We start from the raw sequence: 125360 nt of genomic DNA on the forward strand, positions 1-125360 counted from the left end.
AAAATACAATACAAGCTTTCAAGGGATACTAGATGGTAAAATATACCAGGGTGTATCATTTTTTAAATAACATCCAGAGTTCATTTATATGTCACCGAATCATTTAGAGGTTAGGTGTTTAATCTAATTTCTAAACTTACATCATGTTTTTGGCAAATGTGATTATGATCCTATGTGAATTAACATATATTTTCTGCCAACACTTTTGAGGTTGATCAACTCTTAAAATAGAAGAAAACTAACTAAACCATGATCTTCGATGAGAAGTGTGAAAAGAAGCAAAGAAAACATAGCCAACGAACTGATAAAGACACTTAAATATGTTGGTGACCGGTAATTTTGATTTTCTTTTGAATAATCAGCACCTAATTCTTCAAACTCTAAATAATGTAGTGAAAAAACTCCCATTTAATCTTTACTATAAAAGGGATCTTTCCATCTTCATAAATCTCACAAATCGTCCTCTCATATATTTTCTTCCTAATCACCTCATAAGACCTTAATCACAAAAAAAAAAATCAAAAGCTCAAAGCTTAAACACACTTGATGACGACCGTCCACTCATTCTCTTTCTTGTTGTTCTTTTGTTCCCTTCTCTCAGCTTCATCGACTATAGCCAAAGTTCAACACCATGACTTCGTCGTACGTACCTCAATAAAAACTGCATGTTCGTTAACACATAACTACATTCATTAACAACTAATTGTGTCATTATTACTTATTTGTATTGTGTGTAAACTATTTAGATACAAGAGACGCCGGTGAAGAGGCTGTGCAAGACCCGTAACGCTATCACCGTCAACGGAATGTTTCCAGGACCTACACTCGAAGTTAACAACGGTGACACTCTTGAAGTCAAAGTGCATAACCGCGCCCGTAACAATATCACCATCCATTGGTACATTACATTATATATATAACTCTATATCAAATTATATGTTAAGCTTTTTTGTTGATGTATATGATAAAATTTTGAAAAACAGGCATGGAGTGAGGCAGATAAGAACCGGATGGGCAGATGGACCTGAATTCGTGACCCAATGCCCGATCCGACCCGGAAAGAGCTACACTTACCGTTTCACTATCCAAGGCCAAGAAGGAACATTGTGGTGGCACGCTCACAGCTCCTGGCTACGAGCCACCGTCTACGGCGCACTCATTATCCAACCAACCCCTGGTTCCTCTTTTCCTTTTCCTAAACCGGATCGTCAAACCGCCCTCGTGCTCGGTATACACCATACCAGAATATTTTCCCTACTTGATCTACAAATTTAACAATTTTTATTTTTCAAAATCAAGATTTTTAATTGGCTATTTTTTTTTGTAATCAGGGGAATGGTGGAATGCAAATCCGGTTGATGTAATAAACCAGGCGATTCGAACCGGAGCTGCACCGAATATATCCGACGCTTATACCATCAATGGTCAACCCGGTGATCTCTATAATTGCTCAACCAAAGGTAAAAAAAAATAAAAACTATATAATATCCCTAATAACTTAACTTAATTAAGTTTTTGATATATTAATTTTTTTGGAATATTTGTAAAAAATGCAGAGACTGTTGTAGTACCGATAAATTCAGGGGAAACAAGTCTCCTACGAGTGATCAACGCAGCTCTAAACCAACCGCTATTTTTCTCAGTGGCTAAACACAAGCTCACCGTGGTTGGAGCCGACGCATCTTACGTCAAACCATTCACCACAAAGGTCCTTATGTTAGGTCCAGGCCAAACAACCGATGTACTTCTAAACGCTGACCAACAGCCAAAACGGTATTACATAGCAGCAAGAGCTTACCAAAGCGCCCAAAACGCACCGTTTGATAACACAACAACCACAGCCATACTCCAATACAAGAACACGACGACTTCTTCTCCACCAATCTTGCCGGTTTTGCCTGCCTTCAACGACACCAACACCGTGACGTCATTCTCAAGAAAGTTCAAATCTCTCCGTAACGTCGTCGTACCGAAAACAATCGATGATGGTTTGTTCTTTACCGTCGGTTTAGGTCTAGACAACTGTCCCAAGAATTTCCCTAAAAGCCGGTGCCAGGGCTTAAACGGAACCCGGTTTACCGCATCGATGAACAACGTTTCGTTTGTTCTACCGTCGAATTTCTCGCTCTTGCAAGCACATTCCAACGGCATCCCCGGCGTTTTCACGACTGATTTTCCCGCGAAACCGCCGGTTAAATTCGATTATACCGGAAATAACATAAGCAGGGCTCTGTTTCAGCCGGTTAAGGGTACTAAACTGTATAATCTCAAGTATGGATCTCGAGTTCAGGTTGTTTTACAGGATACGAACATTGTTACGTCGGAGAATCATCCGATTCATCTTCACGGTTACGATTTCTACATTGTTGGTGAAGGGTTTGGTAACTTTAACCCCAAGAAAGATACTTCTAAGTTTAACCTTGTTGATCCTCCACTTAGAAACACTGTGGCTGTTCCTGTTAATGGATGGGCTGTTATCAGATTCGTAGCTGATAATCCAGGTAATTAACAAAAAACAAACTATCTATTTTAAAACATTTTAAGAAATAGTTATAGTTGATTTCTTATGTTTTCTTGTTGGCTTTGTGTGGTAATGAAACAGGGGTTTGGTTGATGCATTGTCACTTGGATGTTCATATAAAATGGGGTCTTGCTATGGCGTTCTTGGTCGAAAATGGTGTCGGAGAATTGGAGACTCTTGAAGCTCCTCCTCATGATCTACCTGTTTGCTAGTTTCAATAAAAGGATACATTTCTAGAAGAATATATTCAGATTTTGGTATTGTTATTGTATTTGTCAGTCTGCGTAGATAAAAGTGTTGTATTTTGTTTCAATGTCGATCACAGATTATATTGTTTCTGTGTATGTTACCCCCAAAGAAAATTCAAAATTAATGAAAAGATGAAATTTTTCAGCTATGATCCGAACTGGACGTACTAATGGGTTTTTTTCAGCTTAATAACGAAAAATGGGCCTTAAAATAATAGAGCCTTGAATGAATAAGGCCCAAAAGCTAGTATTACTATTACGTAGGCAACTGCGTGGGTTTGCGTTTAGCGATGGCGTTAGAGACACGTAGTGGATGAAGTGGCCTTTGAAACACGAGGACACATGAGGCACATGCAAAGGCTATGTGACTGCTCTAATACTTTGCTTACAACTTGCAACAAACCATATTGTTTATTAATATATGGTAATGAAACCCTTGTCGCTCTGCTCAAAGTTAAGCCACCCAAGTTTGAGCTTCATCATTGGACACGTCTCTAGTCAGCTAATACTTTAATGTTTAACTGACCTTTTTCCATTAGACATTTCTGGGTCACATTTTGTCGATATACTCGTTATGAATTCGTTTCTATCCTTTAAAATTTGTCACTTATGAACTAAAAGCTGAATTAGAATTTGTAACTTACAAATTTCATGTACACTGAAAACGGTTGATTTTACAATATTGACCACCATCTTTGACCAGATATGTAAATGCTAGAAAAAAAAAATCAATTAAAAAGGGTTTTGTATAGGAGAAATAATATTTTAATGCAGATTAGTTATCACCCGTAGCACTGCATAGCACATAGTATTATAAAGTGATTTAAAAAAATGTTTTAAAAATGTGGCAATGGACCAAGAAAAATCGAGAAAGAGCAGATGTGACGATGATCTGTTGTCAGACTTCATAAATCTGGCAAAAAAAATACATTTTAAGAAGGTTTCTTTTGATTTAAAAAATGGTAAAAAAAATGAAGATATTTTAAAAATGGTTAAAATAGTAATAAAAAATAAAGCCGTAGGTCTGATGATCTTATCCATTTACTCAATTAAAAAAAAAAAAAAAATTACTTACCCGTATCAACAGCGTGTTTCGAGAAGATTCGAGACACTCGTCGTTCGCAGAAGATGTCTAAGCAATGATGTTCGAATCAAAGACAGCCACGTCACTATTAGTAACCCAACAGATTTTAATTAAAATAATAATATAGAATAATCTAGAGAAGGCTATAAATATTCCTCGATACTTGCCTTCTCTTAAGATATTTTTGATTTCAGCTAAAGTGAAAGAGAGAAACAACTCAAAAACAAGAGCTTTACAATAAGAAGAGATACGCGCAAGAACACTTAACACACGGAAGCGATTTATCTCGATAAAGGAAGAGAATTTGATTTCGATCAAGCATCTAATTTTGAAATTTCGTCCCCAATAGGTACGTTTATTTCTGGGTTCTTACTCAATTTCTTTGATTTTTCCCTAAGTTGTTCTTAAAGAGTGCTCTGTTTTGTGGTTAGATGATAAATTTTAGGGTTTATGTTTGGCTTTTAGGCTTTTTTTCCCTGTTAGCTTCGATTTTGCCTTTTGGGTTTCTCTGTAAATTAAAAAGTTTAGGTTTTTGCCTTTTGGGAAGCTTTAATCAAATTTTAGGAGTTCGTATGAATTCAATTCCTAATTTTGAGAAATTTGAATGTAAATTAGGTTCTTTTGACTAAGCTAGTGTTCTGATATTAAAAAGTGTTGTGTTTTGTAGATTGTGTTGTTGCTACTGAGAAGAAGATGGCAGTATATGATCAGAGTGGAGATATAAACAAAACTCAGCTCGATACATCGAGGAAAAGGAAATCGAGAAGTAGACGTGATGGTATCACTGTGGCCGAGAGGTTAAAGAGATGGAAAGAGTATAACGATACTGTTGAAGAAGCTTCTACCAAGAAAAGGAAAGTACCTGCTAAAGGCTCCAAGAAGGGTTGTATGAAAGGTAAAGGAGGACCTGAGAATGGTCGATGTAGTTTCAGAGGAGTTAGGCAAAGGATTTGGGGTAAATGGGTTGCTGAGATTAGAGAACCTAACCGTGGGAGTAGGCTTTGGCTTGGTACTTTCCCTACTGCTGAGGAGGCTGCCTCTGCTTATGACGAGGCGGCTAAAGCTATGTATGGTCCTTTGGCTCGTCTTAATTTCCCTCAGTCTGATGGCTCTGAGGTTACGAGTAGCTCGAATCAGTCTGAGGTGTGCACGGTTGAGACTCCTGGTTGTGTTCATGTGAAAACTGAGGAGGCAGATTGTGAATCTAAACCATTTTTGGGTGAAGCTAAGCCTATGTTTCGTTTGGAGAATGGTGTAGCTGAGATGAAGAAAGACGTCGATTGGCTGTCTGAGGTTGAACATAACTATTGGAGTGATGTTCTGAAAGAGAAAGAGAAGAAGAAGGAGCAAGAGATTGTAGAAACCTGTAAGCAACAGCCGGATTCGCTCTCTGTTGCAGACTACGGTTGGCCCAATGATCTGGATCAGAGCCACTGGGATCCTTCAGAGATGTTAGATGTTGATGAGCTACTAGGGGATATGAAAGGCGACATGTTTACAAACTTGAACCAGGACCAGTACACGGGGAACAATGTTGACAACGGATCATTCAAACCCGAGAGGAGACAAGGCGGATTTAACTCGCTGCAAAGCCTTGACTACGGTTACGGATTACCTCCGTTTCAGCTTGAAGCAAAGGATGGTAATGGGTTCTTTGACGACTTGAGTTTCTTGGATCTGCAGAACTAAACTCAAACACCGGGATGTAATTTGTTATTTGCCGTAATCCCATAATGACTGTTGATTCTCTATCTTAGTTTTAGTGATATAGAGAGAACTTCAGAAGACTGAGAGTACCACGTTTTTTCATATAAAAGTGAACTGTACATATCCTCCAATATGACAACAGAGAAGACAACTATAGTTTGTTAGTCTGCTTCTCTTTGGTTGTTCCTTGGTTTGGTTTTTTCTTATGTTATACTGTATAATAGTTGGAATAAACAATATTACACACTTGTGAAGCTTTATTGACTCGATTACTGAAAAAATTTGTTGCTATTTTGAGATTAGTATTGGGGAACGCATATGCCTCATATTGTAAGAGCAAAAAGGGTAACAGAGTACAGCCAAATTGGTCAGTGAAAGAAGATTGGTTAATAATTGAAACCCACACGCGTATTTGTTGGTCTAGATTTCCTTGAGACAGTAATTAAATTACAACATTAAGCAAAACCATTAGCGGCTCAACCAAAAAGGTTAGCAATTCTCCATATAATAATATCTAACGGCGTGGCTGTCACCGTCCATGGCTCCATGTACGTTCTCTGTTTGTGGTCTTTTTCATGTTTGTATCCGTATGGTAATGAATATTGTATCTCATACATGAAACATATTTAATTGTTCAATTTCTTAGGATGAGTTCCATCGTAAAAGTACTATAAATTTTCAAAGAAAACAGAGTAATACCAAAATGGAATTATAATCGTAGTAATCGTAATGAACTTGTAAAACAAAGCAGATAATATGTAGTGTGGTTAATTAAAGCATTTGTTTGCCCAAAAAGATAAATCAATACCTTAATAAGTCCAACACCTGCATGTAACAACAAGCACCTTAAGTATCCAAGTACCAGTCACAGACTAATAAAGTATAATCTAGTTATAATGCCAACCTAGACGAAACTTCACAGGTGACTTTCGTACGTTGGAATCAAAAATCTCTTCATTCTTCTGAAGCTTTAAATTATAATGGACACTAACCTGCACTCAGAGTCAGAGACAATGAAATGAGCTCTAACTTAATAGTCTTGGTGCTCGTAGGTACCTCTTATTATACATTTTTTTGTTCAGTTCCTATCCAATATGAATCTTTGGTGCTCTTACGTCCAAGTAAGGCATTATTAGTTAGTTGGCTTCCTATCCAATGCCAATTCTTTAAATACCCACCCACATTCTTATCACACTGCCACCTTGTTGCATAATCTATGACATTGCAGTAATCATGTGGTGATAGCATATGTATGCAAGTTAGGACCTAAATGCGCATACCCTTTTTCTAGGATCAGCTTTCTTGCCGTTAGGGTTGCCCATGCATAACTCTTCAACAATGAGCCCATCTAGGTCTGGCGTTTGCTTCTCAACACTACTTGAAATGGCTTTACTCTCCACTGTAGCCTGTTCTTGCCCATCTAAGTTTATCTGTCGACGGATTCGTCCATGCCTCCATGGAGAAGTTGACAAGAGCAGCTTGCAGAGGCGATATATTTATAATCAACTCTTTTTAAAAGAAAAAAACAAAAAAAGAGACATAATTAAATTATATTTGAACTTAAAATTGTATTTGCTATTTCGATCAATTTGGTTATTTAGATTTAAAAAGGTTTAGAAACAGAAATAAATTTTGGTCATGCATAAATTTTGACCTTGAAAATTCCATTTATCGTCACAGTTTAACTAAACCACATAGACCAAAATATGTGTGAAAACATTTGGCCCTTTAGACCATCCACAATGGCGTGGATTTGGCCCGTCCCCAATATTTATTGGATTTAAATTTAAATGAAAAAAGCCCAATATCTGAAAAACGGTTCTTATTTGGGGACGTTTTTTTACCGTCCTCTTCGCCACGTGTAGCCGTGTGATTTGTTCTCGAATAAGCTAGGTCTAAAAAAAATGTATTCGGGAGACAAAATCATCCCGAGTTCTTTCTTCTCCCTCTTGACGGCGACCACGAAGGCGATTCGATCCTCCACGACGTTCTGTTCTTTTCACCGGAAAATCTTGCCAGATTAACGAAGCCGATCTTCTGTCGCATCCGAAGCCGGTCCGATCTTCAATACCTAAGACGTCCGGCGGTTCGATCTTCTCTCTCGAAGCGATCTGTCCCTGTCACCCGAAGCTTGTCCGGCGGTTCGAGCTTCTCTCCCGATGATATCCGTCTAAATAAGGTTAGTCTTCTTCCCACTACATGAGATTTAACCTTGATTGGCGCCGATTATCGAATTAGGGTTAGGGATTTGGGATTATCGAATTAGGGTTAGATAATTAGGGTTTGCGAATTAGGGTAATTGAATTAGGGTTATTCAATTAGGGTTAATTAATTGGGGTTATTGAATTAGGGTTATTGATTTAGGGATATTGAATTAGGGTAAATGATTTAGGTTATGTTTCTTTGGTGTTTTTTTTGTTTTTTTCATTTGTTCGATGGATCGTTATGTCTCTGTGTGAAGATCGAGTTGTGTCTGTGTCGTTTGTCCTTTGCTGTAGTTGTTGATCTTATAAACATGTTTGTGTCTTGGTCAAAAAATTTTTAAAACATTGAGTATCGTTAAACTTTGGTTTTTTTTTCTTAAATGTTAAAGGATCATCATCTTTGTGTCTCGGTCTATTTTTTTAACATTGAGATAGGTTAAATTTTTTTTTATCAAGGTTTTCAATTTGGTGATTGTTGTGTCATTCGTATCATCATAAATTTTTTTACATTGTCATTGGTATGGTTGGTAAAATGTTTTTGACATTGATTTTGATACAACTTTTGGTTGATTAAGATAGTCATTGTCATTCGTATGATTTTTGGATAAATTTTTTTAACAATGTCATTCGTATGATGTCTCGGTCTATTTTTTTAACATTGAGATAGGTTAAATTTTTTTTTATCAAGGTTTTCAATTTGGTGATTGTTGTGTCATTCGTATCATCATAAATTTTTTTACATTGTCATTGGTATGGTTGGTAAAATGTTTTTGACATTGATTTTGATACAACTTTTGGTTGATTAAGATAGTCATTGTCATTCGTATGATTTTTGGATAAATTTTTTTAACAATGTCATTCGTATGATGTCTCGCATTGATTCGTATGGTTGTGTTTTTTTTTAGGTTTCTCATTTGGTAGTTGTAATGTTTACTTGTAATAAATTGGTAGCATTGTTGTGTAGTTGTTTGTATTTAATTTTAGTGTTGTTTGTTCATAGTTTCTTGTTTAATTTGGTAGTTGTAATGTGTACTTGTCATAAATTGTGATTAGACATTTGTTGTTTGGTCTTTAAGTTTTGATAGTTATTGCAAGTAAGGTTTTAAACCATAAATCTCTTTCATTTATCTTCCCTTTCTCACTTGTAAATGATATTCACTTCTCTTCTATACTCGCATCTCTTATCTTCGCATTCCTTCTCTTCTAATGTTTGGAGCTCCAGGTACTATGAACGATCTTAATATTCTTGATCGATCTAATGTTTTTGATGACATAATAACCGGTCAAGCTCCGGAAGTCAACCTTGTTGTCAACGGAAGGGAGTACAACTTGGCGTACTATCTCACTGATGGTATTTATCCAAATTGGGCAACTTTTATTCAATCAATCCGACTTCCACAAGGTAGGAAAAAATCTCTCTTTTCTAAAAAACAAGAAGCTGTTAGGAAAGATGTTGAGCGTGCCTTTGGAGTCTTGCAAGCTAGATTCGCCGTTATTAAAAATCCGTCTCGTTTATGGGATAAAAACAAAATGGCAAATGTAATAAGATCATGCATAATACTCCATAATATGATTGTCGAAGACGAACGACATACATACAGTTACCGAAACATTATTTCTGAATTTCAACACGGAGAACATGTGGATCAAACATTTACCGTTGGTGCCGCCGGTGTGGGTTCAAATATCAGCAGTACGATTACTCGTCAAACAAGACTTCGGGATAAACAAGCTCATGATCAACTAAAACATGATTTGATTGAGCATATTTGGACAAACTTTGGACATCTTCCGGATAATGAAGTTTGATTTTAAAATTTCTATGAGTTGAATAAAATGTTTGTTTTGGTTTTGATGTTTTTATGTTATATTTTTAATGTTATTAATTTCTAAATTGTATGTTTTTGTATTTTCTTTCTTTAAATAATTAATCTTTAAACTTTCAAAATAATATTATTTTATTTGGGGGACCAAACCCAAATACACACCAATGCTCCTACTAAAAATAAGAAACCCTCAAAATATTAGTATTAAATGTGGGGACCAAAAAAAATCCCACACCATTGTGGATGGTCTTAAATTTGTATAAACTCAACGACTCCCAAGTAACATACACGGTTGTCATATATTATAAAATATATTTTGTAAATTACTTAATTGTACTGCGTAAGTCTTACAAATAGCCTGATGAAACTTGATGTAGAGTACCATACCCATGTGGGCTATTTATATGATTTTTTTTTTAAAAATTACAAAGTCGCGATGCAACAACCTTTGTACTATATGATGTATGAGAATATAATATTAAAATGGCAACAAGAACAAAAGAATTTGAAGAAAATCAAGAAAAAAGAAAATGAAAAAAAAGGAAAGGATAATCTTTCTACCTAAACTAAGTCCAAAGAAGTTTGCAAGTTGCAACATCCACTTGCAATCCATCCGGCGTAAGCTCTTTGATAAGGTCTCACCTTTCCTACGACTCTTTCTCTCTTTCTCTCTCTCTCCATACATAATAATATAACTCACATCTACATACACATTTTATGACAAACCCATCAACATCTGTGCATGCACGTGTGCTCATGCATGTATGTAGTTTTATCCTTAGCCATGTCCATGTCTATCTTTACTCTATGAATCAATTTACGACAGCACATTCCCACATTCGCGTTTATTATTCCCTATATTTTACAGGTGATATTCGTATAATTTCTAATTATCACAATTTTTAGTTTTAAATATGTTTATCGTAACACATATTTAACACATTTCATATATATGGTTCTTTTATCCACTTTAGCTTACCCAGTATCCACTTTGATATCTATAATTTGACTCTTTTAAATAGATTATTTTGATATACATGTGTATAAGTGTATTGCGTAACTGCCTTCTTCTTACATTATTTTACTGTTAAATATACATATATAAATATTTATTCCGGTATATATTGATAATAGATGGTATAGTCTAAGATATTGAAGAGAAGTGTTGGTTAACTTTAAATTATTTTTTGTTTAATATAATTAATGATTTCATTATAGTATATATATATATATTTTTAAAAAATTATATATATATATATATATATATTAGATAATTAGACATAGATATAATAAATTTTAGCGATATTATTTGAAGGAAGTTATTCAAATTTTAAAGAAAATATCGTGCATGCAATACATAATTTATTTCTCATAATTTGATAACAAAAAATTGTTATTTCTCACAACTTCTACTTTAGTAATCTTGATAATAATAACAGTAAGATAGTTTACTATATTAACTAATGATTTTTTTTAATATTTTAAATGTAACTGAGATAAAAAATTTTCTTCTAAAAGCACTTAATTTATTTATTTACCGGATTAGTTAAACCTTGTAGATTTTTTTTAAAAAAAAACATAAAACATTGACATGGAAAATGTGGAATCTATATAGACTATAAATTTATTTGATGGTATATTAAAGTTAATGAAGGAGGCATCTGGGGAAAAAAATCATGGAACATAAAACTGGTACAATGTATCATATACATGGTCACATACACATATATATATATGCATACACAACTGTGTCTATATACATACAAACACAAAAGCCTTCACATCCCCAGCTATCTCTATCCATCTATCTATCTATCTACAACTTATAATAAAAGAAACACACAAATTGTTCATATCTTATTGTTATTCTATATTATAAAATAAAAATTAGATGATCGATCATACTTTTTTAAAAAATTTCTCAAACAAAACCAACTTGACAACCGACAGCGAACAAGATCAAAAAGCTCTCTTTCTTTTAATTTCTCATCAAACTTAAATTCTCTAGCTCTCGATCGCAATATATACTATAGGGGAATTCTTATATTTTCTCTCAAAACACACTAAAAAGAAAAAGAAAAGTTCAGAAGGAGAGATCATCAATCATCATGAGGTCGCCAGTGCAACTCCATCACAGCTCAGACGCTACAAACGGCTTCCACAATCTCCAGCCTCACGATCAGAGCGATGGTCCGATCAGGAGAGTGTGTCTCACGCGCGGTATGCATGTGCCGGAGCACGTGGCGATGCACCACACGCACGACGTTGGTCCGGACCAGTGCTGCTCTTCGGTGGTGCAGAGGATCCACGCGCCTCCTGAGTCCGTGTGGGCTCTCGTGAGGCGTTTCGATAACCCGAAGGTTTACAAGAACTTCATCAGGCAGTGCCGTATCGTACAAGGCGACGGTCTACACGTCGGAGATCTCAGGGAAGTCATGGTTGTCTCCGGGCTTCCGGCTGTGTCGAGCACCGAGAGGCTAGAGATCTTGGACGAGGAGAGGCACGTGATAAGTTTTAGTGTCGTTGGTGGGGACCACAGGCTCAAGAACTACCGATCGGTGACTACGCTACACGCATCGGACGACGAAGGTACCGTAGTGGTTGAGTCTTACATCGTGGATGTACCGCCGGGGAACACGGAGGAGGAAACTGTAAGTTTTGTTGATACTATCGTCCGGTGCAACCTCCAGTCTCTGGCTAGAAGTACCAACCGGCGATAATCCCACATCCTTTATTTTTATTTTTATTAATGCAATTATGTATGTATGTATCTATTTTTTTTTTTCCTATTAATTCCTTAAGGAAGAAAATTTCGAGTTTCTTATTTTTTTTTTTCATTTCTTTAAATAGATATTTTGGTTTAGACAGAATGTGGAATTTAATTGGATTTCCTTGGGAGCTAGATTTATGTTGGGACTATCGAAATATATGTTGGGGGGAGATTCACAAAAAAAATATGGATTTTGGAGGATGCTGTGGGTGGTACATAATAGCAATTTGAGGTCATGAATCTGTTAAAATGATATTAATCACTTCGTTGTTTTGTACATGGAATCATAATTTTGTGACTTGTTGTTTTAATTTTTCTTGTTTCTTTTAAATCTTACTCTTATCCATTTTTGTGGTTTATAAATGAATTTGCTTTAAGTATTTTTGCATCAGTACGTATTGTGTAACATATAATATTCCGAACCAAGAATTAATCAAGGCAATAACTGTGCCACCCTCCAAATAATAAAACTCATATAGTATTCATTTAACTTGAAAGTTTTATCGTCATCATGGTCATATTTAATTTTTAGTGAAAGTATATTCGAATTATCTGTCTATATACATCGATCACACAAAAATATTCTTGTAACAATTTATTAAAGGAAAACTATATAAAACCAGATAATGGATTCACAGCAAATAAATGAAAGTATTTTAAACATGGGTAAATGTATGAAAGATGAAATGTATGTAGATGAAACCAGGCTAAAATACATCGATCACACAATGTATATGTAGATGAAATGTATGAAAGATTCACAGCAAATAAACAAATCTTAAAGGAAAACTATATATAAAACCAGATAATGGAATTTAAAACCTGATTATTAGCATGTGCAATTAACATAAACATAATACAGTATATAGGGCTTAGACCTAAAGCGAAAAAGAAAAGAAAAGTAGACGTGCTTAAACTATAACCAACTTGTTATTTCATTGGCTACTAGGCTGGTCAAGTGGAGATTATTTCATATTTTATTCCCCCGTTTGGTTGTTTTAAATTAATTACAACCAACCTAGTGGGTTTATATTTAAGAATTCATATGTTTTTGGTCTACGATATATATATTTTTTTTCATTTGGTGGGTTGCTATTTCTTAATTCGTTTGTATATTTCAAAATTTTTATTTAAGTAAGAAAGTCTTAAAAGGACATGCAATTAAAATTTAGCTGGAAACGCGTTGCAACTTGCTAGTTTTTTTCCCCCTAGTGGGAAATGATACAACGAACCCCCTATGCCGGTCTTTATGAGTTTATATTTCTTTTTCATCCAATCCCCTTTTTAATAATCATACAAAGGATTTTGATAAATCAAAATCTTGTCAAAAGAGTATATATATTTCTGCCTTGTTCAACTTACATATGCTACCTGATTTAGATTCATATTATAATCAAGCATGCAATATATTATGTTACTACGCCATAAATTCTGACTAATGTTTATTTTTACATCCTAATATTTCATAGAAAGAACAAAAAAAAAAAAAAACTATTGTTATTTGGAACAAAACTATCTTTCTTTACAGTATAGTGTCCCATTTATTTATTTATTTTTTGTTTGGTAAAACATCTTTTTTTATTTGGAACAAATTAATATTGACATAACAATATTTTTGCTAGTCCATTATCGTGTCACCGTCGGGATTCAAATCCGCATATTGCATGTTGTTGTTGAAAAATAACCTAGAAACACTAATGGTTTACATTTTTTATTCTTTGGTTTTCAAAAGTGCTTACAAAATAAAAGTCTTGTTTTCATAATACTTCTAAATGTGGATATGTAAAGTTGTAAACTATCATGCGACATCATACAAATTATTCATGACATTTTATTTTGTCCCCTAATTAGTAATGACTGATGACTGCTTATAAGATACTTCACATGTCTCTAATTATATGTGTTATAGTTAAGTGCTTAATAATAATCGTAAGAATTTTCAGGTATTATTGTAAGTGCTAAGGCCCAATAATTACCTAAAATAAATGGGCCGAGAGATACATTTGTTATTTTGTCTCGCAATTGGTCACCGGTTCAGTACTTAATTTTGTGTCGTAAAATTCCAACATAAACGAACCGAAACGCTGCGTTTGATGTTTGGCTTATATAACAAAAGGTCACCGACCCCTAAAGCGGGAAGTGAGAGACAAGAAACAGCGGCGGCCGTCATGGATTCGTCGGCGAACACAAACAAAGCTTTAACGGAGACGCGTTTTTCCGACCTAGAACCTCCACTCTCCGGAGATATCATTGAGGCGCTTAGTCAATCTAATTTCGAGTTCTGCACTCCGGTTCAAGCCGCCACGATTCCTTTACTCTGCCGTTACAAGGATGTCGCCGTCGACGCTGCCACTGGTTCTGGAAAAACCCTAGCTTTCGTCCTCCCACTCGTTGAAATCCTCCGTAAATCCACCTCATACCCTCCGAAGCCTCACCAGGTAAAGATAATCTGGAAATTTAGGATTTTTATGGTACAAGTTCAATCTTTGATTTTTGAATTGTGAGGTTTGTGGAGTTTGATATTTATGTTTTAGGTTTGATGCTTATTGAAATTGGATTATACAGGTCATGGGGGTTATTATATCGCCAACGAGAGAGCTATCAACGCAGATATATAATGTGGCACAGCCATTTGTTTCCACTTTGGCAAATGTGAACTCTGTGTTACTTGTTGGAGGCCGAGAGGTGAGAGCTGACGTTAAGATTATTGAAGAAGAAGGATGCAATCTCTTGATTGGTACACCTGGAAGGCTTTCAGATATAATGGAACGACTGGAGATTCTTGATTTTCGAAATCTTGAGGTAGTTTTAAATGGATGTTGTTTTTCATATATAGCTGGATTTGGTTATGATGCTTTAACCACTTGAAAGTTTAGATTGTTACTTTGTAGTTTGATAACTAGGTGAATCTTTTTGCATATGTAGATTCTTATTTTGGATGAGGCAGATAGACTTTTGGAGATGGGGTTCCAGAAGCAGGTGAATTACATTATCTCACGCTTGCCAAAGCAGAGGAGGACTGGCCTCTTTTCAGCTACACAAACAGAGGGTGTTGAAGAGCTCGCCAAGGCTGGGCTTAGGAACCCTGTGAGAGTTGAAGTTCGAGCTGAGTCGAAGTCGGAATCATCCCAGCAATTGACAAACTCGAGAACCCCTTCTGGTCTTCATCTTGAGGTATTATGAGTTCAATGTATAAATATGTAAATATATTTTCAAAGTGGTAAGTTATCTTGTCGTATCATTATTGTGAGTTTGTGACCTGATTAATGGAAAAATATTCTTCTATTTGTAAGGATCCTGTAGTTTTAACGATTCTCTTGGTAGCTCTCATTGTACTCCCTTCTCTTGCTTGATAGCAAGTTTGCTGCGATTATTTTGTCTTTACATTTCCTATTTATGCGTTGCTTAGCCGTTTATTTCTCCTTGTCTCTACAGTATATGGAATGCGAAGCAGATAAGAAATCATCACAACTAGTGGATCTGCTCATCAAGAACAGTAATAAAAAGCTTATGGTGTAAGTTTATAGTATTTCACACAGACTTAAAAACTATAATATCCTTATAATTAAGTCTAAGTAACTCTGCAGATTCTTCATGACTTGTGCTTCTGTTGATTACTGGGGATTCGTACTTTCAAAAATTCCTACCCTGAAGTCCATATCTTTAATTCCAATCCATGGAGATATGAAGCAAGTAAGTTACCGTGATACGTTTTAATTTTCCATATCACCTCATTGCCTGTTTTATTAAAGGTTTTGATGAAATATGTAAAACATCAGAATGCAAGAGACAAGGCATTAGCTTCATTTACTAAAGCATCAAGCGGTGCTCTTCTGTGCACAGATGTTGCTGCACGTGGGCTTGATATACCAGGCATTGATTACGTAGTTCAGGTAGATTCCATAATGTTTGTTTCCATTGTTATGCCATATTTCGTTGCAATATATATGATTCAAAGGTTCGAACATGTTCATGCAGTATGATCCCCCACAAGACCCAAATATGTTCAACCATAGGGCCGGAAGAACTGCAAGATTGGGGAGACAAGGGAGGGCTATTGTGTTTTTACTTCCCAGGGTTTGGCTTTGATCACTTTATCTTCTCTTTTACCCGATTTTTTTTCCATAGTTACATCGTATAGCATGAAAAGCTGAAAGGTTCACTTGCATATGTGTGTAGGAGGAAGCCTATGTAGAGTTTATGCGCATAAGAAGAGTCCCTCTGGAAGAGAGGAAATGCTCTGAGGACGCATCCGATGTCATCCCGATTGTAAGAAAACCTCTGTGCCTCTCTCTCTCTCTCCCTCTCCCTCTCCCTCTGTGTCAGTCACAGTGCTTACTAATCGCTACAAACGTGTTCAGATACGTTCGGCTGCCATGAAGGACCGGGCAGTGTTGGAGAAGGGATTAAAGGCATTTGTTTCCTTTGTCCGTGCTTATAAGGAACATCACTGCTCTTTCATCTTCAGGTTCATTCATGAGGCTCAGTCGTTTTTTCTGTTTCTACAAATCCATTCTTGATCTATAACTTTTCTAATGGGAAAGTTTCTTTCTTTTTTGGTCCTAACTTACAGATGGAAAGAACTTGAGATCGGAAAGTTAGCCATGGGATATGGCCTCTTGTATCTTCCTTCCATGTCTGAAATTAAACAACACAGACTTTCTAGTGAGGGTTTCACACCCGTTGAAGGCGTCAAGTTTGAAGACATAAGATTCACGTAATTTTTTCTACCAAAATCCCTAAACGTTTATAATATGAATCCGCTTTCTCCTGTTACCCTAGTTTCTGAGACACCGAAAGACAAAAACTTGATACAGTACAATGACCATGTTTAGATTTAGAGCAAATAAGCGTTTGTAGTCTGGAGTCTTTGTCCATTCTTAGGTCTAGTGTTTCCAGGAATCATATGCTTTCTGAGTTGATGAGTAGGCATTTCTCTAAACCTGAATGTTTTGAATCAACGCAGGGACAAATCTCGGGAGAAACAAAGGCAGCAAAACGTAAAAGCAAGGAAAGAGAAACGGCAAGAAGAGAAAAAAGAGAAAGGCAAGAGAAAAAGGGTTGATGGTACTGCTACTAATGATCCTAAGAAAGCGTCGAGGAAGCTAACGGGGAAGCAAAGACAAACTATTCAAACTGCTGAAGATGAAGAAGAGATGGATCGAGATTACCGGTCACTGATAAAACTAAAGAAAGGGTTAATTAAAGAAGATGAATATGCAAGACTTACAGGAGAGGATGATTTATTCTGAAGAGAAGAAACAAAACCTGCATAATGCTTGAATCATTAGCAGAGATGGACTAAGGTTAGTTTCTGTACTCTCATATGTGTTAGTTAAAAAGAAAGAGTCATGTTTTGTGGGCATAGCTTTTGATTTTGTTTTTTTGAGAATTACACTGGATCATGTGTTTTGTTTGTTCTAATTTTTGAAATGTATTCTAAAGATCTTGAGTCTTGACCATCAGAAGAGACCTTTTAATCCAGTGATATTTTGTCTGTTTGGATTAAAAGAGATAGGATCAATTTTATGATTAGAATACACACTCTCATACTTTAATCAAACCTAACATTAATAAAACGAGTAGAAAACTGTAAAATATATAGACTTTTTTATTCGAATAAAATCGAATCGAATCAAATAATTTACCAACTGCACAACTTCCTAGTTTACTGTGCCATCCATAATTAAACAACGACCATCACTATCCACGACATGGCATCATCAGTAAATATATTTTCAGACAAAACAAAAATAAAATAAAAACCACGAAGTTTCCATACACATACACAATCTCTCTGTAACACCACCATCCTCTTCGTCTTTAGCCGTTGACTGACTCGTTTTAAAAGAAAGAGGAAAACGTGAAAAAGGAGAAAAATCGTACCGTGAGCAGTAGTAGTGACAAACACGTGAACAGTTTTTTGTCTGTTACTTAGTTTTGTTATTGTCGTAGGGCCATCGAATACACTATATAACACAGTCTCTGTAACACCATCGTCTTCGTCTTTTGTCGAACTCTTTCTCTCTCTCTCTTTCTCTCTCCCGTGAAGCAGTGATGTCGAAATCCACGTTAGTGGCAGTACCACCTCCACCATTCGATCCAACTAAGCCATCAACACCCATCTCTTTCCCAATCAAGACTCTTCAAGACTTGAAGTCTCGCTCTTACTTTGACTCTTATCATTTCTCCTTTAACCGTTCCTCCGTCCCTCTCCGCCGCAACACCGGCGCCTTGCCTGATCGATCTAGGATCTTGGTTTGTCATGACATGAAAGGAGGCTACGTCGACGACAAGTGGGTTCAAGGATGTGGAAACAACGCTGGTTACGCGATCTGGCATTGGTATTTGATGGACGTTTTCGTTTACTTCGCACACTCGCTTGTGACTCTGCCTCCTCCTTGCTGGACCAATACTGCTCACAGACATGGCGTCAAGGTCAGTCAACGTGTTGACTTTTCAAAGTCTGGTTTTATATTTGAACTGCGTGCATCAGCATTAAGGGGTCCAGCAAGATGGTTTTTTTTGAACTTTGAATAGAGACTAAATGAATAAGATGATGGAGAGTTTGGTTGTCTTAGTTCATGGAGGCAGAGAAATACATTTCATGGTTTTTATAAGGAATGATTCACTTTTCTTGTTTGTGTGTTTTATGGAAAACTTAAGGTATTGGGGACTTTCATAACAGAATGGGAAGAAGGCAAAGCTATATGCAGAGAGATGTTGGCGACAAAGGAGTCTGCGCAGATGTATGCAGAGCGTTTGGCAGAACTTGCTGCTGCTCTTGGATTTGATGGCTGGCTGGTGAGTTTCTTTGTTGTTGCTATATATAGATTTGTTTGTTCTATTGTGCTGAATCATTTAAACAATGTGAACAACATATCTGGAGAAGTTGACCTTATGAATTGTTACTTGCAGATAAATATTGAGAATGCAATAGATATAGTTCAAATTCCAAATTTAATGGTTTTTGTAAGCCATTTAACAAAAGTCATGCACTCATCTGTACCTGGAGGTTTAGTCATATGGTGAGTGTTGAGAAGCCTTTTCTTCGTCAAATTCACTCTTTTTGTCTCACTGATCCTTTTTGATTTTACTTTTTTTCTTTCTTGCAGGTATGATAGTGTCACGATTCATGGTCATCTTGCTTGGCAAAATCAGTTGAATGACAATAATAAACCTTTCTTTGATATTTGTGATGGACTATTCGCGAACTATTCATGGCAGGTATGCAATTTCACTTCATTATTCACTCTCTTTTATTGATCTTCATTCCTTCTATATGTTTTGATTGTGATGTGAGTATGCATCTCTTTCAGGAGAACTTTCCCAAAGCATCAGCTGAAGTTGCCGGTGATAGGAAATATGATGTCTATATGGGAATAGATGTTTTTGGCCGGGGCACTTATGGTGGTGGGCAATGGACTGTATGTAACTTAATTAATCCTTACAACATCATTCAACCAGTAATCTGCAATGTTCAAGCTGCATATAAAGTTTTTTTTACCTTGTTTAAAACATTTTAACTGTAGACAAATGTTGCCCTTGATGTGCTGAAGAGAGACAATGTATCAGCTGCCATATTTGCTCCTGGATGGGTATACGAATCCGAGCAACCACCCGATTTCTACACTGCACAGAATAAGTAATGCTTACAAATACGATGGTAATTACAAGAATATGTGCAATCTTATCATCATCATATGTTATATGTTTTTAGATGGTGGTCACTTGTTGAGAAGTCATGGGAAATAGGTCAAACATATCCGCAAGTCCTACCTTTCTACGCAGATTTTGATTTGGTGAAGTGAAAACTCTGTTTTCCAGTGAATAGATGCAAATGACTAATAGTTATTCTCTGTTTTCACAAGTTTTGAAACTCTCTTCTCTTGGTTAATCATATAGGGCCTTGGTTCCCATATTTCTCTTGGAGGTCAAACATTATCAGACGCTCCCTGGTACAATATTTCATGCCAGAATCTGCAGGTGTAGTGGTCACTCATTGTTCTAGATTTTTTAATTGTATTATAACTCTTTTCCCTTTCTGTCACATTCTTTATCTGTACTTATATGCATATGCCAATTTGATCTTGTTTTCTACTGTGATAGCCGCTCCTAGAATTTCATGAAGGAAGCAATTCAGATATCATGCAAGTCACTGTTGAGTAAGTTCTGACCCTAACACTAGCCTCATATTTGATTTTCGTTAAGCCAATAAAAGAAAGGAAAATTTGACATCTAACAATAAAGAACACAAATATGGTAGTGGTAGAGAAGCATCTTACAATGGAGGAGGGAACGTCTGTTTCAGAGGAAAACTAAAGAGAAATGAACAATACACAGCAAGACTCTTCAAACCTCAGCTTCAGCTTTCTGCTACTCCCATCTCAATCTCATTTTCTGTAAGTTTCTGCTCCTCATACCAAAGCCACAGATGCGTCACATTTTCCATTAAGACGACAAGAGCTCTGCCTCCTCATATTTATAATATATTTCAATATTATAAGTTTGTTGGCTGATGTAATTTGGACTGGTGCAGGTGAAGTCAGATACAAGATCCGAGCTAAGCATTCTGCTACAATTTTTGTCTCCTTCAAATGAGACAAAGTCCTTACTTATGGCGCCAAATGATTCCATCAGCAGAGTTGGCAACATGTTCTTGCCATGTCACCTCACATCAACACAGACCAAATCTGATTGGACGGTGCATGAAACAAACCTTGTTCTGGATGGGTACACACTGACTGAGATCTCTGCCTTCTGCTCCACGCCAGATGATCTCACAGAAAAGGCAAACACACTAGAGTATTTTGCATTGCTTGGACATATCTCCATCAAGCGCCAGCAAAAAACCAAGCTTTTTCCTTTGGCGTCATCATGGGTTATCGAGGCTCATGATGTAAAGATTGTACGGGGTGGTTCTGGCTCCAAGACCTTGAGTTGTAAGCTCCAATGGAGATTGAAGTACCCTAAAGAAGATTTTGCCTTTACAAGGTACAATGTGTATGCAGAGGATCTGAAATCGAGTGATTACAGGCCAAGCAAGGTTATGGAAGAACCGAGAAGCGAGAAAGTGTTTCTCGGAACAGCTCATGTTAATGCTTATTATGTCTCTGAGCTGGTCGTTGGATCAGATGTGAAGGGAGTCCAGTTTGTAGTTCAACCTTGCGGTGAAGATGGTACATGGCAGGAGCTGGATGCTTCCCCAAACCTTCTGGTTGAGATAGAACGTCCGAGTTCGAAGCTTTGTTGTTGTGGGTTGCTTTGAGTTATGGTTCGTTTCCAAACTCGCGATCCCTGCTATCTAATAAGAGCATTGATTGTTTAGTCAGTGTGAATTATATGAACCTTACAATAATGAAGCTATATACCGTGTTTATAATTAGTATTAACTATATCATACGGTATCATACAAATTATTCATGACATTTTTCGTTTGTCTCCAAATTAGTGGTGAGATACTTCAAATTATGTGTTAGTTTTTTTTTCTTTAACTTTAGGGAAAGATTACAAATGTATCAATGAAAACCATACAATCAAAACTTAAATTTAGCGTATCTTAATGATGATTTGTTCTGCCTAGAACATAGTCACATGTCTTCTCTCTAAGCCTTTTTTGAGTTTGATGATAGAAGGCTTGCATCCGACTTTTGTCTGAAACATTATCTTCTATAAGATGGAAGAAAAGACTGAGGCTTCGATTCTACATAGTGAGAACTTTTAAAATCCTTGTAAAATAATTAATATTATTAAATGGGTGAAAATGAAATAAATTTTATTTACTAAAGAATTTAAGTTTTGTACTATAGTTATGGTACTAATCTTTCAAAAATAACTTAATTGTTTATAATATAAATTAGAGTGAGATTTAGGAAGATAATAATTAATAAATTACCATAAATTTATTAGATATGCATAGATGATAGATTGTGTTTGTATAAATCAGTTTTAGTTAAAAATAACATTTTCTAATGACATATGATATGGATATAAGAAAAAAATACCATTCCTTTAATAATATAGTAGAAATGTTTAGTTAGACTGGTAATGATTAAAAAAAATATGAAAGAAAAGATAATTTTTTTTCTCAAGTGAAAAGATAAATTTGTAAATTAATTTGAGACCTATTTCCACAATGAGAGAGAAATTTCCCAGTTTATGGTCCCTGTCAAAGCTACTTCCACATTTTTTTATAATTATACTATTTAGGACGATAATAATTAATAATTTACCATAAATATATTAGATATGCATAGATGATAGATTGTGTTTGTATAAATTAGTTTTAGGCAAAGATAACATTTTCTAATGACATATGATGTACATATAAGAAAATTTACCATTACTTTACTAATATAGTAGAATGTTTTGTTAGATTAGTAATGATTAAAATAATATGAATGAAAAGATAATTTTGTAAATTAACAAACAAACAAAGAGGATAAACAATATTTTGTTTGTAAAAAGATGGTTTGAGGTATGCAAGTGCTACCAGTAGTATATAAATACGCAACAAATTTACATTATAATTAAGGTGCCGGTTTTGATTCCACCTAGTGTCAATTCGCTTTATGCCATCACTAATAATTTTGCTATGTTTAGTAAGAGATTATTTTTTTCCTACGTTTTTAGATTAGTAATAGATAATTTTTTTTTGGAAATGTTTTTAGCAAATTTTGAAAATCCTAAAATTCAAATACAAAATAAACCAAAAAGTCATACTTTTTTATCACTAGCTGTGACATCCTCCAGTGCAGAGACTTCAGTTATTGCTTATGCTTCTTCTTCTTCAGCACTCCTCCAAAGTAGTCTCATCGGACTACTAAAAGATCCTTGATACTTCAAGTGTGATGCAGTCACTCGGGTGAGGTCTACCCATCCTTGTTGGGCAGCAAATTGGAAGCTCTCGATTTTGTGGCCTCTGTCAGCAGAATAGTCTCTGGCCAAAAACAGCAAGAAGGCCTCTGGATCATCTTTAAATGGTTCTCGTAGGTGTATCCATTGTGAAACAAGGCAGGTGGAATTTCTGGTCCACTCTGAAAGAGGGAGACCATCCTTGGAGATTCTTGTGTAATACTTCAAGGTCTTTTGGACAGTAGCATCATCATCCTGTAAGATGAAAAAATAGTTAGAATGCATAGAAAGTTCCTATTCCTATTATAATAAAACTAGAAAATAATAAAATGGAAATGGATACATACCACAAGCTGAGAAGTGTGATTATGTTCTAGGCAGAACAAATCCTCCTCAACATAGGCCCCCTCGTAAATCTCTTCAGATATTGCATCTGACATAAATGTTGTTTTTATGTCATCATCCTACATGATAAACAAACACATCATCATCATCATCATCCTTTGATAGTTCTTCAAATTTGAGAGTTATGCTACAAATCCAATAGGGAAAATTGCATAGTAATGGTACCAATCTTATTAAAATAATTAATATTATTAAATGGGTGAAAATGAAAATAAATTTTATTTACTAAAGAATTTAATTTTTGTACTATAGTAATGGTACTAATCTTTCAAAAATAACTTAATTGTTTATAATATTAGGAAGATAATAATTAAAAAATTACCATAAATTTATTAGATATGCGTAGATGATAGATTGTGTTTGTATAAATCAGTTTTAGTCAAAAATAAAATTTTTAATGACGTATGATATGAAAACAATAAAAAGTTATCATTCCTTTAATAATATAGTAGAAATGTTTGGTTAGATTAGTAATGATTAAAAAAATATGAATGAAAAGATAATTATTTTTCCCAACTGAAAAGATAATTTTGTAAATTAATCTGAGATCTATTACCACAATAAGAGAGAAATGTCCCAGTTTATGGTCACTGTCAAAGCTACTTCCACATTTTATATATAATAATACTATTTAGGAAGATTATAATTAATAATTTACCATAAATATATTAGATGTGCATAGATGATAGACTGTGTTTGTATAAATTAGTTTTAGGCAAAAATAACATTTTCTTATGACATATGATGTAAATATAAGAAAATTTACCATTCCTTTACTAATATAGTAGAAATGTTTTGTTAGATTAGTAATGATTAGAAAATATGAATGAAAAAATAATTTTGTAAATTAACAAACAAACAAACAAAGAGGATAAACAATATTTTGTTGGATTAGTAATGATTTTTTTTTTGCAAATGTTGTGCACACACATGATGGTTGAGGTATGCAAGTGCTCCTAATAGTGTATAAATACGCGACAAATTTACATTAATCAAAAGAAGTTTTGGTGGCAAGATGGTTTACAAATTTACATTAATCAAAACATTTCTACTATATTAGTAAAGGAATGGTAAATTTTCTTATATTTACATCATATGTCATAAGAAAATGTTATTTTTGCCTATCATCTATGCACATCTAATATTTTTATGGTAAATTATTAATTATAATCTTGCTTATTTTTAAAATCATAGAAAATTAGAAATGAAAAATAAAGGATTCTATAAGAGATTGTTTAGGAAATTATTTTAAATCTTGCTGATTTGTGTTTACTTATCTTGTAAAATCTTTCATAAAATTTTTCCATTTGGTGAAAGAGTTTTCGTTACTTTTGTTATGAAGTAAATGATATAAAATCCGAAACCAATAACACAAAATTTGAATTCATTAACAATCCGAGATTTTTTTTGTTTTAATTAAATAACATAAAACTTTTAATGACTATATAAGAGTCTTAATCCAATAACACTAAATTTATCAAAATTTTAGATAACTTTTTACCAATCCACAAACAATAACACCACATTTTTAAAGAGTTTTGATTAAATAACAACATATTTTACACGTAACTTTTTAAAGTGATTAAAATTATTTCTAAATCCTAAACCACTAACCCCTCAAACTCAATTTCGCGACTCTTGTTAAGAAACTCTTCCTCTCTGTAATTTTCGGACTTCTCTCCCAAAATATTTTCTCGAGAATCTCAAAACCATGGCGAATTCTGCACCGAATCTGGAATGTCGTATGTACGAATCCAAATACCCGGAGGTAGACATGGCGGTGATGATTCAGGTGAAGAACATCGCCGACATGGGAGCTTACGTCTCTCTCCTTGAGTACAACGACATCGAAGGAATGATCCTCTTATCTGAGCTCTCTCGTCGTCGCATTCGTAGTATCAGTAGCTTAATCAAGGTCGGTCGCATCGAGCCTTTTATGGTCCTTCGTGTCGATAACGAGAGAGGTTTTATCGATCTTAGTAAGCGTAGGGTTAGTGAAGAGGACATACAGACTTGTGAGGAGAGGTATAATAAGAGCAAGCTTGTTCACTCTATCATGCGTCATGTTGCCGAGACTGTTGGTGTCGATTTGGAGGTATATTGATTTTGATTTTTTAGCGACTCTTCTCGATCAAGGAGCTTCGATTTTGTTTACTTGATTTGGAATGATAAGCTGAACTTGTTAGTTCTTGGATTTTAGTTAGGATAACTTTGATGGAGATTAAGATTATATGAATTTGTGTTTCCAATGATTTCTTCTAGCCAATATGTTCTGGAGATGACTACAAATCAAATTTTCGCCATTGTTGATGTGATAAACTGATAATGTTAAAGCTTACACTATGGCCATGAAATCAATTTCTGTAAAGTTTCAATCTAGTGGTCGTTTTCAATGTTCTAGCTTGATCTGTATCTTGTTGTTTTCTTCTTGAATTGAAACAAGGTCCAGTTATGCGTATCATTTTCCACTTTTCTCTTTTGGTTTCCAGTTTGTGAGAAAAAATCTTCGTTTTTTGTAGGAGCTATACGTAAACATCGGCTGGCCATTGTATAAGAAGCATGGACATGCTTTTGAGGTAATAGTTCCGAAGCTTTTGTTAACTAAACGGCTCATTGTTGCTTATATGAACTGTTGTGATAGTGTGTACTTTGGACTCTGTTGTTTAGGCTTTCAAAATTGTTGTCACTGATCCTGATTCAGTTTTCAATGGTCTTACCCGAGAAGTTAAAGAAACAGGACCTGATGGTGTGGAGGTAACACTATATGCCTTAAACAACCTTCCTTGTCATTGTTTTAGTTTGATCCATGGAGACTTATCCTATTTTTTTTTTTTAAAGGTGACCAAAGTCGTTCCAGCTGTGACTGAAGAATTGAAAGATGCGTTTGTTAAGAACATTAAGAGGAGAATGACACCACAGCCAATGAAGATCCGTGCTGATATCGAATTGAAGTGTTTTCAGTTTGATGGAGTTCTACACATCAAGGTCAGTCTTTTCTATTTCTTATCTTTTGATTTTAAGATGAGTTTTCTACTTGCTAGCATAAGTTGTCTGGCAATAATAATAGTATGATTTTTCAGGAAGCCATGAAGAAGGCAGAGGCTGAAGGTTGTGATGATTGTCCTGTCAAAATCAAGCTTGTTGCACCACCACTCTATGTACTTACAACGCAAACCCTTGACAAGGTATGTTTATGTTGTTGGGTTTGTCCCTTGTTTAAACGTGGAGAAGGGTTTAAAATACATTGAGGTTTACACTGTAACATCACCATAAATCCTTACACATATTCATTCAACTCTTCCGCGCAACCATCATGAATAACTGCAGTTCAATATGAGTTTTACAACCTAATGTTTCAGTAAAACTCTTGGTCACCCTGACACTTTATTTATCTGATTGAGTAGGAAAAAGGAATAGTAACTCTGAATAAAGCAATTGAAGCATGCATTACTGCAATAGAGAAACAAAAGGGGAAACTTGTTGTTAAAGAAGGTGCTCGTGCGGTAAGTCTTACATCCTTTTTCTGTGACAAGCTGAATTTACTACTTCAATCACTCATTTTATTCGGTCCATGACCTTAATGTGCTACAACATTTGTAGGTGAGTGAACGCGATGATAAATTGCTTGCTGAGCACATGGCTAAGCTTAGAATGGATAATGAAGAACTCAGTGGAGATGAGGGAAGCGAAGATGAAGAAGAAGACACTGGAATGGGAGAAGTCGATATCAATGGAGGTAGCGGGATAATTGAATGAACAAAAGCAAAAGCATTGTAACTACGGTTTCTGCTTTAGATCCTACAATTTTGTTTCCTTTTGCGCAAAAACAGTTGTTTCCTTTGACCCTGAACATGCTTAGTAGTACAAGTATCTATTATACAAGACAGTGTTTCATCTTTGATTTCACAATGGTTATGATAAGCTGGTGAATGTGTTGTCTTCTGAGGATGAAGACGAAGTGCAAGAATCAGATGAACTGTCTTGGGCAATCTCTCCATTGGCCGCAACGATTGTGTGGGAATAACAGCTGAATTCATCGATGTAGCTAAGCCTCTGTCTTGTGCTTGCTTCACCGGCCAAGACATTGTGATCTTCCACCTCCATCCAACCCTCCGAGTCTTGTCTGTTGAAAACTTGGGTCAAAGCCTCTCCATCTGAATGAGTCTCATTCAAGGCGTGTGAAACATTGGTCACGAGCATATATCTATCCTTGTCATTGGTTAACCCTCTAAGAGTAGAAGTGATCACCGTGAGAGGATATGTTCGCTGGTGCACGACTCGGTTCACTGGATTACCCGTATCAGAAGTCACCTCCACGATGCGTTTGGTCTCCACCCTCTGCTCAACCCTCTTGTATGTTCCGTTTCCCTCGAACCTCACCAAGCTGCCAATCTTAAACATGCTCTTGACCATGGTGGTCAGATTATCTTTACTTGATCTAGCCCAGCCATCATATTCACTATGAACCTCTGCTTCAACCCTAAACGACCCATCAAGCTGTTCAAACTCTTCTTGTCTCACCATGCAACGACTTGGGCTATCGTAGAATCTAGACCCAGCTTCAACATTCAAAGACCCGTGATCTAACCAGAGGTGCAAATTAGCGTCCACAAGCCAGTACGATATCCCATCACTGATCCCAAGTGCAAACTCATGAGACTTTCCATCTAAAAGCAAACTGAGAAATGGCGTCAAGTCCATGTCATAGGAAGGTAGATTGAATGCACCAATTGCAACAACTGGTTCCCAGAACAAGGGATTGGTTCCACCTGTAAAGATTACCGGGAATGGCACCTCGGATCCCACATATCTCCCATCTATCTTAACAAAAACTTCCCGGTATGCACCATTGCCACGCCCGGTTACTAAATTATTCGTTCTGATGTAAGAGGTTGGCGGGTTTGAATACCAGAACTCATCGTCTCCATGGAACGATACATATAGTTCCAGCACAATCCGACGAGTGTTTGACGGCATTTGAATTCGTTTCGAGTATGTTTCTGCAGAGTTGTCGATCATGAACCAGAAACCTCTGTTCCCTTCGTCACAAACCGGAATTATCAAATCCGCAGGGGTTTTGTCACTTCTCTGTGATTCCACAAACCCTAATCTGCTATTAACTTTCAAATTTGACGCAATAGGATTGAATTCGTAGAAGATGAGAGTGACATTGATATGATAGATGCCTGTGTAAACATCGTTGACTATGTTCTCGAGCATCATTGTGACATTTAAATCAGCTCTCATAAAGAGCGAGGAATACCTAGAGACGTCTTTCCGAACATTCCAGAAGATTCCCGATGGACTCGGCTCCGCTGTACTGGTGCGGAGTAACTCCACCCCGCCGAGCCACAAGGCGGAGATACGGTCGTACTGATCGCCACTCGAGGCGGCGCGTAGGTCAAGTACAACATAAGACCACGGCGGCGATGTACAGCCGGAAGGTGGAGTGTATGGAGCTGTAAAGGGAGGTCCGTTGATGGTGTTAGCGAATGAGTGGCGGAGGAGGACGTGAGAACAAGACGGCGTTAGGTGATCGGACGGTAGGGGAAGCCTGAGCTCCTCGTACTCTTGAGGCTCGTCCGGTGATCGGAGATAAGTCGAAGTCGATTTGAGAAATCGATCCGGTGAAGAAGGAAGAGAAACGACAGTAGCAGTGAGAAAAGCAAGTGTGACGAAGAACTTAACGGCGTCGTTTTGGCTGATCATATCTTCTGAGTTTTTTTAATTGTCCGAGCTCTCGCCGATGAAGAGACTGAAGAGAGAGTGAAGGGCAAACATCAGAGCGTTTTCAGTTTTCTAAGAAACGACTACGTGTCGTTTTTCATATTGCAAAATGGCAGGCAGTAGTAGGAAAATGTGAGACTGGGGAGAGAGTTTGATAGTGACAGTGTGGGGTCCTCCTTGCTGCGGTAACGGAATTCAAAAGTTTTTTCTAGCGTCACTTGTGGTTACTTATAATCCGTGTACGTGTCACACTATGAGAGGGTTACTGGTGAAACTTTCGTCACTGTCATTTATCTTTAGCCATATTTCTTGACATGTTCACTCGTCCTCTCCCAGCACTGCGAGTTTTCCCTTCTTAAAGCTCTCATGGCGGATTCATAAATCTCTATATTACAGACAACTTTACACATAAAAAAAAAAAGCGTAAAATTAAATCAGATTCAGCTTCTGCTCCACGCAAATATATGCTTCTCTTTCTCTTTTTTGTTCTTCCTGAGTTTGGAGTTTTTTTTTTGTTTGTTTTTGAAGTTGAATCATGTTTTATTCACATCAGCTTTTAGCTCGAAAAGCTCCGTTGGGTCAGATATGGTGAGTCGAATCTTCTCAGTTAAACGTTTTCTGATTTTTTTCATGATTTTACAACCTCTGTTTTTGTATCGGTTTTTGAAATCGGGATGGGAACTTCGTCGTCCCGATCACGCACTTGTTACTGCTTAACATCGCCACTGTGGTTTCCTGTTTGATCTCTGTGCAAGAGTTTAATCTCTCCAACCTCTGTTTTTTTTTTGTTTTTCTTCTTCTTAAGGATGGCCGCTACGTTGCACGCGAAGATCAATCGGAAGAAACTGGATAAGCTCGATATCATTCAAATCTGGTGAGCGGAGAGGAGATCTTTGTTTGTCGTTTGATTTTGTTTTTTTTTTTTGTTTCGTTTTGATTTTTTGGGTGTTCCTGCCATGAAAGCTGACGTTGATTTTTCCATTTCTCACAGCGAAGAGATTTTGAATCCGTCGGTTCCGATGGCTCTTAGACTCTCCAGTATTCTTATGGGTATGTTTCGTTTATAGAAATTTTGTTCTTCTCATTCTGGGTTTGATACTTTGATTTGATCTCAATGTTTGTCTCTTTCGTTAGGTGGAGTTGTGATCGTTTATGAGAGGAAAGTGAAGCTCCTATTCGGTACATTTCTGATTCATCTTTTTTCTTTTGAATTTCAATGTCCACTCTCCTCTTTTGGGAACTAATGAGTCATATTTGTTTTCTGGGTTTTTTTTTTTTTTCTCCATTAAATATCTTCAGATGATGTTAATCGCCTTGTGGTAATCAAATCTTCTCCGATCCTCTTTCATGTCAAAATCATATTCCGGTACTTGGTTTTCTGGGTTCTCTGTCTCACATGTGTTTGTTTATCTTTCTCAGGTTGAAATTAATGGAGCTTGGCGCACAAAAGCTGTTCCGGATCCCACTTTACTACCTAAAGGAAGAACCCATGCTAGGTATTATTACTACTATTTTCACATCAGCTTCTCATGCCATCGAAGGATTGTGAAGTAAAATCCAAAATCCAAAGAACAATGTCGTGAAGAAGAGTAGAAATGATGGTTTTGGTTTGTTTGTTTGCAGGAAAGAAGCTGTCACATTGCCTGAGAACGAAGAAGCTGATTTTGGTGATTTTGAACAGACTCGTAATGCTCCTAAATTTGGCAATTACATGGATTTTCAGCAGACTTATATTTCAATGGTAACCCTATTCGATTCCCTGTCTCTCCCAGATTGGATTGGCTTCTTTATTTCCTTTTATGTCTCACAAACGATTTTTACATTACGTACAACTTGTGGATTAGATGGCTTAAAATTTCCAGACTAAAACAATGTATAAGATATAGAAGTGGAGGAAAGAAGTTGGCGCATAAAGGGCATCTAAGACTTAGTCCAACTCAAGCATGTGGTTTATGATTAGCCTCATTTTAGTCTGCATGTGAATGTTTCTGAGAAAAATCTTGTTGGAACTTGAAGCATATGAACTCAAACCAAAATCATTTGAACATCGCTCAAGATTTAACGTGTAACCCTATGCGTTGTGGAAAAGGACAATGCACAAAAGATGCAACTGTTGATGTGAATTGATCATTTTGTAGTGTTCATCTCCTAGTAAACCAATGTGCATCTTTCGTTGAACTAATTCATTGCGTGGCTTTTATCTCTTTGCAGCGTTTGGATGAATCCAATGTTAACAATAACCCTGAGCCAGAAGATCTTGGACAGCAATTCCATCAAGGTTACTATCGTGAGCCATAACCTTCGTGAATAAACGACATGTTAATAACTTTATGCTAATACGCTCACCAATTTCTGTATCGTTCTCAGCTGATGCTGAGAATATCACACTCTTTGAGTATCATGGTTCATTCCAGACCAACAATGAAACATATGATCGTTTTGAAAGGTGAGATTTCAATCCAATAACTGTTGTCTTTGGTCTTTAATTCCCAGATTTTAAACCTTCTCCAGTAACTGTTGAAGGTGGAAGTTTGTACGGCTTCGCTATTTCTGTAATTTCTTTCATCCACCTTTCAGCAAAATTCTGGTGATGATTTTGTTCTTTTCTATTCTGCGTTTTGATGGCATCTCAGATTTGACATCGAAGGAGATGATGAAACACAGATGAACATGAACTTCAATCCAAGAGAAGGCACTGAAATACCTACAACTCTCATCCCATCACCACCTCGTCAGCAGGAGCAGGACATTCCCGAAGGTAGAGAGTTGTGTCAGTCTTTTATTCTATAATCTTGACATTTGGTTATTGTATGGGGATATGAATTTTTGAGTCAAAGATGAAAGTGTTATCTTTATGAAGCCAATAACAATGGCTTGGGCGAGTCTCCAGTATGATAATCATGTACAGTATATAACCAGGGAATAACACTGAGCTTCATGAACAGACCAGAAAAAAATTACTAATCTGTAGCCATCTGCAGGAGTCAACCCCACAAGCCCCCAGCGCCAGGAGCATGGTAGGGACGAATTTGCTGAGCAGAGGGAGGAACAAAACATACCGGACAGAGAGGTATTTGCTATTACTAGGAATACTTTCATCTAGTGAGAAAAGACATTGAGTTGGGGTTTGTTATGCATGCAGGAACAAGATATACCAAAGCCAGCAAAGAAAAGAACAAGAAAGACAGCTACTTCAGAAATGGATTATGAGCAGACTATTATTGCTGGTCATGTTTACCAGTCATGGCTCCAAGATACTTCTCACATTCTCTGTAGGGGGGAAAAGAGAAAGGTTCAGATTAGTGAACGCCTTGGCCTTTAATGTACTAATTGGTGCTCATGTTGGCCTTACATCTGGCATCTTTTTGTAGGTTCGAGGAACTATCCGGGCAGAAATGAAATTTTTCAAACGTGCGAATATGCCACCTACACTACTCCTCGAAAATCATGTGGATAGTTCTTACCCTCCTCAGCTTTACGAGCTTTGGACAAAGAGTACTCAAGTACTTAAAACCTCATCATCTGGTCTCTCTCTATCCATCACTGTTTCTTTTTATTTTAACCTTGTTGAAAGGGATCTGACATTTGGAAATGCCAATGCAGAAACTCGACACCCTGATTTCTGCGCGGAACAATCTCCAGGGTTTGTTGAGGAGAGAATGCAGAACCAGCATCAAACAAACCATGTAAGACGCGGAAGCATATTCTTTCCTGAAAATTTAGTATCTATAAGAGAAAGACACAGTTTCATATACTCTGTAACTGAGTGTGGATGTATGCAGCATCAGGGCAGTGACACAAGCTCCCAAAATCTTGGTAGTCCCGCAGAAAGACTCCGGACAATTTATACTGGGAAAGGTGCTTCAGTAGAAAGCATGATGGCTGGATCTCGAGCAAGCCCTGAAACTATTAACCGCCAGGCTGCTGATATTACTGTTACGCCATTCTATTCTGGTTAAAAGCTTCTCTATTTTATTCAGTCATCAGATCATAGTTTGGTATTGTGGAATATCTGTCGTTAGATATTTGATTTTCATGTGAATTACAGGAGACGACGTGAGATCCATGCCTAGCACACCATCCGCACGTGGAGCAGCTTCAATTAACAACATAGAGATCAGCTCTAAAAGGTAAAGAACACTTCTAAATTTCTGTGATACTAAACCCAATGGCAACTTATAAATAATTTTTGCATAGGAAGAGGATCATTAATTTCTTCTTCCGCTTACCAAATCAGTCGCAGGTCCAATTTAAAAAGGCCAAATTCCTCACCAAGAAGAGGGCTCGAACCAGTAGCGGAAGAGAGACCGTGGGATCACCATGAATATGACTTTGAGTTTTCGATTGTACCTGAAAAGCGCTTCAGAGCCGATAGCGGTAGAAGTTTTAATTGTCTTTTGATCCTAAAACTTTCAAAAGACCATCTTACACACCTTAACTTGGCTTCTTTTTTTCTTCACAGAAATACTATTTGAAACTGGATGTACAGAGACTCAAAATCCAGCGTGCAATCAATCAGACGAGAGGATAACAGATAGCATCAAAAGGTAAGTGATTCAATATTTGCCAAATCTACATACTGAGTGACAATGATGAGATGTATTAAACGAAACACAGTCATCTCAAGACACACTTTGAAACACCTGGAGCTCCTCAAGTGGAATCTCTTAACAAGCTCGCTGTTGGAATGGACAGAAACGCTGCAGCTAAACTCTTCTTTCAATCCTGTGGTACTAACTTCTTCACTTCAAATTTCACTTATATGAGCAATACAATTATTCAAAACAATACTGACCATGTATATGGTTTATATTTCCAGTGTTAGCGACTCGCGGAGTCATCAAGGTGAATCAAACACAGCCTTATGGGGACATTCTCATTGCAAGAGGACCTAACATGTAAAGTTTGATTTCTAAATTAAAAAAGGTTATTGTGGACCATGTGTTCCCTAGTTGTTTTGCTATTCGTAGAGAGAGTTCGTAGACTTCTAAAATTATAATTTAGAACCACCGTTCTTTTTACCTCTGTTTGGTCCTTTTATTATTGGTTATGACTACTTCATACATTATCATCTTAGCTTTGTCCGAAACATCTGAACTTAATTATTATAAGGTTTTTTACATATTCTTCTATTTAGTATTTTACTCGCATATAAGCAAACAATAGTTTAATATATATATACTCCGTTGACAAAGAAAATGGCAGTCACGTAATAAGCCGCAGCTACCACCATGTTAATCTCCACAATTAGTCGCACACACGTCTTATACAATTTGTCAATTTTCTCGGAAACACTAAACATTATATAATACCAGTCCTTATGTGTTTCTATATATATGCGTATTTCTCTCCCCTGACACACATCAAGAAATTAATCAAGAAACAGAGTGCATAACAATAAACATGAACTCAAGAGCCTTTTCCGTTCTCGTCATACTCATCGTTACAGCGGTGTTGGCCAACGGTTACACTCCTCCTCCTCCTCCAACCACCGCATACCCTGCCGTGAAAACCGTGGAAGCTGCAGTGGAAGGAATGGTGTACTGCCAATCCTGCGACAAATTCGGATCATGGTCGTTGGCCGGAGCAGAAGCCATAGCCGGAGCTAAAGTCAGCATTATATGCAAGAACCATAGAGAACAAGTGAGTTTCTACAAAGTCTTTAAAACTGATTCCTACGGCCATTTCTACGGTGAGCTCAAAGGTTTCAAGATGACTCCACATTTCTTGGACCATCCTCTTCACTCTTGCCGAGCCAAGCTCGTCTCTTCTCCTCGTGAAGACTGCAACCTCTTCTCCAACATTAACAATGCTCTCGATGGAGCATCGCTACGGTATGAAGAGAAGAGGCTCAAGTGGACAAACTATGAGGCTGTAGTTTACGCTGCTGGTCCATTGGCTTTCCGTCCTGACCATTGCCCCACGACTGCACCACCCACTTACTGATTCGGGTTTTGAAGATGATCGTATACTAATTATATAACACACTGTTATTGATTTGTTTCTATTTTGTTTCTTTTGGTGTTATGATTGGTCAATTGTTTGTAAAATGCTGAGTAATATTGTAATGGGACTCGTGTACTCTTTTGTATCGAGTTTGTTCAGTTAAAGACCGGCAAAATCATTAGTCATAGCAACATGAACATTTTAAATCTCAAACCTTACGACACAACACAAATGTCTGCAAGTTACAACAAGAACAAAGATTTCTCATAAATCAACACAACAGAGATACAAAACAGGAACATCGACCACAAACTTTGCCTGCTTCTAAGCATAAGTTATGAGAGAAAGACAAGAGTGGAACCAAATACCTTGTTCCTTAGAAATCCATTGGCATTGCGAACAATTTATTGATCTCATCCAAGGCTACTTTTGTGCACACCGTTGGCTCAAATAGTTCACGTTCATCTGATTTTGAAGGCGGTATCTGAGATGGCTGATTCTTCCTTTGATGTTCTTGCTCAACTTCTTCATCATTACCATCATCATCATCCTCGAGTATTGTGAAACCAGCAGCAGGATTTGGTTTCGTCTCTACTACTGCTTTTCCTCTGTTTTTAGTGCGGTTGGGTCTAACAAAATCTATTGGTTCGCCAAACATGTTGTTTATGTCCTCCATAGCTTCCTTTAGGTTGACTGTAGGATCAACAAGGCCATGGTGGCAGGCATTTTCAACTGCTTCTGGCTCATCGGAGATGGTTGAACCAACAAATCTATGAACAACTGTGTCTTCTCTAAATCTAGGCCGAGGAGGACTGTTTCTGTCTGCTTCTTCAGAACTTTCAGGTGAATGGTCTCTTGGCAGGAGAAAGACAAAACCTTTTCCATCCTCATCATTTTCATCCGTAGTTTCATCAGCGTTTTCATCGTCAATGAATATCTCAAAGGACTCTTGATTAGACTGGGATCCCTGGGTAGTACCAGTTTTTGCTTTTCCACTTGACCCTGTTTCACTTTCAAAACTCTCGTCCACAAAAACTTCAAAACCATTGTTGCCTCCTTGATTTTCTTTGTTCTGACTTCTCTGTCGTGATCTTCTCTGAAGTGGAGCAGTTTCTATAGGCTCTTTGAACATGTTGTTGATTGCATTCATGGCTTCCTTCATGTTTATTGTGGGATCCACCAAACCGTGATGGCAAGCATTTTCTGCTTCAGGCTTTCCTACAATGGCTTTATCAACAAAATTCAACACTGGCTCATGTTGTTGCCTCTCAACCTTCTGGTGTTTTCCAGACAGTTTTTGTTCCTGACGCTGCAAGAGGAAACATAAATTCAGACATCTGCAGAACGTGAAAGAAATTATACAAGCGGAGCAATCAAATTATGGAAACAGTACCTGTGTCTTTTTCTTTTTGTGCCTCTCCATGCGACTAAGGAATTGCAAGTATGACTTCTGTAACTCATCCATGGGTTCTGCAAGGCTGTGGACAATAGGAGATATCCACTCAATTTAATCAATGTCTCAACATATCACATATGCTAGCTCAAACTGTTCTTATTACATTCCTCATTTCCACATAATGAATTGAGTGTAGTTGATTTTGTAGCATATCATGCAGGTGGATGGATACCAGGAATGATCATGACAAGAACTCACTTAGAGAATATATAAGCTGAATACAAGTATAGATTTGATATTCATATGTTGCATATGCATAATCGCTAAATAGAGCTGTACTCTTAACCATCTATCAAACACAAATTTCTAAGAATACTTACTTTTGCACTCCAAGACGGTACATTTTCTCAGCCTCCTCAAATCTCTTCATCTTCTCATAATGAAGAGCATAAGCCTGGTAGAACAGTGACCTCTTGGTCCCTATACTTTTTGCTTCCATGGTTCTTAAGAGAGCTCTTGGATCGTCTACAAAGTCCATCTAGCCAAACAATTCATCATCACCCAATTAAGACCAACAAGTTCATTAAGCAACAACATCTGCTATCAACAAACTATTTAAGCACAATTACTGAAACAAATCATCAGGGATACAAACCCCAAACCATTCAAATCCAGAATATTCATCTCTCCCTTACTTCCATAGTACAAATCTGGACAAAGCTCAGTTCTAACCCCTTTAAATTTTCGATCTTTACAACCATATATGATTCCAGTAACAATTTTATCCACTGCTCTTACTAAAAAACCCCACAAAACAAGATCAGTTTCAACCAAATCAAAATACCAAATCAAGAGGGTGAGAGTGTTGGTTCAATACCAGCTGCAACCAAACACGAATATAACGCGAATCGTTCTTATATCTCTTATCAGATTCAAAAGACTCTGCACATTTCTGCAAAAACCTCGGCAGCTTCTCGTTCAATATTTGAGTGGGCAAGCTCTCTTTCATCTTCTTTACACCTCTGTTTCAGATTTACCCATTAATCAAATACACATCTTTTTTAATTAGGTTTTAATGCTTCAGAACCGTCAACACAAAAAAATAGTGACACGAAAAGACAAAAAAAAAACAATTACCGGATCCATGGAAGAAGATGGTCTTTTCCAGAGTATGATTTGATATCCACGATCAGTGAAGCCAACAATTTCTCGTTCTTCGCCATTTTTTTACTTCTCCAGAGAGAGACTGAGAGAGAGAGAGAGAGAGAGAGAGAGAGAGAGAGGGATATATGAATTTGAAAAGATTCCACACCTTTTGGTTTTTAAACCTTTTGAAAGAGAAAGAGGCTCCACTGACCCCGAATAACCAGCTAACCGGCTAATCCGGTCAACGGTTAACCATAAAACCGGGTTTATGCAGCAAGGGATTCGATTCATTCACAAGAATAATGAAAACGCTTTTGGAGGAGCCGTCAAATTGATTTCGCCGATTTGCTCATCTCATCCTCCTCAGTTGCATTTTCTCATGGCGAATCCGGCGGAGACTCCCGAATCGAATCCATCAACGCCCAAACTCGAATCTGAAGATGATAGAGAAGAAATCAACGGCGACGAAGAAGAAGAAGAGGAAGAGTATGAGGAAGAAGAAGACGATGGGAAACCCCAAACGCGAGAGGATGCAATCGCGAGTAGGATCCAAGCTGAGTCACTGTTCCGTCGTATGCGAGCAGCTCCGGTCCCGGTTCGTGTTCACGACGTGATCGTCAAAGGGAACGAGAAGACGAAGGACCACGTCATCGAAGCTGAGGTGGATGTTGTGAGGGAAGCGACTACGTTGCAGGAGCTTCTCAAGGCCTCTAAGGTTGCCAATTTCAATCTTCAAGCTCTTGATATCTTTGATTCTGTCAAAATCACGATTGATTCTGGTCCTCCCGAGCTTCCTGGTACCACCAATGTAGTTATCCATGTTGTTGAAAGCAAAAGCCCTATCACTGGCCAAATCGGAACCTTCACTAAAGCAGAGGTATATATCACTTTCGTCTTTCTTGTTTCAGTGGATTAGTATTAGAGTTGGATTAGTATTTGATTCTGGAATTGTTCGTGTGGCTCTTGTAGGCTAGATCATCAAGCCTTGAAGGCTCTTTGAAGTACAAGAACATTTTTGGATATGGAGATATCTGGGACGGGTCTCTTGCTTATGGATGTGATCACTCTGCAGAGGTCGGTTTGGGTATGTATCTGCCAAGGTTCAGAGGGCGTCCTACTCCATTTACGTCGCGGGTTTACCTTTCTACACAAGACTGGCTTAAGTTTTCGTCTTATAAAGAACGTGCTCTTGGTCTTTCCCTCGGGCTTATTGCTAGCAAGTATCATGAGCTGGTCTACACTACTGCTTGGCGTAACCTGATTGACCCATCGCAAATGGCATCAACATCAATTAGGAGACAGCTGGGTCATAATTTGGTTTCTGCTCTGAAGTATACTTTCAAATTTGACAAGAGAAACTCACCCTTGAGGCCAACAAAAGGGTACTCTTTCATCACTACGTCTCAAATAGGTGGTATTGCACCTGATAGTCGAACACTCCGGTTTTTGCGTCAGGTTTGGGATTTCTTCATTCTTAATGCCAGCATTTGCGTTCACTTATTTTACACTGTGGAAAGTTGTAGCATAGATAATTTACTCAGACAACTTCCATGGCACGTAGTTCCTTGTCTAGGCTTTTGTCCTATTTATCCAAACTTCCCAAGTACGTCTGTTACTCTTTATGTATTGTGATAGTAAATGAAAAGATTGGTTAGCCCTATGATAACATCTGTGGTTCTTTGGATGTTTGCCATACATCATGTTGAGCGTTTTCTTGTCCTTTTTCAGGAAGTCGATCTCCGATATGCTGTTCCACTCGGGTTTTACCGTGCTGCTCTGAACTTTGGTGTATCTGGGGGAATCACATTTCCATGGGGAAGTGGATACAAGAGCAGAGCTTCTTATGTACCTGAGAGGTTCTTCTTAGGTGGAAACATATCACCTGTGTGTTCGTTGGGAGGACCATCTGCGTTATGGGGATTCAAGACTAGGGGATTGGGTCCTAACGAGCCAAGGAGGGAAGTACAAGACGAGGAGAATGGTGGCACATATGAGCGAGATTTTGTGGGAGGGGATGTTGCGGTAACTGCATTTGCAGACCTTTCTTTTGATTTCCCAGTGAAATGGTTCAGAGACAGAGGTATCCACGGACATGTGTTTGCATGTGCTGGGAATATGGCGGAATTATCAGAGAACAAGTATAGGAACTTCAGTGGTCCAAAGTTCTTGGAGACATTCAGAAGCTCAGTTGGTGCAGGAATCGTTGTACCAACTAGTCTATTCCGCATGGAGGTTAGTTAGTTCTCTTGTTTCTCTCCTCTCATCAAGAATCATAAAACAGATATTGATTGTTGTTTTGTTTTATTATCTGTTATGCCAGCTTAACTACTGCCACATACTGAAGAAACAAGAACACGATCGAGCAAAATCTGGATTGTTCATGACATTCTCAACATCATGATAATGCTACTATCCTTTGATGATATCTTTAACTGTGGCTTTGTTTTGTTTTGTTTTCCAGGAGCTTCATTGTTTAGTTTCTTGTTTGGATCTTGAAAACTGTGAAAATTTTAGTGAGAGATTTGCTTACGTGATGTGCGGATTTTTTCAGGGGATTCGTTTCTTGGGGAAAGAGATACTAGTTTTTAAAAAATAAAAATTAACTAAAAGTTAATTTGTTTTAAGAATAACAATTTTCCTTTTTTTTTTTGCTGAGATTATTTCCTTTTTTATGAGGATAAATATGAGACGGTAGAATAAAAATTGTTTCCTCTTTTTTTCATGAGTATGTATGATTTGGATAGACTAGTTGGGTAAGATCCCTATAAATATAAGCCTGACTAGGCCTGGCCATTTGGGTGTTCGGGTCGGGGTCAGGTTCGGGTAATTCGGGTTCGGGTTTTTCGGATTTACGAATATAGGATCCGAACAAGTGTTCATATAATTTCGGGTCGGGGTCAGGTTCGGTTCCTCTCGGGTTCGGGTTATTTGGGTAATGACTTTAAAAAACCTGTAATGTATCCAAAATATATTCGGTTATGGATAGTACCTACTCAAACATATCCAAAGTACTCACAAAAACCTGAAATGTACCCAAAAAACCCGAATAACCCGAAAAACAAATGAAATTGCATAACATGAAATCTTAAACAAATGAAACTGAGCATATCATGTCTCGTAAAACAATTCAAACACATACCATGTCTCGCAAAATAAGCATTCCAACAAAGAAAAGTATGTCCTAAAATCTTAAACATCCCAACAAAGCAAACGAAACTTAAACATCCCAACAAAGAAAAACATGTCTCGCAAAAGCATGTCTAGCTGCTATGAACGGAGAACCCAAAGATGAGACTAACAGCGGAATTAGGTTTTGGAGATCCAATTTGAGAGTTTTGGTTTATAAAAGCCAAATATTCTTGAAATCGGACAAAAATTGGCAACTTCGACATGTTTATGCAAAGTAAAGAAGATTCACAAGGATTCAAGGAGAGGAGATTAAGGCAAACGAAAATATGGCAATATATGTGATATCATGTATGAATAAATGTGTTCTCGGGTTCAAACAGATATCGTAGGTTCCTCGGGTTCGGTTCGGGTAATACCTGATACCCGTGGGTATTTGGAAACAAAAACCGAGTGGTTATTTATACAGAAGCGGGTCGGGGTCAAGTCGGGTTTTTGCAGGTCAGGGTCGGATCGGTTCCTCGGGTTCGGTTTATTTGCCCAGGCCTAAGCCTGACATCCTTGGGAAATCAATCGTTGGGTTTGGATCGTCAAATCAATCAAGTCGTCATGTAAAAGCAAAACAGTCGGAGAGTATTTTTCTTCTACCCGATCAGCTTCTCACCGCGCTCCCAATCAATTACGGCAAATCCGTTTCGCCATAACTCTAAAGACTTTCCGGAGAGATATTTACCGTCCGATCACGGGGAAAGAACGACTATTCGGACAGACGTCACTAGGTCCTTCAGTTCAAATCAAATTCGAGATCCCTACAGGGTTTCTAGACTCCTCGAACTTGGAAACATGCCGTCGACACTTGTCTCTCGATTTGGCGCATGTTGAGCCAAGGATTCGGGACATTATTGTTTTGTATGGCATTCAACTCATCGGAGAAAGCCAAGGAAGAGCTTTCGAGCTCAAAGCTGATGCGGAAGATGTTGAATATCACTTGATGGAAGAAAACAAAGGCTGGACAACTTCTACTTGTATCCCTAAATCGACTACTACTCCGGTCGAGGAATGTACTATATGCCTTGAAGACTTATGCAACGACGAAGAATCTATAGTGGCACACGATTGTTGTCATGTTTTTCATAAACTCTGTCTTTGGCGTTGGATTTGGACCAAAAGCATTTGTCCTCTTTGTCGTCATCCTATTTATTCAAGACCCAAAATTTTGGATCTTTAGCTTTGTAATAAATTTTATGAATAATTAAATTTAAAAAAAAAAAGAAGTGCAATTAAAAAGATGTCTATAAGCCTTGATTAAAGATAAGATGGGTTTAAAGGCCCATGTTTAACAATTTGTAAAGGCCCATGTTTAACGATTTGTAAAGGCCCATTACAGATTCTCCACCTGTGTATAGTTTATTGGGTTTTTTCCCGCAGTCGCCGCCGTCTTCAGACAGAAGCTTCGTTTCTGGTGTCTCTGACTCGGTTATGGAGGGCGTGCTAGCCACGGCAGAGGGAAACGTACGCGTCTCCTTTTCTAATATACGTTAACTAGTGATTTAATCTGATTCTGAACCGTTCGTTTTCGTTCTAATCTGTTTTCTAATGGGTATTACAATATTAGGTTTTAGTAAAGCTGGTGAAGATAGCGCAGAAGCGAGGTTTAAAAGGCGAACATGGAACATGGAAGGAGTTTCTAGATTTTTACGACAAACAGCTCGGATCCTCAAGCTTGAGTGATCCTTCGAAGCGGAACAGAGATGATTTGGTCGCTTTTCTTACTACACTCAAGAAGAAAGAAGATTTGCAGGTTTTTAAAAAGACCAAAACACACTCCAAAATTTTTATATAGTGTTTGATAATAATGTTTAATCTCTCAAGTTACATACTTGGTTGATATTTTTATTATGTGTATACTACTCTCTCAGGTGTTGGCTAGTGTTCTGAAACTCGAGAATGATCTTTTTGAGAAATTCAGAAAGAGATCTCCGGATGAGACTGCTGAGCAGGTGTGGACTAAAACATTATTAGTTTTAGCTATGTTATGCGATCAGGTTTAGTAAGTAGTATTCACAACTAATGTTGTTGGCAGTGCAGAGGCTAGTTCGAATGACACTTACGCATAAGGAGTACCCATTAGACTACTTGTTCCCATCTAACGCTGAGGTTTGTGCTTAGCTTTATTCTTTTTGGTATTAATGGAGAAAGTGATTGAATAAAAGCTGAGATATTGAGTTCCGGAAATAGGATTGGGTTGTAACAGGGCTTGGAAAGAAGAAGATTGAACCGACCAAGATCGAAATGATTGCCATTGATTGCGAGATGGTTCTTTGTGAAGATGGGAGTGAAGCTGTTGTTAGAGTTGCTGCAGTTGATCGTGATTTAAAGGTGATTCTTGACGAATTTGTGAAACCGCATCAACCTGTTGTTGACTATAGGACTTTCATTACTGGACTTACTGCTAAAGATCTTGAAAAGGCTACTCTCTCTGTGGCAGATATACAGGTATGTTGTTTATATATATAGACTCCTTTTTTTTCAACGTTTTCAACAAATTGTTCTGATGACATCTGGTGACTAAACTTTTGCAGGAAAAATTGCAGATGTTTATCTCTGAGGATACTATTTTGGTAGGTCAAAGCTTGAATAATGATCTAAAAGGTAAAGTAGAAATGGTCCAGTTCCTCCTAGGTTCTTATAAAAGTTTTAAGTGCCTGACTTACTTATGATTGATCATCTCAGTACTGAAGATGGATCATGCCAGAGTAATAGATACTTCACTTGTGTTTAAATATAACTATGACGGTACAAGAAAGCCTTTAAGACTTAAAAAACCTTCTTTGAATTATCTATGCAAGGTAAGCATGTGAAAGCTCAATTCTCTGCTCATGATATGGTTCGTGACCTGAATAATCACATTGTTTGTTTTACTTCCATTTCCAGTGTATATTGGGATATGAAGTGCAGAAAGAAGGTGTTCCCCACAATTGTGTTCATGATGCAGAAGCTGCAATGAAACTTGTACTTGCTATACTAGAGAATGGAGTAAAGACATCAGTTCCACTATCTAAAGAGGTAAGTTGGATTGTCACAAACTTTATTAGTTCAAAATCTAAAATTATAAAAGCTTATCTTTGTGTCTGCAAAATTCTATATAGATGTTGGAAGCTGACAAGTCAAGGCTCTACCTTCATAGAATCCCTTGCAATGTTCCTTATGAAGAGTTAAATGGAATTGTATCCAGGGATATCCCACATGAAGTCAAGGTATGAATCCATCCAACATATACATTTTCTAATCCAAAATTCTTTATTCTCGTATATATATATATCTTAAAAAAATTCATGAGCTCTTCTTGTTTCTTGAAATTCTTGTGGCAGCCGTTCAAGAAACAAGATCGTCACTACTATACCGCGATTGTTGTTTTTAATAGTCCAGAAGAGGCAAATCAAGCATTTGAAAACATTGCTGGAGACTTGGGAAAGGTATTTTAGCATATCCATATCTCTGGTTATTTCCACAGGTGAGGTGAGTTATCTATACTAATAATAAGTTCACACGTCTTTCTCTTACAGGATTCGATGGGTTTGTCCCCAAAACAGGTCTTTCTAGAGCCGAGTTCATCAGGACCTACATCATATGTTCTTGTTCGTAAAATGGTCGAAGATGATTTGATTGGGGAAGTCTCTGCAGAAGAGAAGAATGCAAGTCCTAAGAAACGGAAGAGAGAATATGATTCTAAAGAGAAGATCAGAGATTTGACCAAACAAACAAAAAAAGAGAAGACCAGAGAGAGACGCAGATGTAAACCATCGCGTAGAAAAAAACAGAGAAGCTAAGTGAAACGAAGATAAGAAACCTCAAATGGTCTTGAAAAATCATTTAAGCATGCTTCAATTTTGCGTTTGATAATCATTGATCCCCTCAAAGGCTCACACCTTGTTTAATTTTTAGTTTGTTGCCAATTTATTTTTTGGATTTGTATCAGATTTTGCTAAAGACAATCCCTCATATCTTGTGAAACCTGATTAACCAAAAGAGAGACTAACCCTTCTAGTAGCCGCTGGTTAGAAATTGGATTAACAAGCCATAATACATGGACACTTCACAAAGCTACACCATACTTGTCAGATATTAAGAGTAGGGGAAGAGTTGCTCCATTACAGCAATGTACCCCTAAAACACTAGAAAGTTAAAAACAGCAATCCTAGAGAGTCCTTTAACTTCTATCCTACAAATTAGAAAAAAAAGTAACAAGGTCCTCCGATTTCAATGAGCTTCAGATCCAACTGATTCCTCTTTGCTTTGCATTTTTTGCTTCACCATCCTCTCCACCAATCTAAGTCTACAATTCCATACCTGTACAATAAAGGCAGATCAAACTTCAGTGAACTCATCCACGAAGCTACAGAAGTTAAGAGAAGCAAGAGAATGTTAAGCTCGACTTTTTCTTGCAGGAGTAGGACCATCGAAAGCACAGAAGAAGCTCAAATGAAGTTTATATTAACAAAATTGGTATTCTTCTAAGGCAGAAAGGCACTAAACTTTAACAATCCACAATAATTAAGTTACTAAACCAGCCTCATCCACGCCTATAGCAAAGAGCAGACAAGGTACTAACATTATAGTTTGAGATCTTCCACAGACACATTTTGCCATTTTAAGAGACAGTAACAGCAATAACCATGTAAAAGTTCGAAGCTTTAAGCTAATCTAAGCCACCAACAGTAACTTGAATATGCTAAGACTTTACAAGAGGTCGATCAAACAAAAGACAAAAAACCTAATGAGTGTTCTTTTTACCTGAACCAACTCTACGTTTCCGTTGCTTTGATTTCTCAATCTCTAGTTGCATCTCCATCAACATGTTGAGTCGTTTTAACTCTACCTCCTTTGTAACTTCCATTCTCTGCTTCTCCAATTCAATCATCATCATCTGCTTCTTACCTTCAATCCTCTCGTACACTTCCCCAAACTTCAGAATCGCAGAAGCTAGTTCCCTACACGTCGATCCTTCTTCACTCAGATCCACTTCTTCCACACGAGGATGCTTCTTCCTAGCAACGAACTCCCAATCACCATCCTCGTCATCATCATCATCATCATCAAGAGAGCTTTCCGATCCAACCGGATTCAAATGATTAGGGTTCACAACAGGCACCACTGATTTAACAACTCCACCACGACCTGTCGATTTCTTTAAAACAGGACCGATCAAGAAATCGAGACGGTCAAAGAAACGCCAAGTCGACGGCGAGAGTTTAGCCACTCTCTGTTTTGTACTTCTTCTTCAAGGTATCGATCCGGTTCTTGCACTGTACGTCGGTCTTTGCACGGGCGTTATCGCCGTGTCTAGAGTTAACGGCGTCGGCGACATCTTTCCAGTCATTCTGCCGGAGGTTTCCGTGGTTGAGCTTGACGTAACGATTACCCCAAGCTTCGACCAGTGTCGCCGTCGCTTCCTCGCTCCACCAGTCTTCTCTTCCTAACGACGGACGATGGGAGCCACTCGATTTTGACTGCGGCGTCGTCGTCGTCGTCGTCTCCATTCGTCGGGAGGACTTACTGCTAACGTGCGCACCGGGTGGAAGTTACGGCGTAGGATAAGATCGAGACAAATGAAAAAAAGAAGTTTTTTTTTTCTGGTGGGAGGAAATCGGAATGGGAGAGAAGAGGATTAAGTGTGGCCTGACATTGATGACCGGCGGATGACGTCATATTGGATTTGTTAAAACCAAACTAAACTCTGCTTGTTCTCGTTAGTACTTATTATGATTACACTGTTAAAAAAAAGAACCTCATAACTTTTCATTTATTTCATAATAAACCTTAAACTAAAAAGATTTAAATAATTAAACCTCTGAAATTAACACATCCAGATTCTCTTATTGGGCCCAATTTAGCCTATAGGTGTTTTTTTTTTTGGTCTCAATGGTGATTATCTCATGCATTACCATTATAAGCGTGCAATTTGTAAGAAAATCCCAACATCTCTTCCTCACTTCCCACACATATATTTCTTTAGCTAATTTCACACATTTTGTAATTTTAACTGAGAGATTGGTAAATTGATTTATAAAGATTTTTAAATTATATTAATATTAGTTTGTGAATTTATAGATTTTTAATATCATTATCATTCCAGATAATGATCATGACGACTGAGTAGACGAGAAACAGAAACGAAGGTGAAACGAAGTTGTACCTGCGTCCGCTTTTGAACACCACCAGCTCTCGATCCATGTATAAAACCAAATTACGCCCATACTGCAAAAATCTGAGATGTTAATTATCCACAGATTGATAGATTAATTTATAAAGATTTTAAAATTATATTGATATTAGTTTGTGAATTTGTAGATTTTTAAATAAAGAATTTGTATAATTGGTGTGATAATTTTGTACAATGATTCATATATAAAATATTTTGTTGGTGGGTTGATTATGTAATTCTATTTAAAAATTTGGTTATTTAAGGAGCTGGACTAGTGCTATTAGAAGTTAAAACAAAATTTATTAAATTATTATAGCGTTATTGGAAGTTTGAACAAAAAATTTCTACCATTTTAAATGGTTCAGTCATTTAACCACAACAATCAAACCCATCTTTATCGGCTGTATTTTTGTCATCAAAATCACATATACTATTATTACAAAAAAAAAAAAAATCTCATCTAAAAAGATAACATGATAATTTTTTGCATCCATACAAAACTAAACCATAGCCATGCCCTTAGAAGAAATCGGTAGATCACTTGTGTATAAATTGAGTTAACAATAAATAATTAGTCCATGGACGACATTCTATGATAGAACCGTTGCTTAGCATTAGCCATTAGTCATTAACAATAAACAAATCCGGCGAGAAAAAAGTGCTCAACATATTTGGTAGCATAAGTTAAGAGAGAGACACTCATTAACAAGCGAACCGGTCCCAAATTACACAAAAATGGACCGATCCATTGGAGGAGATGAACCGAACCAAATTTCATGGTTAAACCAGAGATCGGTTAAAGAAAACACCAATATTCTCGGACAGTCTTCAGTAAAATTCAAATTCCGACGAACAAAACTGTCTTGCTTCCTCCGTTTACTTCGGTCCAAACGCTTTATGATCCCAATAATTTGTAAGCCACTTTATGGGAAAAATATCATTAAAATCTCCAAATCTACATTTTCGTTGATTTAAAGTCTCAATTCTGCTATTGGAGGGAAAAAACACCAATTATTTGTTGACTTCTAAATAAATCATAAATTCTCGTTGACTTAGCCTTTTGAGGCACAGCGATAAGTGGTCAAACGGAAAAATTAAAACGGGGTTAATTATCTGTTAACGAGAACCGTTAATAGCAAAACGACGATGTTTATAACACCCTAAAACCCCCTCAAATTGAGAAATCGATTCTCAATTTCTCTAATTCACAAACCCTAATCGATCTAACCATAATCGAACATGATATCTTCGATGACGAGAAGATTCCAGCTCTTTTTTCGTTATACGCCAGAAGAACGGTCGACTATGATTCTCTTCATTTTCGATGTAAAGATCGTTAAACCGGCTCTACAAACACACTTCAATGGCACTCCACGGTCGAACGAAGCTACCACCGATTTTTTTGAGCTAGAACTCATCTCGTCAACTCGAAGAAGAAGAGAGAAACCGAAGAAGAAAAGAGAAATTAAAGAAGAAAAGATAAATTGAAATCGATTAGGGTTTGTGAATTGGGGAAATTGAGAATCGATTTCTTAATTTGGTGGTTTTAGGATGTTATAAACAGCGTCATTTTGCTATTAACGGATCTCATTAACAGATAATTAATCCTGTTTAATTTTTCCGTTTGACCACTTAATGTTGTGCCTCAAAAAGCTAGGTCAACAAGAGTTTGCGATTTATTTAGAAGTCAACAAATAATTGGTGTTTTTTCCTCCAAATGCAGAGTTCGGGATTTAAATCAACGAAAATGTAGATTTGAGGATTTTAATGACATTTTTCCCTTTATATTTTATCTGTATTTTTTTTTTTACAGTTCATGCAAAACCAAGGCTTCCATTTATTTGTGATTGTTCACCGTTAAAACCGATCTGAACTCTTCTTGTTTTCTTAACTCGTTCGTTAGTACTTATGAATTATGATTACACTGTTTTAAAAAGGAACCTCATAACTTTTCATTTATTTGAAAATAAGCCTCAAACTAATAGATTAAATAAATTAACACATCAACAGGCTTTTATTGGGCTCAATTGAGAAAATAGTATTCGATTTGGTCAAAAGCGAATTAGTTGGAAATAGTTTAGTTTTATATCATTTTGGGCCTTCAAGTTTTACATCTTTACCTTTTTAATTTAAAACTCAGGTTGCTCTGGATCTAGTAGCACACAAGCTGTTTGATTATATTCCTATGAGAACATCATCTCTCTTTTAGTGAGAGCGAAATATTTCGATGCTTTCTGAAGACATGCTTTGATATCTCTTTCACAAACTTTATCGTGTTTCAATTCGCTCTACTCAGTTCTTCCTTTGTCTCGCTCACTTACCTTAACTCGATTACGACCCTTTTTTATCAGCGATGTCTGTAAAGCCCCGCCCACACAGATTTTAAATTTTTTTGAAAAAATAGAAAAGACTAGGGTTTAAAGAGCGGGTGGAGAGATCACTCAGTCTCCATTGATTCTGTTTTCAATGGCTCCAGGGGTACGTCAACTTACCGTCCTCGGAAAGTTCAAACCTTTCGGTCTAATCGCTGAAGCTACCGACGGTAAATCACCGGACGAGAGTTTTGCCGATTCCTATCAGTATGAACTCTTCGATCCTGAGCTCACTTGCGAGCGAGACGATGCTGATGTCAATGAATCTAACTTCTCCAGGCAGAGAGAGCACGAGCTCTTCATCCGAGACAACTGGTAAGAAGGGTGTGGATACAATTTTGACTTTAAGCAGTGTGTGTGTGTGTATACAATTGGCTGATTACTCTTATCTATAACTATGCACCCACTCCATTAATTTGTCATTGATAATGCAAATTTTGATTTTGATGATAGCATAATCTGGAGCAGCGGTTCACGCGTGCTCAAGCGCTTTACCTTGTCTTCTCCCGTCATTAAGGTAATCTCCATAACAAGTTTTTGAGTATATCCCCAATGTAATCACTCTGTTTTAACTCATAGTTTTTTTATGCTATAGGCATGCTGGAGCCACCTCGGTCGAGGGAGAGAAGCTTTTCTTTGTGTCTTTCAAATTGGTCGCGTAACAATATACAACACATCAGGTAATCCTGGCTAGATACCTACTTATCCGACAAGACCCTAATGGAGTCTTAAATGGTTTTGCTTCTAATGAAAGAACGATCTCATACTGTTGTACATAGTTTTTGTAATTACAAATGAAAAGTACTATTTGTCTCTTTTATGATGTAACATGAGCTGAGGTACCCTTGGCATTTGTTGGCAACAGGCGAAGTTGTATCTGTTCCACTTTTGCGTACTGTCAAATCAATATGGTCTCTACCATTCGGTCTACTTCTTCAACAAGCTGCTGCAGTGACTCCATCCTCACATGGTTCTCGTGAGATGCTGCGCCAAAGAAAAGAAGTTGGGAATAGTTCCCAACAAAAATTCCATTCCCCAGTCGCGCATGACCTTATTAGCAAAAGAGATATGCCATACATTTCTTCCCATCTGATTCTAAGAGATCCATTAGAGGAACCTGGGGTAAATGAACTCATCATTTTGTAGATAATCCTTGTTACTTTATTCCTACTTCATTCTAGTCTATCGGTGCCTGAATTATTTCTTTGTTGTTATCAACAGCACATATATATTTTTCTGTGATGCAATATTTGGTTATACTTTGCTTCTGCTGACTCATCTACTTACTTTTCAGCCAACCTATGTAGAAGAGAGGGGGAAATTGAACATAATGAAGGACTTCGATGAGAGAACAATTTGGACAAGTGACCATCTACCTCTTATGACGTCATATAATAAAGGTTTGTTAGTTTCGTCTCTGATCAGGCTGTGCTTGGCTCATGCTCTTAGTTTTCATTGAAATACTTTGTCTTGGGTTTTCAGGCAAGATGCAACATTCTGTGTGGGCAGCCGAATTTATAGAGTCAAACCCTGAAGCTTCTGCTTCATGTTCAAGCGGCGTCGTTCCTGATGCTGTTCTACCGAAGCGGGTTTCTTTTCGCAGAATATGGCAAGCGAAAGGTGCGAAGAAAGCAGCATCTAAGGTGACAAGTCTATCTGATGAAGATTGTTTATGTATTTTGCTAGGCTACTTGACAAGTTTTAGGATCTCTTTTTCTAAAATGTGGTGAGTGATCCGTGACTAGGTGCTAACAAAATCAGGGCTTAAAAAACTTTCTCTTATAAGTTTTGGGGGTCTCTCCTATGATGTTAAATGGATGCGCAAATAAAAATTTTCGCTCAGATATCTTGATTTAGGATAGCTTTCTCATTTTTCATGTTCTCTGAGCATTCTAAGCCACCACTTTCATAAAGATATATTTCTAGAGCTTCCAGTCTTACTGTAGACATATGGCCTTCCTTGACACTCTTGTTATCTGAAAAATATTTTGTTATTCAAGAAAATTTTAGCTTTGGGGCCAGAGCTAAGTCCCGTCCCCATTGTGGTGCTCGAACTCGAGATCCGCAAGCCTCCCCCTAGAGGACCCGCAGCCTTGAGGGCATGCATTACCAATGCTGAATCTGCACTTTGTATATTTGTGTTCGTGTTGTTGAATGTGTTTCAAATGGATATATTATACTTTTGGACTTTCATTGTTGTTTGTTGATTGTGGATGGGAGAGAGTTGCTTGGTTCTGATACTGAAATTTTTACTATTTTTATTTTATTTTTACAAGTGCCTTAAAATATATTTCAGGTCTTTTTGGCGACTGATAATGCAGTCCCAGTAATTTGCTTTCTGATATTAGAACAAAAGAAGCTATTATCGGTGGGACTCCAAACTGTTGAAATCAATAACGAAATTCTGTACGACGTTAAGCCTGATATGAGCTGGAGTGCCCCTGCGATTGCTGCTGCACCTGTTGTTGTGACACGTTCTCGGTAAGTTCCTATTTTCAATTTTTTTGGCCTTTCGCCACTGTTAATGAGACTATTTCTGTCATCATATGATGAGTTTGAAAATGCATCTACCATTTTCTTGCAGACTGAAAATTGGACTGCTTCCACATTTGGATATCATTGTTTTATCTCCAGAAAATGACCTCTTTCTCTATGTAGGTTCTTGTTACGTACTATACCAATTTCTTTTGTTAAAATCTTCCAAATGTAGTATGTTTAATTTGTCATATTATTTGTAGTCAGGAAAACAATGTCTCTGTAAATATGTATTGCCTTATGGGTTGGGAGAAAGTATTGGTTCTGGGGATGGAGAGTCTGCAAAGACAGATACAGATTTCAGGGACCTGAAGATCACAGGATTGTCTGATGCTGTGTTGGGATGTATCAATCTATCAGTTAACCATTCACAGGTATGCCAGACAGACATCAATCCTTCTAAAATTAAAAATGATTAGTCTTGTCAACCACCATGGTCATTCCATCCTTATGAACCCAAATCACGTGATTGTTTTAGCTGGACGTACAGTTCCAAACTTCAGTATTTGTTTATTTGGTTAGTCTAAGTTGTTATGTTTAAATTATCGTCTTATACCTTACTCTTGTAGATCTTTCGGTGTGCCTTGACTCGTGAACCTTCATCTTCACTTGCAAATGATTGCATAGCAGCCATAGCTGTGGGATTACGATCCGATCTGTACAATTTGTTTCTCTCTCTTCTTTGGGGAGATGGTCATTCTGACCAGCAAGGTTCCAGTATTCATTATGAATGGGAAGCTTTATGCAACATATTTCTGGGGATCTGTCAAAAGCCTACTGCTGTGCATCCGAAGCAACCCAAACCATCATCAGAGTCCTCTTGGGAGTTTCTTCTCAGCAGCAAATTTCATAAGACCTACTCTAGGTTTCACAGTGGTATTACTTCGATAAATCCTTTGGATCTGGAAGGAATTGTCCCATTTGATTCGAAGATTGATAGTGAAGAAATACCGGGCAGCTCACGTGAATTAATGGTCCAGAGTTTAGATTGTCTCCATGCAGTTTATGAGAGCTTGAAGATGGATAATCTACGGAAACAGTAAGCACATTCGTTTCACAAAGCTTTGTTTCGTGTTCTTTACCTGTTTTTCGTACAAATGATTAATTTTCTCAGATTGGTAACTGTAAAAGAGTTGTAAAAAGCCAATCTTGCATCGACAACAGTAGTTTTATGCCAAAATTTATTATCATCCCTCTGTATAGTTTCTCAAAGAAACCTGACGTTTGATAGATCAGAAGAAGAGTTAAGATTGTATATGTATGTGAGTAACTCTTTCAACTTTTGACATCTATGTGTAGGGATTTGCATGACTTGGCAATTTTGTTGTGCAATATTGCCAAGTTTCTGGATGAGAAGTGTTACTTAGATCACTACATACGTGATTTTCCTCGTCTTTCCAAAACTATTGGGGCGTGCACAACCCTTTCTTCTATCAGGAAACCTCCAAATTTATTTAGATGGCTTGAGAACTGTTTAAGACGCGGATGTTTATCCACAAACCTTGATGACCTCCCAGATTTGATCCGTAGAGATGGGTGCTCCATTGTCAGCTGGGCAAGGAAAGTTGTTTCTTTCTACAGTGTGTTATTTGGTGATAAGCCAGAAGGACGGACACTTTCATCAGGTGTCCCCTGTAATGTTGCCCCAGGATCATACTCCAGTAACGAAGAACTCACTATCTTAGCTATGGCAGGAGAGAGATTTGGGCTTCATCAGCTGGATTTGCTACCTTCTGGTGTGTCTCTCCCGCTGAGACATGTAAGTTGGAAAGATACTTGTGGATCTTAGGAGTATTTAGGTGGAAATGATAAACTATTGATAGCTTCTACTATGTGATGATATTCATGTGGTTTTCATGGGTCAGCCTACTTGTTCCATCTTTTGCCTAATATTTTGGTCTGTATTTTGTAGGCACTGGATAGCTGTCGGGAATCTCCTCCAGCTGACTGGCCAGCAATTGCTTATGTGCTTCTTGGCCGAGAAGATATGGCCCAATCCGTCTTCAGAAATTTGAGTTCATCCAAGGAATTTGAGATGCAGTCAAATACGAATTTGATATCGATGTCCATACCTTACATGCTGCATTTGCATCCAGTAATCGTTCCATCCTCTTTATCTGAGTCGATTGGCTTGGAAAACACTAAAATTGAGGATACAAATTCAGTGGATGGCTCTGTAATAGATGGAATGGAGCATATCTTCAACTCCTACACACAGTTACGGTATGGCCGAGATCTACGGTTGAATGAGGTATATCTGTCCCCCCATTTGGCTTTTAATTCGTTAGTGCAATGATCACAATGTTAAATGCTCGAAAAGGTATCTGTAGTGTGCCATATAGAATTTTGCATCTTTTGTAGTTATACTGCCCCTTAAGTAGTGTGTTGCATTGTTCTAAATTTTTACACAAGGCAATTTGTTTGCTAGTAGTGCACTCTGTACCTCGTCTTACTGGTTATATATGAGATGATGTTGACATACATATGTGTCTGCTTTAGGTCTGGTGTCTATTGCATTGGAATTTTGCCACTACTTTATTTTCTATATTAGTGGATGATTACAAAGTTTCATACTATGTCATCATCCCTCATTCTGTTATGCCTTGCTGATTGGCTATTCAAATGCTACCATCTCCCCACCCATATACTTCTATAATTTTTGGGCACTTCAGTATAAACCCATATTATTTCTCATGATGTTCCCCTTTTCTTTTTCATATTCCTTCTCATGTTAGGTTCGGCGTCTTTTGTGCTCTGCAAGACCGGTGGTAGTTCAAACGTCTGCTAACCCTACTATATCAGATCAGGAGCAGCAACAGGTACTAATCTAGATATGTTCATTTCTAGATAATATCTTTACTTTCTAAAACTAACTACTATACTAAAATAAAAGTTAGGAGAGAACTAAAGAAGCTATGATTCAGTAAAATCATGTCATTTTTTAAAAAACTTTTTTAACACAAAATCTTTTATTATGCTAAATTCTTTTTAGAATTCCATTTAAAAATATTTTGGTACTACTAAAAATATGTTGGGAGAAGAGCATGCTACAATATGATAAAAAAATATATACTTTCATTGTAGTTACGAAATTAATTCTAAATTACTTATTAGAAACTGAATTTAGATGCAGTTGCACGTGTATTTTTTGACAGTAGAAGCAAGCGGTTTAGTTTTTGCTGAACTCGCTGTTTTAGATCTTCATGAACTCCAAATCTCTCTCTTTAGTGTTTATAATGTTGCGTTGTTTTTTCGCTGGGGTAGGACCAGCTTTGGCGCATAGCACAGAGGACTGCTGTGCTTCCCCTCGGGCGTGGAGCATTCACATTATCAACAATACACACTCTTTTAACTGAGGTAATTTTCTATCTGCTGTTGGAGCTAGACATGGTTCTTATCACTTGTAATTACTATATGAAGATTTATATCCTCTCTTAAATTTTGCAGGCGTTTACTGTACCAAAGCTTGTTTTAGCAGGTCGACTGCCTGCTCAACAAAATGCCATTGTACGTAAAACTGTGGTTATGATTTAGCAGGGGAACTATTACACATTACGAAACATGTTATTTACTCTAATTTAAATGGAAAAACGTGTTGCAATGGATTGTGTTATTATATATTTCTTGAAATTGCCATATCGTGCAAATTGTAACTTCCATCTTCATAATAACAAAATCCATTGCCATTTTAGCCACTCCTGTAATTAAGGTTGCATGTTATTCTTAACAGGTTAATCTAGATCCAAACATAAAGAATATCCAAGAACTTAACACCTGGCCGGAGTTTCATAACGCTGTTGCTGCTGGGTTGCGACTGGCTCCGCTTCAGGTTTGTGTTGTATATTGTCATGACGTGTTATGTATCTTTGTTATTTTTGCATCTATGAGATGACTCTAAAAGAGTATGTGAATAACGTGTGTGGTACGTGATCGCACAATGTATATTTATCATGCAACAAGTACCATTTCTTCATCCCGGCCACAGCTGGCAGACACAACACAATTAACTCAGTTATGTTTCTTTTTACATTTTGGTGCAGGGAAAGGTCTCCCGAACGTGGATTAGATACAATAAACCTGGAGAGCCAAATGCTGTTCATGCTGGACTTCTGTTTGGACTGGGATTACAGGGATATTTGCGTGTGTTGAACCTTAGTGACATATACCAATATTTAACTCAGGTTTATTTCTATTGGCTTTTTTTTCCGCTTAGTTATTATTTTTTGTACCTGCTATTGGTTAATAGTAACTAGTTAGGCCTAATACATATCCTATTCTTTGATGGGGATATATATGTGGATGCCTCCTGAATTGAGCATCAAGTTACTGGGGCTCTTGATCGAAGTTATTACTAGTTTTACCCGTTTGCCCCATTTTTGGGTTAGCACGTATAGTTGTGACCATATATGTTGGCTTAGTGAGGAGATATGAAAGCAAGTATGCAACATTGGATGTCACTATTATTTGTGGAGACTGGAATATATATCTATGTCTACCTCAATTAATAATTGTGGTCGTTTTATTATCAGCCTTAATTATATCACATATGGAAGTATTGTACCTGGGTGAATTTCTCCGTTTGATAAGTTCAAACACAAATTTATTTTTTATCTACTTTCTAATTTACCTTAATCACTTCCGTCCTTTTCCTTTGTCGTTTAGGACCATGAAAGCACTACAGTAGGTTTGATGCTTGGTCTGGCTGCTTCATACAGGAGAACAATGCAACCTGATATTGCAAAGGTAGATATTCAGCTGCTTCATTTTCTTGATTATTTGGTGGTCTGAGGCTCATATCTTAGATTGGCCTCTAAGTATTTTTTGTTGATAGTGTGTCAACCAAAACACTTTTTTGTTTGTTTAGGATATCCAAATTCTTCTAGTTACACACTACTTTGGGATCTACCTATGCTTTCTTGTTTTTTTTAGATCTAGACTACATGAAATGGTGGATGATCAACTTCTTCTGAAAATATGAACTTTTCATTTAAGCACTGAAAGATGTTAATATTTCTTACTACCATAATACTTAAATAATTTTCAGTCTTAGAACTGGAAGATTTAAATGTATTTGGCGTGCCCTGTGTGACTGTGTTTAATCCTTTCCCTAATAATTTATTTTTGTTTACATACAGGCTCTCTTTTTCCATGTTCCGGCTCGATACCATGCTTCATATGCTGAGTTTGAGATACCAACCCTTCTACAGGTACAGATTGCTGTAATTTTTGACTAACTGAAAGTGATTAAGTATCTACAAGCATTTACTGAAATTAGGAGTTGGATGACAAGCAGTTGCAATGGATTTTACCTGCATATCCTAAAAGTAAAGCTATTTTTTCATGTCACATAACTTCAATTTTTTTGTTATTTGAGTTAACAATTGAAATTAGCAATCTGTGTCTGATTTTATATTCCAACATTGTTAGTTCTGGCAATATCTTAAGTTTCCTTAAAAATCAATTGATTTTAATTATCTCTACAGAAGTGATGATCAGTGAATATAGTTGATAGAGAAAGTAGGACTATGTTTAACTAGTGTTATTTTTTCGTAATATGCTATATTCAACTATTTTACAGGCTGCAGCTTTAGTCTCCGTTGGTATGCTGTTTGAAGGATCAGCACACCTCCGGACAATGGAATTACTTTTGGTAATCTTTCTTGCATGTTTATATATTTCACTTGATATAGCATTCTTCCTGTCATCAAATATCATTCTAATCGTTATAGTATTATTCAATGTGAGGCTCGTGTTTTAAGCACATTTGTTAGTGAATTATTGTTTGTAAAGTATCTTTTGGATGTTTCAGGACTAATTAAAAAGCGTATATCTCTAGTTTTTGTTGGTCAAAGCAATTGATGTAAAGGGACGAAATATACGTTTCAGAACATGCTCTACGTTGTCCATAGAACCTTCTTTCCTTGTTTAGAAATTTTTTTCTCTTATTTCTAATCATCACCACATTCTTTGTTATTTTTATTTATAGGAAATAGGTGGATACATGATACAACTATTTATACAGATTTGCTTTCCTCAGCATCATTAATTTTTTAGTTATAGTTAAGTGCACCTTTGATACAATTACAATTGGTGTATGAACTTCTAGCAAGTTAAAAGGTTTACGAACTCCCTTAGTTTAGTTGTGGATTTATTCCTACATGTACAATCTTGGACTGAGTTAAAAACATCAATGAAGTTAATGCATATCTTTTACTTGGCAATTTAGTTCGCTGCAATCCCAGTGGATCGTCTCTTATCTTTCAGATCCCACTTTGTACATGTTCTCAGGGTGAAATTTGCCGCAGAAGTGCAGGGGACAATGTCCTTGAAAGGGAGGGTTATGCTGTATCCGCAGGATTCTCACTTGGTCTTGTTGCTCTGGGTATGTCTTTTTAGTTTTTTGCTACTGAAATCTTTTTCTTCTGTTTACGCTGACTCTGCATTCTTATTGGCTCAAGGCCGTGGAAGTGATGCGCTCGGTTCCATGGACGCCGTTGTCAATCGCTTACTCCAGTATTTAGGAGCAAAAGAGGTTAATTGCTCTGGATTTCACCTTAACTGTATTCCACTCTGACTCATATCACATTGGATTTGTAAACAGTGTCTTTGAATTCCTTGCAGGAAAGATCTGTCCTTGTACCATCACATGAAGATCACCGAAGTGCTGCACAGGTTTGCCTGCAAATCTGTTCTTCCATATTCCTATGTGAAGCTTGTATTGTGCATAAACATGTGCTTCAAACACTAACCGAATTCTAACTATATGGGTATCATAATTTTCTATCTCAGATAACAGACGGAAACACTTCCAATGTTGATATAACTGCTCCTGGAGCAATAATCGCTCTCACCTTAATGTATCTTAAGGTGGGTTTTGACAATGGTTTAACTAGATTAACTGATTCGAACTTCAGCCTTTCGAGCTTTTTCTTTGTGTTTTTTTCCTGTGGACTGGACTCTTTCAGAAAGCTCTATAATGTTTGTTGCAGACAGAATCAGAAGTCATCTTCTCAAAGCTCTCTATTCCACAAACACATTACGATTTGGAGTGTGTAAGGCCTGATTTCATAATGCTCCGTGTCATTGCTCGGAACTTGATAATGTGGAGCAGGTAATATTTATTTTGCCTTAATTAGGTGCTGTAATTGATACTTCTTAGATATTAGTCTAATAGATTTTGTATTATAGGATCTGTCCTACTTGTGAGTGGATTCAGTCTCAAGTTCCTGAAGTTGTCAAAAATGGTATCAGCCACCTCCGAGATGACATGGATGATATGTATGAGGTGGATGTTGAAGCCCTTGTGCAGGCATACGTCAATATAGTGGCCGGGGCCTGCATTTCACTTGGTATATAATATATTTTTTATGAGACATCAGTCTCTAATATCTCATGATAATTATGACATGTATTGTTGTTTCTGATAGGGCTGAGGTTTGCTGGTACGAGAGATGGAAATGCTCGGGATTTACTTAAAAACTATGCTCTCTATCTTTTGAATGAGGTATATCATCCATGGAAAAGTTGTAGTTGTTACTTCTTTTTCTCTCAAATGCTAATAATTCTCTGGGTTTCCTTCTGATCATCTCTCTGTGAGCTTATATGTTTCGATGTATGTAGATCAAGCCTCTTTCTGCGACACCTGGAAATGCATTTCCAAAGGGAATATCCAAATATGTTGATCGGGGAACGCTTGAAATGTGTCTTTATCTCATCATTATTTCTCTGTCAGTGGTAATACTTCTTTTCAAGTCTCCTGTCGAACAATATTCATTTTTCAAGTCAGTAGCTTTATGTCAAAGAACTCACTTGTATAGGTCATGGCGGGATCAGGAGACTTGCAAGTTTTTCGGTTGTTGAGATTTCTCCGCAGCCGAAACTCTGCTGATGGACATGCAAACTATGGCACGCAAATGGCGGTAAGCATTTTTGTGCAAAATTAAGGTTCCTTCGTTTCATGTAATTCAATTTCCTAGCATTTTCTTTCTCAAGTTGGAATATTAAAATATATTTCTGGAGCACTCATAAAAAAATAAGGAAGTTCTAGCTCTTTTGCATCAGTCTGATACTATGGGCGAAACAATTCTTCTCTAATGTACCAGTGAACTACGTGCACCGTGTAAAGTAATTTAAAAGCTGCTGATATTATTTTAGTAATGCGATCACAAAATGTGAGACTTTTGAGACCACGCTTAGGATTGGAAACTTCTTGTTGATCAAATTCATTCTATCATTTTTCTTTTAAAGTATGAGACATCATAGTTTTCTTTCCTTTAGGTGAGCTTAGCCACAGGTTTCTTGTTTCTTGGAGGTGGTATGCGGACCTTTTCAACGAACAATGGCTCAATTGCTATGTTGCTTATCACTCTCTACCCACGGTTGCCTTCTGGACCAAATGACAACCGTTGTCACCTCCAGGCAAGTTGACATCTCTTATTTATTCTTTGCATCACTCTTTTTTGTCTTTGGTGTGGTTGCTGTTCTGTCTGATGACAATTAATAGAAGCAAGAGCTTCTTTCTATATATAATGTTACCCAAAACCAATCACTTTGTTGATTTTGATATCAAAGACATGCCAAACTTGGAAGTTGGTTTCTAACTTTTGTTGTCATATCCGTGCTTTTACCAGAATACATCTGACAAGGTGATTTTTGCTTTTTCTAGGCATTCAGGCATTTATATGTCCTTGCAACGGAGGCGCGTTGGCTGCAGACTATTGATGTTGATTCCGGTCTACCTGTTTATGCGCCTCTAGAAGTCACAGTAAAGGAAACAAAACTTTATTCAGAAACAAGATTTTGTGAGATTACCCCGTGCATTTTGCCAGAGCGTGCTATTGTAAGAAAAGTTCAACAGCTTACCCTCAGTTCGCCTGCATATTTTTATTAACAGAAAAAGATTACAAAAGTTTCTTGATTCGCATGCTCACACTGCTTTATACATAGATTATGAAAATCATTTAAGTTTTTTTCATGAAATACCTCCTCACCGATTCTATCTGCTTGTTTTGCTCACCTTCACCTAAAAATGTATTTGTATTCTGCAGCTAAAGAGAATTTGTGTCTGTGGTCCCCGATACTGGCCCCAACAAATTGAGCTAGTCCCAGAAGGTGATTGATGCATTTGCTTGTATATATTCCATTTTTTTCTTTAATTATTCTGTCTAGCTTGTTTTAAGATAATTTTATTTTGACTATGTAACACAGAGAAAAATTGGTGGAGCTTTGGGGACAAGAGTGACCCCTTCAATTCTGGTGTTATTTATGTCAAAAGGAAGGTAGGAGCTTGTTCGTATGTTGATGATCCAGTTGGGTGTCAGTCACTGCTTTCACGAGCAATGCATAAGGTTGTATACTCCATCATATACTCTCAGCTCAGATAGATTAAGTTTTAGTCATAAAAAACGGTTTCTGATACAGGTTTGTATGCTTTTGGTGATGCAGGTTTTTGGTTTAAGAACTCTGGGGGAATCTAATATGCTTGCTAATAGTCATAGAGAACTGGACTCTGATAGTGTCGATCACTTGGTTAGCACTTTCTCATCGGATCCAAGCCTAATAGCCTTTGCACAGCTGTGCTGTGACAAATCTTGGAATAATAAGTAAGTACTTTTTTATCGGGTTGATACACATTTATTGGCCTCAATTTCCATAAGTCATAAAAGAGTTCATTCTAACAAATTCATTTACGCAGATCTGATTCTGATTTCAAGGAGTTCTGCCTGCAAGTGTTGTTTGACTGTATAAGTAAGGATAGACCAGCTCTGTTGCAGGTAATTGTAACTTAAGGCCACCTAACCCTATAATGATTCAATGGTTATTACTGTGTGGAACATTTATGTTGTAGTTTATTTGGCATGTGTAATGTTCTAATCTTGAGTATATGTCACACAGGTTTATTTATCCTTGTATACAACCATTGGTTCAATGGCTGATCTGCTTGTCAAAAGCGATAGTAACGTGTGTGATTCACTTTCCATCTCAAGTCTCAAGGTACTCTTTCTGCAACAATGGAACTGAAAAATACTAGTATTGATATACATTTTCGTAACAACCTGCTTTGCGGTCCTATCTTTGGATGTTATAATATTTTGATGATATCAGGTTGCTCTAGCCTACAACGAGGCGGTATCAAGTGGAAGATTGAGCTCTTCAGGTGGCTTTGTACAGTCGATCTTCTTAGCAGCGCTGAGAAAGAGATGTGAAGAGATATTGAATTGGTCAACGGAGCTGAAGATTAGTTTGAGGAACTACCTGACGACAGAAGCATGGCCTGATGATGAGTATAACTCAAAGTTGCAGAAAGATAGAATCATTCTGTCATGGTATTTGAAATGGTTCAGCGTACCATCTCCAACGATCATCAAAGCAGCAGTGGAGAAAATCAAATCCAAATCCAAAAACTCAACTTCGGCGATACCTTTGTTGCGGTTGTTGTTACCAAGCACGCATATCAGTGCAATTAATGAAATTGATAGGGTCTATTTTTTTAACTCAAATGAAACAACAGTAGTATTGTGAAAACATGATTTCTTCGTATTCCCTTCGTTGTTGGGCTGTTAATTATTGTAGTGAGATTAATTTGTTGGAGGCTTGGAGCAAAGCTCTCTTGGGAAAAAATCATGGTCAATTTGAAATAGATGATGGTGATCATTGATCAACGTGTGTTGACTATATTGAAATATTGATTACGACAAAAAGCATAACTCACAAGTATTGAAATAGCAGATAATGAAATTGGACCGGGTTCAATGACACAAAGAAAAGGGACCGGAGCTAATTGGTTTGGATAAGTTGGTTCGGATTAAATTGATGATGCAATATTATAGTTTTGGACCTTTTTGGTTCAAGAAAGATCTCAGCAATTACTAAACATTAATGAGCTGTAAAAGATACGATTTGCTTTTCTTTGTGTCAATATCTCTGAACATTTTCAATGTTTTATTGTTGCTTGTGTTAAGGAAGAAAAAAAAAAGGAAAACAAATATGTATAACTACTACTACTACTAATCTCTCTTCAAGATTAGTCGTGTGAAAGAGATCTGAAGGTTCTGATGATAGAGAAAAGAGAGCGGGCTTTAGCACCAATGACTCGTTTTTAAGTACTATGAATTGTGCAATTGGTCAAGTGAGTCAGAAGTAAAAACAAGATATCAAAACTTGAAACCACCGGTTTGATCGAACCATAACAATAAGATAAAACAAGTAGAATTTCAAAGGAAATCTTGTTCGTTGGAGACGTGATAAAGAGTCGTAATAAAAACAAAGTTCAGGAGACCCGAGAAACCAGAAAAGAAAATACGAGTCAAAAAAACCAAAAGAGAGCTGATGATAGAGAGAGAGAACTACTACTATTACTAATTGGGGACTTAGTCGACCTCTTCCATCTTGCTTCCTTCAGCTTCAGCGTCATCTTCAAGTGGTGGCATGTCAGCATCAGCTTCAGTCTCACCTGCATCATCGTCAATGCTGAGTCCGAGCTTAAGCATCCTGTGGATTCTGCTTCCGAAGGTGTTGGGCTCATCAAGGCTGAAACCAGAGGTGAGAAGAGCAGTCTCAAAGAGGAGAAGGACGAGATCCTTGACAGACTTGTCATTCTTGTCTGCATCCGCTCTCTTCCTCAACTCATCCATGATCGAGTTCTCTGGGTTGATTTCCATTGTCTTCTTGCTAGACATGTACCCAGCCATGCTGCTGTCCCTCAAGGCCTGTGCCTTCATGATTCTCTCCATGTTGGCAGTCCAGCCGTACTCCCCAGTGACAAGACAGCAGGGTGAGTCGACAACACGGTCAGAGACGATGACCTTCTCAACCTTGTCCCCCAATACATCCTTCATCACCTTGCACAGACCCTCGAACTTCTCCTTGAGTTCTTCCTTCTTTTTCTTCTCGTCCTCTGTTTCCTCAAGCTTCAAACCTTCCTTGGTGGCAGAGACCAGTTTCTTTCCCTCAAACTCCTTGAGCTGACCAATGGCGTACTCATCAATGGCGTCAACCATGTAAATGACCTCGTATCCCTTCTTCTTTAGCTTCTCAAGGAAGGGAGAGTTCTCTACAGCCTTCTTGCTCTCACCAGTGATGTAGTAGATGTCGTTCTGTCCTTCCTTCATCCTGGTAACGTAGTCCTTAAGACTGGTCAACTCATCACCGCTCTTGGTGGAGTGGTAACGGAGCAACTCAGCAATCTTGGTCCTGTTCTGAGAGTCCTCGTGGATACCCAACTTCAAGTTCTTGGAGAAAGCCTCATAAAACTTGTTGTAGTCTTCCTTGTTCTCAGCAATCTCAAAGAAGAGCTCGATGCACTTCTTCACCAAGTTCTTGCGGATGACCTTAAGGATCTTGTTCTGCTGCAGAGTTTCTCTTGAGATGTTGAGGGGAAGATCCTCCGAGTCAACAATACCTTTCACAAATCCAAGGTATTCAGGAATGATCTCCTCACAGTTGTCCATGATGAAGACACGGCGGACGTAAAGCTTGATGTTGTTGGGCTTCTTCTTGGTGTCAAAAAGGTCGAATGGGGCCCTCTTGGGAACAAAGAGAACAGCCTTGAACTCGAGCTGTCCCTCAACAGAGAAGTGCTTGACAGCCAAATGCTCCTCCCAATCATTGCTGAGACTCTTGTAGAAGGCAGCATATTCCTCCTTGTTGATCTCCTCGGGTTTCCTCATCCAGATAGGCTTCTGCTTGTTCATGAGGTCAAACTCGTGGGACACCTCCTTGATCTTCTTCTTTTTCTTCTCCTCCTTTTCTTTCTCCTCATCAACTTCCTCAACTTTTCCTTCCTCGTCTTTCTTCTCTTCCTCCTCTTCATCATCAGAGATCTCCTTCTCGATGGTCTTCTCAACCCAGAGAGAGATCGGGTAGCTGATGAACTCAGAGTGCTTCTTGACCAAATCCTTAAGACGGCGCTCTTCAAGGTACTCCAACTGGTCTTCCTTGAGGTAAAGAGTCATCTTGGTACCCCTACCAAGAACCTCACCAGAGGTATCCCTGGTAACGGTGAAGGATCCTCCAGCCTGGGACTCCCACACATACTGCTCATCATCATTGTGTTTGGTGACGACAACAACCTTGTCAGCAACCAAGTAAGCCGAGTAGAATCCAACACCAAACTGACCAATCATGCTGACATCAGCACCAGCAGCCAAAGCCTCCATGAACTCCTTGGTGCCAGACCTGGCAATTGTACCCAGGTTGTTGACCAAATCTGTACAAAGGAAAAAGGTAAACGCACATCAGCATAAGCATACTAAAGGGAAACAAAAGAAAAGAGAATATATATCTAGTGCCCAAAACAAAACTAACCAGCCTTGGTCATGCCAACACCACTGTCGATAATGGTCAAGGTGTTGTTGGTCTTGTCCGGGATGATGTGAATGAAGAGTTCTGGCTGACCATCGAGCTTGCTCTTATCAGTCAAAGACTCGAATCTAATCTTGTCCAAAGCCTATTCACCACAAACAAACAAAAAAGATTGTTAGTTCTTCATTATGCGGGAAAAAAAAGAAAAATATCAGAATCAAAAAGACAGCACAAACAAAATCTTTAGCAGCTCAAGACTCCGAGGTTTTAAAACCCTAAAACAATTCCTAATCTCAATTATATCTTCCAAGATAGAAGCAAGCAAAAAACTAAAACCCTAGATTTCAACCAAGCATATATAGATCGACCAAACAAATAACCTAATAATCAACAATCTACCTAAATCCTCTTCGTAACCAAACCCTAGATAATAAGATTCACCATTCCACATCAAAAGAAACTTAATTAGTAAAGAGGGGAAAGAGGGGACGTACATCAGAAGAGTTACTGATGAGCTCACGAAGGAAGATCTCCTTGTTGCTGTAGAAAGTGTTGATGATAAGGGAGAGAAGCTGATTGATCTCAGCCTGAAAGGCAAACGTCTCTGTATCCGACGACATCTCTCGATCTCTAGAACTGAGAGAGCTTTAGGGTTTCTTTTTTTTATAAAAGCTTTGAGAACAGAAACCACACCGAGGAGGAAGACGAAACTTTAGGATTTTCTAATCTCTTTGGAAAGAGCAAGGGGCTGCTTATTGAAGGATGAACAGGGTTTATATAGTAGTGGCTAAAATCTTTGTGGGTTTCTAGACCTACTACTACCTTCTCCCATCAAAACTGGAAAAAGAACAAAAAAAAAAAAAAAAAAAAAAAAAAAAAAAATTAAAGAAAACAAATTTCCTTATTTGAAGTATTCTTTTTTCTTCTAGATCCTTCTTTTTATATTTTTAATATTAGTAATGAATTAACCACAAACGGGCTTTGGAATGATGGGCTAAGAAGATTACACGGTTACAAAATAGAAAGGCCCAAATCGGAACACACCAGAAACTGAGGGCGGTACACCGGAGACGGTTCCGACGCTAAACAAAGACGATTCCTTTGCAGTTACGACCTCAACATCATCTAATCGTCATCTTCTAGTGGTCTGTCTCACCTATTAGATTCTTGGTCTTTCTTTGAGCCATCTTTTAGTCTCTCTCTTTTGATTTTGGAACTTCTTTTCTTAGATATTATCCAAGGGGAAGGACCAGAGGTGACCTGGTCGAACTAAAACTATGTATGTCGGCGTGCAAATGGATATTTCGTTCATAGGTGAAAGCTTTCATGTTAATCTTAAAATGTTTTGGTAGTTTCTTTCACTCAGAGTTGATCCCTTTTTTTATTAACTAATATTGTTTCTTGATTCAGCACTGTGTGGACCAATTCAGTGGTGAAAGCTCTCCTGTCAAACTTATACTTCTTGTTTCTATCTTCAATCTCCAAACACATAGTGAGTTAAAATCTGCTTATAGTTTGGTTTGTTTTGGTCATTGTTACTATTTAGATCGGAAGGAGACTGATATTTTTGTTTTTTTTCTTTGTTGCTTCTCTAAGATGCTTCACTTTCTCCATAGAATCCGGGATGATGCACTATATGACGCTTCAACAACAACGTTTGTTATGGAATTTAGTATCCTTTTTCTTTGATCTCTGTAAGTGATCTTAGATGGAATTTTGGGTGGTGGTGGTTTACTCGCTGCTGGCTTATTTGTGAGTAAACACTTGCCTACTTATCATTTTCTCATCTTTAAGCTCACCAATATATTCAAAGCTTTTAAGTGCTTTGCTATGTGATTGTATTGTTTCAGGAGGTTTCCTTCAACATTGGCGAATCTATAGAGAATGGAGATATTGATTCAAGATGCCAACGCAAATGCGACAACAAATATAATATCAGACTTCTCTATTTGGTAACAGACTAAACACTTTTCAAAGTTTGTTTATGTACTCACATGGAACCACATAAGAGCTTTCGCATTGGGTCAAGCTGCCATAACGTTGCAGCAGCTTCCTCTCTTTATCAAGGATACTTTGGCCGGTGGTCTTTAAAGTCCCCTGAGTAAGCTACTTTTTTTATTATTTTATACATAACCAACCATTTTCTGCTCACATGCTTCAGGTGGATCCTTTGAAAGACTTTTCATAACAGATTTCATACATGTTTTACTAGGAGAGCCTCCTTCCAACTATAAGCTTGGTGTTCCTTTCGTTGGTGGCAGGTAAGGCTTTTGCTAATTTGGTTGTGTTATATGAGCCTCACATAAGTATGTTCTTTTTTTCATGCGTGTTATTATGAAAATCATTAAAGTTTTTATGGGAGAAGCACATTTGTGGCAACTGCAAGTTGAACAAAAGAAAACTAGGGCCATATACCAGCGTGGCTCAGTTCTAGTTTAAGTTTTGTTTTCATGAAATACCTCCTCGCCGATTATATCTGCTTGTTTTGCCCACCTTTCACCTGAAAATGTATTTGTATCCTGCAGCTAAAGAGAATTTGTGTATGTAGTCCCCGATACTGGCCCCAACACATTGAGCTAGTCCCAGAAGGAGGTTGATGATGCATTTGCTTGTATTCCGATTTTTCCTTGTCATTTTGTCTAGCTGGTTTTAAGACATTTTAATTTTGACCAATGTAACACAGAGAAAAATTGGTGGAGCTTTGGGGACAAGATTGATCCCTTCAATTCTGGTGTTTATAACTTATATATGTCAAAAGGGAGGTAGGAGCGTGTTCGTATATTGATGATCCAGTTGGGTGTCAGTCACTGCTTTCATGAGCAATACATAAGGTTTTATACTCCATCATTTACTCTCAGCTCAGATAGATTAATTTTCAGTCATAAAAAGCGGTTTCTGATTCAGGTTTGTATACTTTTGGTGATGCAGGTTTTTGGTTTAAGAACTCCGGGGGAATCTATTATGCCTGCTAATAGTCATAGAGAACTGGATTCTGATAGTGTCGACCACTTGGTCTGCAATTTCTCATCGGATCCAAGCCTAATAGCCTTTGCACAGTTGTGCTGTGACTAATCTTGGAATAACACAAGTAAGTACTGTTTTATTGTGTTGATACACATTTATTTGGCCTGAATGTCCATAAGTCATAAAAGAGTTTCATTCTAACAAATTCATTTATGCAGATCTGATTCTGATTTCAAGGGGTTCTGCCTACAAGTGTTGTTTGACTGTATAAGTAAGGGTAGACCAGCTCTGTTGCAGGTAATTGTAACTTAAGGCCACCTAACCCTATAATGACTCAATGGTTATTACTGTGTGGAACATTTTTGTTGTAGTTTATTTGGCATGTGTAATGTTCTAATTCTTGAGTATATGTCACACAGGTTTATTTATCCTTGTATACAACCATTGGTTCAATGGCTGATCTGCTTGTCAAAAGCGATAGTAACGTGTGTGATTCACTTTGCATCTCAAGTCTCAAGGTACTCTTTCTGCAACAATGGAACTGAAAAATACTATTATTGATATACATTTTCGTAACAACCTGTTTTGCGATCCTATCTTTGGATCTAATAATATTTAATGATATCAGGTTGCTCTAGCCTACAACGAGGCGGTATCAAGTGGAAGATTGAGCTCTTCAGGTGGCTTTGTACAATCGATTTTTTTAGCAGCGCTGAGAAAGAGATGTGAAGAGATATTGAATTGGTCAACGGAGCTGAAGATTAGTTTGAGGAACTATCTGACGACAGAAGCATGGCCCGATGATGAGTATAACTCAAAGTTGCAGAAAAATAGAATCATTCTGTCATGGTATTTGAAATGGTTCAGCGTACCATCGCCATCGATCATCAAAGCAGCAGTGGAGAAAATCAAACCCAAATCTAAAAACTCAACTTGGGCAATACCTTTGTGGCGATTGTTGTTACCAAGTACGCACTGATGTGTTTTTTTTTTCCTCAAATGAAACAACTGTTGTATTGTGTAAATCATGGTCAATTTCAAATAGGTGATGATAAATCAATGTTGTATTGAGTATGGCAAGCATAATTCACTAGTAGAGTACAGTGTGTGGATGAAGTTGCAGATTGTAAATTGGACCGGGTTCAATGACACAAAGAAAGAAAGGTACCGAGTTTTTTTTGGGTTTGGTTAAGTCGATTCGGATTGATGATGTATTATGTAGTTTTGGTTCGAGATCTCACCAATTATTACAACACATTACTTTAGGCCCATGAAAATTAGAAATCGGCCCACACCTAATCTAACGTAATTGAGCCCATTAGAGTTGTCGTTCGTATATAGCAAGGTTTAGGGCAAATGGTAACGGTACGTACGGAAAATAGATCGATCTCCCTTGCCGCAGCTCGTCGTCGTCAAGAGAAGATCAATCTGTCGGAATGGAACCTGTCAGGTACTTCTTGTAAATCCATTACTGTTCTCGTTGTCTAGAACCTCTTCTGGCTTTTTTTCTCAGCTACCAATCCCAGTTTCGTTTCGTTTCGTTGAAAAAATATCGATTTGGTTTCTGTTGAAAAGTTCGCTTAAACCCTTCTTCTGCTTGGTAGGATGAGTTTGGGAATTCAGAAGTACCACTATGATAACAAGATGTTCAGCGTCAGTTACCACTGTTCTCGTTGTGTATCCACAACCAAGATCGAGGTTCACAGGAGCGGAGAGGTCCACAAGAATGTCGACCGTGGTTCTCAGCCCGAGGTGGAAGTGACTTGGGAGGAGGATGCCAATGTTCAGATCCACATCACCTGTCACTGCGGTGAGAAGATCGAGTTCATTCTTCAAGGCAGTTCCGGATCTATCCGCTCGATCTCTCGTTAGGGTTTTGTTTCTCTAATAATAATAATTAGATCGATGTTGTTTCCTGCTTTGACACTTATGGGATGATTAATTATGTTTTAAGATTCTAAGATTCTCCGGTTGTTATTTTAGTTAATCCCGCGAGAGAAAGTGCTTAACATATACTATATCTTGCTGAGCTTACGTTAGCATAGAAAGAGATTAATTAATAAGCGAACCGGTTCCAATTTGCACAAAAAAACGGACCGTTCCATTATAGGATACGAACCGAATCGAATTTCATGGTTAAGCCCGAAACCGGATTAAGAAACACACAAAAAACTGGGACGACTTGAGTGAAATTCAAATCGAATCGGTCATCCTCCTCTCGTCTCTCTGACTGACTCTCTCAAATTGAATCTGAAGTTTGTTTTTTTTTTTTTTTATTCTGCGATCAAATTCCGACGAACAAAACTCAATTTGCTTCCGCCGTTTTCTCCGGTCTCGATTGAAAAATATTATCCTCGTTCATAAGTGACGATTTTGATCAGCGGAGGATTTGAGCAATCGGCTCTCATCTCTTCTTGATTTGGCTCGACGACGATGTTCGTCAGAAAATTTCTGCAGAAATCCTCCGGCGGTCAGAATCCTCCTCATCCTCCTCCTCGGGTATCTCATCCTCAGCTCTTTTGTTAATTAAATATTCTAATTGTGATGCTTGGAGTTTCACACTCGGTATATACTAGCTTAGGCTTTTCGCGTTCTGGGCTCAGCTGTAATTTTGTTTTGGTTTTGTGAAATTTTATGCCTTTAGGTCTAAAAGTTATTAAATTTGCATAAATTTTCTTTCCAATGAATAAGTTTGCTCTTATGTAGTCGATGTCACCCCTATGGCCACGAATCTAGGATTGAGAATATATGTTGGAGACGATAACTTATATATAGATGTCTCCTTTAGGATTGAGCAGATGCTACTTACCTTATTATGCATCACAAATACATTTGGTTGTCTTTAAACTCCATGATTCACCTAAGACAGCTCCGAACCCTCCTATATTCCAGGAATGCTTTTTTTTTTGTTCTTTGTTTTAGACGTTCACATGTAGTGTGAATCTTTGCAGGGATGTTTGATAGCAGAAGACCTGGATCCTCATATTGTCACCCACTGTGGGATACCTTCGACGGCATCTCTTCTTGCCTTTGACCCTATTCAATGCCTCTTGGCTGTGGGTACACTGTAAGTTCTTTTCTAGGACTGTGTATTTTCTTCAACACTCTTACTTACCTTATTATGGTTGAGATGAAGGGGAGGAATTGGACTAGATGTTTGGCTAATAATAGTGTTCTTTTTTTGTTAACCCTTTGCAGAGATGGAAGGATAAAAGTGATTGGTGGCGATAACATCGAGGCGATTCTTGCATCTCCTAAGCAGTTACCTTTCAAAAACTTAGAGGTTTGTGGTATTCTGTTCATCTCTTGATATTTTGAGAGCCTATGATCACGTTCAGTTTCAAAATACTGGTGTCTGATTATAGCTTCTGTAGTTCCTCTTCTATTTCCTGACGTGCTTTGCTAGCTTAAATCTCTTTCTTCTTAATAATGGTTTACAAGAATTTCAATCACATAATAAACTAACTTTCATGTTCAAATATCCTTTCAGTCAATGTTATTTGAGTGCTGTAGTGGGCTGAAATGGTTTCTCTTTAGTCTTCTGGATAGATCAACTTAGCTTGTGAACTTGGGACAGTCCAACCGCTCTGTGATCCCAATTATTTGTAATCCACTTGACATTTTATCTGTCTTGTTTACAGTTCATGCAGAACCAAGGCTTTCTTGTCAGCATCTCAAACGAAAACGAGATTCAGGTAATAGTTCAGTGTGATGTTCGAAATTTCTTTATTATCAGCTGATGTCGTCTCTTCTGTATGGCTTTCTTGACTCTCGCCTTAAAGTCATCTACTCCTTATTTTTCCCAACAACCTATTTGATTGGTTTCATCAACAAATTTTTCCTATTTATTAGGTGTGGGACTTGGATCTTAGGCAACCAGCATCAAGCTTACAGTGGGAGTCAAACATTACTGCGTTTGCAATCCTTCATGGCACTGGCTATATGTATTGAGCTGATTTTAGGATTACAATTTGGAGCAATAATATTCCATTGATAGATACTGTGGTGTAATAAACTGTGTTTCTTATCTCGTTCACAGGTATGTTGGTGATGAGTACGGTATGGTGTCTGTTCTAAACTACAATGCTGACGAAGGGAAATTACTGCAGCTTCCTTATTATGTTCCAACTGATGCTTTAGCTGGTATGGGATTCCTCTTCTAATGTGATGATCAAATGTGTTTAGAAGCACTACTGAGTCTAGAAATTTTTAGTTTTCAGCTCTTAGTCATGACTTTGTTTTATTAGTGGTCTATCTCCCTTCACCAAAAATTTCGCAGAGTCCTTAGCAGGGAGCCTTAACCACTTGGTAGTTCAGATTTAATGCAAACATAAAGACCTCCAAAGTTGCATTTAAGTTATTCTTTCAAACTTATTTTCTCCCATTTCCCCCTTTGTGCAGAAGCAGCGGGGCTGTCATCTCCTATTGATTATCCGGTTGTTGGAATTCTTTCTCAGCCTTGTTCAAGGGGAACTAGGTGAGATAAGATTTGTTCTCATATCATGCTTGTTCTTTTATCTATGAATGGAAAGCATTGCTAGATAAGTTCATTAATTCAAATTTATCATTGAACTCAAGTGCCTCTTTTTATAAATATTCATTTTGCTATGCTATGAAAGTGCATCATATGAAAGAATGCGATCTTTCTTATAGTTGGTTTTCATGAATTACCCTGCAGATTGTTGATTGCATTTTCAAATGGATTGCTTTTTCTTTGGGATGCATCAGAAGATCGTGTTGTGTTAGTACGAGGAAACAAAGATCTACCTGTGGAGGGTAAAACAGTCGGTGATTCTCTGGAAGCCTCACATGATGAGTTTTCTGATCTTGAACTTGATGGAAAAGAGATAAGTTCTTTGTGTTGGGCATCAACTGATGGTTCAGTTCTCGCTGTTGGCTATGTGGATGGGGATATATTATTTTGGGACTTTTCTGATGGGCAAAAGGGGAACCCATCTAATCACGTTGTTAAGTTACAGTTGTCTTCGGCTGAGAAAAGACTTCCTGTCATTGTTATGCATTGGTGTTTGGATGTATCTCGCAAGAGTAGTGGTGGAAAACTCTTCATCTATGGTGGTGATATCATTGGATCTGACGAAGTACTTACGGTAAGAACTCAGCTTAAATCAAAACGTTCATAGCATAGACTGGTGATCTTGGGTGAATTATAAACCGAGTTTCTTTCCAAAGAGAAACATACGAAAGAGTCACAATTTTTCTTCTGAACATGTTGCATTTTCACGGTACAAGGGAATCCCAAACATGAAGCGTACCTTGTATTTGCAAATGTATAGCCTAATATGATGTCCTTTTCCTAATCACCATGTGCAGATGTTAGGTCTTGATTGGTCTTCTGGTATGGGAAGTCTGAAATGTGTTGGCCGTGCTGACCTGACCCTAAGCGGTTCATTTGCTGATATGGTCTTATCTCCAATTGCCTGTTCAAGGCAAAGTGGGATGTTTTTATTTCTATTGACAAATCCAGGACAATTGCAAGCATATGATGATACCTCTCTGGCTTCTCTGATGTCTCAGCAAGAGAAGAAGATTTCCGTTCCTCCGCTGCCATATCCTATGACTGTACCAACGATGGATCCACATATGACAGTGGCAACATTTTCTGCATTAAATGTGAATGATAAAACGTCACTAGCCCTTTCTGAGGTAGTCCCACAAAATTCCCTAGTTGTGCTTCCCATTGTATAGCTATTAATTTATATCTTATTCCTGATAGATAGTCTTAGCTGAAAAAGCTCGAACACCACGTACTCCATCCGGTGAAAATGCACAATGGCCTCTGACAGGTGGTGTTCCAAGCCACCTTGATGATTACAAGCTTGAAAGACTGTACATGGCAGGTTATCAAGATGGGTCTGTGCGAATATGGGATGCAACCTATCCATGCCTGTCTCTTATGTATGTACTGGAGCCAAAGGTATTTATGTTATAACTTTTCTTCTTTTGAGCTTCATCTTAAAAACTCGTGTTACTGTCAGCTGGTTGATATTTTGATGAGAAGTTCTACCTGTAATTAATAATGTTATCATTTACCAATGATCAGGCAAATGTTATTGACATAACTGGAGCAAATGCATCCGTAACGGCTTTTGGCTTCTGCTCTAAGACTTCTTGGTTGGCTGTTGGTAACGAATGTGGTATGGTAAGAAGACCTGTTTCTGTTGATACCTTCTTGATTCCAGCTTAGATTTGAATATGCATCTGATTCACCCCCGCATTTCTGACTCCGTAGGTTCGCCTATTCAACCTGGTCGGCCATAAAAGTGGAGGAACTTTGGAAGTTGTTTCCAACACTGACAAGAAAGGTTTGCCCATTTTTACAATTCATCTTTACAACGTTGATACTATGGATTTTTTCTGCTCTATCTCATGTTATAGGTTCGTGACTTGTAGCTCACCATTTGCATCAAGAAGATGGTCCTCAATGGTTGGCTGCATTTTCCTTCCTGGATTCCCCAGTGTGCTCCCTGGAATTCCTACAGTTTACAACAAGGCTTGCCGTGGGATTTAAATGTGGCAAGGTAGGGATTTTACCTATGTTGAAGTGTTGGCACACAGCTGCTATTTATAATTAAATGTAAACAAGTTAAACTTTCAAAAATGACTTTCAAACCAGTTTTAATTTGCGTTTCATATCTCAGGTTGCAATGCTCGATACTGGTGTCCCGTCAGTAATGTTCGTTACAAATAGCTTATCTGACTCAGGTTCCCCGATCAAGTCACTCTATGTGAAATCCTCTTCAGCTCCCACTGGCTCAAAAAGTGATCCAACTAATCAGAATTCCATAAATTCTGAAGAAGATTTAATCTTGTGCGCAATGACCAAGGATGGACAGACCATTCTTTTGGATGGCAATACTGGGAAAATAGTCGCCTCATGCTTGATACCTCAGAAGAACCCAACTGCGATTTGTATGCACATTATAGGTAGGTTTCTGATACTAACTTAAAAGTGTGTTTTCTTATGCATCTAGTGAAAATAATTCTATTTTGCAGAGGATTGCTATGAGAACTCTGAAACGCCCAGTGCAAAACCAGCTGGAAAAATCTCTGGGAAGGAGAAAAATGGAAACAAATCTCATATAGTCGATGCTAGTGAGAGTCATTCACCAGTTGGTGAACAGAATCCTGTCACAGAAACAAAATTTGTTGATCAGAGATTTGCAAACTCGTTATTTCTCATATGTTATGAGGATGCTCTCCGCTTGTATTCTTTAAAGTCGTTGTCTCAGGTTTATTATAGGATCTACCTTTACTTATGATACCTAAAGTATCTTGCTGGATTTTTGTGATAACAAAGACTTGGTTTCAATACCTAGGGAAGTCTTGAGAGCAATATGGAGGTAAGTCTTCCAAGGCCGTGTTGCTGGATGGGAATCCTAAAAAAAGATGGAAGGGAATGTGCAGTACTCCTGCTTTACAGAACAGGGCATATTGAAATAAGGTGACTTTCTAATTGGATACCACAAGTATCATATATATGCCAAATAATATTTAGTTACCAAATCCAGTCGTATAACTATTTAGTCTGAAGGCCACTATAAATGGACCATTGAATGCTCAGTTTCTTAATTGAACAGATCTTTCCCGAAGCTTGAAGTTGTGGGAGAAAGCTCTTTGCTCTCACTTCTTAGGTGGAACTTTAAGCCTAACATGGAGAAGACAGTATGTTCGGATGATTTCGGCCATGTCGTCCTGGTGAGACTTCTTAGAAGAGAGCTTTCAATATGTGATGTACTAATTATGCCGAGTTAGATCTTGTTATGAGTTGGCATGTACAACATCAGAGAGGATGCTTTTTGTTACCTCAGATGCTAAGGACTAATGAAAACTAATTCTACAGGTAAATGGTTGTGAAGTCGCCATCCTTTCGTTTTTGGCCAACACAAACGGCTTCAGGTACTGGCCTATCGTTTGATGCTCCATACTTGGTTTCTTAGTGACTACAACTGGAAATTTTGCATGCTGAACTTAGCAAAGTAGCAGTTAATTACTAATACCTAACTCTGCGTTCATCTCAGGCTCCCAGAGTCTTTACCTTTGCTTCATGACAAAGTCCTTGCAGCAGCTGCTGACGCTACCTTTAGCCATATCTCTGCTCATAAAAAAAATCATGTATGTTCTGTTTTCACATGTGAACACTTTTTTCTTACGCTCCATGGTTTTGTTATAAAAGTGTCTGTGGCCACAGGATGGCACTCCCAAATTCCTAAGTAACATTATCAAAGGCTTCAGATCAAGCAGTGAACAGAAGGTGGACCAAGTACAAGATTTCTCCCACCTGGGGAACATCTTTTTTAATCCACCATACTTGAAGCCTTCTGATACCGGTGGTGACGACGAAAAGATTGTCGAGCTTAACATTGGTTTGTAATATCTATACTAAGTTACTCTTCCCCGGTTTACTTCCTCTTGACTAAAAATTGTTTTCTGTAGATGACATTGAGATCGACGAACCTGTGATCGTCTTGCCTTTGACAGAGAAAGACAAAAAAGAAAAGAAAGGTGATCTGTTAGACTCAAGTTCTAGACTTCTAGTATCATTGTGAATGCATCGGACGAATCATAAGGTTTCTTTGCAGATAAGAGAACGGATAAGGAAAAACTGTTCGACGGTGCATCCAGCAATGCACAACCCAAAACGAGAACTGTGGATGAAATTAAGTCCAAATACAGAAAAGCAGGGGTGAGTCAAGACCAATTTGATATCCAAAAGCGCTTATTTGCTTCTATCTCTAACATATGGGTAATTTTTCCAGGAAACCTCGGCAATAGCGTCACAAGCAAAAGACAAACTTCTTGAGCGTGGAGAAAAACTCGAGGTCATATTTTACGCAGCAGAGATTTCATCTTCAATTAAACTGACATGTTTCCAAGTTTATGTAACAGACTGATTATAACTACAAAACATCTCTTTTCCTTGTTTCGTCTGCCAGAGAATAAGCCAACGCACAGCTGAGCTTCAAGACGGGGCTGAGAACTTTGCATCCATGGCACATGAACTTGCTAAACAAATGGAGAAGCGTAAATGGTGGAACATATGAGAAAATTGCAGTCATTGTGGGTTCTTCCGTATATAATAAATTAATTATCTTTTGTTTCCCACAGGTGAAAAAACTCTCGTTCACAACTTTTTTATCAATCAACTCTGTAAAATAGATTGACCAAAGGGAACAAACAACCCTTCTAACTTGAGAAGTTACTTGTAAGCTGATTTGAGCTTTCGTTCCCTTATTTAAGAGGAGGATGCTGTGACTGTCTTTCAGAATTTTAAAAGTTATTTATGGTGTTGTTTTCTCTACTTTAACTTAGTCCCCACAGCCTTACTTGACTAGTAACGGACACACACTTTGTCTGGTAATGAGTTATATGACACGTTTGACTAATGTCATAAACCCTAGATCCCGCTTTTTTTCGTCTCCTTGCTTTCTACACAACATATATCTCTACTAGTTATAATTGAAAGATGACCTCATAATAAAGAAATATCCTTCCTTCGTGTATGTGTGAGCTAGAAAAGCACAGAGAACTGGTACAGAGAGATACACGACGACAAGGATTAACCAACACAAGTTCATCTCTCTCTCTACGTTATCTCTTCCTTCACTCGGAGAGAGAGTGCAAATAAAGGTAGAGACTTTATCCTCTATTCTTGTGGGGAAGAGCTCTAATGGCGAGCTGGGTATTATCAGAATGTGGTATTAGACCTCTCCCCAGATTCTATCCTAAACCCACAAACTCTTTCGTCTCTAATCCAACACCCACATTCAAATTCAAATTCAATCCAACAATTACACCTCTTTCTTCTTCTCTCGATTCCAGAAAAGGGTTCTTCTCTAAAACCAGGAACTGGACATTGAATGTGGCCACGCCTCTAACAACTCTTGAGTCTCCATCGGAGGAAGACACGGAGAGATTCGACCCAGGTGCGCCTCCTCCGTTTAATTTGGCGGACATAAGAGCAGCCATACCAAAGCATTGTTGGGTCAAGAATCCATGGATGTCAATGAGTTATGTTGTCAGAGATGTCGCTATCGTCTTTGGATTGGCTGCTTTAGCTGCTTACTTCAACAACTGGCTTCTCTGGCCTCTCTACTGGTTTGCTCAAGGAACCATGTTCTGGGCTCTCTTTGTTCTTGGCCATGACTGGTAACGACTATTACTAATGCTTCCTCTGTTACTTCCTTTTACAAATTCTCTCTGTATGGACAAAATTAGTTTCTGATACTGACAAACTTGCCTGTGTTCTGTTTTGGTTTCCCTCTATATTATTGATAACCATTGTGATTACCTTGCAGTGGACACGGTAGCTTCTCCAATGATCCAAGGCTGAACAGTGTAGCAGGTCATCTTCTTCATTCCTCAATTCTGGTCCCTTACCATGGCTGGTGAGTTTTGCTTCCAATCCTTTTCTCTCTCTCTGAAACAGAATCACTTGCAGAAACTCACCTTTTTCATGTTCATATTTGACTTTTCCTTGTAGGAGAATTAGCCACAGAACTCACCACCAAAACCATGGGCATGTTGAGAATGACGAATCTTGGCATCCTGTAAGTAGTAAACTCCATAACTAAACGCAGATGTTGTTAGTTCCAGTTTCTTTTGCTGTTTAACTTAGACAGAGCTTGTGTTTTTTGTAACTGCAGTTGCCTGAAAGCATGTACAAGAAATTGGAAAAAGCGACTCAAATTTTTAGGTTTACACTGCCGTTTCCAATGCTTGCATACCCTTTCTACTTGGTAATCCTTCTGCATCTTACTATATAATCACTCCACTTGGTTATATCAAGTGAAAGACGCTCATGTTTCACATCTGATTCACTGTGTTCGTGATGCAGTGGAACAGAAGTCCAGGGAAAAATGGTTCTCATTATCATCCGGACAGTGACTTGTTTCTTCCAAAAGAGAAGAAAGATGTTCTGACATCAACTGCCTGTTGGACTGCAATGGCTGCTTTGCTTGTTTGTCTCAACTTTGTCATGGGTCCAATCCAAATGCTCAAACTATATGGCATCCCTTATTGGGTATCCTTCTACTTCTGTACCTCTCCATTTCAGACAAACCGGTTTTTGTATTCCTTTGTTACCTCAGATGTGAAACTTTTAATTGGCATTTCAAACACAATTAATGCAGATATTTGTAATGTGGTTGGACTTCGTCACTTACTTGCACCACCATGGACATGAAGACAAGCTCCCTTGGTACCGTGGAAAGGTATACCAAACCTACTTCATCATTTGTATTCGAGTTACCTGAGAGTCACTGTTGTGAGAACCTCAAACGCTTCATGTACTTTACCCAAACACAGGAATGGAGTTACCTGAGAGGAGGGCTCACAACATTGGATCGTGACTACGGATGGATTAATAACATCCACCATGATATTGGAACTCATGTGATACATCATCTTTTCCCGCAGATCCCACATTATCATCTAGTAGAAGCTGTAAGAGTTTTCTTGATAATTTTAAGTAAAGACTATTCTAGTATGGACTTGATTCGATATGGTGTTTTAAGTGATTAACTTTTCATTTCTCTTTTTCTAGACTGAAGCAGCTAAACCAGTACTAGGAAAGTACTACAGAGAACCGAAAAACTCTGGACCACTCCCACTTCACTTACTGGGAAGCCTCATAAAAAGTATGAAACAAGACCATTTCGTAAGTGATACAGGAGACGTCGTGTACTATGAGACAGATCCAAAACTCAACTGACAAGGGACTTGACAACAGGCTGCAATGAACCAGGCAGACGAGTTAAAAATTCATCTTGGCACATTCTTTATGTACCTTTTCTTTTGGTCGAGATTAAAAAGCATTATTTTGTAGAAACTTGTGGTAAAACTCTCTCGATTGAATGAATAATATATAATCAGATGGATATATTTCATAAAAGGATCTTGTTCTTGAGACCCCTGCTAAGGGTCAGGTCAGCACGGCCAACACATTTCAGACGTCCCATACGGCCATACCAGAAGAAGACCAATCAAAACCTAACATCTGCAAATGGTGATCAGCAAAAGGACATCATATTAGACTATACATTTGCATATACAAGGTAAGATTCCTGTTTGGGTTTTCTCTTGTACCATGAAAATGCAACATGTTTAGAAGAAAGTTTGTGACTCTTTTTCGTATTTTGCTATTTGGAAAGAAACTTGGTTTATAATTGGTTAATGCAACCAACAGGCAACAGACCTTCACAGTGGCCAAACTTTCAAATATCAAGCTTCTGAATTGATATTGAAACAAGACTAAATTGGAAGATTCAGGTTGAATATTTTTGCTCAAACAGAGGTGCACATCTTATTGCCCACAGGACAATCGTTTCCAGTCATATGTTGCCTCAAGGTCCTCCTTCATGGCTAAGTCTCTCTTTGATTCAGAGAGTGAGCAATCATTGTCCCTTTCATCCTCCTCTAACCGTTCCTCATCAAAGATTTGCATGAATGGGAAAAACATATACATGTAAACCTGTCTAAAACAGACAGGATAACCTCCAAATCCTTGGACATATAATAGTTAAGAAACAACGTTGGAGTATCTGCTGGACTTGGACAAATCCAAATTCTTGGTTAAGAATTTGAAGTGACAGGGTTCCTACATATCAAAGCTACTGAGCTCACTATCTCGTCTCAATGCAACATTAAGCTTCTCTTCGACAGTTAGTGTGAAAGGATCAGTAACGTTGGAGGTGGTGTAGCTGCTCTGGACTGGCCAGTAGGCTTAACATCTTCAATGTTGTCTTCACCTTCTGCTTTTTAAAGCACTCTATTACTGTAAACAAATAATCATCAATTGGAAATTATAAAGGTACCAACAATTAACAATAGCACGAATTAAGTTTTCAATATCAACAATTAAGTTTTGTGATAAGTCTCTGGTCCTTTTCATTTGCACCATCCATAGCACTCGTAATGGCTTGAAGTCTCATTATTAAAGCATGAACTTTTTCTGCGTTTGAGTCGAATCCTGGCTTTCCCAGATCAAGTCAATATAAAATAAATTTAACGCAATATTCCGAAAAATAGAGTGGCTCAGATGATTAGGCATTCGAATCCTGTCTTTGATGTCAAGAGATCGAATCCTACGTAATGTTTTGTTTATAGTTTCGAAAATAAAAAAAAATTTAATAAATATGCGTCTGGTTGGTATCGAACTTGAGTTAGTGGACTATAAAAACAGATACGTCACCACCATACTACATCAACATATTTGACTGATTTGTAAACAGATTATATATATCTATCAAAAAACGTGATCTTGTCACAAGGTATGTGTTCATGTACATATCTTGTTCCATTTTAAATAATAAACCTATTAGTCTATTACTAGAAAATCTATAGTAATAGGTTAGATATTTCCGCTTATTTATAAACGAAAATATTAAATATATATAATTAAAGATTTTCAAGACATCTAAATAAGAATTTCCAAAAATATCTAAGGATTTCCAAAATATCAAATTTTAAGAAGCTTGCGAAGCTGCAAAACACACATCAAACAGTGGGAAAACAATACTAACATATTATTTATCACTTACAGTCTTTCAAATTGAGATCTCGTTTACAGCAGCCATTTTTCGGAAATGAGGTTCTAGGCTTTCTATAATTGAAAAAAACAAATTACTAAACCAAAGAATTTCAATCACAACCAAACATAAATAAAAATCAACCAAAAAAAATTTCAATTCTCTGAAATCTAGTTTAAATTTATAATTTTAACAACAACATAATAAAAACTAAATTTATATTGAAATGACAAACAAACCAAAAACCTAGACTAAACCGTTTAATTACATTGGTTGGCTAACCAATCATGGATTATAGTATGCGCACATAAACCAATCAATCAGACCAAAAGATCTAATGGAGGTGTATTAACTTGACATTTTAAGTGATTTGTGTAAAATTTACAAATCATATGTTATTCAGTCATGTATTTTAAAAATATTGTTATTTAACTAATGATTTATAAATCTACCTTAAATTTATTGTTATTTAAAATAGTTGGTGGATTTGAACTTTTTTTTTCTTATTAATTGATTAATTGTAATATTTAGTTTAGGTTTTTTGGACTTTTTACATTAATGTTGTGTCTTTCTAGTAAAGTAGTAATTACCAACCATTAAAGGTTAATCCAGTTATTTTCTGGCCAAAGTGGACCAATTTCAGTTTATTTTAATGGTCTATTTCCTGAATTTCAACCTTTTTTTTTTGTGAGTCTATGACAGCTGAATCCGAGAACCATGAAGTCCTTGGAAATGAATGACCGAAAATGCATTTCTACATTGTGAATTCTAAAAAAGTTATGCTGTTGGAAGGGATACATGTTACTGAGTTACACTTATTTATTCGTGCTATTGGAAGAGAATAAGAGATACATGTTACTTAGCTATACTTAATTATTCTTAGGGATCCCTACCTGTTACGTACTTAGATATACTAATCACATTATTGAGTGAGACTTCTCAGAAGAGAGCTTTCAACATGTAATGTATTAAGTATGCCAAGTTAGATCTTGATTTATGAGTTGACATGCATAACATCCATCATAAGAGAATATTTTTGTTATCTCACATGTGAAGGACTAATAACAACATTCTGCAATGAACCAGACAGACAAGATAAATGTAAATGTAGTGTCGTTGCACAACCCGGTCATATATTTTTGATTGTCCACGGTTAATTTTGCCAATTGAGGAAGACATATGAAGAAGACCAGAAGAAGATAACTGTGCGCCAATGGTAGAAAATAGTTTAAAATAAATATAAAAACAAACAAGGGAAGATTTTCGAAAAGTTCTTGAGAAGCAAGAAGAAACACGACGGAACTCTTAACAATTTTCTCAAAAAACACCAAGTAAAGGATAAGATTAGATAACGATTAATATTCTGCCAAAGGGAAGGTGTTTTCCAGAGAGACCATTCCATAAGAAGTATAGACCATTCCAGAACAGATTTGCTCTCGAGTCATACCTGATATTCTTCATAAAGATACGGTTAGTTCTTAAAGAGTGGATAAAAAAGACAATTATAAGTTTCATGTGAGAACACAAATTAAAGAGAGTGAAAAGGTCAATTTATATTTCAAACCTCCAGTCCCCATCGCATTGTCTAACGCTTGGGTGAAACTCTTAGAGCAGGAAGTGGTACAGAGATGATGACATTAGTCAGCTCAAACATGGCCGAGGCTTCATACTCGAGGCTGACATAGACAATGCGATGGGTACAGAGATGATGACATTAGTCAGCTCAAACATGGCCGAACGCCCAGGACTAGTCCGTTTTGGGGTTGGAACGGGCGAACCAAGAAATCAAATTAATAAACCAAACAAAATTTCAATTACAACCTAAAAATCAACCAAACAAATTTTCAATTCTTCAATATGTGTAGTTTAAATTGATAATTTTAACAACAACAAACAGAAACTAGATTTATTTATGTTGAAGAAGGAAACAAACCAAAAACTTAGACTAAAAACTGTTTAATTACATTGGTTGGCTAACCGGATTATAGGTCTAATAAATTTTAACTTGTTCTAATAAATTTTAATATTTTTAAGTATTGGGATGGATCATAGAAGTGTATGTATCAATCGTACGTTATAAATTCATGATGTTGTTTTCTGTTCTTATCATATTTCGAGTTCCATAATCGTCTACTATACATCAGTAATTGACAAGTTGTCTAAAAAGAAAGAAAAAAAAAATACTATGATGTTTGGTTTTCTCATATGGTTAGAAAGAGACTATCTTGGTGTTTTGAATGTACTACATATCCGAATCCCATAATCTTTAGGCCTAGAATATTCTCCTTATTAAACATATCTCGGTTGATGTTGGGACGTGTCTTGAAAAAAAAATTGGGATTTCCACCAATTTCAATCTGTAGACAAAGTAAAGCATAGATAATTTCATACAAAGATAAAATATAGAAAGTGTATGATGTAAAACCGGTGAATGATGGTTTTGGTATACAAAGAAACTGAAAAGTAAAATCATTTATAAATTCATACAAAGAAGATGATGTATTCAGTAATATTGTAAAATGCTTGGGTGGTTGTACCTGGACTTGGACAACTCCGCCTTGTCCCCTTGCATATCAAATCTAGTAACACCACCATGTAGTCATCCAAAAGTTTTGAAAGGTGATCAAACCTGGAACCTGTAGCCATGTCCTTTTGAATCGATTTGAGTATCTTTGTATACTCAATATCATCGTTCACCAATGTCTTTACATTTCCAGATTGGAGCCTAACATCATCCAACGTCCCAGTCAAAGCATCAAATCTACTAGTCGAGGATGTATAAAGTTGACTAAGTCAAGTATAGATTTTATTTGATCAAGTTTAGACGGTATTCTAACGAGGTGTTCGTCAACTCGCAACACAGCTGAAACAACAAAAAACATGTATAAATCAGCTAATGACCATACAGTACAAAAAGGTGTGATAGTGAAAAAATTACCTTGAATCTCGTTTGTTTTCGTTGAGGATGCACCAGCCTTCAAATTCATTTGTGAGATGATGTCAACGATACACTAGCAACATAATATATTAACACGCCAGTCTTGTTTAAAATTTGACTCTCACTTGTTAAGATTGTTTGTACGTGATAATCTCCATCTCCATCTCCATCTTTTTTGGAGCAAAACTGGTTCAACTAAATTAACTAACAAACAAACTCGCCACTAAATACTGTATTTTGATTTTCCAAATTAATTGATTTATTCAATTAAGATAAAGATCAAAAACACGTATATTTCAAATTTTACTTATAAGTAATTAAGATCTATGGCTAAAAAACTAATGAAGTTAAATAAAAGTAAATAGATCATATCCTAGATGGTTTATCTTGTATTAGTGATGTGTATTAAACAATAAATATAATGATTGCCATATAAATTGAACAATATATATTTATTAAACAATACATGTATATATATATATCAAATGATTGCCATTTAAATTGAGTAAGAGAAAAAAAAAAAATATAGGACGATGTATAATGTGTTATTTTTATTCCTCTCTATTTTAGTGGATGCAACTATTTTTTTAATTATCTCTTTTTTGTTAATCTATAACAAAAATGAATGGGATGCATATACATTTGTTTAACAATTTCAATCGTTGACTGGTAAAATTTGGGAATAATTTTATTTTTATCTCAAACTATTCCCCTCGCACAATGCCACCATTAATTAGAACCATAATCTAATAATATGTATTGTATGTATGTTCGACATTGTAAGAGTTGCTACTGTATCATAACCCAATTTAAACATAGAAGTGTGCGTAAGTAAAAAAAAATTCATCTTGGCACATTCTTTATGTTCCTTGTGTTTTTGGTCGAGATTTAAAAGCATTATGTTGTTTGTGGCTGAGCCGACTTCCCTCTTGTGTTATGGTAGCCAAACCAACACCTTTAAATTACATCTTATTACTGATGAAAGAAAGGGAACTGTTTTTCTTAGCCAGTTACAATTCAAATTTCAAAACTTAGTGGCATGGAAACAACAGGTTGGTGCTCGAAACTATAGTTACAAGATAAAGCATCACCTTGGCTTTTATTGCTAGCCATTAGTACTGTACAGAGCGAACTGCAGTTATGAAAGAACTTATCTTAGACTTATCCTTCTCGATACCGTCTGTACCGCAAATACCGCTGCTAACATCAACTCCATCAGGTTGAAGGATAGAAAGAGCTGCTGAAACGTTTGTTGGATTGATTCCCCCAGCTAAGAGCCACCCATTTCTGCTTCTGATGGAGGAGGGTAACTTGAACTGAGCCCAGTTAAATCCTTTACCACTGCAGCAAATTGTCGTAATACATACAAAAGAAAGATGTTATTAAGTCACTTGAGCCTTAGCTGATGTCGTGAAGGAGGCAGGTACTCTAAGCATAACCTTTGGAACCACCTAACCAACCTAACACGACACTATGGTCATCAGGTTAACAAATTTTGGTATTTCGATGTTGGACTGAGCCTGAACCTATCACGCTCTTGATAATTCAATCACTTGTGAAAGACAAACGGTTTCATGTACTAGAGTGATTGTTCATCTAAGGAGTACATTACAATGAGACAATGCGGAGAAACTGAAAAAGTTGTTCTAGGTACGTACCTCCCACCCGTTGCACTATCCACAAGAATCCAATCAGCGAGATGACAATCCTCCTCAGGAACTTCATTCAAGAGCTTTCCATCCTCATTTGCATTAAGGACATATATGACTCTCCTTTTACGTACTAATCCCGAGAAAGCAGCACGCGAACCATTACCATGAAGCTAGAAGAAACCACGACTATCAAGAGAAAACCATCTAGGTGAGTGCAAAACCAAAAATTGATAAGAACGTAAAAAACCTGAACAAGCTCAATGTCTGAGGCATCAGCTGCTCTAAGTATCGTGTTCTCATCATCATCAACAAAAACACCAACAGGTATGGCCCCACCATCCCTGGCCACTTTGGAGATATCCTTCGCAACAGAAAGAGAAATGGATCGTTTTGAATTCGGCCAAATAATCATCCCGATGAGATCAGCACCAGCCTCAACTGCCATAGCAGCATCTCTGGCTGATGTGATACCGCACATCTTAACCAAAGGTCCATCCTTTCCTCTACCATCATCTCTAGAAGCTACATCCTCTGTCTTGGAAGAAACACTGCAGCTAAATTTCCTATTCTGAGCATACCCGACTCTCAAAAAAGACACCTTTCGATTGCTTAAACCTGAGCACATCCAGTAGGTAACAAGACATCGATGGAAAGCTTCAGTAATTTTACAAGGAAACTAGAAAACACACACACAAGGTCTAGAGAAATAAAAAAGTAACCGGATTTGTGGGTTCTGGAGAAACTGAGAACTCTAGGATGGACGCGAAGATCTGTTGATGTTCCTGAGGAAAAGAATAAAGCTTGTCTCATCAACAGCTCTAAGAACAAAGCTTTAACTATTTAACAAAACAACATAAAGCTCTGATTTTACAAGACAATTATAGAATCAAGAACCCTCTTAGTAAACTATAATAGAAAATGGATCATCACTGAATCAGGTTGATATCAATTAACTTAATATCACTAGTAGAAAACAGAGTTAAGCTCTTTGAGTAAATACATCGAACAAGTTATCTGCATTTTTCTTCTAAAGAGCTCATCACCAGAAAAGGAATACCTATTGACATCTTAGTTCCACTGTCGCGAAATCTTAGAAGGTATTGGATGATTCACCCGTCGATGAAATGAGAAGAAGAGGTTCAACGGAGACGGCGGTCGTAGCTGAAGAAGATCAGAGAGATTGGCGGAAAAAAAACAAATCGGGCTCTACCAAACTTTTTTGTTAGGTGTAGCTAAACCGAACTATTGAATTTCCGGTCTGGTTTTTTTGTGAAACCGAATAAACCAGTTTGGTTCTCGGGGTCACTTAATTATCGGGTCGAACCAATCGTACCATGGATCTGGATCACTTAATTAGTTAATTTTTAATTTTTGCGTTTAATCAATAATTTCAACTTAGAATAATTGGTAAAATAAATAATATTTAAGTTTGTTATAATAATTTTTAATATTTGTAAGTCTTAGATCATAAAAAGTGTAAGTATGTATCAATCATACGTTGAAAATTCATGATTTTTTTTTTGTTATAAATCATTTATTCGAGTTTCATAATCTTTCTATCCATTAATTTGATACAAGTTGGCTAACAAGAAGAAAAAATACTATGATGTTTGGTTTTATCATATTCAAATTCTCACGAGTCTTCTCTGTATTAATTGACAGTTGGTTAGAAAGACACCATCCGAGTCTCACAATCTGCTAAGTACAACGACTAGACTATGATATTTGGAAAAGCCTAATATACCAAAATTTATAAATTTTTATCATCTCGAAAGTAAATGATAAATTTTATCTCAAATGAGGCCAAGAAATGATCAATTAAGAGTAGAATTTCAGAAGTTAACGTTAGTTAATCCAATTCTTGGATTAATAAGTTATGTGAGAAAAAATGTTCAATGCTTAGCTTACTGTATTTATTTAACCAAGGAATTTGCAAGTTGGGAAAAATACAAAAATAATATCTCAAAGCAAGCTAAGCTAAAGTGTGAACGCGTTGTTATTCCAAACCAAAGGCCACGTGATGAGATTGAGACTCTATAGCCAAGACAAGATTTGCCGACATCTCTTGTAACACGGCGCGGTTCCGTTCATCCATCAAAGTGAGCCCCTCTCTCTCTCTCTAGAAAAAAACACGTGCAAAATGTGATTTTATCTATAACTTACCAAACTATTCGTTTTTTTCTTAAAACTTTTTTTTAAAAAAATGCAAATTTAACGGATTTATTCGAAACAGCTAAAAAACAGAAAGTCCCTAATTAATTTTCATTCGTTCGTCTTTGTTAGGCGCTAATTCGTTTTCTTTAATTACCTTTTTTAGGCTCATACTCATCTCTTTTAACTTTCTCCTTTTTCAGGCGAATTTTCTATCTTTTTGACCAAAAAAAACAAACAACAACTCTTTCTGTCTTCGATCTCCTTCGTCAGTTTTTATTTTATTTTTTATTCGTCAGTTATTTTAATATGTATATAATGCTTTTTAGCTTAGCTTCAGCGGGTTTTGTCCTTAATTACACATGATTGGATCATAACAATATAGCATGTTATATATAATAAATCAATCATGCATACAGATTAAGTAGAAGATATAATTACTATTATTTTTAAAGTAGCAACTATGTTAGGGAGGTAATGGGAGACTACCATTTGTACATTTCTAGAGAATTTTCTAGTCACTCTACCACTGAAAAATAAAATTAAAAAAACAATAATTTTGTCTCTAATGTATGAAAAGCTTGTTCGATGGGACAACATATCTGTGTGCAGAATGTACGGACTAGATTATCCACCACAATTCGTAACTGTTAATAATATTATGGGCGCAGCGTATTGGTAGATGTAGACAGACACATGTGTAATCATATCAAGTATGATGATCACTTGCCAAACATGGAGAGGCGTAATTCCAATAACTACTTGTTTAGTGGATGCCGTTTAATGCGCTTCAACTATTTTCATCACTTAGAATACGTACTTTGATGCAATTAGAACATTCGGTCGCACCAAGGTGTGTGCGAGTGTACTCAGACTTCATATATAGTTGGTTTTTAATATATCTAAATAAGACGAACTCAAAACGATCTCTTTTTTTATAAAACTATAATCGCTCCAGCCAATAATCTTGATTGTCAAACAAAAACACTGCCGTGTGCTAGACATATTTCATTAACAAAAAATGGCTCAATTGCCTAATTAAGTGTAACGTTTAGATTGTATAGTATAGGATGATGTATATATATATGGAGAAAGTTTAAATATATGACCAATAAAGTAGATAAGGAGTTTCAGACTTCTCATGAGAAAACTTTCATAAATTAATCGTGTTTAACTGTAATTAATATGGCTAAATAGAAGCGTTATTTACACTTGCCGTACAAATCAGTAGAGGAAAAACACACACGCACACACACAAAACAAGAGGTCCATAAATAGTAAAATATTTTTCTTTTTTTTTTTGTTGCTGAACTAGTTGATCAGTTGTCCCCCAAAAGAAAGGCCCCACATGTCGAATGCGGAGGCTAAACGAGCTTGGAGGTTAGACTGTTACATTGGAATTACAGTAGAGTGCAGAGAGAGAGAGAGAGAGAGAGAGAGATGTCTTCTCACCTTCACTATCAAAATTTATGTGATCTATAAGACTATAACGCATATCATCATCATCCACAGTAATACAGTATCATGATCAACAGAACATAACTTAAATTTGATGATGCTATGCGTTATCAAGTTTTAAATTGAATATCTTTTAACCAAAAAAAAAGAACTAAAACTTAATGATAAAACTGCATGAACATAATAACTACAAACTCTTCTAGACAAATATAGTTTGATATAACAACAATTATTCTTGTTACAACTTAAATATATATATATATATATATTATAAATATATAATATATATATATGTAGTAGTTATCTAAATGAATAACATTGATACTGAGTCTGATGTAGATTTAACATCCATCCACAGTCGAGTATATATAGTTGTTTATAGTCAACTATATAATGAAAGCATTGCAGCCAGACAAAACATGTTAGAAATAACACAATCGGGAAGACTTTGATTTTTTTTTTTTTTTAAACTTGGAAAAGCAATAATAATATGAAACATTTTTAATTATTTTTATTCGCAAGAATAAAAACCCACAGAAAAAAAGGTTTCTAGGCAGGATTAAGCTCCATTGTCCATTATTGGCCATTATTGTCCATTTGGTAATGTCGATAAGATTCTCCTAAATCTGTCTTATGGGTAAAACAATTCTAGAAAAAGTTTATATTCAACGTTTTCTCTTTAGAAAGCATTACGTCATTGACGACGCCATGTTACGTTTTGATTAATTAGCCCACGTGCTACTCTCTCAATATTTATTTTTAAGTCCTTTTTTTTTTTTTTTTGGTTTGGCTATTCGTTTCTTTATATATAAAGATTGAAGCAAAACAAACAAAAACATTGTTTACTTTTCTTTCTAGCTATGCGTCTCGATTCATTTATCCAAAGGCGTTGACTAATTTTGTGATGGTAAATTAAAAACAAGCTTAATAAGCTATATATATATATATGGGCATGTCGACTGAAGCCGTTATTGGTGAACTGATCGTATCCTCTTGTAACTTGTTAATTGGATTTTGTTTACTTTTCTTACACAGGATTCATGTGTGTTTGTATTTTATCCGATTTCTAGAAACTTTCATCAAAGCTGCAATTAGCTTTCAGAGAGTTTTATCACTTGAAGCAATTCTACATTCAATTTAAACATGTCCTTATTACGAATTAATTAAATTTTAAAAGTATATTAAATTTAGATTACTATGGTAACAGCTGGGTTGATTGGAAATTGATTAAAAGGTTGTAACTTTATGTACAAGTTTTTAAAGTCAAGAATTAAATTCAAGCTTTAATTGTTTTAATTAGATGGGTTGAATATATTATATAAAAAAAAATACACTGAAGTAATTGAAAAGTTTCATAAAACTCACATAATCTTGAATAATATTCTTACAAGTCTTGCCTATCAGGCTATTTCTATAGCGTCACCAAATAGATCGTCAGTTTCTCCATCTCTTTTATATACAACATATGTAATTTTTATTCCTATAAAATAACCATCATCTCTTAATTAAGTCCCATTGTCCATAAGTCGACACGTGGCATTTATTAAGCAAGATTATTTAGTACTATCTATCTTAAAAGACTAGTTAGTATTACTCTTAATCTGTGTCGACATTTAGTCATTAAAATAGTTAAAAGCCTATCACACCAAAGATTGTCTCAAACTCAAAGTAATGTTTAGTTTTCACATGTCGATCCAATATATTATTTTGTCCTTCTATATCCCAAGAGAGAAATATATTTAAGAAAAAAAAAAAGTATAACAATACTTTTTCACACACGTTTCATTAATAAACAAAGACGTTGCTTTCATCGTTTCTCTAGCCGATTTCTAGATTCTCCTCCACCACCATTTTACCATTCTTTTAAATTCCTTACTTCAATCAAAAATTTTATTATATCTCACAAGCCTCTTCTTTTCTATCTAAAACGTCTCGCATGAACAAGAAGGATAAATCGAACACAAAGAAGATGAACATGATCATCAAGAACAAGATGGATGTCAAGGTCGAGACCAAGAAAGGATCGATGGATGAGTGGCCTGAGCCAATCGTCCGAGTCCAGTCCTTAGCCGAGAGCAACCTCTCTTTTCTCCCCGACCGCTACATCAAACCGGAGTCTCTACGCCCCACAACGACCGAAGACGCTCCCGCCGCTACCAACATCCCAATCATAGACCTTGAAGGGCTTTTCTCGGAAGAAGGGTCGTCCGATGACGTCATCATGGCTCAAATATCGGAGGCTTGCCGTGAGTGGGGGTTTTTCCAAGTGGTGAACCACGGGGTCAAACCGGAGCTGATGGACGCGGCTAGAGAGAGTTGGAGAGAGTTTTTCCATATGCCGGTCAATGCGAAAGAGACTTACTCGAACTCACCAAGAACCTACGAAGGGTATGGAAGTAGATTAGGTGTTACGAAAGGAGCAAGTCTTGATTGGAGTGATTATTACTTTCTTCATCTTCTTCCTCACCATTTGAAAGACTTCAACAAGTGGCCTTCTTTTCCTCCCACCATAAGGTTCCTCCTCTCTTCTTTAATCATTTTTTCTTTCTCTTTTTTTTTGTTTTCAAATGAGTTTTAGTGATAAGAACTTTATTTTTTTGGGGGAGTGTGAGTAGAAAGATCCATTTATATTACTAGAAACAAGTACTGTATATAGTTTTTTTAATCTTTAAACTGTACGGACAAGTAGTACAATATAGGAAAACTTATCCTTTTTAATAGTTTTGATATTTTTTAAGTTCTTGGTGAGTGTGAAAATACTGTTATTTTCCATAAAGCAAGTGTTGCTCTCTTTTGATTTTTCACGTTAGGATATAGTAAAATGGAAATAATTTAATTTTTATTTATTTTATTTTACGCAAAAAAAAATAGAGAAGTGATCGATGAATACGGGAAAGAGCTAGTGAATCTAAGCGGGAGAATCATGAGGGTGTTATCGACAAATTTGGGATTAAAAGATGATAAGTTTCAAGATGCATTTGGAGGTGAAAACATTGGGGCATGTTTGAGGGTTAATTATTACCCAAAGTGCCCTCGACCGGAGCTGGCTCTTGGTCTCTCCCCTCACTCTGATCCTGGCGGTATGACCATTCTCTTACCGGACGATCAAGTCTTCGGTCTTCAGGTTCGTAAAAATGACACGTGGATCACCGTCAAGCCTCATCCCCATGCTTTCATCGTCAATATTGGTGATCAAATTCAGGTAAATTATTTGATTTATTGCCGTTTTTGGTTATTCTTTTCCATGTTGCTAATAACAAATTATTTAACATTTAAAAAAAATTAAAGTAAGTATGTGTCACAAAATATTTACTAGATACATCTCATAAATTTTATAAATACTTAATCGTTATCTTGTGTCAGAAAAAAGTTGTCTATAAAGAAAAGGACAAATGCGAAAGTTGTTATTTGACAACGAATGAATAAGATATAAGCTAAAAGTCGCACGTTTTAGACATGTTTTTAAACGCAAGTTTGATACACAGCTACCACTTGGTGCCAATTTCTATGCCTTTTTGATTTTTCAACAAAAATGTAATTATTAACTCATTATTCCGACAACTGAAATTACGTCCTTTTAGATCTTTTCTGTCAAACCGGTTTTTATGGACAATTTATTTATATATATATCGGCAATATTATAACTTTATAAGAAAGTAATTAGGATATTTCTTTTTTTTTTGTGGACAATCGTAAGTGGCTGTCTCTATATTTATTACGAAACAAATAGTACAGCAAATGCTTCATTACGCACATGTTTGTGTTTGGCTGTTTGCCCATGTTGCAAGATAAGAAATGTTTATTTATACGTACATAACACGATTTTAAAAACAAACATCACATGTGTATATTTGCATTGAAATTTTGTGAATACAACTTAACTTTTAGAACGTCTTCTTTATACAAAATAGTATAGATATTAATAATATTGTGTGGTGTCTGAATTTTTCCTTAGAATCAAACAATTTACGTGTTGCCATGATAAAAAAATTGCAGATACTAAGCAACGCAACGTACAAGAGTGTGGAGCATAGAGTGGTCGTGAACTCGAACAAAGAGAGAGTTTCACTTGCTTTCTTCTACAACCCTAAAAGCGATATTCCGATCCAACCGATACAAGAACTTGTATCCGCTCATAATCCTCCTTTATATCCTCCTATGACCTTTGATCAATATAGACTCTTTATTAGAACTCAAGGTCCACAAGGCAAATCCCATGTTGAATCTCATATTTCTCCTCGGCCTCGTTAATTGTTTTAATTTTTCTTTCTTCCCCATAAAGAAAACAATTAATGTTTTGTAATTTCACGATATATTACATCTGACTTGTATATGTTACAATCATCATTTATATTATGAATTTTCAAAGGATCGATGATTTTATCTTCAAGCAAATAACTAATATTACTGGATTACGTTCAGAGACTCATTTTATACAACTAGTATTTTCTTATATATATATTGTTTATGTTTCAAATGGCAGCTATCTATTACTATTAGTTTGTATAGTACGCAATTTTTTTTCACATAGTATATATTGTATTAAATCTCAGAATTTAACGTCTATCAATATCATTTGCACACATTTTATTTCTTAATTAATGCGTCGTCATGTTTGAAAAACGTGGTATATGTTGATAGTGATCATGGTACAGCTAGTTTATAAAACTATAATAGAAGTGTATAATTGTTGAACTCTAAACGTCACAGATAATATCATTGAACGGTGCTTAATTAACTAATTCAAGTATAAAGATTTGTCACAAAATGTATAATTGTTGAATTTCAAACGTCACATGATATTATATACTATGCAATATGGAATATCTCTGAGAGGTACTCTAATTTTAATTGTGATTATTTCGACCTAACAGATTGTTGGAATTGAAATATATATGTTTACCGAATCTCGTACTCGGTAATGAAAATGATTAAAAGCAAATAAATCTAACAACACACACGATATGATATGAATCTGTTAATAATACAAAAAGAAATTGCTCCACAACCGATGTAATAAACTTTAACCAGAGCTAAACTCTAAAACAAACAAACAGATCGACCAATATGATATGAGTATGCTAATAATACACAACAATGCTTGGCCTCCTAATTACCCCCCTGTGGATGATATTCTAACACCAAAGCCACACGTCTATTATATTGTCAGCCTCTCATTCCCATATTGGTTTTCTTTGGATCAATCATTACATACAAATATGTCAAACGTTTGCACTACACATACTATATAGTCTATAATATATTACATACATTTATATAAGAATAAGATTACAGTATAAACAGTATTAAATTACAATAACTAGCATGTGCGCTTTCGAGTGGTGGTTTGGCCCAGAGTGTCTATCAGTTGAGTCAATTGTGATTACATATATAGGTGGATACGAAATATATATTTTAGAAAATGCAAGTTGCATTTTCATTCACACTATCGACGGTGGCTTCAATTCAATGTATTGAATAATTCAAATTTATACAGAAAATACTCTACGTTAAGTTTGATTTTATAATAGTGATCCCTTCTATTATATAGTTTGATCTTTTACTCTTTTAAGTTAACTAAAGCTTAACTAAAATTCAGATTAAAATTGTATGTCATAAAATTAAAATAACTAAAAATGGCAGTAGAGACTAGAGAGACTACGTGGACAGAGATTTAGTGATGGAATAGTCAGCAAATGGCAACAAATGGCTCCTGGATCAATATACAGTACTTTGAAAATGTGGCTAATTTATCAGTATTTTGGTTTTGTGACACCAAAATATATACAATGTACATAACACCACTAATTATTTTTTATTTTTTATTTCAGTAAAACCACATAGTTAAAATTATCCATGAGATTATGATGATCAATCATACATATATGATTTTTTCTTTATAGCCTAAAAGAGATTACACATAAACGATGAAAACAGAGTCATACTACATATACAAAACACATGGCATATTTGATCAAAAGATGAGGAAGCTTTCTAACCAGCTGATGTCTCTTTGACTATTTCCCTCTTTCACTACTAATTTTATAACGCCCTTTGAGAATCTAAGGCCAAATAATAGAGTTTTGTATTCATACATTAACAAAAGGATGTTTTGCAGTAATTTAAAACCAGAAATAAAAGAAAAGATGATATATGAATGAGAAGGGAGAAAAGATGACTCACACTCTCTCACTGTCTTCCTTTCTTAGTGCAGCAAGATGGGCATTTGTATTGCTTGATGTTATCTGCTTTGGCTGGTGTTATCTTCACACACTTCCCATGGTACCAACGTTCACACACATCACAGCATATCCAGAACTCGTCGTTTGTGTAGTTTCCTCCACAACTTCCACAGAGTGTGTCTCCATGCTCGTCGTCTTCATCTTCATAGCTCTCTTCCATCAATTTCGGTGTGCTCTTTGTCTGCCCTTCAATTGATCTCTGCAACAATTCAAATAACACCGAAACTCAATAATTTTGTTCAAATGGAAGAAGATTGACAAACCCTTATCTGTCTTTGAGTGGTAAAAGAGTATTAGAGAGTTCATTTGGATACCTTAACTCCGTTTCTGGATTTGCTTCCGAGATCCATGCTTGGTTTATTATCTTTGGTTGGCTTCCTACCAGTCACTACTTCAAAGAGAGTTGGGAGATCGTTGATCAAACTAAATAGACGTTTCCTGCCCATCATTGAAAACAGAACATACAATATAAGCTCATAGACCCATTATTATCTACAACTGTCGATTTACATTGAAAGGGATGCTACACCAAATGCTCTTATAGAATCATGAAGCAAATAATGCTTTTAGGATAAGTAATAAGACAGTGAATACAAAGATGTCAGCTCAGAGAGAACACACTTGTATTGACAAAAAGGGACCAAATTTAACCAAAGAATCAATGTAGTAGCCATTTATATATCCAAATGACGCACGAGACATAAGGATTTGTGAAAAATGGTATGCATCGAAAGAAACTTAACCTAAGGAGGAAAGAAGCTAATTGGCAAGGTAGAGCTAGAGTGAAAGAAAGAATCAGGAAACAAATAGTGATGACACAAGCTCATGAGACTGTCCAAAGACAGCTTTTTTTTCGTCATCATCAACACCACATTCTAAGTAGCAAGCACAGTAAAACTATCTGCCACATTATATGAAACAAGCAAGAAACGAAAATGTAAAACGTACCTCTCATTGCGATTAAGGCGAGCACCGAAGTAAGAAGAAACAGAGAGTAACCAACAATCACTGTGGACAGCAACTAAAGAGAGCCAATCTTTACGCTGCATACCATCTCTTGCGAAATTGATACCAAGAGCTGGCTCAGGTAGCTCCGGAGGCACTTCCTCAGCTGGAAGATTCACTTCCCATGTCCCATTCGGATGTCCGTACAAACACAGATTCTCCATCTCTATAAAACCCCCCAAAAAAACCAAAAAAAAAGGAACAAATTTCTCAAAAAGGGCATCTTTTTTCTGAAGCTTATCAATGGTAAGAACAAACCACAGATCCGAAAATAACGGTGAAAAGAGCTCACTTACCCGGATCGCATAAAGAGTAGAACTTGTCAACATCTAGTAAAAAAAAAAAACACAGCCAACAACAACAACAAAACGTAATTTAGAAAAAAGCCAACAACTTTAGAACGAAACATAAAGAGAAAAAGAGGTTTTTTTTGCGGTCGACTCTACCTCCGGAGAGAGCTCGGAGAATACCGGAACGACGACCGCTAAAATCCTTAAAGATCTCTTCGACGGTTCGAGGGTTAGAAGACTCCGCCGCCATAGATAAATGTAAAGCAAGAATCAAAATGTACAATTAAGTAAAGAGTAGAACAAGTGGGAAAGACCTTAAGGTAGATCAGTGGTGTTAGAGATGGATTGAGGTCTCTGCATCAATGGTTTCCTAAATCCGATGCGCACGGACACACACACACAGAGAGAAGAATAAAAGAGTATACTTTTGTGTTTGGTCTAAATGGGCCTGGCCCAATTTCATTCAAATTGGCCCAGTTTAGTTATTTTTTTTTTTGTTTTTACTTTTTAGTGTGTTTTGTGTTTTGAATTTAACTAAAAAAATCCCCAAACTTGAGCATAGGAGGGCGATTCTGATTTCTGGGTTTGTCATCGATGAGTAAAGCTGAGAGTGTGGCCTAATCATCTTCTTCACCAGTCTCGAAACCTTACTAGGGTTTTATTTTTTTAACCCAACAAAGTTTCTGAACCATAAGAGAAGAGAGTGAAAGATGCCGAGGGAGATTATTACGCTTCAGGTGGGACAATGTGGGAACCAGATCGGTATGGAGTTTTGGAAACAGCTTTGCCTTGAGCACGGTATCAGTAAAGATGGTATCCTCGAGGACTTCGCTACTCAGGTCTTCTTCCTTTTATCTAATAATCGATTTGTTTTTTTTTGACTTTCGTTTGTTGAATCACATAATGAAATTGTGTTAATTTTGAAATTGGTGTGTGTAGGGAGGTGATAGAAAAGATGTGTTTTTTTACCAAGCGGATGACCAACACTATATCCCACGAGCTTTACTTATTGATTTGGAGCCTAGAGTTATCAATGGTATTCAGAATGGTGATTACCGCAACCTTTATAATCATGAGAATATCTTCCTTTCTGACCATGGTGGTGGTGCTGGTAACAACTGGGCTAGTGGTTATCACCAAGGGAAAGGTGTTGAAGAAGAGATCATGGACATGATTGATCGTGAAGCTGATGGTAGTGACAGTCTTGAAGGTTTTGTTCTTTGCCACTCTATTGCTGGTGGCACTGGCTCAGGTTTGTTTAATTTCTATTTTGCAATACGTTGGCTAAATAATAAGTTATGTTAGGGGATTTAGCATTTAGTCTGATGTGATTGAATGATTCTTTTCTTCTTTCATATGAAGGTATGGGATCTTACTTATTGGAGACTTTGAATGATCGTTATAGCAAGAAGTTGGTTCAGACGTACAGTGTATTTCCAAATCAGATGGAAACGAGTGACGTTGTTGTCCAGCCGTACAATTCACTGTTGACCCTGAAGCGGCTTACCTTAAATGCTGATTGTGTTGTTGTTCTCGACAATACTGCACTTAATAGAATTGCTGTGGAGCGTCTACATCTGACGAATCCTACCTTTGCTCAAACGAATTCTTTGGTGTCAACTGTGATGTCTGCTAGCACAACAACGCTACGTTATCCAGGATATATGAATAATGACTTGGTTGGCTTGCTTGCATCTTTGATCCCAACACCAAGGTGTCACTTCCTCATGACAGGATATACACCATTGACTGTTGAGCGCCAGGTTAGATATCTACCATCAAATCACAAAATTATATTACGGGACGCTGTTGTTGTATCTTGAACATGACTTCCAAATGATATGTTTGGGGTCTTTTAAACTGATTTCATACCCTCTGATGTGAATTATTCTTGGCAGGCAAATGTCATTCGTAAAACCACTGTGCTGGATGTTATGAGAAGACTTCTACAGGTGAGCCATTTGCTTTCTCCAATCTTTTTTTCTGAAAATTGATTCAGATGTTCATCTATCATGATTGTATTTGCAGACAAAGAATACTATGGTTTCGTCTTATGCTAGAAACAAAGAAGCTAGCCAGGCAAAGTATATATCAATATTGAATATAATTCAAGGAGAAGTCGATCCCACTCAGGTAAAGTTTATGTAGCAGATTTTTGTTCGGCATATTGAGGATGAACTAGTCAATTCTTTCTTGTTGATGTGATCTGCTCTGTTGTCTCACTACTTGATATTAGGTGCATGAGAGTTTGCAGAGGATACGAGAAAGAAAGCTTGTTAATTTCATTGACTGGGGACCTGCAAGCATACAGGTTCTAACCGAAATTGTGACTGCAAATTTAGTTATTACTTTTGGCTTTACCATGGACTTTCATCACAATTTTTTTCAATATCTTGCTCTCAACAGGTTGCTCTTTCCAAGAAGTCCCCATATGTTCAAACTGCTCATAGGGTAAACTTATATCACTATATATATATTGATATATATGTCTGTCATGCCGAGAGTTGGTACTTCTTACAGTTAAATGTCTTATGCTGATAGTGTGTTTGATATATCAGGTCAGTGGTCTTATGTTAGCAAGCCACACTAGTATCAGGCACCTTTTCAGCAGATGTTTGAGTCAATATGACAAGTTGAGGAAGAAGCAAGCTTTCCTTGACAATTACCGAAAGTTTCCCATGTTTGCTGTAAGTTGACTGCTCAAATACATTTTGCCTTTGTCTGGCTGATGTTTAATGCAACCCATCCTCCATGAGGTTTGACAGTTAAAGGTTGAAATCATGAGAATCTACATGTTGATATGGACAGGACAATGATCTTTCAGAGTTTGATGAATCAAGGGACATAATTGCGAGTTTGGTAGATGAATATAAGGCCTGCGAGTCTCCAGATTACATCAAATGGGGAATGGAGGTATATTAGTTAAGCTTTCCCAATCTATAATCACACTTATAATGGAGCAACTTGTAATGAAAACTCTATGTCTCTCTCAGGACCCTGGACAGCTTATGACTGGTGAAGGCAATGGTTCAGGAGTTGTGGATCCTAAGTTAGCATTCTGAACAAAAAAATTAAAAACCCAGAGTAAGTCAGAATGATGTTTCACTTATAACTGAGGTTCTTTCAGGTCATCATAGGTTTACTTTGCAATAGGTTTTGGACCTTTTGGTAGGAGCAGTAGTAATGAATGATACAAAAGTGTTGGCAATGTAATGAATAGTATTATGATGTGGATGAGTTGCAATCTATGAGATGATTATGTTTCTTGGGTATTTTCTAAGATTAAAGAGCACATAAAAGTTGTATCTCCTCAGGAGCAGGAATCTTGGAATCCTATGCAAATTGAGATTACAACTAATGTTAAATTTTTAACACTTAACTTTGAGAAGTGCATAATTATTCTCGACGCATGAATAAAACAAATATTTCTACAGTATTTTTTTTAATGAATGTAATTATTGACGAATTTATCTAATAGTGTTTTTTATTTATTGTTAATAAGAAAAAAGAGTTTTATCGTTATCCTACATAAGTGGGAGCAATGTCGTTGTCAAATAAGAAGAAGCCTAGTTTTATTTTCTTTCTGTATTTGAGGATATAAATAAACTTGGAGGATTCAACTTGCGTTTCTGGATATTGTTTTCATAAAGTGGAAACCTTTAACCTTCGATTTCGTTCGAGCAGCTCAAAGTTTCCAACTTTTTTTTCTTCCATGTTTCTTGTTTCTTCGAGCTCTGTTGTTCTGTCTACGTCCAAGCAACTTCCCTAGCAGTTCCTTTTGAGTTTCTTCTAATTCTCGATGACTGAGCTTAGCTCATTGACTATTGACTCCGCCACGCAAAAGCCAAGAATCTCCACCGGAGGAAACCCACCTCCTCCTCCTCACATAAGCATAGGTGTCACCACCGCCATTGAAGCTCCTCCGTCTACAGAGAGACCCGTCAACAAGATCAAGAAAATAACGGTATTGCCACTAGTTTTCCTGATATTCTACGAGGTCTCAGGTGGTCCGTTTGGGATTGAAGACAGTGTTAACGCAGCAGGACCTTTGTTAGCTATTGTGGGATTTATTGTGTTCCCTTTTATATGGAGTATCCCTGAAGCACTCATCACCGCTGAGATGGGAACAATGTTCCCTGAGAACGGTGGTTACGTTGTGTGGGTATCTTCAGCATTGGGACCTTACTGGGGGTTTCAACAAGGTTGGGTTAAATGGCTAAGTGGCGTTATAGACAACGCTCTGTATCCCATTCTCTTCCTTGATTATCTTAAATCTGGAGTCCCGGTTCTTGGTAGTGGAATCCCTCGAGTCGCTGCGATTTTGGTGTTGACTGTAGCCTTGACTTACGTGAACTACAGGGGTTTAAGCATTGTCGGTGTAGCAGCTGTTGGCCTCGGCGTTTCCTCGATCCTTCCGTTTGTGGTCATGTCTTTCATGTCTCTTCCAAAGCTCAAACCTTCGAGATGGCTTGTGGTTAGCAAGAAGATGAAAGGTGTTAAATGGAGTTTGTATCTCAACACTCTCTTCTGGAACCTCAACTATTGGGATTCTATTAGTACGCTTTCTGGAGAAGTTGAAAATCCGAGTAAAACGTTACCGAGGGCTCTGTTTTATGCTCTGCTTCTTGTGGTGCTCTCTTACATCTTCCCGGTTTTGACCGGGACAGGAGCTATACCTCTTGATCAGAACCTGTGGACTGACGGGTATTTCGCTGATATAGGTAAAGTTATAGGAGGAGCTTGGTTGGGATGGTGGATTCAAGCTGCAGCTGCGACATCAAACATGGGAATGTTTCTGGCTGAAATGAGCAGTGATTCTTTTCAGCTTCTTGGAATGGCTGAGCGCGGGATGCTTCCACAGGTCTTTGCCAAGAGATCGAGCTACGGAACTCCATGGGTCGGGATACTGTTCTCAGCCTCTGGTGTGATTCTCTTGTCATGGTTAAGTTTTCAAGAGATTGTGGCTGCAGAGAACTTGTTATACTGTTTTGGAATGATTTTGGAATTTATTGCGTTTGTGAGGTTAAGGATGAAATATCCGGCTGCATCACGGCCTTTCAAGATACCTGTAGGGGTGTTGGGATCGATCCTCATGTGTATTCCTCCAACAATATTGATCGGTGTCATCATGGCGTTTACTAACCTGAAAGTTGTAGCCGTGAGCCTTGCGGCTATTGTGATTGGGCTTGTGTTACAACCTTGTCTTAAGCAAGTGGAGAAGAAGGGGTGGCTCAAGTTCTCAACCAGCTCTCACCTACCAAACCTGATGGAGTAAGGACCAAGCTGATGATGCTAATGTCTATTTTCTTCAATTCTTTTATTTCTTCAAAATAATACTCCGTCTCTTTTTAATTGTCATTTTTAAATATTTTTTTGTGTTTTATATTAAGATGCAAATTTCTAGTTTTGTCAAATGAAATAGTATATTAATAAAAATGAGAAAATTTAATTATTTTCTTAATCTACGTAAAACTACCTAGAACAACTAGTAATATGAATTAGATGGAGTATTCATAAAGTTATTTTTTTATATAAAAAATCATTTAGTATATTAAATATAACCAATGCAAAATTGGCTACTTCTAATGTTGAGATATATTTTGTGATAACAAGAAACTTTTATGGTTTCTACAACCAAATACGAAAACAAAAACCATACCCATAAACATTATGCTTAAAAAAACTCAATAGAATGACAAGTAATATGAATCGGAGGGGTATTCAATAAAATACATTAGATAATTTTTCGCCAAAAACATAAATCCACAATTTTTTGCCAAAATGTAAACTTGTAATTTCTCGCCAAAAAAACGTAAATCGGTAAATTTTTCACCAAAAACGCAAATCCGCAATTTTCCACCAAAAACACAAATCTGTAATTTTTGCTTGCAAAAAAAAAACACAAATCTCTAATTTTTCCGCCAAAAACACAAACCCGCAATTTTCTTGCTAGAACACAAACTTAAAAATTTCCTGTCAAAAACGGAAATACATAACTTTTTCGTTAAAAACGCAAACTCGTAAACTCCCTGCAAAAAACGAAAACTCGCAATTTTTTCCCGTAAAAAAAACTATAATTTTCCCGCCAAAAACGTAAATCCATAATTTTCTCACTAAAGAAAACGTAAACCTCTGAAGTGACCTAAGTGCAGTGGCTAATGGTAAGTCCTTAATGAACAAGACACCATCACACTAGTATCGAGTCCCGCTCCCTATAAATATAAGGATTTGGCTAATTGACCGGCCTGTTGTGGCCCAGTGGTTGACAAAGAAAAACGTAAATCTGTAAATTTCCCACCAAAAACACATCCATAATTTTCTCGCCAAAAAAAAAAACAAAACCCATAATTTTCTCGCCACAAACACACAAATCCGTAAATGTCCCACCAAAAACGTAAATCCATATTTTTATCCTCAAAAATGCAAACTCGTAAATTTTCCACCAAAAACATAAATCCATAATTTCCACTTAAAATTATATGATGTTGATTATGATGATGGTGAAAATAATGATAAAGATTAATTATTATGTTAAATATTTCATTTTTGTTTGTAATTAACATGGCTTAATATCAAAATTTTCATTTTGGTTTATTTATTGATGATACATATACACATTGAAAAAAATTATAAACTGCAAATATAAGAATTCTGATACAGAAAATGATTTGATAGAAGAAGAATTCTGATACAGAAAATGATTTGATAGAAGAAGAATTCTGATACAGAAAATGATTTGATAGAAGAAGAGTTCTGATACAGAAAATGATTATTCAATGTTTAATGCATCCCACGAGACCTAATGGAAATAGGCATGACCAAGAGCAGCGGCGGCAGATAGTCTCTGCAACAACAAAAAAAAAAAAAAAAAAAAATCAATGCCAAAAATATAGCTTTCGTTTTTTTTTATCAAATTTTAGCTTTACGTAAATAATACCTTTGATGGATCGAGGACCAAGATCTTGTCCAAGAGATCCAGAGCTGGTTCAGAAATGCTGTGGAAGAAAGAGAAAAAAAAGTCAGAACAAAGCAACACTTAATCGAGAATAAAGCAACAGAAACATAAAGCTAACAGAAACACTTACTGAGAAAACTTCTGCTTTAGAAGTCTAGGAAACTCTTCAATCTCATCAACACTACGAGATCCACAAAGTGTGAAGATCTGATTGAGCAGATCTGATTCCTCCATGCCGGCTGATACGTCAAATATGTGAGAGTTCTTATTGAGCAATTTAGCGAAAATCACGCCGGCTGCCCACATATCAACTTTCGAGCAGTATGTGGTTACTTGCTTCAAGAGCTCAGGAGCCTTGTACCGAAAGGTTGTTACATCTAGTGTAAAGCCATCGAAGAAATTTAGCCACCTTTCCTGTGTCCAGACTGAAGCCTCAATATCACCCGTATCACCCGTACCACTAGAACCCACGTTTAAGTCAACATCTTCCTCCACCACATAACGAGAACTCCCAAAATCAGAAATTTTCAACCTCCCATCCTTGGAAACAAGTAGATTGGCAGGTTTAATATCCCGGTGGAGCACTTCTTTACCATGGCAATAATCCAAAGCAAGGAATAGCTGACGCATGTAATCCTGAGAGTTTCAAAAGTCAGGAAAGCTATTAAAAGGTTACACGAAAAGAGGTTCAAAAGATCCAAGTTATGTAAATACAAGTCAGAGAAGCTATTAAAAGGTTTCACGAAAAGAGGTTCAAAAGATCCAAGTTATGTAAATACAAGTCAGAGAAGCTATTAAAAGGTTTCACGAAAAGAGGTTCAAAAGATCCAAGTTATGTAAATACAAGTCAGAGAAGCTATTAAAAGGTTTCACGAAAAGAGGTTCAAAAGATCCAAGTTATGTAAATACAAGTCAGAGAAGCTATGTATATACCTTTATCAGACAAGGTGTTAAAATTCCTTGGTCGGCAAGCTGATCCAAGGTATATTCCATAAACTCGAACACCAAGTAAACTCCTCTTTTGTGCTCATCTAAATCAAAGCAAAGCAAAAAACAGTCAAACGTTAAATCCAAACTTCTCTTCAAAGGAAGAAAAACAGAGGTTTAGTTTATTTACCTGAAGTTTTCGAGTTCACCACAACCTCTTTGAGGTTTATGATATTGGGGTGATTCATTTCCTTGAGAATATTAATCTCTCTTTTGGCGTTTTCAGGCACTGATATCTCTGCTTCTCTGTATCTATCGAGCTTCAACTTTTTGAGAGCCACATATTCACCAGTAATTTTGTCAAGAGCCTTGTAAACTTTACTGTCCCAATCAACAATAAATTATGATCAGAGATGGAATTGAGCCTTGATCAATAACAAAAAAACTCACTTCAAAAACATACAGAACAAACTCCAAATATGGAAAAACTTAAGAGTTCATCATCAGAAGATCAAACAACACAAGGACTACTCAAACGACACTTATCTAGCATAAACAAGTTCTGATTTCTTGATCCATCTGGAAGATGTATAATCTAGCATAAACCTCAATTGATCCATCTCTTTAACAACATGAGAATACCAATTCACGAAATCTAGATTAAACCTCAATTGATCCATCTCTTTAACAACATGAGAATCCTAATTTTCACGAAATCGAATGATTGTTTTAAGCAATAGCAAGAGATAATGGAGTAAAAAAAACGCAGAATCACAATTTTCACGAAATCGAATGTGATTGTTGAAAACAATAGCAAGAAATTGATCAATCAACAAGCGAACGAGGAAGAAGAATGCAAGATTCGAAGAAATTGAGAAGACGAACTTACCTGAAAGATCCTTCGCCGATCAGTTCGACAATCTCGTATCGCTCGAGAGTACTATCTCCCCCAACCAGTTCCATCGTCTCTTCCTCTCGCGAAGCAGCAATCACCATTTGCGCGTTCCTTACTTGAGAATCTCTCACGATTACTGGAGAATTTCAACTTCTTCTCTCGGAGACTTCACAGGTTCTCTTCTTCGGGGTTTCGTGGAATTGAAAAGTTTGGCTCCGCGCCTCTGAGCTTTTTATTATATCTGGGTCTAACAGAAAGGTTAAACCGGTTATTGAAATGAACCAGATAAATCAAGACGGCCTGATTGCAATCACGTGAGTGTTCAATAACCGATTTAACCCGACCGATAATCAATTGGTACACCACATTCTGGTAAGAGAGAGAGAGAGAGAGAGAGCTTTTACGGGTGGAAAAGGCAGGGAAACGCCGGCGTGTCAGCACCACCCAGGAACCGGGATTACCAGAGCTCAACATTAAACGGTGACCTCCACCCTGAGCCTTAGCCGAGACCCCAGATCTCAGATCTAGAGTTAGCACTAGAACCTCCGCTTCTTCCATTATTGAGAGGCAAGCCTCAGATCCGGGAAGTTACAGAGCATAACGGGTCGTACAGATTCTCTCTGAAGACACTCAGCATGGCTTTCACCCGACAAAGGAAGCTCGCCGAGAACTCTTGAACAGTACAGCAGCCTCGAATTGGATCTTTGAGCAGCAGAGACCACCGAAAGAACAGAGCTTCACACGCGATCTCCTCTCCTCTCATTGAATTCACAATAGACGAAGAAATAAAGGGTAGGAAGGGCCGGCGACTGTTCACGGAGGCTGCTGCCTTAGGTTTAGAAATCGTGTGAAGATGATGATGAAACACACCGTTTAGGTTTACAAAACGATTAGAGCAAAACAACTTTGCCTCCGTAGTAGAAACAACGAGTCTGCGATTGAAAACCCAATTATGGGCCAACAAAAATTGAAGCCCAATTTCATATGAGCTTGTGAGAAATGCGAAGCAAAGATGGACCAAGGTGATTAAAAGCCCATCATCAGTTTTGTGTCCGACAAAAACTGCAACGTTTCTTTCACAACAAAACAGAATTTGCTGAAACAGTCAGCTTCTCTCTTTTGAACAAATTAAAATAAAACTAGGTACTATCCCGCGGAAAACGGCGAGTTGAATTTTGTTTTAAGAAAAATTAGCAATAATTTATTTGATATTATGTTATTTATTAATTTTTAAAATCTAAGCTGTTAAATGAAATTAATATAAATTTTTTGATTAATTTTTGATTAAATTTTGATAAAAAATTTTATCCCGTGATGGTAAAAATGTTGATTAAATATGTTATTGTAGATTTTATTAGATTAGTTTTTAAAATTTTAGCTGTTAATTTTTTATAATATTTTTTCTTTTCAAATAAGAATTAGTTTAGATTTAATATTGATTTTATTTACTTTTGTAGATTTGATAAGTCATCAACGATTTTTTTTTGTTTATTAAAAATTAATTAATTAAAAAAATTAAGTTTTTCTAATGGCAAATGCATGTAATTTTTTACTAGGTTAGTTTCATATTTGTACTTCTTAATTAATATATTAAGATAAAAAAAGTCAAAATGTCTTCTTCTCCAATCAGAGAGAACTTAAGGTTTTGCGTTTTCCTCTCTTTTTAAAGAAGAGGATATAAGAAGAAATCAAAATAGTTTTTCTTAAGTTCAAGCTTTAAACCTCTTCCTCAGATTATTTGGTATTCAAAATTTCTTATAATGTTTTAATCAAATTTCAAATTTGGTTCGGATTCTAAGTTTCGAATACTACAAACTGGATATTGATCACAATTAATTTCAAACAATAAACAAATTGATCAATTCATTCATTTTGGTTGAATTAAAATAGGAGAAAAGCATCAATGTCAATACCTTATAAATATGTTATCTAAAACCTTTTAAATTTCACCATATAAATATGTTATCTCTTTCGTACCAGAAAAAAACCTATATATATATATATATATATATATATATATATATATATATTTTTTTTTTTTTTTTTTGATGAATTGTGACTATTAATTATTAAAGAAAAGTTTATGTCATACAAAGCACAACCTTAAAGTATCTCCAATGAGGGGATTTAGGAAGTGCTTTTTTTTTATGCTAAATAGGATAAAAAATAAATCAAAATTGAATAAAAAAAATATGAGACAACTCTTATTCTGTAGACTGTAGGTGTCACTTTTTTATTGGGTGTAGATTTAATATATAATCTTGAGAAATTTGGCAAGAGTGCCATGTACAGTGTCAAAGTTTTTCACTAATTAGAAAAAAACTTCTGATGTGCTTCTATTTCCCCCTTATATTATTTGTACTTCTGTTTTCAATATGCTTTTATGTTTTGTGTGTTTTAAATTTATGAAATGCAATAATTTCATAATTTTATAAATATAAAATGTTTAAACATTCAAACTAGTTAAATTTTACTTAAAATATTTTCATTTTGAAAATATTTTTTTCTGATGAATAAGAACCCTAATTAAATTTTTACCATAATAATTTTAATTAACCTTCAAAAATTACAAATTTTTTTGATAAAAGTGATAAGAGCCTAAAGATAATACGTTCCATTGGAAGTGATCTTTACACCTTGATCCCAAGCAAAAAGAAAAAAAAAAATTATAGTAAGGACACAACAAACATGTTAGTTACACCGCAATCTCATGGTCACGACGGTCAAGATAGATACAATGATCAAAGCTAGCTTCATACTTAGGTGGTATTAAAAACGTGACAATCAAGTATGTAACTGAAACAAAAGAACACCCGAGACGCTGGATTCATTTGATGGAATGAAGTCCCTTCCCCGATGGCCAAGAACCCGGATCCACTCACTATGAAGCTATAATCCACGACAGAAAGGACCAATAAGTTTACCTGAGAATCTATTTGGGTGAAACCTAAACAAGCCAAGACACTAAAGTGAAAAATTGCTGACGCTACGTACTATGACGTGGCGCAAGAATATCTACAACGTAGAGACTGTACGTACTAACACGATCGGAGGAACTCGGCAAAGAAATATGAATCATTGCAAAGTGAGAAAATTATAGGTTTAAGGCACAAGGTAACGACACAACGTCAAGCCATATAAAATGATAAACTACAAGTCTATAACCATCACATACAATAGAATAAGGTTTCTCAAAATAAAATAAAAAATGGAAGGAGAAGATTAATAAATCGAGAAAACTTGACTTTAGACTCACTCGATCGACACTCTGTTTCGCTCCATTTTAACTCGATCTAGAAGTTCCAGTTTAGCTTAGCTCATCCAGTTTTTACCTTTCTGGCATTTTTTCCGAGATAGCTTTTGTAAAGGTTGTAAAACCAACGCTTTCGTATATATATGATATTTGCACTTTAGCAAAAAAAAAAAAAAAAGAAAAAAAAAACTCTAGAAAGCTCTGAAAAAGATTCTTAAAAACTCAAAGACGTATTCAAAAGACGGGTTAAAAACCGTATGATCATGATAGATCAAATATTCCCAAGCTTGATGAGGCATATGTAGATGTTGTCTACTCTGATGTAAAGAGGCTTATTGGTTAAATTACATCGGTCAAGCGCATTACACTATCCGTAAGAATAATTGGACGTCCATGGGGTAATAAAAATGGTTTTGTTGCGCAGGCGCTGAGTATGGTAATGGTTTTGTCTTTAATCAACTTGAACATCTGAAGCTACATGCATGTGGAGAATTCTCCTAACTTTTATCAAATGAAAAATATATATATATTCTCCTAACTTACGAGTACTCGAGCTCTTGGAAACGGAAGTATGTTTCTTTGGAAAATAGTTCAACAAGAATAAACACTTATAATGCAAAGTCTCACTTTTATTCATTTGATTGGAGAAACGACTCCTTAATGAATAGTATTATTGAAACTACAGCATTTTTCTAAAACGTTTTAACATCTAAGAAAATGATTTATATAATGAAACAATCAAACAACAGTAGTATTATGCACAATGTATATGGTTTGCTCTAATTCTTTTTCCCGATCATTTCAGACAGATACAATGGGTCTAAATTGCTAGAATGATGTGACTATATATGTTTTTTTTTTTTTTTTTTTTTTTTTTTTTTGTTAAAAGGCATAACTATATATATGATTCCTGAATGCGTCTTGTCTGAGTCTATATATTAATTTCACCTGATCATGTACTCAGGATTGCAAGCAGAGAGAGATTTGGCGGGGTATATTAATGAAAAAGACTGTTTCGTAAGAATTTTGAAAGGGGGGTCTGTTCCTCTCTCCTTTACAAGCATATTTTATATTTTTATAACATATTAGACGGTTTAAACTAAGTATCAAAATATTAACAATAACAAGCTCAAACGGTTAAACTAGGGCCTAATACATATTTCTACTATGTATATAAACACTAGTTAAAGTCGGCCTAAATATGCATGCATGTTAAATATATATATATATATATATATATATATTAATAATAATATTTGAAATTTAAGTGATAACTTTAGAAAAAGATTTAGATAAATAAATGTATAGTAAGAATTTATATCGCCATCTTATAAAATTGGATTTCAAACATATATATATATATATATATATTTATTTATTTATTTATTTATTTTTTACAGTTTAAAAATTTAATAAAGTCTTTGTTTATATACGAATATAGTTATATACTTATATAATTATCTTTCACACTTTTAAGATTGGTTTATTTTGTTTTTATATGTATTAGATTTATCTCTTTAAATTTTATAATATTCTAATAATTATCTTTTTATATTTTTAAATTGTTTTTAAAATTTAGTTTTATACATGACAAAAGCCTAATCGATAAGATTGACACATGTTGCTAGCTAGTAATAATATAACAAAAAGATTATGTGTTTGAATTCCCAATTCTAATTATATATATATATATATATATATGTATATGTATTATTTTCTTAATAATTAGCAGTAGTGAATTAGGGTTTTTCTTCGTTTCTCTCGGTGGCTGTTTGCTTTTACTTTTTAGCCATAGTCTTCCAAAATAACCTCCGCCTCTGATGATTACGTCACTTCCCCACGATATCATCGTCGATATTTTGGCGCATGTGTCGAGATGGGACTATCCAACTCTCTCCCTTGTCTCTAAATACTTCCGGTCACTCGTTTCCTCGTCTGAGCTATACGCTAGACGATCCTTGTTGGGCTACACCGAAGCTTGTATATATTCTGTTCTCTTTAATAACGACACTGGTAATCAGTTGTATGTTCTTCGTAGTCGTCGTCTAAAAGGAAACAACACCAGTTCTTCTTTTGTCCGTATCGCGTCGCTTCCTCGTATTCCTTTCCAAGCAAGTTATGTCTCGGTTGGTCGGGAGATATATGTGTTGAGTGGATTTTCGAGATCAAATTCCTACAGCATCGACTGTAGATCTCACACTGTGCAGCCCTTCTCCGAAAATCCTCATGGACCCAAGGCTAGAAGGTTTGTTGACGTCATCGACAAAAAGATTTTCGTAATGGGACTGTGCGATGAGCATGACGAAACAAATTTAATGAAGGTAATGCTGGTGTTCAATACAGAAACACAAACGTGGGAGCCTGAGATGACAACAAAGCCAAGTTTAGAGTTAAGTCGGTTCTGGTGTGAATGCGCGGTGATTGCGGATAAGATGTACGTGAGGGATTGTTCTTCTAAGGAGAGCTTTGTTTACGAGCCAAAGGAAGACAGATGGGAATTGGACGAGGTGTTGAATTCTTATAACTGGTACCGTGGGTGCGTTCTTGATGACGTATTGTACTACTATGATCCTTTTGAGAACAAGTTAAGAGCGTATGATTCAAAGCAGAAGTGTTGGAAAGTGGTGAAAGGTTTGGAAGAATTTTTGCCTCATGTAGCTTTTCCATGGTCAGACACTGTGAATTACGGTTGGAAACTAGCTGTGTTCTTCACTAATGGATTTGAGGCTATGAGAAGGGAGTTTTGGTGTGCAGTGATCGCAATTGAAAGACGCCAAGGAGAGATTTGGGGTAAAGTAGAATCATATGATGTTGTGTTTAATTGGTCCTCTTGCTACATCATTAAAACTTTAGCTGTTATGGTTTGATAAAAGTTCAGTTTTAATTAAGCACAAGCAAGCCAACTAATTGTCCTTATTTATTTTTTAAGTTGTTCTTTTAGCTTTTTTAAATTAGTCAGTTTCTTTTATTGTCATAATAAGGCTGATGATTAAAAAATAATACAAAATTTTTATCGAAAATAATTAAAATATTAAGAGCATGCAGTGGGAGTATCTAGCACTTTGAAAACCCTTGAGAACCTCTTATGTGGATATATGTTATATGAATTCTTTATTAGCGCCATTAGACCAAAGAAACTTTTGAAGAACCCATAGCCGAATTTTGTATATAATATATAAGGCCGCAAGCTGATGCTTCATGGATGTGGCTAGGCCTGGGCCGGAGCCGAATATCCGGCCTTTTTAATGGTATCCGGATCCGTATCCGGTCTGGCCGGATACACAATTTTACTCTCCGAATCCGGCTCCGGAAAACCGGATGTCCGAAATCGGTTATCCGTTATAATTTTGGTTATCCGCCGGTTATCCGAAATCCGTTTAATTTTGTTATATGGGCTTGTGCGGTTATTTATAGAGAGGAAGTGAAAGCTTTTTGTTCCTTTCAGCCGATGTGGGATAATTAAATGACAAAGGGAGTGAGATTGTGGGAGTTGGAAGGTCCCACATCGATAAAGCCAAAAATTTTCCTCTCACCTGGGTTATATATATATACGTGTCTCTACCCATGGTAGGTAGGTAAGTGCATTAATATACATATATATATATTAATAATTTATATATATATGGCATAGTGGCGGATCCGGATATCCGACCCAAATTATTTTTAGTATCCGGATCCGTATCCGTATCCGGCCGGATATACAAATATAATAACCGAATCCGGATCCGTTTTACCGGATATCCGGTTTTTCGGATCGGATACCGGATTTGGATCCGGATATCCGGCGGATTCGGTTAGTTGGTCTCAGGCCTAGATGTGGCCAATGGATTAGAGTGCACATTATATTAAGTGGAGTTATTGGTTTGAGATTTGAAATTTGAATAGAATTTGAACGATTTTAATGTTACGTAGATTCTGTTGTTATTAGATCAATACTAGATTTTAACCCGCGGTACACCGCGTGCATATAATTTTATTATTATTATATTTTATAATCTATTTGTTTGTTAAATATTGGATGTTTTATAAATAGAGATATAACCTAATTTTCCGGCCGCTTGTGAGACTAAATGTTTATATTAATTTTTTAACCTGTAATATACTATATGATTATTTTTTATTATATTTAGTTTGTTTTGTTTAGTGTTTGAGATTCTATTTCGATTTTTAATTATTATAACAAAAAAATAAAGGATCTAAATACATAATAAGTCATTTATATGATGTGATTAAGTCACATTTTTCCTAATGAATTAATTATTTTACGCAATCTTAGGTAAAACAAATTGATTTTATATGTCAGATATTATAATATTTATAGTGTTGGCAAATAATAAAATAAGGATTTAACCCGTGTTAGCACATATTTAATAATATTTTATTAATTCTAACATGTTCTTTTATAATCACATTATATAGTATTTTAATTATTTTTAATTTTATTAAATTTTTATATATTAATTATAATATTTAAATAATTAGGAATCGAAATTCTTCTTACGTTAAGAATCAAAACTCACAGATCTGGAAAATATAGCATAGTTTATGTCTCTATATAATATTGATTGCTGTTTTTATTTTTGGTTAGAATGAAATTTAAAATATTTAGGAAACAAAATCTGAAATGATGTTATTTTTGGAAGGATTTTAGAGATTAAGTTTGTAAATAAGTTTTTAAATACATATAACTTAGGGTAAAATACCAAATGTACTTAAAAAATGTTAATATAGATTTAGGAAACAAAATCTGTCGTGATACTATTTTTGGAAATTTTTGAGGGGTTAATGTTGTAAATAAAAATCTAAATAAGTAAAACTAAAATGGCATAACACAAAATGTACTTCAAAAATGTTAATATAGATTTTGTTAAACTTTGTTAAAGTTTAGTCTTATTAGTTTGTGATTTGTAAAAGTCATTTAAAATCTTAACAAATTTGGGTTATTGGATTCAGAATTTTATAAAGTCAATAAAAGTTTTGTGTTATTCAATTAAAACAAAAGAATCTATAATTGTTAATGAATTCAATTATTATATTATTGATTCATGATTTCAGATATTTTCTTTACAAAATAAAGTCATCGAAAGTATCACAAATATACCAAAATTGTTTGAAGCATTTTACAAGATTTTACAAAATTAATCAACAAAATTATAAAACATTCTTTAGCAATCCTTAAAATCTTTCACTTATTCATTATTAATGATTTTGTTGAACTCTTCAAAAATCTTTATAAATTAGAATCCACCCCTCTAACTTTTTCTCTCACTCTTTTGATTAGTTTCCATTTTTTTATAAGGAAAGAGCCTAAACCTCAGCAAACAAAAAAGGAAACAATATAACTCCTCTAAAAAAATGTCATTAATTAACATCTTAATTTAAATGAAAAGAATCAGTAAAGAATTTTTTCTTTTGACAATTAAGATCATTATTCTCAACTAAAAAAGGATGTATTCGTTGGGTAATTATGAATTTAAATTCTTATCATCTACCACCAAATGTTTTCCAACTTGTATTCCAAGAAAAGAATCACTAAGAATCCGTAGTACCGATTCTTGGTAGTGGAAGAGAGAGAATGCTAACTTTTTTTTGTTAACTAGGTAATATCCCGCCCATATACGCGGTTTGTTGTATTAGTTATGTTAATTTATTTTAGTTTATATAATAATCAAACTATGAAAATTTTCTGATAATATTTTTTTAGTAAAGTTTTTAAAAATGGTATTTCTGAAAATGGTTTTGAAAAAGATATATTTTTGAAATTCCCCTTAAAAATACATATATAATAAATAAATTTCCTAAATGTCAATAATACACTTAATTTATTCAAATCACCTTTATTTTCACCTTAATTTAATCTATATTGCTAGGTTAAATTCTAATGATTTCCTTTTGTAGTAAAATTTTTGAAATTGAATATCAAATTGTTTTTTATATAGAAAATCATTAAATTACAAATTTTTGAATTAAAAAATATTATAATGATCATTATATAATTATATTTTGGATCACAAGTACAAACTATAATGATGAGTATACAAATTCTCAAAAAAAAAAAAATGGAGGTAAGAGAGAATTAAAAATTTTGATTTAATAATTCTATTATAATAGTTAATTTTGTTAAAACATTGCATATCTTTAAAAATAAAATATATATATATATACATGTTTAAAGATGATTTCTTTAGCTTGATTCTCTCATTGGGCTTTGGTTGAAATTAGTGTTGTTGAATCTGCATTGATAATTGTTTTTTTACAATCACTAAATTTTTATTATACATATGTAATTGAAAATAATAAGAAGAGAAAAAACGAAGGAAGAAATACAAGAAAAAAAAATTGAACAAAATATAAGATAAATCCAGCAAAATATATAATTACATTATTACAATGAGTTTTGAATTCATGCAAGAACATAAACAAAACAAAGAAAACATTTAGAATTTATGGATGATGATGTGAAAATGATTATTTATATGATTTCAAGGATGGAATTTACATTTCTAAAATAATTTAATTAGAAGAGTTACAATTATAATTTATAGTGTGTTTGAGTGAAAATGAATGGAAAAAGTCAATTCATAATTTATATAATTTTAGTTACAATTTAGTAGTAAAGTGTGGATTTGAAGTATAGATTAATGTACATTATTACATTTTTATTTAATTAAAAATAAACATATTTTTTAGAAATTAAATGCTAAATGGACCAATAAGCAAATAGTGAAACCTTATAAAATCATATGAAATGCAATAAAAATTTCAAAGATTAATTTAATTTTAAAAATTGAAAACAATGTTAAATATATATATATATATAATGCTTTCAAAATTAAAATATAGAATCAAACTCTTACAACATATATGAGATATAACAACATTTGATATTGGTGGGAGAGGAGGAGAAAATGATTACTTATAAGATGATAATCCAAATTAGATAAAATGGAGATGAATCTTTTAAAATAAAAACAATGTAAATATATATCATGTAATCTATAAAATTAAAATTTAGCATTAAAATTTTACAATGATTTTCATTTGGTTTTCTGTAACCCATACAACAAAAATAAGAAATTGAAAACAAAATAAAAAAAACAAAAAATGATTTGAGGTATTGTGGAAGAGAACGAGAGAATGAGAAAATGTGAAAATGATAAAGTAAAAGAATCCTAATATAAGAGAATGAGAAAATGAGATAATGAGAAAATGAGAGAAATGATTATTTATATGATAAGAATTAGTGTAAGTTACATTTAGAATAGAATTATGAGAGTTACAATTATAACTTATTGTGTTTGAATAAAATTAAGTAGTGGAATATGATTAACGTATACTTTATTTTATTTTCAGTTATAATTTTATTTTAATGTGTGAGTTAAATGTATTGTATTAATTGGATCTTAAATATTTTTTAAATGCTTTAAACAATTAGAAAGCAAATAAAAATTATAAAAAATTAAAAATCATTAAATGGAAATCAACCAATAAAGAGAAACCAAAACCTTACTTTTATATATATGATGATTAGATTCCCAACAATAATATTTACTATAGCAATTTATCTATATTGTTGAGGCTATTTTCTGAAAGTTATCTCAAAATGTTTTAATTTTGCATATATTTCCCCCCTATTCTACTTATTTAAATTACATAACACGCCCTTGATTTGACTTCAATTTGCCAATTTCGACTTTTCATTTATTTTCTTGTAGTTTAGGTCTTTTAGTTTTTTTATTTTCTTGTAGTTTAGGTCTTTTATTTGCTGAAACAGTCAGCTTCTCTCTTGAACAAATAAACTGAAATCAAAAAGTCAAATGTGTCTTCTTCTCCAATCGGAAAGAGCTTAGTAATTTTCTCCTGATTATGTCTTTGGGAAACGACGCGAGTAGTAGCCACGACGGCGGAAGCAACGGAGAAAGCGTAGTCGATGATCGTGGCCGCTACAGAAGCACTTGCGGCTACTGTAAATCCCCAGCTCGGTCAAGCATCGCTCACGGTTCGTTTTAATTTTCGATATTGTTCATGGACTTTGTAGGTTGTTGAATCGAACGAATTAGAGTAGAATCTCGTTTTTATATGACTATTTTTTTACGATTTGATTGATTATATAAGTGATTCGAATTGTTCCTCATCAGTGTTGGTAAAAGTTTTGATTTTGTTTATGATCTCAATGCACAGGCTTATCTGCAGAGACTCTTACCGTTTATGACTACCAAGGTTTGTTTTTGTTGTTGTTCTCGGACTCTCTTTGTGTGTGTGTGGATGAACAAAATTTTAAGTTATCTCTTTGAGTTGACATTACTTTGCTTGATCTTTTATGTATCTTTAATTTTCTATACTGTAGATCTTATTGACCGAGGATGGAGACGATCTGGTACATATCTTTACAAACATGAGATGGATAAAACTTGTTGCCCTCCTTATACAATCCGTTTGAAAGCTAGTGATTTTGTTCCTACTAAAGAGCAGCAGCGAGTGTCTAGAAGGCTAGAAAGGTGCATATTATTGGATTCAGTTTTCTTCTCTTTCTTTTGGATCAATAGATGATAGATTTAGTCATGTTAGTTGTTCATGTTATTGGCTGAGTCAGCAAGGTTGTTCCCCGTTTGTTTTTCTTCCGGAGTTTTCTTAACTTATTTCTCACAATGTTTTGTTTTAAAGGTTCTTGGATGGCAAACTAGATACGCAGCCTAGGGAACAAACAGTTGCTTTTTCCTCTGATGATGTTTTAGATTCAGGGAAAAAATCACTTGGAACGGCAACAAGTGCAGTTGAACCAATTATGGATGATTTGTCTACCAAAATTGACCAAGCTGTGCAAATATGCATACAGAGTGGGGAATTCCCTTCCAATATGCAGATACCGCAAGCTTCAGTGAAGAAGGTCTTCTGTGCTAGAAGAAAGAAACTAGCTGAAGGACCAGAACAACTTTTATACACCAGCAACATTGCTTTTCCAATAGCAGCTGCAATAAAACGCACCAAGACATCTGTGAAAAGGGAGACGAATAATGCTGACATAAACAGGTTATCACCTGAAACTATTTCTGAGGTGTTGTTGAGTGCGATGAGTAAGGTGTGGGAAATTTCTGATATGTCTATTAAAGTCTGTAAGGGCCATATCAATTTCCTTTCGGCTTCCAAAGATTCTTTCTCTGATAGAGATGTTGTTCCTAATGGTAATATCTCGAGAGGAGTCAACTCAACAGGTGAAGGTGAAACCCTTCAAACTAAGATGGATTCAGAACACCATGAGACAAGAAAGCGAAAGCTGGAGATACATTTGAAAAGGTCTAGTTTTGATCCTGAAGAACATGAGTTATACAAACGGTATCAGCTGAAAGTGCACAATGATAAGCCGGGGCATGTCACAGAAAGTTCATACAGAAGGTTTTTGGTCGACTCTCCTTTGATATATGTTCAGCATTCTGGTGATGAAAAGGTTCCGCCTTGTGGCTTTGGCTCTTTCCACCAACAGTACAGAGTTGACGGCCGTCTAATTGCTGTTGGGGTTGTAGACGTTCTTCCTAAATGTCTGTCAAGTGTGTACCTATTCTGGGATCCAGACTATGCATTCTTATCGCTCGGGAAATATTCTGCCATGCAAGAAATTAATTGGGTCAAAGAAAACCAAGCTCACTGCCCATCTCTTCAGTATTACTATCTTGGCTATTACATACATTCGTGCAACAAGATGAGATATAAAGCAGCCTATCGTCCATCTGAGCTTCTATGCCCTCTCCGTTTCCAGTAAGTTGCCACCATTTTGTTACTCAATGTCTTAGCTCGTCAACTATCTCATATGAAGGAAGGTGCTGTTTGAGTTGTACTACTTGTAAAAAGATATTTATGACCTCTTCCTGTATTGAAGTGTTGTCATTGAAGTGAGTGGAGACTGGTAAATTTAAGTTTTTAAAAGTGGGGAGCTGTGTGTTTCAGGTGGGTTCCATTCGAAGTAGCGAGCCCGATGCTAGATAAAAAAAAGCCATATGTCATCTTGTCAGATATCGCTATTTCACAAAATCAATGTTCTTTACTTGCTCGTGCTTCTGAAACTCTCGCGGAACCAGCAGTAAGTGAACATGAAGACATGGAACAAGGGGAGACGAATGATAATTTTATGGGCTGCAGTGATGATGATGATAATGATGATAATGATAATGAGGATGATGATGTTGATGATGATGAGGATGATGAAATAGAAGAGGACTCTCATATTGACTCAGACCCTGGATCCAAAGATAGCGACATTAGCAACATCCTTATCGGTCTTTATGGAACCCAATATAGATATAAGGTATATCAAACTTGGTTTTGTTTTCCTTTTGAATTTTTGTTAAAAGGCTAATTGGGTATTTATTACCATTATCAAACATATCATATTGACAACAAAAATTTGGAATTGGAAGAATTTGCGGCAGATATTAAGTCCAGAAGGGCGGAAGCAACTGGAACCGATGCTACAAAACTACCGCAAGGTCGTGGGAGCTGAGCTTTCAGAAAGAATGCTGTATGAAATCAACTAACGCTTAATGCCCAACTTTTTTTTGAAAAAGGGTTAATAGGTACAACATCATTGAGCTTAGTACCATTATTTATTGCATGAGAAAATTGTGTTTGTATACTTTGTATCATTGTTTTCTTAAGTTGTTCAAATGTGAGGCTTTTACATGGTGTCTTTCTTCTAAGTCTGTTATGTTATGTTCTCATTTTCTTTGAATAATTTTCTTTGAGGATTTTTTTATACGTGAAAAGAATTTGAAATTAAATGTGATGCTGATTAGTAATTTTATTAATTAAGAAGGTCCGTATATTTTATTTTATTTTAAATTATTGTTATTTACGTGAAATCCATCTTTTTAATTGGGTGATATCTAAAACTTATTTAACAAATAAATCTTTTAAATATGTAAAAGGAAAAAAAAAAAGGAATAATATGAATAGAGAGAAGTGGATGGGGAAGAGGTCCAGAGGAGAGGAAGCGCACGTGGGGGGGAGGAGGCCTGCTGACAGTGAAAAGATCAAAAGAGAAAGTGAAAGGCCCACACGAGTGCAAAGAGGCAGCAGATTTCAGACTTTGGGAAGTGTTCTAACTTATAAAGATTTGGTTTTTGTTTTTTTTTTTTTTTTCTTACAGTTTTTTCACATTCTCATAATTTTTGCAGAACCTTTTTACCACATCTCTCACACGTGTGTCCCTCCCTCGTCTTCCGTAAACCCTTTGACCGCTAGCTAGGAACTATACTACTTCCCCTACTTACTTTTTATTGGATTTTATACTTCTTTTGTATCAAAATGGATGATATTTTAGGAATTTCATACTCCCTCTGTTTTAAAATGTAAGTTGTTTTAGTTGAATGCACACATATTAAGATAATTTTTACTTTTTGTAGTTTCTAAAAAAACTCATGATTTTATCTCACCATTTAATTAAAGAAAATAAAGATAAATGGTTTAAAAAAAGATAAACTTTACTTTTAGTTTGCTTTTTGTCTTGGTTGTTGGAAAACAACTTATATTTTGAAACAAAAAAAATCTCTAAAACAACTTACATTTTGAAACAGAGGGAGTACTAATTAAGAAAAACATTGAATGTTTAACTATAAATTTATTTTATTTATAAAAATATATTTGTTTAACTATTAACCAATAGTAATTCATTAAAATTTAAATTCTCAATTAATAATTTTTGAAAACTACAATTTTTTAGCATTAATTAGTAAAAAAATATAGAAAATCAATCTTTGTAATACAAGATTTTTTTCTAAAAAATTTTCTATTATGATACAAAGGGAGTACCAGTTTAGATCCAACGAAACAGGATAAAACACTAATTTTTTTTACTTATTGATACTTAAGTTACATTTTTGAAAGGACTTCAATTCAATCTCTTTCAGTTTCCAAGTTAAAGACCAACTTTGCTTTGCAAAATATATATAACTTTTTGTATAGAATGATATTTTTTTTTTTTTTTGTTAAAGGGTATTCAACCTTATAAATAAATGCTCAATGGACTATTTCTAGATTTAGCCCATTACAATCCATTAAGGGCTTAAACCACTTACATCAAACCAAATAAAAAACCGTGAATCAAAATTGACTTGGGTTTAAAACACGAACTAGAATTAAACCGGCTATCGTTAACCCTAATTCTGCAACTGTAGAACACAGTTGAAGCCGCCGCCCAAACTTTTGCGGATGCTCGTCAGAACAGGTCCTCCAACGAGCCTGGATGATGTGAGTCGAACGGAGATGGTGATCCAAGATCCGTTGCCATCCCGCCACCATAGAACAGCTTCAAGGAGGAAGAAGAGAGCCGAACTTTTATTGTCGAAGAGATACAGGCTCACATGTGAAAAAAGAAAAGTGGTAGGAAGTAGAATCTGAAACCTTCTACGGTATATTTTATTTTGAGGATATTTTATTTTGGACGGGTGTATATGACAAATTCAATTTTGAGGATATATATGGATACGTAAGTTTTTAACGTTAACTACGAGAGAAAAAAAGATTGAGAGATGTAATACTGGAATTATGTGTACGGGAGTCACAATCAAGTACAGATTATGAGGAGTAGTGAGTGATGATAAAACTAAAAAAAAAAACAAAACATTAGGAGACAAAGGAGAGGAAGAGAGGTATCTATTCATCTTTTGGACAGAAGCTGAAAACTGTCACTTCACACGTGGATTTTTAAGATATGGTATGTCGTGTGTCTCGTGATTTGTCAAATCACACATCTTCTTCATCCCCCCCACTCATCTATTATTATGACTTGTTTTGTATGTTTCGTTTCTCTAAACCTTATTATTATTTGATGCCGGTATCACGGTTTACTTCTATTTAACCAGAATATATTGCGTATCAAATTATTTTGTGCTTGCTTATGGTTTGCGATTTATAGGAGCTACTGCAACCTATAGATACTCGCAGCCGTGGCTCATTTGTGTGTCATCAATTCTCAAACGAGGCATCATGCATTGGCCTATGGCCTCATATTACAATTAATAGATCTTAGGGACCATGTTCTCTGGTTCGATATTCAAAATTTTCCTTATTTTTGTTTTATATATATATGTTCTGGTCCAATGTATTTAAATTTTATCGAACCCTTTTTAATGTGAATGAGCTAAGAAAGATATACGTTCAAATAAAGAAGGTATTAGCCTATAAATTTTCATAGGTCTTCCGAAGCTTTCAGAAATTATAAGAGGCTTGTAGCTTTGGTTATAGTGTATTTGTATTTGTAGCGAGTAAAGGATGTGTCAGCTTTTAGTTATACTTAACGAACTTTTGAATTGCATATCTACTATTTTTGTTGTACGGGTTTCGTCGAATATATGAACTTTGAAAGTTTGAATTCTACCTTCCCTAAAACGTCATTGTCATTACTTATCTTATAGCAAATAATGAATATTAACCCCAAGGGCAGAGGTTAAATTAAAGGAACAAATTATCATTACCCATCTAATTTTTAAAACTCTTACCCACAAACACAAGAGTATTGTATATTCTGTTTAATTGTGATGAACATTATAATCATAACAACTAATGGTTATGAAGACGTGTCAAATATTCAATAAGATTAAAATAGTGATACTGATCTAATAATAGAATAAGGCACATACTGGATTATGATGACTTCGCTTTCATCACATGTTAACGAGAATATTTCATCTTTGTATGCCACTATGGGGGTCCGTAGATCGTAAACATATCTTCTCAGTGTTTATGTTAATTATTATAAGAAGATATGTTGACTACTAAAATATGTTACAATAATATAATATTATAATATAAATGTAGGTTTCTACTAAAAACACTATATTTTACCTATTTATATAACTTGAGAATGTTATGTTAATTATTTTATAAGATCATATAGTATTGAACAGATATAGTATTGAATATATATAGTATATAATCAAGCATTACGAAATTACTAACATGAATGAATGCTTTAAAGGGTGTTTCGTTGAGGGGGATATTAATGTATCCTAGTGGTAAATTCACCTCAGCATGGAGAAAAAGTTTGGGAACTTGAGTGTGCTAGCTAAAGAAGAGTGAAAGAAATACTATAAATAGTTTAGGAGCAATTGAGAAGAACACTAATTTAAAAGCCACTAGCATTAATATTATATTTACATTATATTTGCAGAATAAAATAAAATTGTAGCAACTATTTTCTGCTTTTAGCAATTCGCTTTTTAGTGTTTGCTGCTTTGCTTTGTTGAGGAAGGAAATAAACATGAGGATGGGGTTTATGGTCAACAAAAACATTGGCGCTGAATCATTAGAATTTAGACCCCTTCTTTTTCTTACTACATATACTTTGTGTGTATATATGATATTAATATAATTTGACATACCAAAATGTGTAATAGCCTACTAAAACACCAAAATGGATCTTTAGGTACGCATAGATGCCGTGCTTCATAATGAGATAACATGTGTAAATGTATGTGACGTCTCGGAAGATACTTCTAAAGTATGTTATATGACTTATATCAAACACTCCCATATCCTTTTCAGACTTCAACTTATGAGTTTAATAGTTGTTTATAAAGTATATAAACTGAGTTCACACAAAGGTGTTATGGATCAAGGGGTTAAACGTGATGATAATGGATCCATAGAGAATGTGAGTACACAAGCTAAGTCGTTTTAGTTTCTCCCTGGATTAAACTCAGTAACGGTAAGTGGGATTCTTGCATGATGTGTGTGGTAAATGAAAGCGTGGACTAGATTGTTTATTTTATAACATTCAAAGTTCTAGGTTTCTGTACTTTTGACATTTATTTAGACGATACTAGTTGATGTCAGTTTTGTAAATATGTTTTACTTAGATCTTAGTGTCGTAATTTTAATACTAAATGCATGTGTTATAAATGATTGAAGATGTGATCTTAGGCGGGGGATCGCTTAGATTCCATAGCATATAAGATATATAAGATAGAAGGCAAGAGCTGATTGACAAAAAAAAAAGATAGAAGGCAAGAGCTAAGAGAGGCAAGTGTTGCTAATCACTACTCCTATAACTCCCCCTTTGCCTTTTTACTCATCTCTATGCTCTTTTTTCCATTGACCCATTTCCTCTTCCCCTTGGTGTATAAACTAATCAGACCAATATGGTTTTCCACATAAAAATTAAACCATTCTTTTCAGCTTAGTGGATGAGAAAGGTAAAAATATGTAATAGTGTTTACATAAATGAAAATTAGAAAAACAATATCTGTTTGATACTATCTAAAAGTGTAATTAGTTAAAGAAAAACCCCAAATCCAACCATATTTGATTAAGACTAAGTCCAAAAACATCTATAATCCTTCAACTCAAATGTATATATCGATCGACCCACCTTTCTATATCATGTCCTTAAAAAGGTATAACGCGTTAAAGTCACATGTAAGTACATCAAAACTCATCATGAAGTACTGAACATAATTGGAAATTGGTATTATCACTAATAAGTTCTGAATAAGCCTAACTTTATAACAAGAAAAAAATAATAATATCTTTTAAAGAAAAGAGATGATGGGAAACTCATGAAATGGGGACTTTGGGTTAGGGAAAGAGAGAGACATGTGAAGTGTTCATAGGCAATTTGTGGACCAACAAGGCACATGCTACTCTTCTTTCATCAACTTTTTTCTTAGTCTTGTGCGAATAATAATGTTTTATGATTATCTATTTTCCCATAACCATG

At 36.1% G+C, this 125360-nt stretch overlaps 25 protein-coding genes, 2 long non-coding RNA genes and 3 pseudogenes across 40 annotated transcripts; 22 read left to right on the forward strand and 8 right to left on the reverse strand.

Moving 5' to 3' along the window:
• Positions 1–261: 261 nt before the first annotated feature.
• Positions 262–2918, forward strand: LOC104768737 (laccase-12). Its single transcript, XM_010492771.3, has 6 exons — positions 262–642; positions 747–898; positions 984–1228; positions 1332–1460; positions 1557–2501; positions 2603–2918. The coding sequence occupies exons 1-6, from the start codon at positions 547–549 to the stop codon at positions 2731–2733; spliced, it is 1698 nt and encodes a 565-aa protein (XP_010491073.1). The 5' UTR covers positions 262–546; the 3' UTR covers positions 2734–2918.
• A 1109-nt stretch (positions 2919–4027) lies between these two features.
• LOC104768738 (dehydration-responsive element-binding protein 2A) lies at positions 4028–5806 on the forward strand. The gene is made up of 2 exons (XM_010492773.3): positions 4028–4202; positions 4521–5806. Exon 2 carries the CDS (start codon positions 4547–4549, stop codon positions 5540–5542), a length of 996 nt encoding a protein of 331 aa, XP_010491075.1. The 5' UTR covers positions 4028–4202; positions 4521–4546; the 3' UTR covers positions 5543–5806.
• Positions 5807–11360: 5554 nt separating this feature from the next.
• On the forward strand, positions 11361–12492 carry LOC104768739 (abscisic acid receptor PYL5). The gene has a single exon (XM_010492774.3). The coding sequence runs from the start codon at positions 11699–11701 to the stop codon at positions 12308–12310; it is 612 nt and encodes a 203-aa protein (XP_010491076.1). The 5' UTR covers positions 11361–11698; the 3' UTR covers positions 12311–12492.
• A 1943-nt stretch (positions 12493–14435) lies between these two features.
• Positions 14436–17844, forward strand: LOC104768740 (DEAD-box ATP-dependent RNA helicase 18). Its single transcript, XM_010492775.3, has 11 exons — positions 14436–14798; positions 14926–15162; positions 15286–15534; positions 15796–15875; positions 15948–16053; positions 16140–16253; positions 16339–16437; positions 16540–16629; positions 16722–16828; positions 16934–17077; positions 17327–17844. The coding sequence occupies exons 1-11, from the start codon at positions 14454–14456 to the stop codon at positions 17610–17612; spliced, it is 1857 nt and encodes a 618-aa protein (XP_010491077.1). The 5' UTR covers positions 14436–14453; the 3' UTR covers positions 17613–17844.
• Positions 17845–18146: 302 nt separating this feature from the next.
• LOC104768741 (cytosolic endo-beta-N-acetylglucosaminidase 1) lies at positions 18147–21788 on the forward strand. The gene is made up of 11 exons (XM_010492776.3): positions 18147–18798; positions 19027–19164; positions 19279–19388; positions 19476–19587; positions 19680–19787; positions 19893–20005; positions 20081–20162; positions 20266–20346; positions 20470–20525; positions 20627–20762; positions 20900–21788. The coding sequence occupies exons 1-11, from the start codon at positions 18418–18420 to the stop codon at positions 21626–21628; spliced, it is 2046 nt and encodes a 681-aa protein (XP_010491078.1). The 5' UTR covers positions 18147–18417; the 3' UTR covers positions 21629–21788.
• A 1321-nt stretch (positions 21789–23109) lies between these two features.
• On the reverse strand, positions 23110–23776 carry LOC147918400 (uncharacterized). Its single transcript, XM_087504785.1, has 2 exons — positions 23562–23776; positions 23110–23469 (listed from the first exon to the last, which is right to left on the reverse strand). Exons 1-2 carry the CDS (start codon positions 23652–23654, stop codon positions 23134–23136), a joined length of 429 nt encoding a protein of 142 aa, XP_087360911.1. The 5' UTR covers positions 23655–23776; the 3' UTR covers positions 23110–23133.
• Positions 23777–25095: 1319 nt separating this feature from the next.
• Positions 25096–27515, forward strand: LOC104768743 (eukaryotic translation initiation factor 2 subunit alpha-like). The gene is made up of 7 exons (XM_010492778.2): positions 25096–25714; positions 26139–26195; positions 26287–26373; positions 26458–26604; positions 26700–26804; positions 27024–27122; positions 27220–27515. The coding sequence occupies exons 1-7, from the start codon at positions 25331–25333 to the stop codon at positions 27373–27375; spliced, it is 1035 nt and encodes a 344-aa protein (XP_010491080.1). The 5' UTR covers positions 25096–25330; the 3' UTR covers positions 27376–27515.
• Positions 27424–29328, reverse strand: LOC104768742 (peptide-N4-(N-acetyl-beta-glucosaminyl)asparagine amidase A-like). The gene has a single exon (XM_010492777.3). It carries the CDS (start codon positions 29326–29328, stop codon positions 27532–27534), a length of 1797 nt encoding a protein of 598 aa, XP_010491079.2. The 3' UTR covers positions 27424–27531.
• On the forward strand, positions 28844–34470 carry LOC104772128 (sister chromatid cohesion 1 protein 1-like). Of its 2 annotated transcripts, XM_087504678.1 has the most exons (20): positions 28844–29934; positions 30152–30220; positions 30338–30396; positions 30481–30525; positions 30646–30665; positions 30766–30842; positions 30970–31087; positions 31558–31624; positions 31714–31792; positions 31980–32104; positions 32328–32416; positions 32489–32638; positions 32718–32871; positions 32950–33032; positions 33129–33300; positions 33395–33476; positions 33584–33723; positions 33809–33893; positions 33964–34076; positions 34166–34470. In XM_087504678.1, exons 1-20 carry the CDS (start codon positions 29882–29884, stop codon positions 34246–34248), a joined length of 1863 nt encoding a protein of 620 aa, XP_087360804.1. In that variant the 5' UTR covers positions 28844–29881; the 3' UTR covers positions 34249–34470. The 2 variants fall into 2 exon arrangements, with proteins under 2 accessions (XP_087360804.1, XP_087360805.1); XM_087504679.1 differs by lacking the exons at positions 28844–29934; positions 30152–30220; positions 30338–30396; ... (2 more) ...; positions 30766–30842; positions 30970–31087 and adding an exon at positions 31327–31464.
• Positions 34471–34684: 214 nt separating this feature from the next.
• Positions 34685–35479, forward strand: LOC104768746 (non-classical arabinogalactan protein 30-like). Its single transcript, XM_010492780.3, has one exon. It carries the CDS (start codon positions 34750–34752, stop codon positions 35290–35292), a length of 543 nt encoding a protein of 180 aa, XP_010491082.1. The 5' UTR covers positions 34685–34749; the 3' UTR covers positions 35293–35479.
• LOC104768744 (uncharacterized) lies at positions 35471–37958 on the reverse strand. Its single transcript, XM_010492779.3, has 5 exons — positions 37826–37958; positions 37566–37710; positions 37069–37226; positions 36686–36770; positions 35471–36601 (listed from the first exon to the last, which is right to left on the reverse strand). The coding sequence occupies exons 1-5, from the start codon at positions 37909–37911 to the stop codon at positions 35669–35671; spliced, it is 1407 nt and encodes a 468-aa protein (XP_010491081.2). The 5' UTR covers positions 37912–37958; the 3' UTR covers positions 35471–35668.
• A 54-nt stretch (positions 37959–38012) lies between these two features.
• LOC104768747 (uncharacterized) lies at positions 38013–40461 on the forward strand. Its single transcript, XM_010492781.3, has 4 exons — positions 38013–38711; positions 38804–39289; positions 39563–40066; positions 40155–40461. The coding sequence occupies exons 1-4, from the start codon at positions 38103–38105 to the stop codon at positions 40233–40235; spliced, it is 1680 nt and encodes a 559-aa protein (XP_010491083.1). The 5' UTR covers positions 38013–38102; the 3' UTR covers positions 40236–40461.
• An 828-nt stretch (positions 40462–41289) lies between these two features.
• Positions 41290–42188, forward strand: LOC104772130 (uncharacterized; annotated as a pseudogene).
• Positions 42189–42390: 202 nt separating this feature from the next.
• LOC104768749 (small RNA degrading nuclease 2) lies at positions 42391–45010 on the forward strand. Of its 3 annotated transcripts, XM_010492783.3 has the most exons (11): positions 42391–42472; positions 42576–42761; positions 42880–42960; positions 43049–43117; positions 43199–43456; positions 43543–43612; positions 43694–43809; positions 43895–44026; positions 44110–44217; positions 44332–44436; positions 44527–45010. In XM_010492783.3, the coding sequence occupies exons 1-11, from the start codon at positions 42440–42442 to the stop codon at positions 44788–44790; spliced, it is 1422 nt and encodes a 473-aa protein (XP_010491085.1). In that variant the 5' UTR covers positions 42391–42439; the 3' UTR covers positions 44791–45010. The 3 variants fall into 3 exon arrangements, with proteins under 3 accessions (XP_010491085.1, XP_087360807.1, XP_087360806.1); XM_087504680.1 differs by lacking the exon at positions 42391–42472 and having other exon boundaries at positions 42702–42761; positions 43044–43117; XM_087504681.1 differs by lacking the exons at positions 44332–44436; positions 44527–45010 and having other exon boundaries at positions 44110–44223.
• Positions 45011–45588: 578 nt separating this feature from the next.
• LOC104768748 (trihelix transcription factor ENAP2-like) lies at positions 45589–46651 on the reverse strand (annotated as a pseudogene).
• A 2588-nt stretch (positions 46652–49239) lies between these two features.
• Positions 49240–62733, forward strand: LOC104768752 (anaphase-promoting complex subunit 1). 2 transcript variants are annotated; one of them, XM_010492785.3, is made up of 37 exons: positions 49240–49852; positions 49991–50054; positions 50133–50217; positions 50403–50659; positions 50832–50937; positions 51020–51180; positions 51834–52018; positions 52122–52191; positions 52276–52446; positions 52642–53111; positions 53372–53831; positions 53985–54323; positions 54808–54891; positions 55337–55429; positions 55520–55579; positions 55803–55901; positions 56113–56253; positions 56735–56815; positions 57208–57279; positions 57651–57722; positions 58361–58454; positions 58531–58604; positions 58694–58744; positions 58862–58939; positions 59062–59183; positions 59261–59421; positions 59500–59576; positions 59693–59806; positions 59890–59991; positions 60350–60490; positions 60738–60911; positions 61120–61183; positions 61280–61419; positions 61517–61674; positions 61767–61845; positions 61967–62065; positions 62177–62733. In XM_010492785.3, the coding sequence occupies exons 1-37, from the start codon at positions 49632–49634 to the stop codon at positions 62591–62593; spliced, it is 5436 nt and encodes a 1811-aa protein (XP_010491087.1). In that variant the 5' UTR covers positions 49240–49631; the 3' UTR covers positions 62594–62733. The 2 variants fall into 2 exon arrangements, with proteins under 2 accessions (XP_010491087.1, XP_087360808.1); XM_087504682.1 differs by having other exon boundaries at positions 55343–55429.
• A 550-nt stretch (positions 62734–63283) lies between these two features.
• Positions 63284–66301, reverse strand: LOC104768751 (heat shock protein 90-2). Its single transcript, XM_010492784.3, has 3 exons — positions 65869–66301; positions 65378–65519; positions 63284–65279 (listed from the first exon to the last, which is right to left on the reverse strand). The coding sequence occupies exons 1-3, from the start codon at positions 65992–65994 to the stop codon at positions 63442–63444; spliced, it is 2106 nt and encodes a 701-aa protein (XP_010491086.1). The 5' UTR covers positions 65995–66301; the 3' UTR covers positions 63284–63441.
• A 49-nt stretch (positions 66302–66350) lies between these two features.
• LOC104768750 (uncharacterized) lies at positions 66351–68196 on the forward strand. 2 transcript variants are annotated; one of them, XR_764282.3, is made up of 9 exons: positions 66351–66519; positions 66604–66688; positions 66785–66866; positions 66971–67126; positions 67225–67326; positions 67404–67475; positions 67587–67635; positions 67900–67966; positions 68058–68196. It is a non-coding gene; the product is annotated as an uncharacterized LOC104768750 (long non-coding RNA). The 2 variants fall into 2 exon arrangements; XR_764283.3 differs by lacking the exon at positions 67404–67475 and having other exon boundaries at positions 67536–67635.
• A 139-nt stretch (positions 68197–68335) lies between these two features.
• LOC147918401 (anaphase-promoting complex subunit 1-like) lies at positions 68336–69394 on the forward strand. The gene is made up of 4 exons (XM_087505784.1): positions 68336–68430; positions 68557–68635; positions 68758–68856; positions 68967–69394. Exons 1-4 carry the CDS (start codon positions 68336–68338, stop codon positions 69315–69317), a joined length of 624 nt encoding a protein of 207 aa, XP_087361910.1. The 3' UTR covers positions 69318–69394.
• A 285-nt stretch (positions 69395–69679) lies between these two features.
• On the forward strand, positions 69680–70301 carry LOC147918402 (uncharacterized). Its single transcript, XR_015592663.1, has 2 exons — positions 69680–69788; positions 69943–70301. It is a non-coding gene; the product is annotated as an uncharacterized LOC147918402 (long non-coding RNA).
• Positions 70302–70500: 199 nt separating this feature from the next.
• On the forward strand, positions 70501–77657 carry LOC104768753 (uncharacterized). Of its 3 annotated transcripts, none has more exons than XM_010492786.3 (24): positions 70501–70837; positions 71290–71405; positions 71537–71621; positions 71980–72033; positions 72191–72282; positions 72378–72481; positions 72740–72815; positions 73017–73446; positions 73670–74002; positions 74073–74273; positions 74400–74498; positions 74589–74661; positions 74750–74877; positions 74998–75283; positions 75353–75588; positions 75676–75800; positions 75937–76054; positions 76200–76255; positions 76378–76471; positions 76548–76722; positions 76793–76861; positions 76939–77042; positions 77116–77178; positions 77293–77657. In XM_010492786.3, exons 1-24 carry the CDS (start codon positions 70772–70774, stop codon positions 77398–77400), a joined length of 3291 nt encoding a protein of 1096 aa, XP_010491088.2. In that variant the 5' UTR covers positions 70501–70771; the 3' UTR covers positions 77401–77657. The 3 variants fall into 3 exon arrangements, 2 of the variants coding, with proteins under 2 accessions (XP_010491088.2, XP_087360809.1); XR_015592664.1 differs by having other exon boundaries at positions 70513–70837; positions 75681–75800; XM_087504683.1 differs by lacking the exons at positions 70501–70837; positions 71290–71405; positions 71537–71621; ... (3 more) ...; positions 72740–72815; positions 73017–73446 and having other exon boundaries at positions 73862–74002; positions 74077–74273.
• A 156-nt stretch (positions 77658–77813) lies between these two features.
• LOC104768754 (temperature-sensitive sn-2 acyl-lipid omega-3 desaturase (ferredoxin), chloroplastic) lies at positions 77814–80249 on the forward strand. Its single transcript, XM_010492788.3, has 8 exons — positions 77814–78505; positions 78655–78744; positions 78840–78906; positions 79003–79095; positions 79194–79379; positions 79489–79569; positions 79664–79801; positions 79902–80249. The coding sequence occupies exons 1-8, from the start codon at positions 78027–78029 to the stop codon at positions 80067–80069; spliced, it is 1302 nt and encodes a 433-aa protein (XP_010491090.2). The 5' UTR covers positions 77814–78026; the 3' UTR covers positions 80070–80249.
• Positions 80250–85776: 5527 nt separating this feature from the next.
• LOC104768755 (N-(5'-phosphoribosyl)anthranilate isomerase 1, chloroplastic) lies at positions 85777–87695 on the reverse strand. Of its 2 annotated transcripts, XM_019241719.2 has the most exons (5): positions 87533–87695; positions 87195–87257; positions 86723–87090; positions 86482–86645; positions 85777–86164 (listed from the first exon to the last, which is right to left on the reverse strand). In XM_019241719.2, the coding sequence occupies exons 1-5, from the start codon at positions 87540–87542 to the stop codon at positions 85936–85938; spliced, it is 834 nt and encodes a 277-aa protein (XP_019097264.2). In that variant the 5' UTR covers positions 87543–87695; the 3' UTR covers positions 85777–85935. The 2 variants fall into 2 exon arrangements, with proteins under 2 accessions (XP_019097264.2, XP_087360811.1); XM_087504685.1 differs by lacking the exon at positions 87533–87695 and having other exon boundaries at positions 87195–87285.
• Positions 87696–91598: 3903 nt separating this feature from the next.
• LOC104768756 (jasmonate-induced oxygenase 2) lies at positions 91599–94457 on the forward strand. Its single transcript, XM_010492790.3, has 3 exons — positions 91599–92598; positions 92956–93286; positions 94081–94457. The coding sequence occupies exons 1-3, from the start codon at positions 92021–92023 to the stop codon at positions 94333–94335; spliced, it is 1164 nt and encodes a 387-aa protein (XP_010491092.2). The 5' UTR covers positions 91599–92020; the 3' UTR covers positions 94336–94457.
• Positions 94458–95925: 1468 nt separating this feature from the next.
• LOC104768757 (PHD finger protein ALFIN-LIKE 1) lies at positions 95926–98006 on the reverse strand. Of its 2 annotated transcripts, XM_010492793.3 has the most exons (6): positions 97778–97917; positions 97628–97660; positions 97275–97497; positions 96641–96764; positions 96268–96525; positions 95926–96146 (listed from the first exon to the last, which is right to left on the reverse strand). In XM_010492793.3, the coding sequence occupies exons 1-5, from the start codon at positions 97869–97871 to the stop codon at positions 96274–96276; spliced, it is 726 nt and encodes a 241-aa protein (XP_010491095.1). In that variant the 5' UTR covers positions 97872–97917; the 3' UTR covers positions 95926–96146; positions 96268–96273. The 2 variants fall into 2 exon arrangements, with proteins under 2 accessions (XP_010491095.1, XP_010491093.1); XM_010492791.3 differs by having other exon boundaries at positions 96054–96525; positions 97778–98006.
• A 35-nt stretch (positions 98007–98041) lies between these two features.
• Positions 98042–103073, forward strand: LOC104768758 (tubulin gamma-2 chain). The gene is made up of 10 exons (XM_010492794.3): positions 98042–98460; positions 98561–98873; positions 98984–99384; positions 99520–99573; positions 99650–99754; positions 99858–99932; positions 100028–100072; positions 100180–100308; positions 100430–100534; positions 100615–103073. Exons 1-10 carry the CDS (start codon positions 98332–98334, stop codon positions 100681–100683), a joined length of 1425 nt encoding a protein of 474 aa, XP_010491096.1. The 5' UTR covers positions 98042–98331; the 3' UTR covers positions 100684–103073.
• LOC104768759 (polyamine transporter RMV1) lies at positions 101421–103073 on the forward strand. Its single transcript, XM_087504686.1, has one exon. The coding sequence runs from the start codon at positions 101421–101423 to the stop codon at positions 102894–102896; it is 1476 nt and encodes a 491-aa protein (XP_087360812.1). The 3' UTR covers positions 102897–103073.
• Positions 103074–104238: 1165 nt separating this feature from the next.
• LOC104774549 (uncharacterized) lies at positions 104239–107471 on the reverse strand. Of its 4 annotated transcripts, none has more exons than XM_087504688.1 (7): positions 106803–107306; positions 106393–106645; positions 105694–105884; positions 105510–105607; positions 104707–105212; positions 104559–104616; positions 104239–104465 (listed from the first exon to the last, which is right to left on the reverse strand). In XM_087504688.1, exons 2-7 carry the CDS (start codon positions 106497–106499, stop codon positions 104421–104423), a joined length of 1005 nt encoding a protein of 334 aa, XP_087360814.1. In that variant the 5' UTR covers positions 106500–106645; positions 106803–107306; the 3' UTR covers positions 104239–104420. The 4 variants fall into 4 exon arrangements, with proteins under 4 accessions (XP_087360814.1, XP_087360816.1, XP_087360813.1 ...); XM_087504690.1 differs by having other exon boundaries at positions 105694–105879; positions 106803–107286; XM_087504687.1 differs by having other exon boundaries at positions 106393–107471.
• Positions 107472–111402: 3931 nt separating this feature from the next.
• On the forward strand, positions 111403–112518 carry LOC104774433 (F-box/kelch-repeat protein At4g38940 pseudogene; annotated as a pseudogene).
• Positions 112519–117366: 4848 nt separating this feature from the next.
• LOC104768760 (arginyl-tRNA--protein transferase 1) lies at positions 117367–121117 on the forward strand. Of its 2 annotated transcripts, XM_010492797.3 has the most exons (7): positions 117367–117650; positions 117833–117871; positions 117999–118149; positions 118316–119404; positions 119594–119951; positions 120064–120219; positions 120571–121117. In XM_010492797.3, exons 1-6 carry the CDS (start codon positions 117518–117520, stop codon positions 120178–120180), a joined length of 1887 nt encoding a protein of 628 aa, XP_010491099.2. In that variant the 5' UTR covers positions 117367–117517; the 3' UTR covers positions 120181–120219; positions 120571–121117. The 2 variants fall into 2 exon arrangements, with proteins under 2 accessions (XP_010491099.2, XP_010491098.2); XM_010492796.2 differs by lacking the exon at positions 120571–121117 and having other exon boundaries at positions 120064–120423.
• Positions 121118–125360: the final 4243 nt, after the last annotated feature.

This window comes from Camelina sativa, chromosome 20 (assembly GCF_030686135.1).
Source record: "Camelina sativa cultivar CO46 ecotype springtype chromosome 20, ASM3068613v1".
Classification (NCBI taxonomy): Eukaryota; Viridiplantae; Streptophyta; class Magnoliopsida; order Brassicales; family Brassicaceae; genus Camelina; species Camelina sativa.

What these genes read in the sequence shown, in the direction of transcription:
- LOC104768737 (XM_010492771.3), top strand. Translation starts at nt 547, where the DNA reads ATGACGACCGTCCACTCATTCTCTTTCTTGTTGTTCTTTTGTTCCCTT. An exon ending in TCAAACCGCCCTCGTGCTCG is followed by an intron (nt 1,229 to 1,331) that starts GTATACACCATA and finishes TTTTGTAATCAG; the next exon opens with GGGAATGGTGGAATGCAAAT. An exon ending in ATTCGTAGCTGATAATCCAG is followed by an intron (nt 2,502 to 2,602) that starts GTAATTAACAAA and finishes GTAATGAAACAG; the next exon opens with GGGTTTGGTTGATGCATTGT.
- LOC104768738 (XM_010492773.3), top strand. Translation starts at nt 4,547, where the DNA reads ATGGCAGTATATGATCAGAGTGGAGATATAAACAAAACTCAGCTCGAT.
- LOC104768739 (XM_010492774.3), top strand. Translation starts at nt 11,699, where the DNA reads ATGAGGTCGCCAGTGCAACTCCATCACAGCTCAGACGCTACAAACGGC.
- LOC104768740 (XM_010492775.3), top strand. Translation starts at nt 14,454, where the DNA reads ATGTTTGGCTTATATAACAAAAGGTCACCGACCCCTAAAGCGGGAAGT. An exon ending in TTGATTTTCGAAATCTTGAG is followed by an intron (nt 15,163 to 15,285) that starts GTAGTTTTAAAT and finishes TTGCATATGTAG; the next exon opens with ATTCTTATTTTGGATGAGGC. An exon ending in GCATTGATTACGTAGTTCAG is followed by an intron (nt 16,254 to 16,338) that starts GTAGATTCCATA and finishes ATGTTCATGCAG; the next exon opens with TATGATCCCCCACAAGACCC.
- LOC104768741 (XM_010492776.3), top strand. Translation starts at nt 18,418, where the DNA reads ATGTCGAAATCCACGTTAGTGGCAGTACCACCTCCACCATTCGATCCA. An exon ending in TTTCATGCCAGAATCTGCAG is followed by an intron (nt 20,347 to 20,469) that starts GTGTAGTGGTCA and finishes CTACTGTGATAG; the next exon opens with CCGCTCCTAGAATTTCATGA. An exon ending in ATCATGCAAGTCACTGTTGA is followed by an intron (nt 20,526 to 20,626) that starts GTAAGTTCTGAC and finishes CAAATATGGTAG; the next exon opens with TGGTAGAGAAGCATCTTACA.
- LOC147918400 (XM_087504785.1), bottom strand. Translation starts at nt 23,654, where the DNA reads ATGTCAGATGCAATATCTGAAGAGATTTACGAGGGGGCCTATGTTGAG. An exon ending in ATCACACTTCTCAGCTTGTG is followed by an intron (nt 23,470 to 23,561) that starts GTATGTATCCAT and finishes TTCATCTTACAG; the next exon opens with GATGATGATGCTACTGTCCA.
- LOC104768743 (XM_010492778.2), top strand. Translation starts at nt 25,331, where the DNA reads ATGGCGAATTCTGCACCGAATCTGGAATGTCGTATGTACGAATCCAAA. An exon ending in CAACGCAAACCCTTGACAAG is followed by an intron (nt 26,805 to 27,023) that starts GTATGTTTATGT and finishes CTGATTGAGTAG; the next exon opens with GAAAAAGGAATAGTAACTCT. An exon ending in TTAAAGAAGGTGCTCGTGCG is followed by an intron (nt 27,123 to 27,219) that starts GTAAGTCTTACA and finishes CAACATTTGTAG; the next exon opens with GTGAGTGAACGCGATGATAA.
- LOC104768742 (XM_010492777.3), bottom strand. Translation starts at nt 29,328, where the DNA reads ATGATCAGCCAAAACGACGCCGTTAAGTTCTTCGTCACACTTGCTTTT.
- LOC104772128 (XM_087504678.1), top strand. Translation starts at nt 29,882, where the DNA reads ATGTTTTATTCACATCAGCTTTTAGCTCGAAAAGCTCCGTTGGGTCAG. An exon ending in AAAGGAAGAACCCATGCTAG is followed by an intron (nt 30,843 to 30,969) that starts GTATTATTACTA and finishes GTTTGTTTGCAG; the next exon opens with GAAAGAAGCTGTCACATTGC. An exon ending in GTAGGGGGGAAAAGAGAAAG is followed by an intron (nt 32,639 to 32,717) that starts GTTCAGATTAGT and finishes ATCTTTTTGTAG; the next exon opens with GTTCGAGGAACTATCCGGGC.
- LOC104768746 (XM_010492780.3), top strand. Translation starts at nt 34,750, where the DNA reads ATGAACTCAAGAGCCTTTTCCGTTCTCGTCATACTCATCGTTACAGCG.
- LOC104768744 (XM_010492779.3), bottom strand. Translation starts at nt 37,911, where the DNA reads ATGGCGAAGAACGAGAAATTGTTGGCTTCACTGATCGTGGATATCAAA. An exon ending in TACCGTCTTGGAGTGCAAAA is followed by an intron (nt 36,771 to 37,068) that starts GTAAGTATTCTT and finishes TATTGTCCACAG; the next exon opens with CCTTGCAGAACCCATGGATG. An exon ending in ACAAAAAGAAAAAGACACAG is followed by an intron (nt 36,602 to 36,685) that starts GTACTGTTTCCA and finishes TTCCTCTTGCAG; the next exon opens with CGTCAGGAACAAAAACTGTC.
- LOC104768747 (XM_010492781.3), top strand. Translation starts at nt 38,103, where the DNA reads ATGCAGCAAGGGATTCGATTCATTCACAAGAATAATGAAAACGCTTTT. An exon ending in GAACCTTCACTAAAGCAGAG is followed by an intron (nt 38,712 to 38,803) that starts GTATATATCACT and finishes TGGCTCTTGTAG; the next exon opens with GCTAGATCATCAAGCCTTGA. An exon ending in CTAGTCTATTCCGCATGGAG is followed by an intron (nt 40,067 to 40,154) that starts GTTAGTTAGTTC and finishes CTGTTATGCCAG; the next exon opens with CTTAACTACTGCCACATACT.
- LOC104768749 (XM_010492783.3), top strand. Translation starts at nt 42,440, where the DNA reads ATGGAGGGCGTGCTAGCCACGGCAGAGGGAAAC. An exon ending in CGGATGAGACTGCTGAGCAG is followed by an intron (nt 42,961 to 43,048) that starts GTGTGGACTAAA and finishes TTGGCAGTGCAG; the next exon opens with AGGCTAGTTCGAATGACACT. An exon ending in TGTTCCCATCTAACGCTGAG is followed by an intron (nt 43,118 to 43,198) that starts GTTTGTGCTTAG and finishes TTCCGGAAATAG; the next exon opens with GATTGGGTTGTAACAGGGCT.
- LOC104768752 (XM_010492785.3), top strand. Translation starts at nt 49,632, where the DNA reads ATGGCTCCAGGGGTACGTCAACTTACCGTCCTCGGAAAGTTCAAACCT. An exon ending in AACAATATACAACACATCAG is followed by an intron (nt 50,218 to 50,402) that starts GTAATCCTGGCT and finishes TGTTGGCAACAG; the next exon opens with GCGAAGTTGTATCTGTTCCA. An exon ending in TATCAGTTAACCATTCACAG is followed by an intron (nt 52,447 to 52,641) that starts GTATGCCAGACA and finishes TTACTCTTGTAG; the next exon opens with ATCTTTCGGTGTGCCTTGAC.
- LOC104768751 (XM_010492784.3), bottom strand. Translation starts at nt 65,994, where the DNA reads ATGTCGTCGGATACAGAGACGTTTGCCTTTCAGGCTGAGATCAATCAG. An exon ending in TCATCAGTAACTCTTCTGAT is followed by an intron (nt 65,520 to 65,868) that starts GTACGTCCCCTC and finishes TGTGGTGAATAG; the next exon opens with GCTTTGGACAAGATTAGATT. An exon ending in TGTTGGCATGACCAAGGCTG is followed by an intron (nt 65,280 to 65,377) that starts GTTAGTTTTGTT and finishes TCCTTTGTACAG; the next exon opens with ATTTGGTCAACAACCTGGGT.
- LOC147918401 (XM_087505784.1), top strand. Translation starts at nt 68,336, where the DNA reads ATGCCTGCTAATAGTCATAGAGAACTGGATTCTGATAGTGTCGACCAC. An exon ending in AGCCTAATAGCCTTTGCACA is followed by an intron (nt 68,431 to 68,556) that starts GTTGTGCTGTGA and finishes TCATTTATGCAG; the next exon opens with ATCTGATTCTGATTTCAAGG. An exon ending in TTTGCATCTCAAGTCTCAAG is followed by an intron (nt 68,857 to 68,966) that starts GTACTCTTTCTG and finishes TAATGATATCAG; the next exon opens with GTTGCTCTAGCCTACAACGA.
- LOC104768753 (XM_010492786.3), top strand. Translation starts at nt 70,772, where the DNA reads ATGTTCGTCAGAAAATTTCTGCAGAAATCCTCCGGCGGTCAGAATCCT. An exon ending in CTTTAAAGTCGTTGTCTCAG is followed by an intron (nt 75,589 to 75,675) that starts GTTTATTATAGG and finishes TTCAATACCTAG; the next exon opens with GGAAGTCTTGAGAGCAATAT. An exon ending in ATTTCGGCCATGTCGTCCTG is followed by an intron (nt 76,055 to 76,199) that starts GTGAGACTTCTT and finishes CTAATTCTACAG; the next exon opens with GTAAATGGTTGTGAAGTCGC.
- LOC104768754 (XM_010492788.3), top strand. Translation starts at nt 78,027, where the DNA reads ATGGCGAGCTGGGTATTATCAGAATGTGGTATTAGACCTCTCCCCAGA. An exon ending in TTTGTTCTTGGCCATGACTG is followed by an intron (nt 78,506 to 78,654) that starts GTAACGACTATT and finishes ATTACCTTGCAG; the next exon opens with TGGACACGGTAGCTTCTCCA. An exon ending in ATTATCATCTAGTAGAAGCT is followed by an intron (nt 79,802 to 79,901) that starts GTAAGAGTTTTC and finishes CTCTTTTTCTAG; the next exon opens with ACTGAAGCAGCTAAACCAGT.
- LOC104768755 (XM_087504685.1), bottom strand. Translation starts at nt 87,285, where the DNA reads ATGAGACAAGCTTTATTCTTTTCCTCAGGAACATCAACAGATCTTCGC. An exon ending in CTCCAGAACCCACAAATCCG is followed by an intron (nt 87,091 to 87,194) that starts GTTACTTTTTTA and finishes GGATGTGCTCAG; the next exon opens with GTTTAAGCAATCGAAAGGTG. An exon ending in CAGACATTGAGCTTGTTCAG is followed by an intron (nt 86,646 to 86,722) that starts GTTTTTTACGTT and finishes GGTTTCTTCTAG; the next exon opens with CTTCATGGTAATGGTTCGCG.
- LOC104768756 (XM_010492790.3), top strand. Translation starts at nt 92,021, where the DNA reads ATGAACAAGAAGGATAAATCGAACACAAAGAAGATGAACATGATCATC. An exon ending in TCTTTTCCTCCCACCATAAG is followed by an intron (nt 92,599 to 92,955) that starts GTTCCTCCTCTC and finishes AAAAAAAAATAG; the next exon opens with AGAAGTGATCGATGAATACG. An exon ending in ATATTGGTGATCAAATTCAG is followed by an intron (nt 93,287 to 94,080) that starts GTAAATTATTTG and finishes AAAAAATTGCAG; the next exon opens with ATACTAAGCAACGCAACGTA.
- LOC104768757 (XM_010492793.3), bottom strand. Translation starts at nt 97,871, where the DNA reads ATGGCGGCGGAGTCTTCTAACCCTCGAACCGTCGAAGAGATCTTTAAG. An exon ending in TCTCCGAGCTCTCTCCGGAG is followed by an intron (nt 97,661 to 97,777) that starts GTAGAGTCGACC and finishes TTTTTTTACTAG; the next exon opens with ATGTTGACAAGTTCTACTCT. An exon ending in AATCCAGAAACGGAGTTAAG is followed by an intron (nt 96,526 to 96,640) that starts GTATCCAAATGA and finishes GAATTGTTGCAG; the next exon opens with AGATCAATTGAAGGGCAGAC.
- LOC104768758 (XM_010492794.3), top strand. Translation starts at nt 98,332, where the DNA reads ATGCCGAGGGAGATTATTACGCTTCAGGTGGGACAATGTGGGAACCAG. An exon ending in TGCTGGTGGCACTGGCTCAG is followed by an intron (nt 98,874 to 98,983) that starts GTTTGTTTAATT and finishes TTTCATATGAAG; the next exon opens with GTATGGGATCTTACTTATTG. An exon ending in GAGAAGTCGATCCCACTCAG is followed by an intron (nt 99,755 to 99,857) that starts GTAAAGTTTATG and finishes ACTTGATATTAG; the next exon opens with GTGCATGAGAGTTTGCAGAG.
- LOC104768759 (XM_087504686.1), top strand. Translation starts at nt 101,421, where the DNA reads ATGACTGAGCTTAGCTCATTGACTATTGACTCCGCCACGCAAAAGCCA.
- LOC104774549 (XM_087504687.1), bottom strand. Translation starts at nt 106,499, where the DNA reads ATGGTGATTGCTGCTTCGCGAGAGGAAGAGACGATGGAACTGGTTGGG. An exon ending in GGTGAACTCGAAAACTTCAG is followed by an intron (nt 105,608 to 105,693) that starts GTAAATAAACTA and finishes GCTTTGATTTAG; the next exon opens with ATGAGCACAAAAGAGGAGTT. An exon ending in TAACACCTTGTCTGATAAAG is followed by an intron (nt 105,213 to 105,509) that starts GTATATACATAG and finishes TGAAACTCTCAG; the next exon opens with GATTACATGCGTCAGCTATT.
- LOC104768760 (XM_010492797.3), top strand. Translation starts at nt 117,518, where the DNA reads ATGTCTTTGGGAAACGACGCGAGTAGTAGCCACGACGGCGGAAGCAAC. An exon ending in CTATGCCCTCTCCGTTTCCA is followed by an intron (nt 119,405 to 119,593) that starts GTAAGTTGCCAC and finishes TGTGTGTTTCAG; the next exon opens with GTGGGTTCCATTCGAAGTAG. An exon ending in GAACCCAATATAGATATAAG is followed by an intron (nt 119,952 to 120,063) that starts GTATATCAAACT and finishes TGGAATTGGAAG; the next exon opens with AATTTGCGGCAGATATTAAG.